Raw genomic sequence first — 143,444 nt, 5'->3', positions numbered from 1 at the left:
CATAAGAATCTTGACAACTAAACAGCATGTGTCAAAAACAGGAATATTTGTGATGGCAAAATCAGAACTGCTCATAAAAATAAAATTTTAAAAAGAGGTTCCACTTTGTTTCCAAAAGGTAGATGAGTACCAAACTTTATTATAATTTCCCCATCCTTTTCCATCAGCCTTTAAAGGAGTGATCTGTCACTAGGTAGTTAGGTTGTCCTCTTCTCGTAGTGCAACTTTCATTAATCATATTGTAAATTGAAGTGATGATTAACAAATTGATTAAGTATTTGGAGCTCTCCGTTTTTCTCTAAATTTTATCCAAATGATAATCTGATATCTTGTTCTAATTATTATTTTACGCATCCGATCCATTAAAGTAGAACATTGCCGGGCCATCAAATTCAAAATTATCATACTTTACAGGAGCACGTCCGATTCGTCTAATCTTTTTTGTTCTCTCTTTAGGACAGCGGAGCCAAATTTTCACTAAAGGAAATTTAAAATATTAGGAAATAAACATATCAAAAATTAAAGGGAATTCAACATATATTCAGGAGCAGAGATAACATTTCAGTTACGTAATTAACTGAACCCAGTAATTTTGATCCAAGCCTTATATTTATATTAAAATTTTATTGACTATGTACAAATTACTAATTTAGAATCCATTAACTTTAAATGACTAGAATCTCACACTCATAAGCCCGAAATCCTATCTCCGCCTATACATCTATTATATATGCAAAACACAATAATTTTAACTTATATACACATACTAGTGGCTTTTGGCCCGTGCTTACTACGATTGAAAGTTAAATTTGTAATTACTTTTATTTTTTATCCGCTTCTTTGTGACATTAAGTTATTGAAAGATTAGTTCGATATTTTCTGCAAATCTAGCACGGGCCCAAAACCAAGATTAAAAGTTAAATTTGTAATTTTTTTTTTTAAAAAAAATCCCGCTCTTTGTCACATTAACTTATTTAAAGATTAATTCGATATTTTCTGCAAACTCATTGCAAGCTCTTAAAAATTAAAGGCTTCTATATTTAAATTGCATAAAATATTTGCAAATTAAACCAAAATTCTTTTTTTCCTCTTACTTTAGACCCTTTTTTTTTTTTTTTACCTTACAAATACATGATATAAAGTCTCTTAATTTTTTAACAAGATCCAATATGAACTATAACATTTTATTCCAAAAAAAAAGAAAGATAGTTTGGTTCTAGAGACATCAATTAGATATGCTATATTTATTCTTTTGTTGAGATTTTAATGAGGTTACTTATAAACAAAGATAACTTTCAAATAAATAAAAATAAATTTTCATATTTTGCAAATGTTTGTAGATGTTAATTCAATTATATACAAAGTATACTGAAAAGATGAAGAAAATTAATTAGAAAAAAATTAATTAGTTTTCTTAATATAATTAGACTTTCCTTTTACTTTCTAACAATTAACGTGATGACAAAATGACATTTTTTTTCCTTTTGTTAGTTCAAATGGTACATTATTTTATAAAATGTACATTTTAATTATTTTCTCAAACACAAATGAAGATTCAACGCCTCATGATTCATTTAATCATGTTTCCCTATACTTCAAACACCGCCTAACATATTTTTTACCCGCACAAAAAAAATGATACTAAAAAACATAAAAAGTTTACTTCCTTTTGTCACAAGATGTTTGACCTTACTACTGCTGAAAAACTAAAAATTGTTTCATTAACTACATGTTTTTCAAAGATGTTCTCAACATTTAAGCTATTCCATCAAGTTCATATTATAATTTCTTTTTATGTAATTTTTAAGTGTAAATATAAATTTAAAAAATAAAGAATCATAATACACCAAATAATATCCAAAAGAAAAAGTTAATTTCTTAAGCAAGAACGATATGGGTAATCAACGTACAAACAAACAAGACATGCCTATGAAAAGATTTAAATTTAAATATTGTTAACAAATGATTAGATAAAAATAAATATTTTAGGTAACAATATCTAATCCAAATGAAGACCAATTTTATCTATTAAATTTTTAAAGTTTCACACTGAACAATTAAAGAGCTGTTAATTAGAGAAATTTCAATTTTGTGATCAATACAATACATATTTTAGTTAAGGTAACTGCAGATATGGTGTATTCTCTCAAATTATGCATAGTGATGTGTTTTTTTTTTTGTTTTTTATTGACATCATGACAATTCACAATTCTTAAGTGTTTTAAGAGGGCCTTAAAATTTTCTAAATTTACCAAAATTGGTGTGGCACCTTAAGTAATAAAGAAATAAAGTAGGAGTAAAAATAAGGCATATGAAGAAGTTATAGTACACGTCACGTTTACTTCAAACAAGTTAGTCAAAGGGATTTTCTATAATAAAAAAAGGCTTGAAAGTGTTTTAATATTTCTAAAATACCCCATAGAAGAGGAAACAATAAATGACAAATATAGGGGTAAATTTGAAAGAGGAAATCTTTAATTGGTAACCCTTAGTTATAATGTAACGGACTCTAACTAAGTACTACAAAAAAGTTATATTGACCCTCCTTATATATAGTAATGGTGCTAAATATGTACACCAAACTAGCTTATACAATTCGGGCGAAATGAATTAAAAACCCTTTGCACCACTAACTTAGCCGCTATTTCTTCTTGACTCTCCCTTGAGAAAATATTGGACCATCAAAGCTTAGCTTCTCAAGACATTAACTCAAATTCTCAAGACATTAACTCAAAAATTTTGTATATAAGGATCAAATTTTTTCAAAAAGTTCTTGATTTTTCTAACAATAGCAACAAAAAGAAATTTAATTTCCATTGCAAAAGGACAGGATCAAGTCCTTATTATCTTTGGAAACAATTCAAATTCCCCCATTCAAATCTATGTCCTCATCTTTCTCAAAAGATAAGGTCCTTACGAGTTGCCTTTACCGTTCATACAAACCCTAGCTAGCATCCATTATGAAATTGGCCATTAGTGGAGCGTATAGGCAATTTTGCTTCACAAAAGTGGATGATAGCCTAACTGTGGGTCACACCCAACCCTCCATTATTGTAACCGATTTGATGGACTAATAACTAAATTTTGTATGAATATGTCATCACCCATGTGTGTTATAAAGTAAAATAGGGTGCATGGGGGCACCTCTTGTCACAAGTATATATCGTAGTTCACATATAAAGTTTTACAACTTTTTAACTATACTCACTATAGTCTTATTCACTTTCACAAGCTCAAGACAAATTGCATTCAATGTGTTTATCTTCAAATTACACAATTTGTGTTTACTAAATGCTAAAGGGGATTTTACTTTGTTGAATGTAAATTACAAGATGAATAAAGTTTCGATATATATTACTTCCTTTATTTCAATTTAAGTGGCTTATTTTTTGGTTTAGTTTATTTTCTTTTTTAAAATACCTCTTTTTATATTTGATAATTCTCTAATTCCAACATTCTCGATGACTTATTTAACATCGTGACATTCAAAGGATGTTTGTATATATTCCATACATTTTTAATTTAATATTATACAATTCAAAAAACAATGTTTACTATTTTAGTTTTCATGTTTAATCAAAACTAATATAATTATATTAGGGCGGAATGCACTGTTAGATGGAGAAAAGTACGGATCTAACCCGAGGAAAAAGGGGAAAAGATAGCAAATTAGCAATAACTCGTGTGGTACCGTTTCTGTTGTCGCCGTATATTAGTTTGTCGCATCCATTGAGTTCAAATTAAAATTACATAATGATTGCATCAATTAATGTGTCAAATATACATCTTCATTATTAGTTTAGATGAACCACTAGTTATTCTGACAAAGTTAAGGCATAGTTAATCCTATCTTGAGAAATAAATTTCAAGCAAGAGAAAAGGATCCTCTCTCGTCAAAATGCAATATTATCTTGTGATTCAACATGGAACCTACGTTAGTCATATTCCCCTAGGCTTTGAAATATATAAGTTTTGAGAGAGAAAAAAAGAAGTTTAAAGTTTTGTTTAGCTGGCTAAAAATTATTTACGTGTGCCTAGTTGTAACCTTTAATAGGGGCACAAGTGTATACAGTGTCGGATTCAGGATTTTCATTCAGGGGTTGAAAAAAAAAAACAACAAAAGTCAAATATAAAAAATAATATTGTCAATGGGAATCGAACCTAGGACGCTAGAAATAATTTTGAACACCCTAGACCACTTGAGCTAACCTTCTGCATTTGTTCAAGGACCCTCTAAATCCGCCCCTGAGTGTATACTAGCTGATGTATAGCAAGTGTATAAATATATAATAGTTGTATAATCAATGGGTGTGTGTGTAACTGTGTATAAGGCTTAATGCATATGTAGCTCCTAAACTTGCCTTTTTTTTTTTTTTTTCATTTCATTTTGGCACCTCAACTAAGTGTTGTTCCTATTGAACTCCTGAGGCCTCAAGTGTGTCTGTCAAACACAATCCAACTTACATAACATATATGGTGAGTTTTATTTTCTTTAGCCTTGCGCGTGAATGTCAACCGCATCTTACGTGGAAAATTCAACCAATTAGAACCCCCCACCCATTTTAATTCACGCGCAAGACTAAAGAAAATGAAACTCACCATATATGTTATGTAAGTCGGATTGTGTTTGATAGACACACTTGAGACCGAGTTCAGGAGTTCAATAGGAACAATACTTAGTTGAGGTGCCAAAATGAAAAAAAAGATAAGTTTAGGGGCTGCATATGAATTAAGCCTATATAAAAGTATATGGTGAATATTTTGTAAAAATTATGATTATTTTTTTGAATGGGCCATTTTGGACTGCTGTTTACCGTAAAAATCCCCCCAGCGCGGGGTGGGGGGTGGGGCGGTGGGGGGGGGGGTGTTATGGATAAAAGTTTCAACTTAATCAGGGCTTTAATTTCCCTGGTAGTGCCATTACAATGTGCCTACATATGGGGGATTTGATGAGGAAAGACTAAAGAGTAAAGACGATGCATGGCATATGGGTAGAAATATAGATATATATAGTCTTAGGGCAAAAGTCATAGATAGCCCTATAAACTTTGTCACATTTTCTTTTGGGGTACCTAAACCGAGGGTTGTACCTATTGAGTACCTAAATCAGTCCGAATTTGTATCACTTAGATACTTTTTTGACTATCAGCTACAATTATAGAGTGTGTGCAGTGCACTCGTGATGATGTGGCAGAATGTTAATTAGAAGATGACATGTGGCATTTTGGCCCACAATAATAATTAAAGGATGAATTATGAGAAAAGAAAAACTAATTTAAAAAGAAAAAAAAAACAACCATAGATAGAAAAATCATCAATCTACAATTAACCCACATGGATTACAGTAAGGAATGCCAAGATTTTTACCTATTTGAAGGATCACGATTGACCAAACAGAGTTGAATTGCAATGAACAAGTGTGTACAAAATTTAGGGTTTGAGACAAGAATTATTGAACTGACTTCAAAGATAGGGAAACGTAGACGGAGGGGGAAAAAGACCGATCTTTTCTCTTTGGTATGGTAAGTAATCTTTTGTGCAATTGTGTATTTGCCTCAGTTGACTACCAATTTACCACTATGGAATATGCGCTTAAAAAATCAAATTTCTTGTTCTCTCTTCTTCTTTACCCCATTTGATTATTTCTTTTCTTTTCTTTGCTGTAAAATTCTTTTTATAATTTTTAGTATAGCTCTTCTTTCCAATAAATTCACCCGCCACCAGCTGCCCATTGTCGTTCCCCTCCGCCGTTGCCGTCCCTTTAAACCCGTCATTTTTCCGTCTTCGTTTTTCTTTGTTTGATTTTTAAATCTAATTGTTTTGTGATTATCGTTCATTATTTTCGAGTAGACGAGAGAGAGAAAAAAAGTGGTGGCGGCCTCCATATTTTCCGTCAAACAAGAAAACAACGGTGGGTAATTATTGAATTCAAAGAAAAAGGAGGAGGAGATGGTGGTGCTGTGATGGTGATTTCCTGAGCTAAATAAAAGATGAAAAATTGGTTATTATTGGTGGTGGCATCAACAATGATGGTGGTTGTGGCGGTGGGGGTTGGTGGAGGAAATAATGACAAAAACTAACGAAGAAGAAGAGATTTTTTTTAAAAAAAATCGGCTAAAATTATAACCTTTCACGCGCCTATGGTAAGTGCATTACACACATTTTGCCACCTCAGCAAAAAGTATCTAAGTGGTACAAATTCGGACTGGTTTAGGTACCCAATAGGTACAATCCTCGATTTAGGTACCTCAGAGGAAAATGTGACAAAGTTTAGGTGGGAAACCTTTGCCCTAGTCTTAGATTAATGTAGTTGACAAAATGATGGGAAACTAATACAACTGGTTAAACGGTATTATAGATTTGGAAACAATTAATAGAAGGAAACAAAAAAATAAAATAAAAAATTGGACCACAAAAAGCTTTTTCTTGTTTTGGAGGATATTTATGAGTTAACATTTCTATAGACAGTTTCTGATCAAAAAGAAAAGTAATGGTAAGGCTAATTTCAGCGATGTAAGTACTCCACCGTATCCCCAACAAGTAACCACTAGTCCACTACTAATAATATCAGTAATAAACATTACGACTTGAAAATTAATGTTCTGTTATATATAATAGCTCTCTTAATTTCTGGGTCACAATCTTCTTCTTATTTTAATTTTAAAAATATTTACTTTATCTAATTTCTAAAAACGAGGGTTCGTTTGGCCATGCAATTTAGAATTTAAATTTGAAATTTGTATTTGTTTACGATATTTGAACAAAATTTCAACTTCCATTTGTAATTTTTATTTGAAATGTCATATTGACCTAAAAGGTAGAATTTCAATTCAAAATGGTGATTTCATCTATTTTTTAAATGCAAGAAAAAAAAATAGACTTATAATTTTAAATTAAAAAAAAAATCATACTCGACAAGTCGACATGAAGAGATTGTCTACAATGGTTGGGAGGATTATATTCTCGGGCGAATTTATATAAAGAATTATGAAGCACGTAAACTCACGGTCTCTCCACAAAATTAGGTATTTTATGTATATATTCTTTAAAATTGGCACAATATGCCTATAATAACATTTCACATTTAAAACTTATTTAATTGTTACAAGAAAATACTATCCAAAAACTTAATTTCTTACTTTTAAAAAAAAATAACAAAATTATTTAAATTTAAAGATATTCATAATCTTATCTTTTTACTACTACTAGTATTCCTATTTTCCTCACCTTATTTTTAATGTGGAGGAAGACTAAAATCACATCACAGGTCGACAGTCTTACACACATCAAACAGTACAACAAAAAGGACAAAGAATTGCAGCTGTTTATGTTTAGTGTCACAGAAAACTACATTTCCCTACTCTCCACCTCTTCACATTCCATTTCCATTCTTTTACTTCCTCTTCCTTTCTTGGAATATATTTTCCATTTTACCCCTACACTCTTCACGAGCGTCGGTAAATTTTGTTATTGTTTTCAGTCCCCTTTTTGTTTTTCAAATATTCATATTCATGGTTGAAGAATTCAAGAAGCCCCAGTTCAGTTAGAGTGCACCAAAAAGCTTGGAAAATAGAGTTTGTAATGGATAAGGTGTGCTTTGACAATGTGAAGATGAATATGGAAGTGATGTTTTGCTTGTTTTTGCTTTTTATGGTGTCTGTTGTAGAAGCCAAACAGGGCATGTCTCTTTCTGCACAAAAACTTGAGGTTCAAAAGCATTTGAATCGTTTAAACAAAACTCCAATCAAGTCCATCAAGGTTCATACAATATACCCTTTTTTGCTCCATTTTTTGTGTGTCTTTTGTTATTGATGGTAATTTCTTTTGGGAAAAATAACAGAGCCCAGATGGTGATATTATTGATTGTGTTAATATGTCTCACCAACCAGCTTTTGATCATCCTTTACTCAAGAATCACACTTTACAGGTTAGCTTTTCCCAAAGTAAAAAGCCCCTTTGAATTCAATTTTTTTAGTAGTAATCTTGGTGGGAAAATTTTGAGTATTTTTCTTTTTGTGTGGTACTAGATGATGCCAAATTATCATCCAGAAGGCCTATTTCGTAATGGAAAAATGTCTAAAGCAAATACCAAGAATGAAGGGTCAAATTCAATTACACAACTATGGCATTTGAATGGGAAATGTCCAGAAGGAACAATTCCAATTAGAAGAACCAAAAAAGATGACATTTTAAGAGCAAGTAACATGAAAAGCTATGGAAGGAAGAATAAACATTCTACCATTGCTAAACCACAATCTGGTAGACCTGGCCTTGTTAGCCAAACTGGTCATCAGGTACACTAAATTAACTTCTTTAATTCTCTTTATAGTTAAGTAGAATATGAAGTTTCATTGAATTAATTGTTTTGGTTTTCTGTTTCTGTTCCTTTGGAGTTCTTTTAGCATGCAATAGCTTATGTTGAAGGAGACAAGTATTATGGTGCAAAAGCAACCATAAATGTTTGGGAACCTAAAATTCAGCAACCCAATGAGTTTAGCTTATCTCAGATTTGGCTTCTTGGTGGTTCTTTTGATTCAGATCTTAATAGTATTGAAGCTGGCTGGCAGGTAAATATATTCCTTTTTTAGTTTGTCTTGTTAGATGACAATTCAATTATTGTTTGAACAATTAGAGAGTGAATTTATTGTCATATTATATGTCTGTATCTACTAGTCTGGTGACTTCTTGTCCTTTTGGGGGTAAAAACAGGTTAGTCCTGATTTGTATGGAGATAACAACACAAGACTTTTCACCTACTGGACTGTAAGTGAAATGTTTTTTTCTTCTCTTATAAAAATACAGCTAGCATACACATAAATTTCTAAATCAAAGAATGTGTGCTATGAAATTGAAATTTTGGGAAAATTATTTTGCACAGAGTGATGCTTATCAAGCCACGGGCTGCTACAACCTGCTATGCTCAGGCTTTATTCAAATCAATAATGAAATAGCAATGGGGGCCACCATTAACCCTCTTTCCAGCTATCATGGTTCACAATATGATATAAGCATTCTTGTCTGGAAGGTAATTTATTTTATGGGATTCACAAATCTTGCATTCAACAATTATACCTCATATTCTATAGAAAAGTACACCCTAGTTTGTTCCTCTGCATTTTTTATTGAGGTGTCCATTATTTGAATGTGAATGCATAATTGATTAAATTATGTGAAGACAGAGAGAATCTCTGACATTTTCTTGATGAGTCCATGCTTTTCTTTTTCTTTGTTTTTGAGTTAGTGTACTCTTCTGCCATTTAATTCATAAAAAATCTGTTATTTAACTTTTATTTACTTATCTTGAAATTATTTAGGACCCAAAAGAGGGAAACTGGTGGATGCAATTTGGGAATGACTATGTACTGGGATACTGGCCAGGCTTTTTGTTTTCTTACTTAACAGACCATGCTACAATGGTTGAATGGGGTGGGGAGGTGGTGAATTCAGAATCTGATGGACTTCACACCACAACTCAAATGGGGAGTGGCCATTTCCCTGATGAAGGATTTGGGAAATCTAGCTATTTCAGGAATGTACAGGTCAGTTGAACATTGTCGTTGAAAAATTATACTGTGTATATAGAAAGTAATACCGCATATATAGGTCAAAAATTATATATATTTAGAAATCTTAAACATCCTTAGCGAAATTCCTGATTTCGCCATTGTTAACAGGTAGTTGATGATTCAAATAACTTGAGAGCTCCTCAAGACCTTGAGATTTATACTGAGGATAACAGTTGCTATGATGTTCAACTAGGGAAGAATAATGACTGGGGGAGCTACTTTTACTATGGTGGACCTGGTAGAAATCCTAATTGTCCATGACCAAGATCCTTAAGTGTTTTTAATCTTTTCTATTGGTCTTTTAATGTAGTAAAACTTGTAATCTTGACATGACTTCTTGTATGGTCATTGTTTTACTCTTTGTAAAACTTTTGTTTTAGGGGCTAGGTTAGTTGCAGCAGAATGTGAATCATCGTTGATCTTTAATTGTATGAAAAGTTTTTCCCCTTTCTTTTAAATAGAAGGTCTCCACATGAAAATGTCGTTGGGGACACAAAGGAATAATCCCCTGTTACATTTGTAATTGTTTGTTTGCTCCTGTCTTAGGAGCCATATGTTTGTTAATGGAGGAGATTCATATGGTGTGTTTTTCCCTTTTCAATGTTATTTTTTTCTGGGAAAAGGTTAATAGCTTTCAGAGTGAGAATCTCTTTAGGTTTTTTTTTTTTTTTTTTTTTTTTTTTCCCTCCCATTTAGGAGGATTTATAGTGTTTCCACACTTCCCCTCCACTGTGACTCGAACCCAGGACCTACCGGTCGTGGGTGGAGGTGCTTTAACCACTGAGCCATCCCTCACTTGTCGAGAATCTCTTTAGGTTAGTGGGAAGGCTAAAAGGAGATTCCTAATGTGACTGCATATTGATAAGATGCTTCAACCATATTCTTTTTGTCTTCAACACTTTCCTTTTGTAATGTCTAAGATAGTGAATTCTCTTGTTTACAAAATTTGGTTGATAAGCTTATGCTAACTTCCTTTTTAGAAAAAAATCTTTAAATCTTCTGAGCCTTAAAACGCAGTAGTTTCCTAATCACTGTGCATTTACTGAACTGGAGCATTAATTAGACTACAATGAATGAGATAACCAGTGAACTTTTTTTATTGGCTTATAAAGGAACTTTTGTTCTAGACCTATAATATAGTCATTTTCAGCCAAAAATAAATAAATAATCTGTTTTGTTTCATGAGTCACAAGAATATGTCCTGGAATATTTTCAATGAGTTGTTGGCACTTCTTCCTATGCACCTCTCATTGCTCTAACCATCTTCCCTCCCTTTTTTCTTCTTCTTATTGCATTAATAGCCCTAGAGAGGGATAAGGGGAAGGAATCTTGCACATTTATACAAGTAAATTTGGCATGGTGTGCCAAGTGTAAGACTTAATTGACATATATTAGCCAAACTTTAATAAGTTGGCATAAAATGGCCATAATATTCCAATCAAGTTAGGATCAGCTATACTATTGAGCTAGCACCCATTGTTTCGTGTGGCAATTCAATACTACAACGATAAAAGAAGATCGCTAATCACTATTACTTTTCTCTTTGTACTTTTTCCAAAAAAATGAAAAAGAAGAAAATGTAGATTTTGATTCGTAGTACCGTCGACCCCCTCCATTGTGCGATCCTCCAATTTTCTCCTCCAAAAGAAAAGCGCAGAAAACATAAGAGGCAAGTATAATTTTACGAGGCAATGCAACAATTCTGAAAAGTGAAATTTTTATATAGGAAAACACGCAAAAGGTTAATGGATATTTTACAAGGAATACAATAGTTCCAATCAAGGAATACGTAGTCCTAAGCCAAATATTGCATGTTTTGAGAATGATTGTCTAGGAATTATATGTCCAAGACCATTTGTTTGTTCTTCTTTTTATTTTTATTTTTTATTTTGATAAGGAAATAGTTCCCTCATGACAGATTGACAGCACTCCATCCTTCTTATTCAAGTCCTCGAGATCACTCCAAGGTTCATCATATCCTGTCACAAAATTATGATAGGATCAATCATCTAAACTTATACTAGCTAGTAAATAACATTATGTTTTAGTCAATGTTTCAGCTAATTATTCAAAATTTAATATAGCTAGCTTGTAATAATATACCTTTTCTACCTAATAGTCGTTATAACATTACATACCATCCCCTTCACCAAATTGTGTGTTATTGCAACATCTTAAATCTCAAGAGAGACAAATTAAAGCGTTAGGTGATTTCTTTCTATATATACCTAAGCCTAATCAATAGCAAGTAGTCATCAGGCTGTGAACCAGCCAAGCTTGCCGGTCATCACAGTTGAAACAAAAAAGATAAAAAAACCTTTTTAATTTGCTGCACTTCTGTTACTATTATAAGTATATAATTGCAAAATTAAGTTAAAAGGGTGCATATAATAATGGCTGAATTGATGAAAACACCCCTAAACTTGACACGTTTTCGTACTTTAGTCTCTGAACTATTGCCACAATTAAAAACACCCCTAGACTTGGCTAACTACGTTTTAATTCACCCCGCGTTGACATGCCACAGCAAATGGAATGCACTCGCTGTCCACTTGGCATTTTCACGTAGATAAATTATTTTTAAAAACAATGGCAAAACTAATTTTTTTATAAAATTTTTGGAACAATGGATTTTTTTTTTTAAATCTGGAAATTTTTATTTAAAAAAAATAAGTGGAAAACTAGATTTTTTTTAAAAATGTGGAAAACCCATTTTTTTAAAAAAAATAATCCCGTCCAGATTTTTTAATAAAAAATCCAGTCCAGATTTATTTAAAAAAAAATAATCCCGGAAAATTAGATTATTTTTCAAATCTAGAAAAAATTTATCAGTTTTCCACTTTATTCTTAAAAAAAGTAGTATTCCAGATTTTTAAAAAGTCCAGGTTTTTTTAATAAAAAAGTCAATTTTCCAGATTTTTTTTAAAATAACGGGTTTTGCACATTTAAAAAAAAATCATTTTCCAGATTTTTTTAATAAAAAATCCATTCTAGATTTATATTTTAAAAAATGGATTTTCCACATTTAAAAAAAAAAATTAGTTTTTTCTAATTTTAAAAAAGTCCACTTTTTAATGGAGGAAGGGGATAATTTAGATGTTGGAATAGGAAAAATTAAAAATTAAAGGGAAATGTAAAAGAAAAAATTGTTTTTTCTTGTTTAAAAAATAAAAAAATAAAAAAACGCTGATGTGGCAGCGAGTCACGCGCCTGTTGGAGTTTGAGCACACTTGCTGTGCCATGTGTCAATGTGGGGGTGAACTAAAATGTAGTTAGCCAAGTCTTGGGGTGTTTTTAAGTGTGACAATAGTTCAGGGACTAAAGTACGAAAACGTGTCAAGTTTAGGGGTGTTTTCATCACTTCAGCTTATAATAATTAAACTTACTTGGAACAATCGACATTTGGGGTTACAGGGAAGGACAATTTCACTTGACAGCGTCCTGGAAGTGACTGAGCTACTATATCGTTGATGTTCAGATCTTGCATTTCAGACTTGACACATTCACAAATAGCTTGTTTTTCATCAGTGTTTCTTCCCATGCTTACAAGTTTAAACAGCTCGTTGCAACAAGCCTCTGGAGGCACCCCAGTTCTCATGTAGCCAGTCGTCATCCAATCTATGCAAGGTTTCATAGGTCCATCTATATCGTTGCATTTAATTAATGCAACCGATGAAGATGGCGAAAGCAAGAATGAAAGTAGCATAATCACAAGAGAAAATGATGGTCTCATGGTGAAGTTTGGAGGTTCAGGCTTTATTTTCAGATACCTTTGTAACAATGATCGATGAGTTTATACATGATGTAGGGAAAAAAAGTACTAACTTGTTTCAGTTACTTTGTTGACCTGCTTTATGTCGTATATGATGGAAAAGGGAAGTGGAAGATCAGGAGAAAGCTGGCATCTCTTTTCTTTCTGTTTCTTGTAGTAGAGTTAGCCAAACATTTTTTGTTTTTAGAGTTAGCAAACTTGGATACGTAATTCTCATACATAGAGATGGCATGTGAGGTCAGTTTTAACTTGAATCGATCATTATCTACCATATTTTTCATAGGAAAATTACAGTCACTCACTATTCGGCCATCTAGTTTATAAAATAAGGACACAATGTATAGATAGTGTAGAGTTTATATATGAGTCTTCCCCAAGCTTAGTGGTAGATATGCTTAAATGTCTTCCGCTTGATCAAGGGTTCGAGACTCGTATCAATTTAATTAAAAAAAAGGTATAGTTTTAATTAAATATACTTGTACTATACATACAGGGGCGTATAGAGCATATTAGGTGGGGGTTCAACTGAACCCCTAACGTTCGCACGGAGCATAAATTTATGTGTAAAAATTTATCAAAATTGCAATATATAGAAGACATATACCCATAACTTTTAAAATACAATGGGTTCAATACTAAGAATCTTAACAAATTGAACCCCTAAAGTTTAAATCTTAGATCTGCCTCTGTATACATTCCTATACATATAATATACACATCTATATATAATATACAAATTTATACAGCCGAAGACCGAAGTGATGAGTATTATACTCAACCATGTTTGGTCAACTAGAGTAGGGATCTTAGTAGCTCAGTTGGTTAGCTACCTGAACTTTTATCTTGTTGCTGAGGGTTCGAATCCACATTGTAATTTCCTTCCCCATTTTCCTTACTATTCCTTATGTAATAAAAAAAATATTATTATTACTTTTTTTTTTAAAAAAAAGGTACAATGCGGGAGGGCCGTGCATAGGTCCAATCCAAGTGCTTAACAATCAGGGCAATTCGCAGTAATGCCCTTATTTTGGGGTGGTCTTTCATTTTGCCCATCAAAATGAAAGTATTTAACTTTTGCCCTTCACTTAAAACCTCAAGGTTCCGGGTTCGAATCCCTGCTCAGGCGAAAATTAAAAAAAAAAAATCGCTAGGCAGAGGTTGCCTACAAACTATGTCTTAAGGTAGAGTTTTGCAGGCAAACTATGCCTTAGAAAACTCTACCTTAAGGTAGAGTTTTGGGTAAAACTGGGCAAAACTCTGTCTTAAGGCAGAATTTTGCCTTCAAGAATTTTACCTTCAGGCAGGATTCTGCCTTAAGGCAGAGTCTCGCAGACAAAACTATGCCTTGCTAATCCAAATTTTACCTGGCGAATTTTTTTAAATATTAGCACATATATATTGATCACTGCATGCTGCTTTTTTGCACGGATTGCCCTTCAAAGGTGCTAGTCTTTAATTTTTGCCCCTCAAATTGTTGGTCTTCAATATTTTCCCTTTGCTTAAAAATGTGGCCGAAAATAACCCTAGGTTCTGGGTTCGAATTAGGCCTGTGCACCAACTGATTCGGTTCGGTTTTGGCCATCATCGAGTTGAAATTTCGAATTTTGACTTTCTAAAATTCTCAACTAAACTCGATCCATTCTAGGTTCAATTCGATCCGTTTTTTATTATTTCGGTGCGGTGACACAAATCGATTTGTTCAAAATTTAAACAAGTAACTATTTTTATTTCAGTTTTGGAGTAAACATAACAAAAAATAATGAGATCCTAAATTTGCAGCCTTATAATCAAGACATTAACCAAGGAAAAATAATAAACTTGCAAGCATAATAACATATAAATAGCAAAACAAGAGCTTGACAGCTTGTGCAAGTATGCAAAACCGCCAACACCACATTACATATACCAAATTAATAATCCATAATCTTGCAACTTGCAAGTAGACAAGCATAATAACTCAGTTTGCATCCTCAAAAAAAAAAAAAAAAAAACTCTAATTTGTACATGCTAAGATCAAAGAACAAACAAAGCCATGGGTGGAGGCAATGGCCAAATGACAAAGATGGCTCGTGAGAAGAACGCTGAAAAGATGAAAGACCGAAAGGGAAGTCAGCTTGAGGCCAACAAGAAGTCCATGAATATCCAGTGCAAGATGTGCGTGCAGACATTCATTTGTACCACTTCTGAAGTTAAATAAATATTACTTCACTATTAAGTATTAATCGTATATATAGTTAGGCTATTAGAGCATTAATCATATTAGTCATTAGTGGCATATAAATTCAGTTTGTTCGGATCGGTTCGGTTGATAATTGAAGCCAATCGTATCCGAACAGTTAAATTGTAATATTTTACAATTGCATTTGTAAATCGAAATCGAATTGTATTATCCAAATTGAATTATCGGAATTGTTTCGAATTGGTTCGAAAATTCGGGTTGAACCGATTTATGCACAGGCCTAGTTCAAACTCCCACTCACTCAAAAATAAAATTTCGCAAGGCATGGCTTCGCGAAAAGTCTGCCTTAAGGCAAAAAAAAAAACACTTTTGACTCAAGGCAGAGGTTTGCCTAAAGGCAAGATTTTTTTTTTACCTCTGCTAGAATTCTACAAAAGTTAGGCCTTAGGTGTAAATTTTGCCTGAATAAGCCTAATTTTGCAATGAAACTTTGCCTTGCGTTTTTTTCCTTTTGAATGAGCCTGGATTCGAACCCAGAATCTCGAGATATTTTAGGCGAAGGATAAAAATTAAAGACCAGCAATTTGAGGGCAAAAATTAAAGACCACCTCCGAATAAGGGTAATCGTGCAAATTGCCCCTTTTTATTCACAGCCATCACCTCAAGATTCTATTAAGTTTCGTGTTGATTAATTTTATACTATATAATAAGATGAAATATCATGGATGAGTATGTAATAGGAATTACAGAAAAGAGCCTAAAATGTCCCTGAACTATTGAATTTTGCATAATTAAACGGTTTACTTTTGAAAAATGAGCAAACAAGTAAGTAATTATAGAAAATATTGGAGGGGGGAGAGGTTGATGGGAGGAAGAAGACTAAAGTAGAAGAGAGAAGAGAATGTATCAAAGGGGGTTGCAATAAGTGTGAAATTGGTCAATGTTTCAATGGAGGAATCGACTGGTGGTTTTGGGTTATTCATGGCTGGTGGTTCAATGGCTATTTAATGGTGGCTCGATAGCCATTTGGATGAGGGGTGTTACGGTGGTGATTTTAATGGAGGTTTTGGGTTGTTTCAATGGAGGAAAGGGACGGTGGAGATTAATGGTGGCTCACCGGCAGGGACAGGTGACGCTACAATCGGGGCGGGTTAGGTGGATCCGGATTTTGGGTTGGGATATAATTATTTTAGGTTAATTTAAAACTAACCAATAAGATCGTACCACGTAATAAATGAATTTTTTTTTTTTTTTAAAGGGAACCGTAAAAATAAGGGCAATTTAGGCCCCATAGGTTGACGACAGGGGTATTTTAGAGGACAAAGGCAAACTGAGGGCATTTTTGTACCAAATCTGATAGTTCAAGGGCATTTTAGGCCCTTTTTTATTTTAATCGTGGGGGAATAAATACAAAAAAATTACTTTCTCCGTCTCATTTTATATGAGGGTGTTTGACTAGCCGCGCACTTTAACAAATAAAGGAAGACTTCTGAAACTTGTGATGTAAAACAATCATAGAAATTTGTGTGACTAGAAATCATTTCATTCAGGGTAAAAAGGTAAATTTAAAGTTGAATTGTTACTAAATATAGAAATGTGTCAATCATTATGGACTAACTAAAAAAAAAGAGTGTCACATAAATTGAGACGGAGGAATTAGTAGATAACTGATATCTCGTGAAATACTCGAGATACGCATAAATTGGCTGGAACACCATTATCATTGTTATTTTAAAAAAGAAAAAAAAATACATAGATGATCCTTACTTTAATTTCTACCAACGATTAGTCTTTTGAACACCTAACCCGACAACCCTTACGCGGGATATAAGAAGCACTGAGGGGTGTAAATCTTATATCTTATCTTTTATATATATATAAAAGCAGAATTGGCATCACAGAATCACAGAGTTGGTATTCATCTATTTTTACTGAATTTTGAGGGGAAAAAACGGGCCTTAAAATTAAAGTAAAATTTACTTGGCATAGGTTCCATTGTTACCTATTTATGGTACATAACTAAACTTTTCAATAATTATATTTAGTAGCTAAAATATATCATATTTACTTCACATAGCTACCATGTTTTTACCACTCATCTGATAACTTCCACTCCCCTAAATTTAAGCAAAAAAAAACGTGTCTCTCTCCTACCTCCTAAATAGACGCCATTATTCACCATATCCATTACTTTCATCCAATTTCAAATCAGTTTTTCAATTATTCAACTTCCTTTTTTATCTCTAATTAACTACTCATTGATTTCTCTCACGTTTCAAATCTAATTCCCAAAATAAAGTAAGATTCTATACAGATTTTTATTTTTTATCGTGTATTTAACCTATATTTTGGGTGTTTTTTTTTTCGTTTGAATCAGGAATGCAAGTCTAAGTAATTAACTATCAGTGTTTGTTCTTGGTTGTTTTTTCTTAGATTCAATTGGAATGACTAAGAAAACTGCTACTCCGATGAGAAATACAGGTATACAACCCGAATGTGCGATTCCTAATTTTTCTTTGGGAATTTCGCAACATGAAACTGCCATTACAGGCTCTTATGCTGAGAATCGTTCAAAAAGAATTAACGATCCTAGGCGTTCTAAGGAATATGTTGATTCGAAGAGTAAACAACAAGAAAAATTGAAAAAGGTTTCTCAAATGGAGAAACAAAAGAAGAGAAAGGCTGGTGACAATGTTGTTAATGTTAAGGGCAAAAACATTGCTAAAGCCAAACGTAATGTGGATGAGGATGATGATGAAGAGGTATATTTATGTTGTATTTTCAGTATATTTAATTCTTCTTTTTTTAGTTCAGTTATTACAGATCTGTGAATTAACCAGATCTATATTATATGTGCATTTTAAGTATATTTTCTGTGTTTTTTTTACACATTTTTCTTCAGTTATTTCGTGTTTATTGTTCTTCACCATAACTGTGATTTTTAAGATTTTTAAGTACATTTAGTTATTTTGTGTATATTTTGTTGACAGTTATTACAGTGATTTTTAAGTACATTCAGTTATTATTTTGTTGACAGTTATTCTGTGTATATTTTTAAGTACATTCAGTCGATATATGTCAATCATACGTGTTTTTTGGCATGTTGTTTCAGGTATCTAAATTTTTTGTTACCAAGCACCCTGCTATGGCACCATCTATGTGTAGATACACGAATGTTAATGTAATGCAAGATATTAGAGGCAAACTAACAGAGCCACAGATGGATATGTTTAGGAATTCTTGTTTTGGTAAATATCTTAGAATGTAGCAATTGGATGTACAAGCACAGATTTTTCGGTGCTTTATGGTCAAAGAACTTAGGGGCAGTACATATAGGTGCTTTACATTTGAAATAAATGATAAAGTTCTGCGTTTTGTCCTTAGAGAATTTGCACTGATCACTGGGATAGATTGTGTATCTGATGAAAATTATTTTGTTTATGATAACTCAAAACCGAATAGGCTTATGGTTGAGTATTTTGGTAGAAATCAGGAGAACCAACTGCGAGTTAAAAGACACGAGCTTATTGAGTGTTTCAACAAGACTGTTTGGGATGATAAAGGGGATGACGCAGTCAAGATGACAATATTGTATTTCATAAATACGTGGGTACATTGTGGTGAGCCGAACTCAACAAACATACCAAGGATCTATTTTGATGTTGTAGAGGACGGGAGATATAATGAGTATCCTTGGGGTAAAGATTCGTTTAGAGAGTTGGTTGTAAGCATCGCGCAGAAATATGCTGGTTTTAAGAGATATTATAGGATTCATGGTTTGCCGCTTGCTATGCAAGTATGGTTGTATGAATGTTGCTCAAAAGTCCCGTCCACCATTGCAGTTAAGTCGGGGAATTTAATTCCTAGAATTTTGAACTGGCGGACTACGGAAGGAAAACCAGAATTCAAGAGATTGATGGATGGCATGTTCAGAGACGATAAAAATCCGGTAAAACAGTCTTTTAACAGTTTTGTGTCTTTTACCATTTAACTGTTTTAATAGCTTTGTTTTACATGCTATATTTTGATTATATTTTGTCTATATTTATGAAATAAGTCATTTGTGATCAATATATTTTGACTATATTTTCCTCATATTTTTAGTATGTTACCAATGTAGATATATACGGTAATATAATTTCTATATTTTGTTGTTCACGGTCCTGTAGATTTGAGGAAGTTGTGCCAACACCCCATGAGTTGGAAACTCTTAAATTGCCTCCTGTTGCACATGACATACCAGACGTCAAACATGGAGTTGATGGTGTACATGGTACTGATTTGGTAGACGATGATTACGATGATTTTAGTACCACACCACCGCATCTGTCTAGTGGCAAACAGCAACAAAGGAGTGCCAATTCTGATTCCCCTCGAGGCAAGAAACGGACACAGTTTCCAGTTTCTGTTCCTCCTTCCAGGAAACAACCATCACGGAAGGAATCTGGGATAAAAGGGACAAGGAAACCAGATGCACCTACAGCACCCCGAACAGATGAGTTTAAACTGATAAGGGAAGAGATTCAGATTTTCAAGAAAGAAGTAGGCGTTTTGTTTTCAATATGTTTTTTTTACTTCATATTGCTTGTGTCAAGTAATTAACAATTCTAATTCTATTTTTTGTCTTTCAAAACTGTAGGTGTTTGACTACATGGATCACGACTTCAAAAAGTTGTTAGATGCAATAAAGGGCAATCAAACACCAGATAAGGTAAAAATCAACACTAAAAATGGAAATTATTTACTTTTTAAGTTATTTTGATATATTTATTGGAAGACTTTATATTTTATTTTGGAAAATTTTAAAGGTCGGAGACACAATGTTGCAAGCTGACTTACATAGTGATGGTGGGATTTCTCAAGGCAATCAAAGTGGTGGTGCAGTAAAGCTTTCAACTAAAGAGAATCAAGGTGGTGGCGCCACTTCCGCGCAAAGGAGTCATCCAGGGGTACTCATTTTTTCTTTCACTTTTCTATATTTGCAGTATATTTTTCAAAGTGAAAATATTGGATTTTTAGCTGTGTTTAGTATTACCTATAGTGTATTTACATATATAGTTTTCACATGGTGATTTGTTAGTAGTGTTCTTTTTGATGTATCTATTTGTGCTATTTTTTGTTATGATTGTGTTTATATATACTAGCAGTGCTATATTTATTTTGGATTGATATTTTAATATTAGTTTTTCATATATGTTGTGGCTGTATTTTAATTGTATTTTGATTATTATGTTCAATGTTACTTATTCTGGTTTCTGTTTACTATATTTCAGCCATATTTACCATATATTTTCTCTATATTTATATGAAACTTTTAACTTTTATAGCAGTGCTATATATGTGTATATGTGTATCTGTTTTGCTGATGCCTTTAAATTCATTTGAACCATGTTTTTATTGTTTTAGCTTGAGGGAGTTGGGTTGCCAATTAATGATCCGGTTTCTGTTGTTGATGTGGATAAAGAAACCGGAGTTAAAAGTGATGCACTAACAGATGGGGTGCCCATAACACCAATCCATTTAAATTTTGATGTAAGTACTGAAATGTGGCTTTTAAGTGCCAATCACATATCGTTTTGATAAGCAATAATTGACAAACACCAGTCGTTTTTTTCTTGTTTTTTATTTCAGGAATCTCAGCAAATCGGCGATATGGAGAATGCTAATGCTTAATTTACCGCATCAGAGAAAATGGTAGCGGACTTGCTAGTCAACTGCCCTTTAGCATGTGTTATTCCTCTCGGTCCTCCTCCAGTACCACGCGATGATCAAACCGATTTGTCAAGTTAAAGGACTCCTCAGAATGTGGACAATAACCTAGTAACCATCTCTCAGTGGATGATTCCTGATTCTCAGATACCAATCCAACTTGGAGTACAACCAACAACCGGACAAAGTTCAACTAATGAAACTGAATAGCAAGTTGGAGTACAACCGATCGTTGGCCACAGTTCAAGTGATGAAATTGGACAACAAGTTCCCGTACAACCAAATGCGGGTCAAAGCTCAAGTGGTGAGACTGAACAATTTTCAAACTCTGAAAAACAGATCATTGTCCATCCAGGTGTTGCCCGAGAAAGGAAACCAAGCAAATACAACCTGTCCCCTTATTGTCCCAATTTCAGCTCAGCGGGTTCTTCTGCCAAAAATATCAGTCCTTGCATTTATCAGAAAAAATACCCATTTGTTGACCACCCTATAAATGCCCCGTTAGATACTTCGTTTCTTCAAGAATATCAAAAGTGGCTTGAGAAGGATCTGTTGAAATCGCATGACAAAAGGTACTTATTGTCACAACTTGTTTTTTTAGTTTTCCAGAATTCAATTATCAATAAACTTAACGTATGTTCTTTCCATTGTTGATATACAGGAAGCCAAAGGAAAATCATTACAGAAAGAATAAGGAAGGACTCGATCCTGCGGATGCCGAACTTCGGTTGCATTTAGGCGTTACAGCCGTAGCCGACAAAAACTGGTTCTATTTGTTATCTATGGATGGGCAATTTGGACTGATGAGGTTTGATATCTTTTCTGCTTGTTATCTAAGTTTTTTATGTTTTATAATAGAATTACAATGTGATGTATCTAGAGTATATTTTTTACTATATTTGACATATATATATATATATATATATATATATATATATATATATATATATATATATATATATATATATATATATATATATATATATATAGTTCACAATTTTGTATTTACATTAAGACTGTATTGTATTTTTAGAATATTGTCATCATTATATTTGCACTATATTTAATATACAGACATTAATTTACTAGTTGAGCATAGTACTGTCCAGGTATATAGAATTGTATTTTTACTATATTTAAGATTATATTTCACTATATTTACTACATATACAACAATATTTTTTTTGAACATAGTATTGATTAGAGTCACTGAATTGATGTTTTTATAGCATATTAATGTTATTTTCTACTACCTACGCAAGAAGGGGAAGTATCACAATAACAACAATTATAGATTCACCACTGCCAGCTGTATTTTTCACACTTTAGTTGCTGAAATTTACAAATCTTGGGAAAACCCTGATTCATCCACACGTGTCGCCAGTAAGGAAGATGAACTGTGTGAGTACATTAACGGGCACAGGCTGTTGGCTAATGTACCATGGTATACTGTTGACAACGTACTAATTCCTGTCAACATAAAAGAGGAAAATCACTGGATTTTGGTTGTGATATCATTCACTGACAGGTCTGCTCTCATCCAATGAAAAGATCATTCATTTTTCTACAAATTTTATATGTTTGTTTTTTTCGTATATTTTCTTTTTACAAACAGGTCCATCTACGTATACAACTCATATCGAGCTGCAGGGCATGATGCTGTCGTTAGAGTCGGAGTGAAAATGTTGGCTACTCTTGTGACACACAGTCTACAAATGATTGATTTCTATGAGAAGAAGGCGGATATAGATTTTGCCACACATCCTTGTTACAGAAATAGAGAACAGACCGACAACTTTGACATTGTGAATGTAGACAATCTTCCGCAACAAGCTCCCTCTAGCATGTAAGATTCTATTACAATAAAAAACACAATAAATACATCTTCTTTTTTTTTTTGTGGGTTTTGATAAGTAAATTTTTTGATCATTTTTGTTTCAGGGATTGTGGTGTGTATGTGGCAGCCTTCGCTGAATACTTGAGCTCAAGTGCAGTCATCCCAACCGAATTCGATGCGAAGTTACTCCGTATGAGATACAACTCCCTTTTATGCGACTATGCATGGGATAAGTCAAACAACAATGCATCAAGTGATAACGAGCAGCCTCCAAGACCAATTAGACCAGCAGTTGATTACGATGCAGTTGATCAAGAGGATCTTGATTAGGCCACCAATTCATTTGTGTTTTTGATTTTCGTGTTGAACAATAGCATAGTTGGTTGCGACTTTTGTTGCTATTTTTTCATTTTGGACATATTGTTTCATGTGCAATAATCTTTTTTAGGATGATTAATATTGAACACCACCTTATGGTTTTTATATTGTTGTTTCTTTCAAGTATGTTATTTTTTCAATGCATAAATTCCATTTTTCATTATCTGTGAAATGTATTCATTTAACAAAGTAGTATATATAACCATTTAAATACAGTCGATATATACAGAAAATATAACTCAGATATATTCCATAAGTTCATTTTTTAAATTACAGTTTGTTACAAAATTTAAAATTTCATCTAAATACACTTCAAATATATGTAAAATATATATCAAATATAGTTAACAGTAAACCAGACTAAGTATTATCTACCAGATCAGACAAAATGCAACTAAAATATAGCCAAAATATATACGAAATACAACTATTAAATCATAAATGCAAAACAAAAGGTCAAATCAGTCAACATAGAGTAGACTTTCCAAATACCATTTAACCACCAATATAGCATTACATTGAAAAACATCGGATGTTCAACCATGTGAAATACAATCATACTAGAATAATATGAATTCAAGATGAATTCATTTTTTATTTTTAACTGAAATTTAAAGTAGAATTGTCTTAACAAATAAAATCAAAATGGACTTATTTATTCTTCTTATTGAGCGGCGGATTATCACACGAACGCCTATTATGACCAAGACGTCCACATTTACCGCAGGAATTTCTGCGTTTACCAATCATCAACTCCTGCAATGGCTTGTCCCTCTTCTTTTTTGGCCTCCCAGGGGGTCTCTTATAGATCGGTGGCATAACAACTTCATCTAATAGACTTTTAGGAACATTCCACTCGGTCTCATCGGGAAGAGGATCAACTGGCACATCATATGTGTTCACAACTGTTTCCGGCTTGAATAAATGCGAACAATATACATCAGCAGTCAAATTTTTATTCTTCAATACTGCCCATGCATGAGAACACGATATCTCGTCCAGTTGGAACATCCTGCAGCTGCAAGTTTTCTTCTTCAAATCTATTATGAAACGCCTCGGTCTATCATTCACTGTGTAAACATATTCAGTTGACGCTTCAACCTGAGAACCATTTAACAAATAAACAAGCATTACCTGAGCAGTTTTACCATATTGGGAATATATATAAATATACATTACATATGGTAAAATATAGATTAAATTTTTGTGTTGCAAACAAAGATACCTTCATTCGTATTGATTTGTACTCGTTGATCGACAACATCTCTTGATACCGCCTCATCAGTGTTGTGAATGTGTAGGTACCATTTTTTCTATTTGTGCAATTCCATCTACCAAACATCTTCCTCATTTCTTCAAGGAAATCAAAAATATGTAACTCTCTTGCAGCAACCAGTTTTCCATTAATACATTCGGCTATATTCTAAGTCATTGTCCATCCTCTATTAACAGGTGAATAAAGCCTAGACCATTTATCTCTTCCAGCATCTTGTAGGTATCGTTTTACCCGAATATCAACATTTCCAATCTTCTCCATCAATTTATCGAACTCATCCTGGCTGTATGCTTTCGCTAGTGAATAAAATATAGGACTCAGCACCTCACTGTTTGTTGTGTATTGCTTTGTCACATTTTTCCACAAATGCCATATACAAGCCAAATGAGGAACAATAGGATACACCTTAGAAACTGCGTGTATTATGCTTTCATGTCTGTCGGACACGACACACATATTTTGCCTAACACCATAAGCTTGCTTGAACAGTTCAAATAACCACGTCCACGACTTATTATTCTCAGAATCTATCACACCATACGCTAGTGGTAGGATATTACCTACAAAAATCAGTATATATTTATAATATATTCAACACATATTTCAACTGAATTTGATCTCACACTGTATTTTTAGCACCATCATTTATAAAACAACAGTATATATTTACAATATATTTACCTCATATTTACAGTGTATTTCAGCATATAATATTCACAAATTAACACCAGCAATACATCCAGAGTATGTTTTTAGCAGCTTTATTTGCAAATCAATAAGCATAATGTTGTATTTATAAAAAAAACATTCATAGAATAGAATTACACATACCTGCTCCATCCAAAGTACTTGCCGACACAAATGTACCATTATACGTTGATTTAAGGTGTGCATCATCCACTACAACTATTAGTCTACAACACTCGAATCCCTTTATGAATGCTTTGAGTGCTACAAACAAATACATAAACTCATTTTCTGGTGATTTATGCATTTTAACGAGCGATCCAGGATACGTTTTATCAAGTATGTATATATATGCCGACAACTTCTTGTATGAATCAGCTGGATCACCTCTGAAATCTTTTATAGCCTTCTCTCTAGCTCTCCATGCCATCATATAAGAAACATCTACGCCGAATTCATTCTTAACATCATCTATTATATCCCCAGGTTTGACCTTCCTTTTATGGTTAGTTATTTTCGCCTTCACAACCGCTTCTCCAATAAAACAACTTGTTGCTTGCCTTTGTGAATACACCTTGCCCTTTAACGGACATGTATGTTCGTCATCGAAAGCTCTAACCCTGAACATTTCAGAATCCCCAATTCTCGACGCTCTGAATTTCCATTTACATTCCGACGACCAACATGCCAGAGTGTAGCTACATAATACAATGCAAATAGTACATATTGAATCAATTAAATACAGTATAAATATACAAAAAAATATATCATAATATATTGCATCAAACATTTTTAAAATTAACAGTGTGCTAAATAAGTTAACAAATCATCTTAATACAGTACAAATATAACAAAAATACATCTGCACTTTCTGTTACCAAAATACATTTAGAAAATCATACCTTATAGCATTCGATCTCTCTGTTTTGAAATTGAATCTTTCACGAATTGCGTATTTCGTCATCGCAATTTTCAAAGTTTCCTTATCCTGGTAAATTTGATCGACAAAAACTCCTTTCGCTTCCGGTTTCGAAATTACCAAATTGTTATCAATCCCAAACAAAACAACAGTGTTTACTGTAGAATCACAAACTTTCATACCATCCCGATTCTCGCTATATCCAATTTGCAGCACATCATCTCCAATAATACGATTACCAGTTGCACCATCCTCAACATCCAAATCATGAATACTAACGCACATTGGATACATCCCCAAAACTCTGTTTTCTCTCTTAAGCTCAACGTACACACGAACTCCCATATCGTTGTGTATTTCAATTGGTTGAAAATCGCCTTCAACAGTATATTTTATTGAAATAGTTTTCCTAACAGTATCCACGCCTAATTGATTTGTAATCGTACAAACTAACTCATCGTAATTGCAATTATCAATGAATACAACAACATCAATTTTGTAATTCACAAAACAGTTCTGATCGTTCCAAAAACCAGAATGACGGATCAACGCAGTTACGCTTGTCATTATCCTGTTGTTTTCGAATACAACAATGTGTTATATTCAATTTAGTTGAAACAATTTCAGAAAAGACGAACAAAAAAAAAAAGTTTGCAGTGAAAAAATCGTTACCTCAATTATGAACTCAACTTGATAAAATCAAATATATATTCGTCATGATAATCAAGTTCTGTTCACTGGTTTGATATTGTTATTTTTCAAAGGTTTTTGAACCTTTTTATTTTTGGTTAAAAATATGATTGTAATGTTTGAATTCATTTTTTTTTTGAATTTGTTAGCCATTTGAATGAGATATGGAATCAGATAATGGGAGGATATTTGCGTGAATCAGGGAACAATAGAACCGATTCTAATTTAAATTGGAACAGATTTTGTTTCCATAAATATAGCACTGTCAGTTAGACTCGCGTCTGTATTTTCGCTATATTTATGCTATATTTTTGTATACCCGACTACTAGATAAATATAGGGTCATCTAGTTACGAATTGTAAATATAGAATATGTAGTTATAGATTGTTAGAAGGAATTAAAAAGTAGCTGTTTGTGAAAATTTTACAAAATTAAAACTCCCAATTAGAGACGCCTCTTCGCCTCTTGGACCCCTAGGAATTATAACAACGCTAATATATCTCCCTAATTTCCCCATCACGCTCCCAAAATCTTCTTCCCATTCTGCTTATGGTCGCACCTCTTAATTAGGCCTTCCTCTCCATATCTTCTTCCTAACCAGAAACATAGTACAATCACAATGAAATTCATCTATGGACCATAGAGAAGAAACCAAGAGACCTTATTGAAAAAATTAGTGGATGAATTCTAAAGTCTTTTCCCAATTGACAAAGGCTAGAAGTTTTGGTTCGTAACATCTGTGGAAAATTTTCTTCTCAAATTTTCAACTTTTGAAAATTTAGACTCTAAAGATTGCGTAATGGGTGTTGGAGAAGTTGTATTATCCGTCCATTGCTCTTTAACATGTCTATTTGAGAATTCATGCATATGAAGTGGCATTGATGCCCTGATTGCAAATTCTACATTGAATGTTTTAGCAAATGTGATGATATGTGGTGCAGTTCTCTTTCCTTTTTCTTAATTTTTAAGGTAGAACTAAAATTTTACTGAATTGATCAGTTGATTCTTTTTGTATATACAAATTTGAGAATTCACTTGTTTATTCAATTCTTCAATTTATTTTTAGCCTGCTCTGTGCTCTTTGTTGGTGTACTTGGATTAACGCTCTATTTGTCTATTATGATTGCCTACAAAATGGTGTTTTCCCCAGTTTTGGCTTTGCATACTTGCATTGTGGATTTTTTTATTTTTTTTTTTATCTTAATTTGTTGAATTTATTGACTGAGTAGTATCGTTCTTTATCAATATATCAGTGAACTCACTGATTTAAAAATAATCATTATATATCAATCCATTAGAAATTGACAAATAGAAAAACACGGTTTTGGTACGATTTCTAAATTTAGCACTGTCCGAAGAATTTGCGTTTTAGTTTTGAGAATGTGTCTCTTAGTTCTACTTTTTTTCCTTGCAGTAGTGAAAACGAAAGCCCCGTTACAGGAATTCAGCTTTTATGGAATTTCCTTAAAGTTTTCACTATAAAGGTTGGTGCTTATCTCTCTTGGTTCAATTGTTCTTCAGTACATCTAATTCTAAAAAATACTTGCATACGATGTAGTGCAAGGTCTGCAGGCAATTTCTTTCTTTTTTAATCATTGAACTCTCTTTCTGGAAATGGATTTAATAAAAAAGAACCTTTCAGAAATAAAAGTGCAAATATCTTATCATGGTTGTGTAATTAGTAATAGTCAAGAATGCTGTTACGAACAGACAAGGTTTGTACAATGGCCATTCTTCTTCAAAACAATAGCTTTTTTCTTAAATACAGGAAAAAAAGGCCTTTTAAAAGTTGAATGATAATTCTTCTTCAAAACAATAGTTTTCTTTTTTATTACAAGAAAAAGGGCCTTGCAAAGTTGAATTTTCAGACCTTTTTTTTTAAGGTTTTATTCCTTTAAGTCAAGAGTGTTACAACTCCAAATATATACCGGTTCTTTTCTCCCTTCCTCTATTTTATAATGTCCTAAAACATTTCAAGTTAACTTTGAATGTCAAAGTTGAACTTACCCTGATATCTCATAACTTTGTGTTCACGTTCCAGTGCAAACAAGATTCAAGAAAACTGAATTGCTTTCTTTAGGAGGGGCTCTATATGAAGTCTTTTATGCTTCTAGGTATCCATTTTCTTATTTTCTAGATATTCTGCTCTGTTTTAGCTTATCGTTTGAGAATAGGGAAAGTTAATTATATTGGTTGATTTTTCGAATGCAGACCAAAGTACAAAATGAAGAGATCCAAATTAATGCGTACCAATTGACTTTCTTTAGGCGAGTCATGACGGGATCAAGATTATTAATATCCAGTAAGGCTGTGAATTCGCATGGAGCTTTTATATTTATGTGTGTTTCATCACTTGGAATGTGAGGCAATTTAGAGGAAAACACATTTAAGAAAAAAATTTCCCCATCGGTTTCAGATGAGTCCTTTTTTCTGGATAAGAAAACTATACTGCAGGGATCAAAAATCTTATGAAGTCTGGCTATCTTTTCATCTTTACTGAATGAGGTGGTAACTTCTCTCTTTTTGTAAGTCGTTCTCTTTTTGCTTATCAGGAGGTGTCTTTATTTTTTATTTTTTTATTTTTTTGGTTTTCCACCCGATGTCCGGTACCAGCATTGGAGCCCAACTATATCTAGATTCGCGCCGCACAGGGCCCCATTTGGGGGGAAGCGCTCCCTATCAAGGATTTTTCCATACCCAGGACTCGAACCCGAGACCTCTGGTTAAGGGAGGAGCAGCCCCATCCACTGCACCACATCCTTTGGTGGTAGGAGTTGTCTTGATTATTGCTCTTCCATGGTAACCATCTTTATAGAAATATCTTTTACCAAAAAAATGAAAAGTAAATGCAAATTAAGTTACAGAAAGTCTATCATATCATCTCTTATCTTTACTTTACCATTTTTTTTAATATCTAATCGGTAATTTACTATCATTTTATATCTTGCTCATCTCATCAGCTTCTTTTTATTCAATTAAAGCCAGTTTTCCATTTGTATAGGTTGTATTTAATGAGTTCACAAGATATAGGACTATGGGAACCCTTCTTGTGCACCAAGCAAAAGGGAAAATCAGGGATGTCGTGTTTGTTGAGCTACAAAGGTGAGTTTGTTTATATGTCTATTTCTGGTTTATGTTTTATATTTTAACGTGCTAATACATGAGCACATTTTGTTGATTTGCAAGGTGAATATTAAGCATTAAACTCTCTTCTGATGAGAAAAAACTGTAGTTTGTGACCTGATAAATGTTGTTGCTCTCGAGGGCAAATAATTGTTGCATTACTTTTTGGCCCTTCTGTGAGTTACATGAAGGAAACTTCATCCAAAGTGCAGCTGTATCAAAGATACAAATTTTGTTGAAACCTCTTTTCTAAGTTATTGTCATTGTATTTATCTTTATTATTTGTTGCATTTAAGGTATTCTTTAGCTAAGATATATGTTAAGGAGATGATATAAAAGGGCATGTGAATTGTTAGGAAGAATCTACCATACAGAGTTGGAGTTCTGTGAACAAAGTCTTGTGAGGTTAATAGAGTTAGGAGTTTAGAGAACCAGCGTGTTACATTTGAGATTTTCATGACTATTCATAATGATTGTCTTGAATCCAGCAGTCGAAGAATATACACATTTATAAGCCTTTGGCATTCTTTTTTTCATATTTTTGAGAATTTTGTGTTTCGTTGATTATTTTCTTAATTGTGCCGTGAAAAATTCAAGCATTATTAGTTCCTATTCTTATAACAATTCGTAGCTCTCATGGTGATTTTCAGTTGCTTGCCCCCACTTTATTAGTATCTTTTGAGTATATTATTTCAACATTTTCCCTTTGTTTTTGAATGTCTCTTCAGGGTTTGGAGTAGTGAGTGTCTCTTCAGGGCTTGGAATAGTGAGATCAATCTATCACTCTTGCTACTTATTCCATTCAAAACTGTGAGGAACATACCAGTGGAATTGAAGGCAACAATTGAAGAAACAATATATAGAAGTTTATGACTGATTAGCTAGAGTATTATTTAGATAAGTGGTGATTGAATGATTTTTGTTAGTGTTTTTTTATCTGCTTGAAAATTTTGTGTAGGCTTTATAAGTTAAGATACTACTCAATTAATTGATATCTTTCATACCGCGCGAAGCGTGGTTGAATTTACTAGTAAAACAATAATTTAACAATAAAATCCAATACACGGGTTGAAAGGGGGAGAAAAAAAACTAAGTAAAACAAATGCAACAAATAAATAGAAGGAATTAGAATTAAAAAAATAGGACCCCACCCCTCGTCTTCTTCATCATTCATCCAAATCATTCCCCAACCGCCGTTGCTTTTCCTTAGCCAGGTTTCCTAGCCAGGGGGTGTCAAAGCTATTCGCAAAATCGATCGGATCCACCGAACCGACTTTTAGAATTTTTTTTTAGTGAAACCGAAGGTTTTTAGTATATACTAATAACGGTACCAAATAATTAGGTCAAAAAATTTATTTTATAAAAATTATCGAAATAATATCGAACTGTACCGAATAAATTTTTATATATATATATATTTATGTGTTAAGTTTAAAGTATAAAGCATTAAAATTTTTCTACCTTGGGCGTTGGGCTTTAAGGGTTTTGTTGAATTACAAGTAATATCAAAACTTCACCACTATTAATTGTCAAATAAAGGAATTACACGTTATTTGGCTTACTGCTTAGAGTCTAGGACTCAGCATATCTTTTCAGTTCTCAACATCAAGATACAGTGATTAAAGGTTGGTGCCTTGCTACCTTTTAGTTTCTTCCCAATTTTTTTTCCTTATTTCATATTGTTTTTCGTAGTTTTTATGTTATGTTAATTTTCTTTAGAAGAAACAAAAGGATTATGGGAAAGAAGAGGCAGTAGATATATGAATTGAAGAGCTTGTTTTCACCCTTTGATTTTCTCGTTCTAATGCTAATGGTGCAAACGAAGTATGATTTTGACATTTGTTATAAAGTGACTTAGAATATATACCAGTAGAGGCGGAGTCAGAATTTGAGGTCTGGGGTTCGGAATTTTAAGACAGGACACCGACCTCAAGCTAATGTATAACAACCACGGGTGTCTCAATAAAATTAATGGCCTAAAGCTAAATTTTAATCCGAAACCTTAAATATATACACATATATAAAAATAAAAAATCTAGCCTTTTTTTTTTATATATATATAATTGTTGCATTTACTTCACATAGTAACATTATTATTCATATTTATAATAGTGAGGATTAATTAAAGTTAATAAGATGTTAGTCATGTGTTTTAAATACATTACCTTAGATGTTGTTGTAAAAACGTTATTTAATAATATGAAGATTTTGAGCAATTTAGTTCAAAGTTCTAAAATATTTCTCTTCAAAAGTAGATAGTTTTTTCCCTTCTTTTATTATTTTAATTTTGTACTTCTTTTTTACAATCTTCAATATTGTCTAAGAAAAAATAAAATCATAAAATTCATCCGTAAAAGTTTTGGGGGCCAAAACAAAGGTTTTACTAGCTTCACCTTTGAGCTACCCCTGATAACAACCATCAAACTAACGAACACGTATCAGTATTTAATATATTTTGAAAATTTAATTTTGGGTTTGGCTCTGTGAAAGAAAACAATGAAAAAGAATGGTAACAACAAGTATCGGGAGAATTCGGTTTGCTTTTTTGCTTATTGATTTGTCAATTTTATGTTTTGTTTTTAAAAAATAAAGTGTTAAAAGAAATTTCGTATACTATTATGTATGATAACAAAAAAGGAAAAAGTTACCCCCAAAGGAAAAGAACTGCACGAGTTGAATTTATCCGTTCTTCTAATTTTAAAAAGTGAATTAAAAGAGAATCTTGCTTATTACAACAAAAAATGAAAAAACATACGCACTAGTGGAGTTTCGCCCACATCTCTGGAAAGAAAGAGCTTCTCTAGCCTCTGCATTACCACTGAACCATCCATTTATTTGTGTATGTGGGTTTGCAAGTAATAATATTTACCTTTACTATTTTTTTATAGTAAAAATATAAGGCCTACGCAAAAGCTACTGGGTTCGCTCAAACCCCCCTTTAACATTGTAGCTCCGCCCTGTATACCAGGCATTCTAATAAAGAATTGTATACTTTAGGTGTAATATTAAATCTACTATAATTTTATATAAGGTTACATTAAATAAATTACCGATAACCGAACCCTACCGGTATCGAAAAGAAACCGAGAGAATTGGACGGTTTTGAAAAATCTAATTTTGATTATATCAATAGATTAACCGAAAAATTGATATGATATAATTCTTTTTTAAAAAAACCGGCCGAACCATACCATTAAAGCTCTTACTTTTCTCCCCTTCCTTTCTTTTCTTCTTCCTGGGAAGTATCCATCTAGGGAAGTGAATTAAGTGGTGGGTCTGACAAATATTGAGTTTCATTTTGAAGCTACTAATAGATTTGGGCGAGTCTTTTTGTAGTTTTTTTCAGAAGATATTTTGTTACTGAGAAACTTTGCCTAGTCTAGATCATTCAGTTGGTTGATGGCAAAAACTCATGGTTTTAAGCAAAGGCGGACTCATATGGAAGGGTGGGTGTACACGTGCACTTCCACCCTTCGGAAAAAATTATGTATATATATGTGTATATATCTTGAGAAATTAGTATATATTTAATTATACACTCTAACAAATGAAAGTGTCTTTGGGGCACGTTGGTTGCAACTGTTACTTCTCTTACATGTCACCCCGGTTCGAACCCGAATGTCACTTTTAATTATTTTTTTGAGCCTATTTCTAGAAAAACAATAAGCGTTAAATGAGCTCGCCAAGATTCGAACCTGCACTGTTACCACATGTTGCACAACCTTAGTTACTGAGCTATCTCTTTCATTTGCTTCACTATGTTAAATTTTATTTATTATACATATTTGACCTATATACTTGTATTTTCATCACTGCTACACTATTAGTGACCGGTCCAATAGGGTATTATCCCTCAATCGTTATTAAAATTTTTGTTGACGTTTATGTTGAGAATGATGCTCCCGCCGTCTTAAAATTCTGAGTCCGCCTCTGAATTTTTAAGGTGGAGTTGGGCCAAGGATGATGGGAAAAATTGGAGGAGAAGGAATGAGAATGATATGGGGTCCACGTATTAATTTTGAAGAAAAGAAGATAAATATAATTTTAAAGTGCTTCACGAGCCTCTAAGTTAATTCCCTAAAAAATCATTCATGTTTTGACAATTGCCTCATAATATCATTTTTGTTTCTTTTAGTACTAGAATATCACTCAGTTATCCCTATTTTCCTCAAAAAATACTAAACCTTACAAAACCCTCCTTCTCTCTTAGTTGACAGCCATGTCACATTAAAATTTATTTTTTTAATAATAGACTTATGGAATAATTTTAAAGACCTCCCTCCAAGTTTGTCTTTATAACACTTAGTTCCCTTTACACTAGGCTCCCTTATTTTGATTCTTTTGTAACCAAACTAATTTTAAATACTAAAAAATATTTATGTTGCTAATATACCCTTTTGTAACCTTATTTATAATGTTTAAACTTTTGACAATAATAGTTTCTCATTGATCGTAAGATTTTTTCTAATTCATAAATATCAAATTTTATAGGTAAAAGTGTTGGGTTTTTTTTTTTGTTGTTGTTGTTGTTGTGCTTGAAAATTTTAATCTCGAACGCTAAAACATGAAATTCAACAAGTGTGATATGAAAATTGACTCAAAAACCTTGGGCTTCATACTACTTCAGTAATTATTTTTAAAGTCTCACGCTGTACATACAGTTTTCAACCATTTTTCGTAGATATAATTATGCTCCTTCTACCAAAAAAAAAAAAATAGTTTAAAACTTATTGCAATAATCCAGCTATAAGAATTTAAAAAATAGGTTATTCATTTCACCCTCTAAATACTAAAAGCGAGATGTGCTCCTTTTAGCCTAAATATTGTTATTAATAACATGATTATAAGAACAAAGAGAAATATTACCGTAACACTAGAATTTAGAATTTCTTATTTAGATATAAGATAGTTTTAAATTTTTAGCCTAACTATTAATTTAATAATCCTAACAATTTTAGGGTGAGATAACTGTTATGAAACATTGTTCGCATGATTAAATTATAAAAGGGTAAATTTGGAATATAGATTTTTAATTATTTAAAGAAGTTTGGTTACAAAAATTGAAATAAGGGAGATTAGTGCAAATATCTAAACCACAAGGGAACTAAGTGTTATCAAGACAAACTTAGAGGGAGGTCTTTGAAATTATTCCATAAATTTATTATTAAAAAAATAAAAATTTTATGTGACATGGCATGCCAATTAGGAGAGAAGGAGGTTTGTAATGTTTAGTATTTTTTGAGGAAAATGGGAATAGTTGAGTGATATTCTCAGGGGTGGGCATAGTTTGAGCCAACTTGAAATCCAAACTGAAATCTTAATTTTTTGGATATATGGTTTGGATTTTTGAATTATGGATTGGACTTCAGGTATTATTTTTAAAGTTTTTGAATTTTGAATTGGATGTCGAGTTTAGTACGTTGGATTTTTGGATATCCGAAAATCCGAAATATCTGCACTTTATATTTAGCCTTACTTATATTATATGTGCCCACTACTAATTAGTCCTAAGGTCCAGTATAATATTAAGTCCAACATAGAATTAGTGGACAAAAACACATCTCAAGCAGTATCATTTTTTTTTTAGTTTCCTACTTGAACTATCAAGTGTGAGAGTTTCCTCCCTAAATTATTACCAATTAGTTTGAAAGACACACCTCAACTATCAGTTGTGAGAGTTTCCTGCCTAAACTGTTACCAACTAGTTTGCAAAACACACCTCAAAACTGATAATTGATGTGTGTTTTGCAAACTAGTTCAGGTAGGAAAAGTGAAAGTTCAGGTAGGAAAAGTGAACAATTGATAGTTGAAGTGTGTTTTGCAAACTAGTTCGTGATAGTAAACTCTCACATCTGATAGTTTAGGTAGGAAACTCAAAAAAAAAATGATACTTGAGGTTTGGTTTTTACCCTTAACCCTAAGTTAAATATAATATAGCTTGCAAAGCTGGAGTTTACTTCACTACTATAAGAATAAGACAACTTTCATTGAAACAAAGGAAATAATGTAGAACTTAACTATGTGACATCATACCTTTTGGTTTAGTGGTAACAATTCTTTGATGAATCCACATATTTGATTTCACATTATGCTAAGACCTGTAACTTGTAACCAGGGCACATGAATTTCATTCCTAATAAACCTGCCTTAAAGGCTCAAAGCAAAACCGAAAATCCGAAATATCCAAACTGATTAATCCAAAACCGAACTTAAAAAATCCAATCCAATCCGAGCTTATTTGGATTGGGTTTGGATTGTAATTTCTTCAATCCGAAATCCGAAAACCGAAAATTCAAACCTAAACTTTCATATTCAATCCGACGGCCCGAAAGCCCACCCTTAGATATTCATATTCTAGTCTTAAATGAAACAAAAGTGATATTATGAGGCAATTATCAAAATATGGGTGACAGTTTAGGGAATTAACTCCTTCAGTCTAAGTGCAAAACATATATTTTACTAAGTTAGTTGAAAAAACCCGAATTCTCAACACAAATATATATAACCACTGATTGCTAAATTACAACTTTAACACTCAAACTACTCAATTATAATGAAAAAGACTGAAATCAAGTAACTAATGATAGATATAAAAATGGGGATGAGAAGTTAAGACTATGAGAGAAAGGGGACGAGAGAAACATACAGTTTCTTTCATATTACTCATGAACCCATTTGCTCCCACAACGCGTTATATATAAATCAACCTGGATCCCAAACAAATATCTTGTTGGGCTGTCCAAATGACTAGCCCATTCGTGGTGTAGCCCCTGGCCTAACAGCTTGGCCAGCCTCTGTCCAGATAACTGGCCCATAAGCAGTATTTGAGTTATCCCGGTTTACAACATTAGTTGCATGAAGAAGTACCTGCCTGATCACTATTATAATTCATTTTTTTTGCGCGGATTACCCTTCTTTTGAGATGGTCTTTAATTTTTGCCCCTCAAATTGGTGGTCATTAATATTTTCCCTTCGCTTAACACCCAAAGGTCTTGAGTATGAACCCAGACTCAGTAAAAAAAAAAAAAAACGTGAACCATAAGTTGAGATTCGCAAGGCATAAGTTGGAGAAGTTGGACCCCAACTTATGCCTTAAGGCAGAGGTTTGCAAAATTTCGACAATTTTTTTTTTTTGGCCTTAAGGCATAAGTTGGTGCCCTGCGAATCCCAACTTATGCCTTGCGATTTTTTTTTTAATTTTTTTTTGACTAAGAGGGAGTTCGAACTTGGAATCAAGAAGCTTGTAGCGAAGACTATAAATTAAAGACCACTAATTTGAGGGCCAAAAATAAAAACCAACCCCATCAAAGGCCAATTCTACAAATTGCCCATTATAATTAAAACGTTTCAACTGATTATTAGTGACAACTTAAATGGATCGTCTAATTATTTCGCCTTTAAAAAAAGGGAAAAAACTTACATATACAATTGGGACATATACATTGCAAAAAAAAAAAAAAAAAATGGCCCAAACTTTACATTACAATTCGTTGGCCCAAAAATACAATAGGCCCATTCTTACATCTAAAAGAACCAACGTTTTTTCCGTTATTTTGGTATCCCCATCTTTGTCCGTATTGTGTTGCCTCCATTCTCTCTCCTTTAATACTTCATATACATCGATACTTCAAAATCATACCTAATGCAGCTCGAACACTTTATATACATTAGCAATTGGTGAAAGAAATCAATGATTGTTTCTAGTTTTTTCTGCAATTAATGGTTTGAAAAACTTCATCTACATCCTTATTGTGCAATTAGTGATTTCAATTTTTTTTGCTGCAATTCGTGATTTCAACTTGTTTCAATGGAGATTTATCCTGTATACCTTCTTCGTAATGATCAATGGACTAATGACAATAAATTTGTCAATTTTGTTGCTGATTGTATTGCTATTGGGGCTATCTTCAACTTTGAAAATTTAGTTGAAGCAATTTCAAAGAAGATCAGACTAAATACTCAGTTGAATGCATTAGAAATTAAGTTTGTTCCAAGGGATGGGTTGATGCCTATCCTAATCTGCAATGATAGTGGAGTTCCGGTCTATATCGAATTGAAAAAGGAAAATCCAGATTTTACCAACTTTGCACTCTATGTCACAGTGAAGGAGGTTGAGAATGATTCAGTTGCTACAAGCTCGAGTGGTTTAAATAGAGGCAATTTTGTATAAGAGGTTGATACAATAGATATGATTGGGTATGAAAGTGATAAGGAATATATTGAAAACAAGGATTTTGGTATAATAGATGATATGTTACACAAAGAGGTTGAGGAGGATCAGGTTTATAAGAACAAGGAAACTGTTGTTAGTGTGATGCATAACTATGCTGTTCGGAATAATTTCCAGTTTAAGGTGAAGTGATCAAGTAAATCAAGGTACAGTTATAGGTGTATATTCTGTTATATTTTTGTATAAATATGTATATTGACAAATAAATATGTATATTGACAAAGTTATGTGTACAAAACTGTATAAACCTGTATATCAATGTGTACTGGTTTGTGATTCCCCCATTGGATATATGTGTATAAACTTGTATATCAATGTGTACTGATTTGTGATTCCCCCACTAGATATATGTGTATAAACATGTATGTCAATGTATACTAATTTGTGATTCCCCCACTGGATATATGTGTATAAACTTGTATATCAATGTGTATTGATTTGTGATTCCCACACTGGATATATGTGTATAAACCTGTATATCAATGTATATTGATTTTGATTCCCCCTGGATATATGTGTATAAAAACTTGAATATCATGTTTCCTGGATTTTTTTGTCTTGTATAAAATTGTATATAATAATTAAATGTTCTTTAACAATAGGTATCACCTTTCATGTGTGGATGAAGATTGTGTTTGTTTTTTCAAATCAAAATATTCAAGGTGAGTAGTTTCAATAATGTTCATACATGCTCGTTTAGTGAAAGATTCTTGACACAACGTCATGCTACTTCTAAAGTAGTTGCTAGTATAATCAAGGACAAATGTGTTGATCCAAAAACAATTTACACTGCAAATGATATTATAAGTGACATACAAAAGCAACACGGGGTTGAATTGAGCGATATGAAAGCGTGGAGGGCTAAATAAATAGCAATGGAGTGGTAAGAGGAAACCCACGTGATTCTTATAGGGAGGCGCCGAAATACTTGTATTTTGAAGCAGTCAAATCCAGGAACAATTACAAAATTGCACAAATTAGAAGAAGGATGCTTTCTCTATGTATTTGTTTCGCTGTTCGCATGCATCAAGGGGTGGGAATATTGCAGGCCAATAATGGTAGTTGATGGAAGCTTTCTTAAAGTAGCATACAAGGGTACCATATTGGCTTCTTGCACACAAGATGGAGCTGGTGAGTTGACTGTATCTATTTTGTGATTGCAGCCTGTATAAAAAAGTTGTATATTCTTGTATTTTAAATGAGAACTCCTAATATAATAACTGGCCATTATAGAATCTTGACACAAGAGTTAATGCAAATGTCTTTTTCATCTTTTGTAGAAGTCTCATCAAAAGACTGGTTAGTTTTCTGGTTTTTAGAGACTAGTAAATTCAGATTTGATAAAAATACTATAAAGACATGGAATTTTTGAGTGCTTCTTTTACATGCTAATCATCATTATTTGTCAGGTAAAATCCTTTCGCTTGCTTACACAATTGTGGATCCTGAGAACAATAAATCTTGGAAGTGGTTTTCCATTCAACTAAAGGGTGCTTTCGGAGTGTGAGAAGGGATGTGTATAGTTTCAGACAGACACAAGGGAATCTTAAATGCCACAACAGCTGTATATCTAGAAATTCCACATTGCTTCTGTATATTTCACTTGTGGGGAAACATATCAGATCAATTCGAGAAACATAAGGACCAGTTGCATGATGTCTTCTGTGTTGTGGCTAATGCTTGCACCATTCAGAAATTTGAATACTTTATGACGGAAATATCTAAATTTGATGAGAGGGTGCCTGGTTACTTGCATGAAATTGGGTACGAAAGGTGGTCCATGTTACACTCAAAAGTGAAAAGATCGATGGTCATGACTTCAAATATTGCGGAGTCGATTAATTCATCAAACAAACATGCTAGAGACATGCCAATAATGCGTGTGATGGAGTTCATGACAAACTTGATACAACAATGGAACTACTATAGTCGGAAAAAAGCAATGAAATCGTCCACCGCGCTTGGCAAAAAGTATGACAAACTCATTGGGGTTAATCTGATCGCAACACAGAAAATGACGGCTAGTTAAAATCCTTTATAATTTTGTATAATCCTGTATAATTCTGTATAATTGTTTGACATATACATATCTGTTTTTATAATTCGCATTAGTAGTAGTATTGCCTTCTGTTTTGCTCTTGTTCTGTTTAGCCTTTTGAGATTGAGATAGTGATGGTAATAAAGGAAGGTATGCTTGTATAATTTTGTATATGCCTGTATAATATTGCATATGTTTGTATAATCTTGTATATTTTTGTATAAAATACTGCGGCTTTTCTTTTAAAAAAATTGCAGGTAAAGCCTGCTACATGCAAGTTATACACTGTATTTGAAGGAGTAAAGCGAAACATTGTATGCCTTGAAGATGGAATATGTAGTTGTGGGCGATTCCAGATGGATGAAGTTCCATGTCCACATGCTTTGGCGGTTATAAAGCTCAATAAATTAACGCCAGCCGATTATTGCTCATTTTACTATAGAAGGAATCATATCCTTGCAACTTATGAAACTCCAGTATATCCTATTCCGAATGAGAGTACATGGGTGATCCCGAGAGAGGTGCTAGAGAATGTGGTCCTACCACCAAAATGAGAAGAAATGCAGGAAAGCTAAGAAAGAAAAGACTCCAACTGTCTTCAGAGAAAGCGAAAAAGAAGAGGAAATTTTCATTTCTTGGTCACAGTAGGAAAACATGTTGGGTAGTTAACATTCATAAACAAAATTGTTTTGCTTGTCAATAACGTTGCTCCTATGCCACTAAAATTCTATATTGTGTTGCACTGGTCAATAAAAAGCGTTTCGCTTTAGACTATATACAAATTCTCTTACATATGTTTCATTATACATGTATTCTCTTGTATAAATATTGTATAATCATGTATATCCCCTGAAATGGATCTTTCTAGTTAAAAGTGATAGATATGAGGGGAATGGAATCACTTTAAAAATAGTGAAAAAATGTGTTGTATATGTATAAAGATGCATAACTTTAAGTACTGGTTTTCTTGAGTTCATAGGAAAACTTTCTCACAATGACAAATAGAGTTCATAAGATATCTATAACTTTTTGTATAATCTTGTATAATCACGTATATCCCCTTAAAAAGAGGATGCAAATTGCCCAAGATCAGCAGATATTACTTGAGAACCTGTGATACCGTAAAATAAAACCTTTCAACACTCAGTAATCATCACAAAGGTACACAATAAAAGTGCATTTCATTGGTTAGCAACATCATTGTACTTTACAGTATTGCATCAAAACAGCTTAGTCAAATTCCCTTCCAAAAGCCACATTGTCTTTACTTTACATTACCGCTTCAAAACATCTAAGTAAAATTTAAAAAGCATTGATATGCAGCCCCCTACTTTTCCTCATATTTCCTCTTCCTCCTCCCGAACCATCTGCCAGTAACTTCTTTAGTCCCGCTAGTTGCATCAACCTTTTGTTTTTTCTTCCATAATCCCACAACAAGGATCCATACCTGGTGCGATGTACCTCAATGTCAATATTGTCTTTTGTGATTTCTTTACCATGCATGAAATAATCAGCAAAGACAACAACAAAAACTCCACAATCACTGTAAACAAAAAAAAAATATTATCCATGAGTTAATATAAAAGTAGTAAAAATAGTAAAGTAAAATAAAGTGAATAGAAAAAGATATCTATTGATTTGTTATGGCAGGTTATCTACCAGATTTATCAATAAAGCATCACTTTGAGTTTTGTCAATGCCCATCTCAACATTGAATTTTGACTTTTCTAGGAAGTATGGTAGCAATGTTTTGTAAAGTAACAGAGTTTTCATAACAAGTTTATCATTTTTTGAATCCCGTTGGGAGTCATGCACATGGATGCACCAATCACTGAAGGTAAAGACACCCAAAACTCAATGTCCCAATTTAGATTTTCCCCGATCGACATAAATCGGGAATAACACATGATCAACTTTGTGCCAAGCTACATTTGTATCACAGCAACAACCTTTAATGTACTTTTCTACTTCATGCTCTTTTGGGATCACAGAAAAAATCTTGACCTTTTTTCTCAAACTCCATATAGAGTAAATAAGGCTTCTTATTGAAATAAAAGTCAGTTATAGTAAACTTTACGGCAAGAGTAGGTCCATATTTTGCCTTCTTCCTCAGATAGTAAAATATGACATCCAAATGCTAAGACAAGAAAAGAAGAACGCTGAATATACAACACATAAACCAAAAAATACAAACAAATACGGGCATATACCAAAAGTATACATGCACATATACAGATTTATACAAACATATTCAAGCATATACAAAGCATTTACTTAAGAAATTAAATCTTGAAACTAGAATTAGAACAAACAAGAATACCAGGAAACTCAGCGACTCGGAATAAAATCATTGATTATTTATAAAATGAGTAGTCAAAAGTAAACATTCAACATTCTAGCAAAAACCAACCCAACATATATACAGATTTATACAAAAATATACAGGCATTGATTTATACTTAGCTCTGCTACTATCTTTTCTTTGTTGGACAAAAGTAAATATACAAACATATACAAATGTATACACTCACATTTACAGATTATGCATACCACTGCTTGTTACATGATACTGTGGTATGGAAACTGCAGTTTAAGTCAGCAAATGCCTGGTTCATAGTTGTGTTACTGATCCTAATCACTTGGGATATGATGTGATACAAAAAGGATTACTAAAGATCAGTGCTATGGTTCCATTGATTCACTTGGTACAGGAAATGACATGGGACTCAAGTTTGACACAAAATGAACCAAGTGTTGTCTACAGATTATCAAAGTTTTTAAATTTGCAGATATGCAGGTTCATCAAATTGCTGCTACATAGATGCAGTTTTTCAAACTTGGCAGTGGCATCAGATAATGAAGTTCTTATGGTTAGATATGATATAATGCCATACTTGATCTATTTATTGGCTAGGCCATTCTTGCAAATGTTCAGTAACTACAACAATTCACCAGCACTCAGACAAACAGTACAAAGCATATTCAAGCATATACAAAGCATTTTACTTAAGAAATTAAATGTTGAAACCAGAATTAGAACAAGCAAGAATACCAAGAAACTCAGCGACTCGGAATAAAATCATTGATTATTTATAAAATGAGTAGTCGAAAGTAAACATTCAACATACTAGAAACAGTCAACCCAACACATATACAGATTTATACAAAAATATACAGACATTGATCTATACTTAGCTGTGCTACTATCTTTTCTTTTGTTGGACAAAAGTAAATATACAAACATATAGAAAAGTATACGCTCACATATCCAGATTTATACAAACATATGCAAAAGCATGTCTGTTTATGTACATTAGGACATATACTCCCACTATACACAATTAAACAAATATATACATTTTACGATAGAAAAGGTGGTAATACCGTGTCCTTTAAAGGTCGACCACTATGTGCAAGCGCCTTGAACCAGTCCTTCGTGTTTATATGACAGGAGCCGAAAATAAAATCTTCGGGCAGATCATTTTTCCATCACGATACAGAGTTTTGGGACTTAAAAATCATGAAGAAAAGAACACCCCTGGGAAATTTGCAAAGTGTAAAAACCAGAACATAAAGAGCGTAAAATGAGTAAAAGTTACCGTCGTGTCATATTCATCCCATCCTCAACGAATTCCACAAACTCTTGGGCCAAACCCGACAAGGCATAAAGATCATCAATGTCACTCATGAAAGGATGCTTGATATCAAAAATACACTTAGATGTACCCGAATCAAAATTTTCCACATATGGATCTTGGGCTAATTTTCTTGGAAATTTTTTTCGTGCCAATTTTTCTGGAGTCACGTCTTTTTCTTCTACTTCCATGACGAGTGGTATAGGAAGCCCAATCTAGGAAATCTTTATCTTACCAACCTCTTCATCACTAATATCCCAAGGTCTAGGGAGCACAAACTGGGACATCTTTATATTGGCAAACTCTCCATCAGTAAAACCATACCAAGGATCGTCCTTGATACCATCAACTGCTTCCACTTAGAAAGAGGAAAAAGATTAATAAAAATATGAAGGCAGAGAAAGAAAAAGAAAGTTCATTAAAAAATACCAAGATGACCATCAGTAACTTCCTCATTTTCCTAGACACTTGATTTTGTTTGGTTAGATTGCATGTTTACTTCATGCACTTGCTCGGAGGGCTCAACACCATCACTTGCTACCACTTAGACAGAGAAAAAGATTAATCAAAAGGTTTCAATCCGAAGGCAGAAAAAAAAAAACCAAGTACAGGACGAAAACATTCCAGGAAGACCATCAGTAATTTGCTACTTTCCCTTGACACATGATGCATTTTGGTCAGATCGCATGTTTAGGTCATGCACTTGCTCCCCGGGGGGGGGGGGGGGGGGGGGGGGGGACATCAGTACCCTCTCCATTTCCCTTGACACTTGACGTTGTTTGGTCACCTTGCATATTTAGATCATGCGATGTTCGGGAAGGGAGAGGGGGGAAGGAGGTGGAACATAATCATTATTGTCAAACCCATCATTGCCTAGCCCAGATGTACTGTCCTCATCAGCATTGCCTTGATCACTCGGTTGCTTAATTTTTAGATGCTTGAATATGACTCCAAAGGAAGATACGATGTAAGTGTTGAGTGCCACAACTTTACCAGTAAGCTAGGAAAAGGAAAACAACATAAATTAAATTAACAAGCATGTGTATACAAAAAAACACAACTGACAAGCTACAAAGATATCAAAGATGCAGTACCTCTGAAACGTCGCTCCTCAACTGAGCAACTTCAGCCGTCAACCCATCACTGCTCCCAGAAGGATAGCATCTTAATACGGTTGTTGTTCCGTATTCTGAGGATGAGGTTGTTTAAGCTGCTGCTCCATATTCTGAGGATGTGGTGGGGGTGAAATGTTAGAATCTTCATTATAAAAAATGGGCAAACCCCATGAAGAAACATGGTCAGCATTGATAGCTTCAAAAAATGTAGCAATTTTCTAGTTTATTTTTTCCTCAATGGTAGCAGAAATGTTGCAGTACTTCATCTACAAACAGCAAAAAATAGGTTAATTTTGTATAGTATATATAATCTTGTATCAGAGAATTTGATAAAAAAGGATACTAGGCATTTTACTTTGTCGATACTAGGCATGAACACATCATCAGTCAAGAACGTATACGTCGGAGAATCAGTCACTTTCCAGTTAAGAATACGTGGCACATTATTGCCAACACGAACAACGAGTTTTTTATCGACTATAGAACAACATTCGAAAAACTATGTCTGTAATGTAAGCGGGAACCCTCCAAGCCTGTACATTGTCAAAAACTCACACTGTTTATCCGTTGTTGTTTTGAGAATCTCTTCAAAGCATATTCCCCCCCAAGCATAAGTCTGATATTTACCACTTTCAATAATATCAAAATCTGCTTTGGTGATGGAGTGATCATTGGTATCCGAGAATAAGAAATGGTGGATGAATAACATCAAACCCATCTTGGAGAGTTTGCTGTTTCCATCAACCTACTGGCACTTGGTTTGTCATACATAGTTGCATCATCTTCAAGACACTTTAAACCAGTAATAACAGCAAACTCTCCAATACCAAAACTCAATATACAACCATTGAGTTTAATCCACAACTCTCTTAACGCACCGGGGACAACCTCTCTCAGTAACATGCAATGTATAAGCTGGTTCTGAATCTTAAAAGCAGGAAGGCCTAAGAAATATCCAAAACAACTATCACAGAAGATTTGAAGTTGCATATCACTCAAGTATTCCCTCAAAAAGCCGATAATATCAGTCTTCGTATGACAACTAATCCTAGTCCGAAAATGTTCATTCAGTTGTATATAGAAGTCACCGACCTCCATTGAAGAAAAGAGAATAAAGAAATCAGTAAACAAAAAGAGATACAAACACAGTTGAGGAAAATATCAAAAAAGCATATACGTATACAGAATTATACAAGTTATGCAAACACTATACAAGCCTATACAAAAACACATTTTATCTAAATCGCATCAAATTTTAATACTAAAACCTTTTTGTTATTACTAAAACCAAGTATGCTAACCAAATTGACTACATGCTATTCATTCCCAGTTAAACTATGTTACTTCAAATGAAACAGAGATGTTAGACAGATAAGTGATAGAAAGGATACCTTCAACTGAGATTTTCTTTCATTAAATTTACATCGAATAGATTCCCTTTGTTCTTTCGATAATGCATAAGAACTACATTTAGCAACATTGACGACCTTTCTCTTTTTTTTTTAGTAGCATCATCTTTATCGACAAGTTTCAACCTCACTTTAGCTTTCTCAGGTCGACCACATTTCTTAGTCGTCGGCTTGATATTCTTAACAAGGTTATCAACCTTCTTCAGCTGCAAGCAGGTGATTCGTGTGCTTTCTTGTTGACAACTCTTTGTACGAACAACAGGGGACTCGAAATCATCATCAATTGCAACATCAGGGGTCGAAGGCAAATTGCTCGATATGCCAGTATTGTATTCAATCCCTCTACCGGCAATCTTCAAACAACTTCTAGATACAGACATTTTGACCTTCATACTCCAGGAAAAAGCAAACATGATAGTTAGAAACAAAATTCAGAAACAAATCATAAAAACAACCAAATCAACCCACATTCTACCACAATTCAGAAACAAACCCTAAAAAATGACCAAAATCAACCCACATTCTACCAAAATTCAGAAACAAATAATAAAAACAACTTAATCAACCCACATTCTACCAACATTCAGAAACAAACCCTAAAAAACGACCAAAATCAACCCACATTCCACCAAAATTAAAAAACAAATCATAAAAATAACCAAATCAACCCACATTCTACCAAAATTCACAAAAAAAAAAAAGAACGAACATGCATACTAAAATCAAAACAAAAAAAACTCAACAAAAGCTAAAAAATAAAAAAAAATAAAAAAAAAAAAATCCTATAACCACTATGAAAAAATGAGGGAAATAATGATAGTTGATATACATGTACGAAGGAAAACATAGATCAGCAAAAAGGAAGAATGGGGAAGTATCATTACCTGAGCTTGAAGTTGAAATCGTGAAGAAGAAGTAGGAAGAAAGAAGAGAAAGTAACGGAACTGAGGTTGAAAATATCTTTTAAGTGTAATGGGCTAACAGAGTGTAAAGTAAATTAAGTTTACACTGAGTGTGGGCTACTGCGGGTAAGAACTTCAAATATGAGCCCAATTTGGTTGTAATTGCGCCCCAATTAACATACAGTGTAACTAACTCTTAAAAATATGCATGTATGCTTACACCTTACGTAGGATTTACATGTGCAGGTGTGGAAGGTGCCATGTGGGGTTTGTTTGTATGTCGAGTTTGCCCAAAAAAATTTATAATAAGCGGCTCATTGTTATGTGTGTCATCAATGGCACGAGCTCGGAACCGAAACGAGTTGTTTTTCTTTTGGCTCAATTTACCATACTATCCCTCAATTCCATAATAAGTAATGCTTTTAGCTTATGCACACCCCTTAAGAAATTACTTATTTCTAAAAAATTATGAGAGTTTTTACTAACTTACCCCTAATTAATGCCCAAAAAAAGAAAAACTATTTAATGATTCTTGTTTATAAATAAGGATAAGTTTGAAAGAATAAGATTGAATTTCTTCTTGAAATCTAAAACACCACTTATTTTGAAACAAAATAAAAAGCCTAAGGGTTGTGTTCAGTATGGAGGAAAACGTTTTCCAAGGAAAATGTTTTTCTGAAAAATGTGTTCTTGGAAACTAAGTGAATTTCTATTTATTTTCTCATGTTCGTTTGGATAGTGGAAAATAAGTAAATTTCTTACTTATTTTCTCATGTTCGCTTGGTTGGTAGAAAATATTTTCTGAAAAATACCCACCTAAGCCCCACCAACTCCACCCCAACCCCACCTCCCCATACCACACCAACCCCCTACCTACCTCAACCCCCCCCCCACCCCCCCCCCAAAAAATTAATTTTTTTTTGAAGTTTTTAAATTTTTTTCTGGATTTTCTACACCACCACATTCACCCCCCGGCTCGTGGACTGATACCACACCAACCCCCCCTCCCTAATTTTTTTTTAAAGTTTTAAATTTTGTATTCTGGGTTTTTTGCACCAACACAACCCCCCCGACACCCCACCATCCCCTCCAAAAATTTTAATTTTTAACCATGCAAATTTGCAATTTTTATAATTTTTTTAGTAAAGATAAAATTAAATAGGAAGTAGAAAATTCGGGAGAGGGTAGGGGGTGGGTGTAGAGAATAAAAAAAGAAAACTTTTCAAAATTAAAAAAAAAATTATTTTTTTTGGAAGAGGTGGTTGGGTCTCGAGGGAGAGGGGTCGTGAGGGTGGGCGGGGTGTCCTCGCTAGGGGTGGTGGGGGGTGATGTGTTGGTGTAGAAAACCCAGAAGAAAAAGTTAAAAAAAAAATCTGGGGGGGGGGGGTGTGGGATGGGGTGCGGGAGTGGTTGGGGGTGGGTGGTGCAAAAAACAAAAAAAAAAAAAAAAAAAAAAAATTCAAAATAAAATTAATTTTTTTTATGAGGGGTGTGGGATGGTGGGCGTGGTTGGGGTTTGGAGGTTAGGTGGTGGTAGAGTGATTAATGGAATGCACTTGTGGATTTGTTTTCGTTACTTTATTAGGGAAGTCATTTTCACAATTTTCGAGAAATTTATTTTCCTAAAAAAAAAATTTACAAAATTTTTAACTAAACGAACATGAAAAAAATTGGTCATACCAAACACACCCAAGACATCACTTATTATAGAATGGAGGGAGTATAATATGTGGAAAAACAAAGTAATCTCACATGGGGATTTGGCTCCCTCCAGTAGTCAATTCCTCCATTTCTTCCAGTTGTGGGCTAAATAGTTTACACGTGTCCTCTTAAAAATTGGATGGTTCAGATTTGTATATATATATATTAATTAACTAATCATTTTTAACCATGGTCAATAATTATCTAATCTTCTATATCAAAACGTTCTTTCTCTCAACTTAAGTAATTTTGGATCAGAAATCGACGAAGAATAACAAGTAGCAGATGCTATGAAGATTTGCAGATTCACGTGATTTTTTTTTTTTTTTATATATAAAAAAAGCAAAATCTCTGTATCTTGATATGAATAAAAAAATAGGCACATTCTTGGATACCCAAAAATTATGGATCTTATCATCAGACTAATTTGCTCCACTGACCACCATAAGTATATTCTTGCACAGTTACACTAATGGCTATTAGACTGATTCTGTTGTTCTCTCTTGGAGAAATAAACTCTGTAGAGTTATGAAAACCTAAGAAAATATATAAACTAAATATAGATCTATTGTTAAATCTCAATTAAAATATCAGCCATGCCAATTTTATACTCTTTCAACTCCATCTTCTTCCTCAGATATAAAAATCTAACAAAGTATATAAAACCCAGTACCCATGGAACCAACTTCGGCATCGAATTTAACCATACACTTCAAAATTGTCATCTTTCATATACCCACACAATACAGTGGAACTGCTACTTCTGATTTGATGTGGTGTAAGAGAATTCGATGAGCTATTATTGAAAGATTTGGAAGAGACGAGCAAGGTTTGTTGTCTGGTAGTGGAGACTTAAGAGAGAGCGCATAAAAATTTGGTTTAAGTAATCAAAACTGAACCGTCCAATTTTTAAGGGGACACATGTAATAAAGTTAACCCACAATTGAAGGGATTGAGTACTGGAGGTGAACCAAGTCCTCTCGAGTCCGGAATCAAAATGACCCCAAAAAAGACGTTTTGAACCAAAATATTTCAAAAAAAAGGTGATATATGTACCTTCGCAGTAATTTACTGCACTAAAGGACTTAACCGTAACGGCGCGATTAAGTCCTTTAACGCAGTAAAATACTGCGTTATAGAACCCAGTAAAAAAAAAATTATAACACAATATTTTATTGCGTTAGAGAAACAGTTAAAAAAAAAAAAATTGCCAACTTTATTTTTTGCAACACTTAGTGTTTTTTTTTTCCATATTTTGACTAATGATTAGTCGTGTATCAAGACTCCGAAATGTCAATATTTTATATAGAACCTAATATTTTTTTCTGCGTACAATAATGTAGGTTCAATACATCAAGGATACGTAAACGTTCGGTCGTCATTTTAGGGGTTGAAAAAGTGCCCAAAGTAAGTTTTGTTTGAAAACTTTAGGTTTAAGTGTTCTATATACATAGACGTCCATTTTTGTTTGAAGACTTGTTGTCATCAGCTTAACGTTTTTTATTTTTAGGGTTTAGATTTAAGTGTGTTATTTTTTAAAGCGTAACTTTATTTCGAATATACACGATTTTTTGCACACGGACGTCCGATTTACGCGATTTTTTTTTTTGCAACATATTTGAAATAAAGTTACGCATTAAAAAATAACACACTTAATGAACACTTAGTGTTTTTTTCCATAAAAAGATCGCAACATCTTATTTTAATAAATCTTTTCTTTGCAACACTTAGTGTTTTTTTCATGCTTTGACTAACGATTAGTCTAGTGTCAAGACTCAGAAACGCCAATATTTTATATACAACCTGATTTTTTTTCTGCATACTATAATGTAGGCTCAATACATCAAGGATAAGTAAGCGTTCGGATCGTCGTTTTAGGGGTTAAAAAGGTACCCGAAGTAAGTTTTGTTTGGAAACTTTAGGTTTAAGTGTTTTATTTTTTAAGGTTTTGATTTAAGTGTGTTATTTTTTAATCAAGACATAACTTTATTTTGAATATAAATCTAATTCTAAAAAATATACGGAGAAAAACTAGTTATAAAGTGGTCAAATCTTAGATGGTCATAACTTTGCGCTGGAATGTCCGTTTTATGCGATTTTTTTTTATCTTGCGCATTTTTTCGAGATCTACGCGGCCGAGCTGATTTTAAAAAAAACACTTGTTATCTTATTCAATTTCAATTTTCCTCCAAATTGGCTTGAAGTTTTTAGTTTTCTTTACTTATAATATAATGATACGTAATAGATTTCAACGTAAAAATCCCGGAACAATATAACTGTGAATGTCAATTTCACTTATGTAGTTTCAATTTTTCAAAATAAAGCTGACTAATTTTCTCGACATATAAAGTTGACTAAAATAACCTTATAAAAATAGAACACTTAAATCTAAAGCTTTCAAACAAAACTAACTTTGGGCACCTTTTCAAAAAATAAAGTTGGCCAATTTTTTTTTTTTTTTTACTGTTTCTATAACGTAGTAAAATACTGTGTTATAGATTTTTTTTATTGGGTTCTATAACGCAATATTTTACTGCGTTAAAGGACTTAACCGCGCCGTTACGGTTAAATCCTTTAGCGAATTCCTGCGTTAAAGGTACTTATGTCACTTTTTTTTATTGAGATATTTTGGTTCAAAAAGTCTTTTTTGGGGTCATTTTGGTTCCGGACTCATCCTCTCGAATGGGTATTGCGCATGCATCTGTGCTAATCTACTCCATGCTCTATCACAAGTGAAGATTGATACGTGGTGATTAAAGCTTCTGTGATTTATAGTTGATTTTTTTTCTTTTTTATTTCTTTTGCTAAACAATTTGATTGGTGAAAATCAATATGTTTTGGCTCACATTTCTTCACGCCAACTAAAATATAATGATCTTTATACTTGAAAATAGGGGTGTTCATTTGGTAAAAAAATGGATCAAAGTTGAATTCCTACCCAAATCGATTAAATAAATCAATACCTTTTCGGGCTTGATTTGGTTTTAAATTTTAAAAAATCTAAAAATGATTAGTTTGGTTTGATTTAGTAAAAAAAACTGAACCAAACCGACAAAATATATATATAAAAATATTAATGCAATATATTAATTTTTATAAATGATTTTAAATATTTTGTATAATTTCGTTAAATTTTAAATTTACCATTATTTATCCCTAATACACTAATGGACTTTAGGCCTTGAGCTCATTTCTTAAAGGAAAAATAACATAGAAATACTTGTTAAGATTTTATATTACAACACATAAGAATACTTTTCCTTATTTATAAAATATACCAACTTAATTACAAAACATAGCAGATCTGAAAAAATTAAAAGCCCACCCTTTTCCCTATATTATGGGCTGAAATTCCAATTTCATGTATGATGCGCTAATATTCCAATTCCCACGAATATACAGAACATCAAACTTCGGATATAAGTGCTCGTGAATTTTCTTCCAAGCACGCTGATAAATCTTTAGCAAATATGGGCCGTCTAATAAGCCATTTAGCAAAGGCAAACATGTTCTTGAGCCCTGCATCTCTATATTAGACGGAATTTAAAAATAAATCCTCTTTTTTTTTCCCATTTGTTCAGATTGCTAAGATCATCTCTTAGTTCGTTCGCTTTGTTATTTTCAAAGTAAGAATACTGCAGTAAGCTAGATAGTAGAATTGTTGTACAACATATCATAATTTCGAAAAAATTATCAAAATGGCCCTTAAGGCATGGGTTTTGGTTCCATTTGGTGTATACACATTATTGCAGTAGTCCTTGATGATTTAATTTGCTGTGAGAGTGTGGGTTTTGGATTCCATGAAGGATAATTTGACGAATCTGTTGAATAATTAGTTTGTGTTTATGTTTTTAGGTTTTACATGATTAGAGATTAGAATTAGTTTCTGGAAAGTTTTCTAATTATTATGGTTTTTAATAGTTGCGCTCATAAGAGATTGGGTAATTAGTTGTATGAATAATGGTAGAATCGTGAATTATGTAAAGCATAAAACTGTATGAATGATGGTAGAATCATGACTTATGTTTCAGATTATTATTATTATTATTATTATTATTATTATTATTATTATTATTATTATTATTATTACTATTATTACTATTATTATTATTATTATTATTATTATTATTATTATTATTATTATTATTATTATTATTATTATTATTATTATTATATCATCATCATCATCATCATCATCATCATTATCATTATTATGTTTCCTATGTTCTTGTTGTTGTATTAAACTTGTATGAATATTATATGAAAGTTGTATATAATCTAACTGAAAATTATACATAAAAATATAAGCGAAATTCTAATCCTTAAGCGAGAGATAATACATATTTCATACCTATTTCACTATTCATACACGAAAATTTGAGTGAAATTTTTAAGCCTTGAGTGAGATATACACATTTCATACATTTTTCATACACAAAATTCTGAGTAAAATTTTTAAGCTTTGAGCGAGATATACACATTTCATACACAAAATTTTGAGCGAAAATTTCCGTATATGTTATGTAACAAATCTATTGGTATGTTTTGTAAACCGAAAAGTATCATCATATTTTGTAAATACACCCTTCTCATGTATATATATGTTATTCAGAAAGATATGAATCAAAATCAAATTATGTTAAAAAATAGGGATAATTTCAGAGACCTCCTCTCAAGTTTCGCTCTGTAACACTCACCTCCCTTGTGGTTTACAATATTACGCATACCTCCCTTATTTTGATTTTATTGTAACAATTCTTTTTACCTATTATTATAAATGTTAAAAAAATTACAATATGACGCCTTTACCCTTGCTAATATATATACTCCACCAGTATCCACCTAATTAAAGGTTATGAATATTAAGACATTTTTTTTTTCAAAATATAAGAAAATTACGGCCACCAGAATAAAATGGTAGCAAAGGATTATAAGTTGGCAAAGGTGACCCTCCTATTTTCTTCAAAAAAGGAAAAAAAAAAAAACAGATAACAAACGAGGATACAACATAGTATAATCTTTAGAGGCAGTACAACAATTCTGAAAATAAAAGTTGAAAATAGGCAAACACACAAAGGTTATTGGATATTTTACAAGAAATACATAGTTTCAATGAAGGAATACACAGCCGTCCTAGCCAAATATTGCATGTTATGATCCTCATTTAACTTCTATTTTGAGAATGATTGCTTAGGAATTATATTTTCTAGACAAATCAAGTAAACGCTATTTGTAATAATATTACATGTAATTTTTTCAAAAAGAAAAAGTTCAATAGATTGAAAACATTCCACATTCTGATTCAAGTCCTCAAGATCATATCACTCCAAGGCTCATTAATTTGTATCTTGATTAAGACTCCTGGTATTTGTAGCGTTTATCCTGTCACAAAAATTATGATATGATCAATCACCAAAATGTGTACTAGTAAATAACATTATGTCTTAGTCAATTTATGAGCTAATTGCTTAAAACTGAATATAGCTAGATTGTAATAATACTGTTTCGACCGAATAGTCATAACAATATATACATTCATTATTCACAAGAAACATCCGGTACTTCCCCAAATTGTGTGTTAAAGTACCGTTACATGCATTTGTAATCTCAACAAAGACAAATAATTAAAGTGCTACGTGATTTCTTTCTATCTATCTAAGCTTAATCGATATATAGTAAGTAGTTGCGCCGTGAACTAGTCTAGTTGTGGCCAGCCACCACAGTTAATTTAAAAGATTGAAAAAACTCATTTAATTTGCACCCATTTTGTTACTATTTTAAGTATATAATTGTGAAGTTAAGCTAAAAGAGTGCATCAATCAAATTCATTAAACTTACTCAGAACAATTGACTTTTGGAACGGTAGGGAAGGGCAAGAGGACTCCACAATGCCAAGTAAGTTTGTCAGCTATTTTTTCATCGATGTTCGGATCTTGCATTTCAGACTTGACACATTCACAAATAGCTATTTCTGCATTATAATCTATTCCCATGTTATTAAGTTTATGCATTTCGTTGCAACAAGCTTTTGGAGGCACCGCAGCTTTTTTGTGACCCGTCGCTACCCAATCTATGCAAGGTTTAAATGATTTGGCTATATTGTTGCAGTTAACTGCAGCATCCGATGAAGATGGCTGCGAAAGCAAGAAAGAAATAATTAGAATAACAAGAGAAAATGATGCTGGCCTCATTGTGAAGTTTCTATCGATCGAGGTTCAGGTAATCTGCTTTATAATTTTTAGATAGGTGAAGATAAACAATGATGATGTTGGAAAATAAATGTTTTTTGTGATTTTCTTTATATGATGGAAAAGAGGAAGATTTTTTTTTTTTTTTTCTGTTTCTTGTAGTAGAGTTAGCCAAAGTTGATCTTATTTATAATGTTGTATGTCAGGCTAGTTTGAGCTTGGATCATTATCCACTAAATTTCTGACAAGGAAAGGATGATACATCTTTAATTTCATTTCGACATGTAAGGAGGCACACATATATTGGGGAAGGCCCTGCGTAATTCATTCTCCGCACAAAATGACGCTGACTTTGAAGTCACTAACTAAAATGTTGTTTCCGTAGAGGATTCAATTAAGTTACGTGTTAATGTGCTAACCTGCTACAAATTAGAATGAATTTGATATGACTGAAAATTGTTTAGTGGAGAAAATGTGTGCAAGTGATAACATCATCATGTGGTATTTGATTTATTAAAAACGGTCTCCTACACAATAACATTTTCCATCAAAAGAGTATGAATGAAAGTCCTTTTCTTTTATCACCGTCTTAACTTTTGACTTCATATTACTTACTATAATAATTTAACAGTGTCGGAGTTAGAAATTTTACTAAAGATGTTCAATTTTTATAAATATATATATATATATATATATATATATATATATTTATTTATTTAGTAAACACTCAAGAATTTCAATACCCTTAGACTTACTGATAAAGACTTCTAAATTGAATCACTTTGAAATAGAGAAGCGGAAAATTCTATTACCCTCGTGTTGCTGGTATGATCGCATCCACCATTCCTATCGCTCTAAATTCTATTAAACTCTTTCCTCCCCCCCCCCCCCCCCCCCCCGCCTCTATGCCCACGCTTAACTAAAAGTCTGTCCTTTTCACATCTCAGCCCAGACGTTATTTTTGCAAAAAATATGTAACTACAAGCGACAACAGGAGGGATGCAACACGAGGTGTGTATATATATATATAGAGTAAACACTCAAGAATTTCAATATCCTCAGACTTACTGATAAAGACTTCTAAATCGAATCACTTTGAAATAGAAAAGCTGCAAAATATATAATTTTTTCTCTCTATACTACATGATATTTATAAATTGTATTTTGAAATTGAGTTATCATACATTTATGTATAGTATACGTGTTTGAGGAATTGTATTATATGGCTTTGAACAAAGATATTTTGGGCGGTATCTCTCTTTCTTTACTTTATTCTATCATCGAGTTATCTATCCTTGTTAATGAAAAAGAAAGCTCTCTTTCGAATCATAGTTTTATTGCTTCATCTCAATTGATGCAATATTGTTTAATTCAATACTGAATTTAAGAAAAAAATAAAGAAATATTTTTTAAACTTATGATTAAAAATAAATTATAAATATTTGTGTATTGATCATTCAGTTAGTTGTTGGCATAAAACTTGGGCGGAGAATGGTGGAAAAATTTGAGGAGGAATGAGAATGATATGGGGTAGTATTGATTTTGAAAAAATAAAGATAAATGTAATTTTCAAATTCTTCACAAGCTTCAATCTAAGTGCAAAGCACATATTTGGCCAATTTAGCTACTTGAAGGATTTAATAGACACACTTCTTTCAAGAAGTATCTGCCTGATCACTACTGTAATTAAAATTAGTAAATTTACCCTCGCAAAGTCACAAAAAATAAATGAAATATAGGAAGAGAAATAATCCCTTGAATTTTGTAAACTAATATCAATTTTTATTAATCAAATATTTTCTTTTTGCTTAAGCTCTCTCCATAGCTAAAAAGGGAGGTTTTTGTAACATAAAATTGAGAGCATACATATTATACAACGAAAATAGGGGTGTTCATTTGGTTAAAAAATCGATCAAAATTGAATTCCTAACCAAATCGATACATTTTCGGGCTTGATTTGGTTTTAAATTTTTAAAAACCTAAAAATGATTAGTTTAGTTTGATTTAGTTAAAAATAAAAAAAAAATAAAAAAAAAACTGAAAAAATATATACACAATTTTATTAATTATATATGCAATATATTAATTTTTATAAATGATTTTAAATATTTTGTATAATTTCATTAAATTTTAGTTTTACCATTAATTATCCCTAATACACTAATGGACTTGAGGCCTTGAGCTCATTTCTTAAAGGAAAAATAACATAGAAATACTTGTTAAGATTTTATATTACAACACATAAGAATACTTTTCCTTATTTATAAAATATACCAACTTAATTACAAAACATAGCAGATCTGAAAAAATTAAAAGCCCACCCTTTTCCCTATATTATGGGCTGAAATTCCAATTTCATGTATGATGCGCTAATATTCCAATTCCCACGAATATACAGAACATCAAACTTCGGATATAAGTGCTCGTGAATTTTCTTCCAAGCACGCTGATAAATCTTTAGCAAATATGGGCCGTCTAATAAGCCATTTAGCAAAGGCAAACATGTTCTTGAGCCCTGCATCTCTATATTAGACGGAATTTAAAAATAAATCCTCTTTTTTTTTCCCATTTGTTCAGATTGCTAAGATCATCTCTTAGTTCGTTCGCTTTGTTATTTTCAAAGTAAGAATACTGCAGTAAGCTAGATAGTAGAATTGTTGTACAACATATCATAATTTCGAAAAAATTATCAAAATGGCCCTTAAGGCATGGGTTTTGGTTCCATTTGGTGTATACACATTATTGCAGTAGTCCTTGATGATTTAATTTGCTGTGAGAGTGTGGGTTTTGGATTCCATGAAGGATAATTTGACGGAACTGTTGAATAATTAGTTTGTGTTTATGTTTTTAGGTTTTACATGATTAGGGATTCGAATTAGTTTCTGGAAAGTTTTTCTAATTATTATGGTTTTTAATAGTTTAGTTCTTAGGAGATTGAGTAATGAATTGTATGAATAATGGTAGAATCATGAATTATGTACAGCATAAAACTATATGAATGATGGTAGAATCAAGACTTATGTTTCAGAAAATTGTCTTTTTTAAGTTTCCTATGTTCTTGTTGTCGTATAGAATTGTATGAATATTGTATGAAAGTTTTATATAATCTAACTGAAAATTATACACAAAAATATGAGCGAAATTCTAATTCTTAAGTGAGATATACATATTTCATACCTATTTCACTGTTCATACACGGAAATTTGAGTGAAATTTTTCAGCCTTGAGTGAGATATACACATTTCATACATTTTTCATACACAAAATTCTGAGTGAAAATTTTAAGCGAAATTTTTAAGCCTTGAGCGAAAATTTCCATATATGTCTTGTAAGAAATCTATTGGTATGTTTTGTAAACTGAAAAGTATTGTCATATTTTGTAAATATACCCTATTCTTATGTATATATAGGTTATCCAGAAAGATATGAATCAAAATCAAATTATGTAAAAAAAATAGGGACAATTTCAGAGACCTCCCCTCAGGTTTCGCTCTGTAACACTCACCTCTCTTGTAGTTTACAATATTACGCATACCTCTCTTATTTTGATGTTATTGTAACAATTCTTTTTATCAATTATTATAAATGTTAAAAAATTACAATACGACACCCTTGCTAATATATATACTCCACCAGTATCCACCTAATTAAAGCTTATGAATCTCAAGACATTTTTTTCATAATATAAGAAAATTACAGCCAGCATAATAAAAGGGTGGCAAAGGATTATAAGTTGGCAAAGGTTACCCTCCTATTTTCTTCAAAAAAGGAAAAAAAAAAAAAACAGATAACAAACGAGGATACAACATAGTATAATCTTTAGAGGCAGTACAACAATTCTGAAAATAAAAGTTTCAAATAAGCAAACACACAAAAGTTATTGGATATTTTACAAGAAATACATAGTTTCAATGAAGGAATACATAGCCGTCCTAGCCAAATATTGCATGTTATGATCCTCATTTAACTTCTATTTTGAGAATGATTGCTTAGGAATTATATTGTCTAGACAAATCAAGTAAACGCTATTTGTAATAATATTACATGTAATTTTTTCAAAAAGAAAAAGTTCAATAGATTGAAAACATTCCACACTTCTGATTCAAGTCCTCAAGATCATATCACTTCTAAGGCTCATTAATTTGTATCTTGATTAAGACCCCTGGTATTTGTAGCGTTTATCCTGTCACAGAAAATATGATATGATCAATCACCAAAATGTGTACTAGTAAATAACATTATGTCTTAGTCAATTTATGAGCTAATTGCTTAAAACTGAATATAGCTAGATTGTAATAATACTGTTTCGACCGAATAGTCATAACAATATATACATTCATTATTCACAAGAAACATCCAGTACTTCCCCAAATTGTGTGTTAAAGTACCGTTACATGCATTTGTAATCTCAACAAAGACAAATAATTAAAGTGCTACGTGATTTCTTTCTATCTATCTAAGCTTAATCGATATATAGTAAGTAGTTGCGCCGTGAACTAAGTCTAGTTGTGGCCACCCACCACAGTTAATTTAAAAGATTGAAAAAACTCATTTAATTTGCACAATTTTGTTACTATTTTAAGTATATAATTGTGAAGTTAAGCTAAAAGAGTGCATCAATCAAATTAATTAAACTTACTCAGAACAATTGACTTTTGGGACGGTAGGGAAGGGCAAGAGGACTCCACAACGCCAAGTAAGTTTGTCAGCTATTTTTTCATCGATGTTCGGATCTTGCATTTCAGACTTGACACATTCACAAATAGCTATTTCTGCATCATAATCTATTCCCATGTTATTAAGTTTATGCATTTCATTGCAACAAGCCTTTGGAGGCACCGCAACTTTTTTGTGGCCCGTAGCCACCCAATCTATACAAGGTTTAAATGATTTGGCTATATTGTTGCAGTTAACTGCAGCATCCGATGAAGATGGTTGCGAAAGCAAGAAAGAAATAATTAGAATAACAAGAGAAAATGATGATGGCCTCATTGTGAAGTTTCTATAGATCGAGGTTTAGGTAATCTGCTTTATAATTTTCAGATAGGTGAAGATAAGCAATGACGATATTGGAAAATAAATGTTTTTTTTTATTTTCTTTATATGATGGAAAAGGGGAAGAAAAATATTTTTTTTGTTTCTTGTTGTAGAGTGAGCCCAACTTGATCATATTTATAATGTTGTATGTTAGGTCAGTTTGAACTTGGATCATTATCCACTAAATTTCCAGCAAGGAAAGGATGATACATCTTTAATTTCATTTCGACATATAAGGAGGCACACATATATTGGGGAGGGCCCTGCGTAATTCATTCTCCGCGCAAAATGATGCTGACTTTGAAGTCACCAACTAAAATGTTGTTTCCGTATATATAGGATTCAATTAAGTTACGTGTTAATGTGCTAACCTGCTACAAATTAGAATGAATTTGATATGACTGAAAAATGTTTAGTGGAGAAAATGTGTGCAAATGATAACATCACCATATGGTATTTGATTTATCAAAAACGGTCTCCTACACGAAAACATTTTCCATCAAAAGAGTATGAATGAAAGTCCTTTTCTTTTACAATCATCTTAACTTTTGACTTCATATTACTTACTATAATAATTTAACAATATCAGAGTTAGAAATTTTGCTTAAGGTGTCCAATATTTAAAATATATGTATGTAAAGTAATTTTATCTTTATATTTAGTACAATGTTCACCGAAAGATGTTCAATTGACCACCTTAACACTCAAGAATTTCAATACCCTCTGATTTACTAATAAAGACTTCTAAATCGAATCACTTTGAAATAGAAAAAGCTGCAAAATGTAATTTTCTCTCTCTATAGTACTTGATATTTATAAATTGTATTTTGAAATTGAGTTAACATACATTTATGTATAGTATATGTGTTTGAGGAATTGTATAATATGGCTTTGAACGAAGATATTTTGGGTCGTATCTCTCTTTCTTGGGCAATTTGCAGGATTGCCCTTCGCTGGGGTGGTCTTTAATTTTTACCCCTCAAAATGGTGGTCTTTAAATTCTGCCATTTAGGTAGTATTTGGGCCGCAAAGGCTGCCTTCAGGCAGAATTTGCATCGGCAGAAATTCTGCCAGTGCGGCCTAAATTCTGCCTTGCGATTTTTTTTATTTTTTTTTACTGAGTTGGGGTTCGAACCCACAACCTTGGGGTGTTAGGCGAGGGGTAAAATTTTAAGACCACCAATTTGAAGGGCAAAAATTAAAGACCACCCCAAATAAAGGGCAATCCGCGGAAAAAAAGCTCTTTCTTTGCTTTATTCCATCATCTAGTTATCTATCCTTGTTAATGAAAAAGAAAGCTCTCATTCGAATCATAATTTTCCTGCTTCCTTCGTCTCAATTGATGTAATATTGTTTAATTCAATACTGAATTTAAGAAAAAAAGAAATATCTTTTAAACTTATGATTAAAAATAAATTATAAATATTTGTGTATTGATCATTCAGTTGGTTGTTGACATAAAACTTGGGCGGAGAATAGTGGAAAAAATTGGAGGAGGAGGAATGAGTGGTAAAAACTTAATGCAATTGATGCCAAATTGCATGAGTTTGAAGAAAAATTTCTTCAACGCTGATTTGTTGGGCATATAAGAATGTTGTTTATGGAGTACAGTACGTAATGAGAATGATTTATATAAATTAAATTGGTTTAATTGTAGTTAGTAAATGAGTTTAAGGAGATGCACGTTACATTTGAGAGAGTGACTAGTGAAAATTACATGGGTTTAATTTTCTGCAAATTGTTAAGGTAAAAAATAAGAGCAAAGGAACAAAATTCAGAAGAAAAATGAAAATTAAAAAATTATGTAATGGAGATCCGGGCTTGCTGAAGTTTGATTCACATTCTGCATTAATAAGTATTTCTCTTTGTGGTAATAATATTTATAGGCTGAGGCTCTGCTCCATTAGTAACAAGTAACCATCGATACAACCTTAAATGGCTGCCACGTGTCCTTTTATATTTTAACGCTTAAGATTTATTTTGAATTTATTTTCTATATATCATAACTAAATCTTTCGTATTGGTAAAGATCAAACAACGTCACTGTATAAATGAAACAAAGATCAGTAGAAAGATTAATGTGGGAGGGGATAGTGAAGATAGAACCAGCCTCAGTTATCTGCCATGAAGATCAATAATTTTTTCTTTTCCTGTCAATACAGATAAAATATTAATCTTGTGCCATGATTCCATCATTTAATGTACTAAAATCCTAGCCATTGGCATCAAGTACTATCCAAGATTCAAGGTAGCCTATTGCAGGTTAATTTTTAACTCGTACAATTGTGCCATCTTTAGTTGATCAACCCTGTTCTAGTGACATCATCACACCAGGTAATACGTAGTTTGTAATATTTTCCAGCCAGTAACAGAGAGAAGAGAATTAGACAGTTATTTCTGATAAACTAAAACATATCAAACTTAGAAATTTTGGTACTGCGATACAAAGGACAATGCTGCTGCTTTCAGATCATCTACTTATCTAATGTTCGGAAAGTCAACTGATATAAACAGTGTCAACAAACTAAATCTCAACTATGAGGGTCTGCTAAAAAGGGAACTTTTCTCCAGACATTGCTGCACTACTGCTTTTGTGTACTTCACCAGATACAAAGGGCAAATGCAAGTGCCTTCCTCGAAAACTCTCCTCCTCCTATCATGATGATCTTTCTGCAGCTTTGAAATCGTAACACTTCATAACATCATAATGAAAGAGTAACACCCTTGGATATATCAAATACATAGTGATTCAGACCTCTGCACAAACACAACATTCCGTTCAATAGAAGCACCAGAACATGTCCATGGAAGCAGATAAATTCATGTGCAAACATCAAATAGTACAGTATCAATTTGGCTTTATGTTGCATTGGAGCTTTTTAACAAATCATCCTTATAGTTTCACTACCAACTCTAATTACATCCTTATAATATTTCACTGAATGGAAAATGTCTTTAATTTTTCCAAAAATTAAACAAATACATAAACAAGCCCTCCAACTTGGCTCGAGCTGGCAAGTATTATCTCCAACTTTGATAGTGCACAAGTAGGCAACTCAACTTGCCTAAAGTTGGACACGCATACACAAATTTCCGGCAGGTCACATGTGTGAAGTGTGAGTCCGGCGCCAAAATGGCACCTTTTTGGACGTTGAAGACAAAAATGGTATGTCTTCTTTTTTTTATACCAAAAGGGGCATTTCGTTGGTTATCCAACGAAATGTTAACCCCATTTAACATTTTCCGTCAAATGTTAAAAAAAAAAAATGCATTTCGTTACATAGTTGGCGAAATGCAATATTTTTTTTTTAACATTTGACACCAAAATGTTAGCTGGTGTCAAATGTTTTTAAAAAGAAAATTGCATTTCGCCACATACCTGGCGAAACGCAATTTATTTATTTTTTTGTACATTTGACACCAAAATGTTAGCTGGTGTCAAATGTTAAAAAAAAAAAAAAAATTGCATTTCGTTACATACCTGGCGTGTTATTTTTTTAATCCTTTATTTTGAATATAAATCTAATTCAATTAGATAAAAACATAGTTAAAAGATATAGGAGAAAGAGTAGTTGTAAATTGGTGAAAGAGTAGTTGTAAATTGGTGAAACTTTAGACAGTCATAACTTTGCGCTCGGATATCCGATTTATGCAAAAAAAAAAAATTGATTTTGCATATTTTTTCGAGATCTAGCCGTGCAAACTGCCGTAAGGCGGTTTGGCCGGGCCGATTTTCTAGAAAACCTTTTTTTTCCCTTCCAATTTTAATTTCCCCCTAAATTGGTGGGAAATTTTCAGTTTTCTTTACTTATAATATGATGATGCGCAATAGACTTCAACATAAAAATTTCGGAGTAATGTAGCTGTGAATGTCAATTTCACTTATGTGGTTTCAATTTTTGAAAATAAAGCTGACTAATTTTCTCGACATATAAAGTTCTATAATAACCTTACAAAAATATAACACTTAAACCTAAAGTTTTCAAAACTACTGCAGTAAAATACTGTTTTATACAAAAAATAATCTGTAACGTGTGTTTTTTTCTAAGTTTCCTAAAATAAAATTATGAAAATATAAATTTTTGATGCAATTTTATTCTACTATACCCAATTTTTTTTTTTTAGAAACCTAGAGAAATACAAAAAAAAAATAAAAAAAATTGCATTTCGCCATGTATGTAACGAAATGCAATGGATTTTTTTTTTTTTTTTTGTATTTCGCTAGGTTTTCTAACTAAAAAAAAAGAAATTGCATTGCATTTCGTTACATCCATGGCGAAATGCAATAACACAGTAAAAAAAAAAATTGCATTTCGCCATGTATGTAACGAAATGCAATGCAATTTTTTATTTTTTTTTTAGTTAGAAAACCTAGCGAAATACAAAAAAAAAAAAAAAAAAAAAAAATTGCATTGCATTTCGTTACATACATGGCGAAATGCAATTTTTTTTTTTACTGTGTTATTGCATTTCGCCATTTATGTAACGAAATGCAATACAATGTTTTTTTTTTTTTTTTGTATTTCGCTAGGTTTCTAAAAAAAAAAAAAAAAATTGGGTATAGTAGAATAAAATTGCATCAAAAATTTATATTTTCATAATTTTATTTTAGGAAACTTAGAAAAAAAACACACGTTACAGATTATTTTTTGTATAAAGCAGTATTTTACTGCAGTAGTTTTGGAAACTTTAGGTTTAAGTGTTATATTTTTGTAAGGTTATTATAGAACTTTATATGTCGAGAAAATTAGTCAGCTTTATTTTCAAAAATTGAAACCACATAAGTGAAATTGACATTCACAGCTACATTACTCCGAAATTTTTATGTTGAAGTCTATTGCGCATCATCATATTATAAGTAAAGAAAACTGAAAATTTCCCGCCAATTTAGGGGGAAATTAAAATTGGAAGGGAAAAAAGAGGTTTTCTAGAAAATCGGCCCGGCCAAACTGCCTCATGGCAGTTTGCACGGCTAGATCTCGAAAAAATATGCAAAATCAATTTTTTTTTTGCATAAATCGGATATCCGAGCGCAAAGTTATGACTGTCTAAAGTTTCACCAATTTACAACTACTCTTTCACCAATTTACAACTACTCTTTCTCCTATATCTTTTAACTATGTTTTTATCTAATTGAATTAGATTTATATTCAAAATAAAGGATTAAAAAAATAACACGCCAGGTATGTAACGAAATGCAATTTTTTTTTTTTTTAACATTTGACACCAGCTAACATTTTGGTGTCAAATGTACAAAAAATAAATATTGCATTTCGCCAACTATGTAACGAAATGCATTTTTTTTTTTTTAACATTTGACGGAAAATGTTAAATGGGGTTAACATTTCGTTGGATAACCAACGAAATGTCCCTTTTGGTATAAAAAAAAGAAGACATACCATTTTTGTCTTCAACGTCCAAAAAGGTGCCATTTTGGCGCCGGACTCTGTGAAGTGCCATCGCTCCTACGTGGATTAGTGACGCAATCAGAGGCTGCCAACTAATTTACACGTAGATTATTAGACATAAAAAATGGAAATTCGGTAAAATTTAAGGTGTAAAACTCTTTCAACCCATTCATTTTGTTAAAAAACACTTAAGGATGGAAAAACCTAAGCCCCAAGCCCAAAATTGATCGATTGAAACCCAAAAATCACTCCATTAATCTCTTCGATTTGGTGGGAAATTGTTCAAGATCAGTGTTGAAGCTTTCAGGACAAAAGAAACGAGATGCCATTTCCAGTTACAAATGGGCAGAAAATCTTGAAGAAGGTGAAGAAATGGATGTTGGAGCATTAAGAACAAGAGAATAATGTGGAAATTTGATTGAGAATTGGGGATAAATATAGGAGGGCTTCATTAAGGGTATATTAGTCAATTCCCAGCTTTTTACCGTCAGGGGACAGCAGATTTGAGCCTTAACTCGCATGTTTTCGGGTGTATCTCACGCGAATTGCAATGTAGGACGCGTGTGTATGGGTGTTCAACTTTAGGCAAGTTGAGGTGCCTACTTGTGCACTACTAAAGTTGGAGGTCATACTTGTTAGCTCGAGCCAAGTTGGAGGGCCCGTTTATGTATTATGCCTTAATTTTTTCATCATTTTTTTTTTTATAACCATGGAGTCCGGGCCACCTCGACTAAGAGCCTGTTTGGCCAAACTTATTTTAGGCTAGAAACAATTTTTTTTTTCTCCAAAAGCACCTTTTTCTTAGATTTGAAGTGTTTGGCCAACAAAGAAAAAGTACTTTTGAGGAGCAGCAAAAGAATTTTTTTGCGGTTGGGAAGAAGGTAAAAATTTCTGCTCATTGAGAAAAGCAGAAGCAGAAAATTATTTCTCCCAAGACAAAAATACCCTTACCATAAATACATATTTACCAAGTATATCCCTCATTATTCATTAAATTTTAATTACAAAACAACCAGTTTGTTTACTACGTATAGAAACTCATTTCATTTCATTTTGATTCTTTAAGCATGCACTTCATATAATTTATTATTTCTTGATGTTTTTAGTGTATTTAAATCATCATGTTAATATTGTACCAATATTTGATATATTTCTTTCATTAATCTATGTATTATATTGTTTTTTGAAAATTTTATTATGTACCTTTTCATTTTCATTAAATAAAAGTACAATTTTTTTTTAAAAAAAATTCTTAGATATTTAAACTAATTTCTCTCTATGAAATAATCTTAACAATAAACGTTCATTGATACTTCTACTTTTTTGTAATTTGGCACAAAAGTACTATTTAAAAAAGATTAGTCAAACACAATCTGTTTATCAAAAGAACTTTCAAATGAATTAGTCAAACACAAACTGCTTCTTATCAAAAGTACTTTTTTGAAACACTTATCAAAATAAGCAGATACAAGGGACACCTGCCACCTCCCATCAATAACAGATACAAGGTAACTCTATCCACCTAAGCTAGAACAAATAGGAAGAAATCGCCAATAAGTTTTATCTCTTCTAGAATTTGAATCTGAGACCTCATGATTCTCAACCCACTTCATTGACCATTAGGCCACACCCAAGGGTGCTTTTTAATCCATTTTTTGGGAAGATCATTACTTCTCACGTGACATGCCTTCTCTTTTCATCCATTTTTAAACGGCGAAATTCTATTGTAGGTTCTTTTTTTCCCCTTTCTTTTTCCCTCTTCAGATTTACATCACTAATCAGTCAAAACCCCTAATTCCTTTTACTTTTCATTTCTGCAGAACGTGAGTTTTAAAATTGAGTTTCAATGCCTTTCCTGGATTGGGTTGTACTATTACATTTTGCTCCCCCAGCATGAAGAATGGTTCAAGTCCCTTTTCATACTCCCTAATTTTAATGTGAAAGCAACGGAGGCTCTGAAATGTACAAATAAAGAGTAACAGTTGGTATTGGTCTTAGGGAGAATGGCAGGGAATGGACTTGGAAGCACGAGCTAGAGACAGCAGCATCAGCTTGTTTACTGATACGAAACGAAAGAGCAAGAAAAGGCCAATATGGCCAGTTCATACACAAGAACCCGTGGATGTTGGTGAATTCCTTCTGGATGCAAGGATTGTTATATACAACAATAATGTTTGTCTTGCTTCACTATAATGAAATTCATCTAACTTAAAGTTTTCTTTACTGTTATAACTAATAGGAGGAGGATAATAGTTATGCTTTGAGTAGGCTTTGATAGGTGGAGTTAGGGGTCATTTGGTTTGAACACAAATTATGATGGGATTAATTATGTTGGGATAAGTGATACTGAGATTATTTATGTTGGGATTAGTTATCCTGATATTATTTCTTATTGATTGTTTGGTTTGTTGTATTAAAAGTAACATGCATTGCATAGCTTTTAAGGAAAAGTTGTTTGTTTACAAAAATATCCTCCACCTTATGTAGTAGAAAAAGGGTTTTGAGGTTCTCCACCTTATGTAGTAGAAAAAGGGTTTTGAGAACCTCAGGACTATTTTAGTCAATTTTACTATTTCATCCTGGGATAAGTTATCTCAGGATTACTATTCCACCCTCTGATGAGTATAAGTTATCCAATACTATTTTTAACCCTGGGATAACTTATCCCACGATTAGTAACCAAACAAAAGATAAGGTGCTACTAAATTTTTATCCCATCACTATTTTTGCTTATCCATCGTACCAAACCATCCCTTGGAGTTGGGTTAAGAAGTCACGTGATCTCCTTTAACTGGCATGTGAAGATTGATCTTAAGTTGGAAATCATTTTTTTAAGGTAGAATAATTAGTAGCAAAATAAAATGTATCATTGTTTACTGAACAATTCCATCATAAGCAAGTCAAGTGGTTCACCAATAACAACGCAATTTTTTGTCCCTGAAGTTGCAATTAAGTTAGAAATCTATTGTGCAGATTATGTCTTCTTCAACTATAATTTGGTGAAAGTTTTACCGGCAAAGGCAGTTGAATTCTAGTATAGCCTTTAATTTCTCTCTGATTCTCTCTTACTCCATCTATGGCTCTATCTTTTCCTAAGCAAATCCATACGAAAAAAGAGGACAATCAACAAGTAGAAAATTTGCTTAAAAGCGTTATGCACATCCATAAGTTCCTTTCTTAAAACACCTGCATTCTATAGTGCTGAATTAATCCTTTTCACATAATACAAATTAACACTGTATATTTTCTGCAAGAAGGAAGAACTACCATGACAAAACTCTATCAGGACGATAGATTACCCTGTAGGCCAGTACCAAAGTTCACCTGGCCTTACTTTGATGAAATAGAAAAGTGACTTAATATGGGGAAGCAATCTGTAATATCAGTTCTCCATAGGAAGGAATTCCAAGATTGCTGTTAGGGACGGATTAAATGGCAAAGAAAAGTGGGCATCCAAGGATGTGGTCTAGTGGTGAATGAAGTGGGTTGAGAACCATGAGGTATCAGGTTAAATACCCAGCGGAGGCAAAAAACACTAGGGCACTAGCTGTATTGGTGGAAGGTAGCTCGAGGTGCACTAGCTGGACCAAGCACCATAGTTATCAAAAAAAAAAAAAAAAAAAATAGCAACAGAAGTGGCAAATCTTGGTTAGAACATATCACCTACAGATTGCTATTATAGGATTAATGCCAGTTGCTAGGGCGATAATGAGGGCATCCTTTCCAAAGACAAGTGAAAAGAACTTGATATTGTATTAAGCAAGTGCCAGCTTCACCTCTGTTTTTGATGTCTTTAGTTCCAGTTCATGTCAGTCTCTGAAGTTTCTAATTCAGGTACTTCCTTTCAGCTCATGAGTTGTAATATATATTGCATTATCTGACCTCAAATATTGCGGTATTTTTTGTTCATTTCAATCTTTTGCGACGTGTCTGTGAATTCAGCATTTGTCTCAACATAACTGAACCCATTCTAGTATGTACTGGCAAGATTCTGAAGGACTTATACCTGGGTAAACAGATGAATGGATTGACTCAATTCTTTTTTTCTTTTTCGATAAGGTAAGAGTAATTTAATTAATGACAGTACCAAGAAGCAATGACTTGACTCAATTCTTCTGTAGACAAATATGTCCTAATATCTAACATGATATGAAGTACAATATAATGTCAAAAGCAATGAACAAAAGACAAAAATGCTGTATGTACACAACATTATGATAAAAAATTCTCACATCCAAGTATTCTATCCATCACGTCCCTTGTGGAAAATTAGGACATACTACACTCAACAAAGTTCCCACATCTAAAAGTTGACTCTAGTTAACAAAGTTCCCACATGCAAAAGTTGACTCTAGTTTTTTACATTGTTTTCGTTGTAAGAAACTGAGTATCTATCGATGCCATTTCAATTCAAAGAATTAACAAAACTACGAATTCTCAATTCTTTATAACGTTAGAATGACAGTGAACCAAGACATGAAGAAGTCTAATGCAAAAGAACGCCTTATTTCTGGAGGCCTCATGCAGCGAAAGATGAACAAGGAGCAACTTGATCTAAGAGGAAGCAGATTAATTCCTGTGCAAGCACCAGAACAGTCTGAATTTGGTTTACACTTTAGGCTACAGGTTCATAGACTATATTTTGTAACATGATAGCAGCTTGAGAAAAATAAGAAAAACAGCAATACTCCTTAGAAAGGCAACTTAATCGGCTAAAGGTGCATCCTTGATAGTACTGTTACAATAGTTACTTACCGAAATTGGAGCATATATTTCCTGGATAAAAGAAAATACACCTGCTTTTGAATAATCTAAAGGACAAAGACGATAAAGGTGGATAATACAGAGGAACATATTCCCGTAATACCTGTATACAGCATCATCTTGTACATCAAGCAATACATTAACCCTCAGTTTCCTGTACAAAGGAAGGAGAGATAAGACTATCGATAAAAGTTTGAACTTCACCCATATGCTTTACATCAACCATGAGATCCATACGCTGATTCTCTTTCATATCGTAGACAACCAATTCTTCATCAATATCGAATAAAACATCATCATCAGTAATGGAGCACAATAGTGTACTAAGAGACCTATCTACATTCGGTTCTGTAATCTTAAATTTGGTCCAAGACTCCTTAACCCCATACTCTTTCATCATCCAAAATGAAATTGTGTCATTGTCTCGGGATATACTAGTGCATATAGAAAGACACCCTCTAATAGCCGCAAGATTACACATAAAGCAATTATTACTAAGATCAAGAGGTCCTGGTAGCTCCAAGAATTTCTCATCAGTTAAATCAAAAGCAGCAATTAGAGTTGAATATTCAGTTTTTCTACAAGCCAACCAATGCAAAGCCCCATTAATCAAAACCCCAGAAGCAAGATCAGTAAGTGAATGATCATAAGGAGTCTCAAGTCTCTTCCAAACACCCTTCCTCACAGAGTACATATCCACAAAACTGTCAGCCCAATATTCATAATTTTCCGTATCGTAATAAGAAAGATTAACCACCTTATAATCATCACTAACAACATCATAACCTAAGCCATACATGTTACAGCTACGTCTGTTATTACTACCTCGAAGAGGAAGAGACAAATCAAAGACTGGAACTTTATGGTACTTTAAGGTTGTGGGGTTGATTAAAAATATAATATTTTCCCTATCAAGAACCAAGACTAAACCATTACAAGAACCAGCTACAGTAACCCAGTTATCTGAAAGCTGGTCAAAATTAAGCTTTCTTGAAATACCATCGATTTCATTATAGATTTCATAGTGGTCAAAAATGATAGTGTGAAGTTGGCGAAACCAATTGACAAGAATGAGTTTCTCTTCTTGTTTATGGGCATGAAGGTTGAAGTGTGATTTGATGAATTGTGGGTCTGAGAGAAAATTGTTCCACTGCTTTGAAACACACCTCCACAGTCCAATGGACTTTACAGGGAGGAGGTAGAGTATGTCAATTATGATTTCTTCAGGTAGGGTTTTAGCTTTGCTCATCGCCATTGTTGGAGGGAAACTCCTAGGGTGGTTTTGTTTTAGGAGGGTATTTTCGATCCACAACTGACTTCAAAGAAAATTGGAGAAAGAGAGGTACACGTTTGGCCAATTTTCGCACAATTAGTAGATGGACTCAAATGTACGACTAGCCTTCAGAAGGGATGTCTTGATATTTTAGCCCTGCTTAATTAACTTTTTAAAAAATAGCCTCTCCTTTAGAAAATTGGTTAGGCAAAGCTTTTATCGCCTATCGGGCATAAGTTGTAGATGTAAGTTAGTTTAATGAACCTGCTTAATTGGCCATATAAGTAATGTCTCATAGCCTATAGGCTAGAGCTAAAAATTATGTCCGATGGATAATATGTGGAAGTTTTTGTTCCCATAAGGCATAACTTCAAATTCATGCATATAAGACAGGAGTTCAGGATATTTCAAAATAGTGAACTGCTTAATTGACCACAAGTTTTGTCTTATAGGTAAAAGTTAGAACTTATGCCTCATGGATAACAAAAGTTCTCAACTAGTCTTTTTTTTTCAAGTTAAAGGTCATTTTTATTGATTTTGTTCAGCGGGGACAAAAACTTAAAGACCAGACTCTTTTGGGGATGCCACCCGTCATCTTCTGCGTGTGTGGTGTTGAATGTTTTCACCAAAAGTACCATACTACAATGTGTGGAAAAACAAAGCATCTCAAATGGGTATAGCGCATGCATCTGTGCTATAAACTCCAAGCTCTCACAAGCAGGGGAGAATGCATATTCATGGACTGGAGGCATTTTTTCACCCCCTATCTATCCGGGACCGGTCAATTGGTCCGGGGGCATTCTCAAAGGGAGTGTTCATGATTTGGTAAATAACGATCCAAACCAAAGTCTAAACCAAATCGATTAGATAAATCAATATATTTCTAGGCTTGGTTTGGTTTGATTTTGTAAAAAACAAACCCAAAAAATAAAAAATAAAATCGAACCAACCTGACAAGTTGTATATACAATTTTTATAATTATATCTATGCAATATATTAATTTTTTTAAATGGTTTTAAATATTTTTATAATTTTCATTAAAGGGTTGCAAAGGATTATAAGTTGGCAAAAGTTACCCTCCTATTTTCTCCAAAAGAAGAAAAAACACTGATGCCAACAGAGGATACTACATGGTATAATCTTTAGAGGCAGTACAACTGTAATAAAAATAAAAATTTCAAATAGCCAAACACACAAAGGTTATTGGATATTTTACAAGAAATACATAGTTCCAACGAAGGAATACATAGTTGTCCTAGCCAAATATTTCATGTTTTTGGAAGCTCAATACAGTATGTTAGGATCCTCCTCATTTAATTTCTATTTTGAGAATGATTGCCTTGGAATTATATGTCCTAGACAAATCAAAGGGTATACTAAACTCTATTTGTAATAATATTACATGTTATTTTTTCAAAAAGAAGAGGTTTAGAAGATTGAAAAAAATCCATTTTTCGGATTCAAGTCCTCGAGATCAGATCACTCCAAGGCTCAATTTGTATCTTGATTCATACCCCTGGTATTTGTAGCGTTTATCCTGTTACAAAAATTACGATATGGTCAATCATCTAAATGTGTACTAGTAAATAACTTTATGTTTTAGTCAATATATGAGCTAATTACTTAAAGCTGAACATAACTAGCTAGCTTGTGATAATACCTTTTATACCAAATAGTTATAACAATACACTCCACATTCACAAGAAACATCCAGTACTTAACCAAATTGTGTGTTAAAGAATCATTACATTTGTGATATCAACAAAGACAAATAATTAAAGCGCTAGGTGATTTCTGTATGTCTATCTAAGCTTAATAGATTGCAAGTAGTCGGTTCATAAATTAGCCTAGTGGTGGCTGATCACCACAGTTAATTAAGAAAGATAGAAAAAATGATTTAATTTGCAGCATTTTGTTACAATTATAAGTATATAATTGCAACAAAATTCAAAGGGTGCAAGCATCAAATTAATTAAACTTACTCAGAACAATTGACTTTTGGGACGGTAGGGAAGGACAAGAGGACTCCACAACGCCAAGTAAGTTTGTCAGCTACTTTTTTATCGATGCTCGGATCTTGCATTTCAGACTTGACACATTCACAAATAGCTATTTCTGCGTCATAATCTATCCCCATGTTATTAAGTTTATGCATTTCATTGCAACAAGCCTTTGGAGGCACCGCGGCTTTCTTGTGGCCCGTCGTTACCCAATCCATGCAAGGTTTAAATGATTTGGCTATAGCGTTGCAGTTGACCGCAGCATTCAATGAAGATGGCCACGAAAGTAAGAAGGAAATAATTAGAATAACAACAAGGGAAAATGATGATGGCCTCATTGTAAAGTTTCGATTGATCGAGGTACAAGTAGTGTGCTTTATAATTTTCAGATAGGTGAAGATAGACAATGAAGATATTGAAAAATAAATATGTTTTTTGATTTTCTGTATATGATGGAAAAGGGGAAGAAAAGAATTTTTTTTTTCTTTGTTTCTTGTAGTAGAGTTAGCCAAACTTGATCATATTTATAATGTTGTATGTGAGGTCAGTTTGAACTTGGATCATTATCCACTAAATTTCCAACAAGGAAAGGATGACACATCTTTAATTTCCTTTCGACATGTAAGGAGGCACACATACATTGGGGAGGGCCCTGCGTAATTCATTCTCCGCACAAAAAGACTTTGACTTTGAGGCCACTAACTAATTATAAAATCTTGTTTCCGTGGACGATTAATTAACTTACGTGTTAATGTGCGAACCTGCTACAAATTAGAATGAATTTGGTAAGACTGAAAACTGTTTAGTGGAAAAATGTGTTGAAATGATAACACCATCATATGGTGTTTGTTTATTAAAAACCGTCTCCTACACAAAAAGAATTTCCGTCAAAAGAGAGAAAAAGTAATTTTCCCTCTTATGAGTGAAAGCTGTTCTTCTTACGAACATTTTAACTTTTGACTTCATATTATTTATTCTAATAATTTAACAGTGTCGAATTTCGCTAAAAGTGTTATATGTGTGTGTGAAGTAGTTTTTCATTTTTATATTTAGCACAATGCTTTATATATACAATATATATAAATTGTCATTGAAGAATGTTCGGTTGACCACCCTTAACACTCAAGAATTTTAATACTCTCCGACTTACTAACGAAGACTTCTAAATTGAATCATTTGAAATAGAAAAGGTTGGAATTTTTTTTAAAAAAAATCTCTATACTTCTTGATATTTATAAATTGTATTTTGAAATTGAGTTAACATGCATTTTATGTATACTATGTTTTGAGTAATTGTATAATATGGCTTTCGACAAAGATATTTTGGGCCATATCTCTCTTTTATTTGCTTTATTCCATAATGTAGTTATCTATCCTTGTTAATGAAAAAGAAAGCCCTCTTTCGAATTATAGTTTTATTGATCCGTTCGTCTCAATTGATGTAATATTATTTAATTCAATATTGAATTTAAGAAAAAAAAAGAAATATTTTTTAAACTTATGATTAAACATAAATTATAAATATTTGTGTATTGACATAAAACTGGTGGCTTTAGCATTTAAGGTAGTGTCGGCCGAGGAATGGTGAAAAAAATTGACGGAGGAGGAATGGGAATGATATGGGGTCCACCTATTGGTTTTGAAAAAAAAAAGATAATGTTATAATATATATATATATGAATGTCCATCGAGTCTAGATTTTTCACATGTCCTAAAAAGAATAGGTACATGTACATTTGGTGGCATGTATGAAATGAAGAAAATGAAGCAAGGTACATGTACATTTGGTGGCATGTATGAAATGAAGAAATGAAGCAACACAAGTTTGATTTTAACTCTTGGTGTTGTCATTGATGACTTCATCAAGAGATTTACCATCTCTATAAATAGATGGTTAAGTTCTCAATTTGTAAGAGATATCAACAAGAAGTGAAATACAATCTCTCCCTCCTTTCTACAAAGTTATTAGTTTGCTTCTCTTGTTTATTTCCAATCATATAGTTTTATAACACGTTATCAGCACGAGTCTCTAATCTTTTATTTGAGTTCAGCTCATATCGGTACTACCGTCTTTGTGTCATCCATGCCTTACTGAAAATCAAGGTATTGTCCTATCCATCTAAAATAATATACTTATGCAGAAGTTTTTGTTATTTAAGGGGTTGCAATTATAAATCATCCGGGAAACGGTTCACGACGGTGTATGTAATCAAGTATTGTTTGCAATTCTTCATGAGGTTTGGGTATCTAGTAAGTTATACTTGCATCTTATAATAAAAACAGTTTTCATCACAGGTAAAGTGATTTGAGCCTTTTTGCTTATTATTGTTGGTTTAATATTTTTAATTCACTTCTAATATTACATGCTATGTTTATATATGCGTATATCGTGATTAATTTGGTACTTGTTTTTAGAATGATCCCAGAAGTGACATTCATACTTCACAAGTCTAAAGTATCACTAAATTTATTTATATTTATGGATCATGATCACTGGAAGTGATGATTCATATATAGGCCTCCATATTGTGATTTATATTGAAAATATGTTAGAGAAAAATCTCTACATTATATGCATATCTGGATTTGCTCCTGAAGTAGCAATATCTTAAAAGAAATTTTAAGCTATCACAATTTGATATGCTTAAGGCCTGCACGTTCAGATGATTGTGTTCCATTTTTTAAGAATGAGAACTTTTGATATAAGCTATAAATATAGATCCATTCCCTGAAGTGAATGTGATAATATGTAGTAAAGCCTATAAATATAAACGTGCATTTGATTGTGAAAATATCATGATCCATCTCCAGAAGAGATAATTATTTATTTACAAGTATCATGACACTAGCAATGTCCAAATAATATCTGATTATGATAAATAAATTGAAGTCTCTTGAAGATGTTATATATGATAATACCATTCATCGTAGATCGTAATTGGTACGATCGGAACACTGTAGTAGACTTGAAGTTTACTAACAATAAAAATGGTTATCATATTGAGACTACAAATGATCGGACTATTAAATATCTTCAAGTTACTATGGGTAAGAAATACACAAGTGCAATGTTACCCGAGCATGATGAGATCACATACCACGATAAACCAGAAGTTTATTGATATACAATTTCATGCAATACTAAACCAGAAGTTTATTAAAAGAAATAGCACTCGTCATAGTAAACTTGAAGTTTACGGGTACAGATAATTTTATCAGTTGACAAGACCATTTTGATCGTCCTGATTTAAATCTGATGTGCTAATTGAGTATTAAAAACATATTGAAGAACTAGAAGATTCTTTAAGAATTTGTTTGTGTTGCTTGTTCTCATGATAAGTTGATTACACCAACTAATGTTGGGACTGAATCTCCAAAATTTTGAAAAATATAAAAGGTGAATGTGGGCCCCTTCACCTATAATGTGATGTCTTAAATAGATGCATCTATGAGACGGTCACATGTATGTTTATTGTCAACTGGCAGTTTGACATTTACGAAGTTGCTTGCTCAAAATGATTGAGTTGGAAGCACAATTTTCAGAATATGTAATCAAGACAATCATCTTGATAATGCTGGTTTATATCTAAGTTGGTTTGGCATTAGATGCCTCCATAATACAGCTAAACCATTGCTTATGAGAACAGAGTTTCAGATGTTAGTCTGAGATATGATATATTGCATACAACAGCACTTGTATGCTTCAGATCAATAAATTTTGTTAAATTCCCCCCTAATATTTGGTTCAGGGTCAGGAACTAGATATTTCCATCTTTTAGCATTTGATGTGTGGTACATGATTAATGGATATACCATGATGCACACAGATGGATTTTCCCAAAGAAAATGGGAACATATGTCACTAAAATAAGGGGGAGAGAATAAGCAGCTAAGAAATATGTTGTGAATTATCATCAGTATGATCCTCAGATAATTCAAGTCAAATGCTGGAAGCATTTGCTGACCCAACTATTTCATATTTCATCTGCAAAATGCTCCTAATGTCCCTGAAGGACAGAGTCTACAACATGCATGGAGCATGGTAGACCAATCGGTTCCAAATATAATAATCCTTGAAAAAAAAGGAGGAGCAAATGATCATAATAAGGAGGCAAAGTGCTCTTGAAGAGCCGACGACATAACACCTCATGAAACCTTATGCGAGGTTCAGGTACCTGAAAATAATGAAGTGATGAGATCTCAATAAGTTATGTCGAATTGCGAACCGATACAACATGATATCTTGTCGACAATATTTTGATACAATATAGCGCAATATTGTAAAAGATTGTGAGGATCTAAATTCTACGTCTATTAAAGCATGCTGACTTAGAAATTATTATCAAGTGAAATGACGCATCTTGGTAAGCATAAAGCTTATTTGACCTGCTGTCCAGACACCAGAAGATGTCATATCATTTAAATAGAAATAGATGTTTTCACATCCTATATGAATTACTTGACAAAATTTATATGAAAATTTCTGAAGGATTCAAAATGCCTGAAGCATATACAAATTCTTGGGAAACTTGTTTATAAATCCTTAAATGGATTAAATGAATCAAGGCTGATGTACTGAAATCGCCTTAATGAATATTTATTGACGAAGGGTACCAATAAGATCATGTTTACCCTTGTCTCTATATGATAATCAAAACCTTGCATATTATTATGCAAGTTGATGACTTGAATATTATTGGAGCTCTTGAAGAGTTTCCAAAAGCACTTGATTATATCTGTTGAAATGAGAAAATTGAAATGGTCCTGAAGTACCATATATTTGTGCAGTTGATGCATTTATATATCTTGCTATAACTACAGGCATGATATAATTTACTCCAACATGGAGTTATTTAAATAGATCAACTGCATATTGCAAATGAAAGCCCTGACATGAATATATTTGTCCTAACCAATACTGTCAAGTGTTTTGGACATACAGGGCATTCATCTGATCGACATAAGAATTCAATCCAGATGTGTTATCTATTTCCATGAAGGATTATTGTCATGACAGTCAAATCATAGAAAGACAACAACAGATTATGAAGCAAGTCATGATGTACTTGTCCTGATTGCAACAATATTATACGGTGATGATGCAACTCTATCTGAGAAAGGAAGGTGCAGATCATCAACCAGTTCGTCAAATGGTCATTTGACAGATCTGATAAAAGCTCTGTCAATCTCAAGATATGATAAGTTGGTATACAAGATTTGTTACATCATCGTCAAGAATTATGTGATGCTTTAATCAGGGGGAGCAAATACGCATTGTACTCTTTTTCCCTTGACCAAGGTTTTGTCCCATTTGGGTTTTCCTGGCAAGGTTTTTAATGAGGCAGCTCTCAAAGCGTATTACTAGATATGTGTACTCTTTTTCCTTCATTAGGACTTTTTCCCACGGGGTTTTTTCCTAATAAGGTTTTAACGAGGCACGTCATCTATTAATGGTTTGAAGAAATCCGGGCGCATGTGGTATAACCGCCTTAGTGAATATTTGTTAAAGGAAGGCTATACAAATGATGCAATTTGCCCATGTGTTTTTATAAAGAAAGCAATATCGGAGTTTGTTGTACTTGCTGTATATGTTGACGCCATAAACCTTATTGGAACTCCCGCAGAGCTCAAAAAGGCAATTGATTATTTAAAGAAGGAATTTGAGATGAAAGATCTTGGAAAGACAAAATTATGCCTTGGTTTGCAAATTGAACATTTGACAAATGACATTTTTGTCCATCAATCTGCCTATACAGAGAAAGTGTTGAAACGATTTTATATGGATGAAGCACATCCATTAAGTACTCCGATGGTTGTTCGATCACTTGATGCGAATAAAGATCCGTTCGGACCTCAAGAAAAGAATGAGGAGATTCTTGGTCCAGAAGTACCATATCTTAGTGCAATTAGTGCACTAATGTATCTTGCTAATATCATAAGGCCTAACATAACATTTTCAGTTAATGTGTTAGCGAGACATAGTTGTGCTCCTACAAGGAGACACTGGAACAGAATTAAACACATATTGAGGTATCTAAAGGGGACTATCGATTTGGGCTTATTTTATTCTAGCAATTGCAGTCCCGATCTTGTTGGTTATGCCGATGCAGGATATTTATCTGACCCACACAAAGCTAAATCTCAAACAGGCTATGTATTTATTTGTGGGGGCGCTGCCATATCTTGGCGATCTACAAAGCAGTCTATTGTGGATACCTCATCAATTTATACTGAGATAATAGCTATTCATGAAGCGAGCCGTGAAGTTGTGTGGCTGAGGTCAATGATACATCTCATTCGAGAAATGTGTGGTTTGAAATGTGATAAAATACCCATAATCTTATATGAAGATAATGAAGCATGCATTGCCCAATTGAAAGGAGGATTCATAAAATAAGATAGGACAAAGCACATTTCACCAAAGCTGTTCTTCACACACGAGCTCCAAAAAAAATAGTGATATCAACGTGCAACAGATTCGTTCAAGTGATAATATGGCTGATTTGTTCACCAATTCTCTACCAACCGCAACTTTCGAGAAGATGGTGCACAAGATTGGAATGCGAAGACTCAAATATTTGGCCTGAAGTTCTCATCAGGGGGAGTTAATACATGTTGTACTCTTTTTTTCATACAAGGTTTTGTCCCACTGGGTTTTTCTTGTAAGGTTTTTAATGAGGCAACCAAAATGTATATTATTAGAAATATGTACTCTTTTTCCTTCACTAAAATTTTTCCCACTGGTTTTTTTCTAGTAAGGTTTTAACGAGGCATATTATCTATCAATGGACATCCAAGGGGGAGTGTTATAAAATATATATATGAATGTCCATAGAGTCTAGATTTTCCACATGTCCTAAAAAGAATAGGTACATGTACATTTGGTGGCATGTATGAAATGAAGAAAATGAAGCAAAGTACATGTACATTTGGTGGCATGTATGAAATGAAGAAATGAAGCAACACAAGTTTAATTTTAACTCTTGGTGTTGTCATTGATGACTTCATCAAGAGATTTACCATCTCTATAAATAGATGGTTAAGTTCTCAATTTGTAAGAGATATCAACAAAAAGTGAAATACAATCTCTCCCTCCTTTCTACAAAGTTATTAGTTTGCTTCTCTTGTTTATTTCCAATCATATAGTTTTATAACAGATAAATATATTTTTCAAATTCTTCAGAAGCTTCAACCTAAGTGCAAAGCACATATTTTACCAAGTTAGCTGCTTGAAGGATTTAATATACACTTCTTTCAAGCAAGTATCTGCCTGATCACTATTATAATTAAAACTAGTCAAGTTGTTCGCGCTTTGCGCAGTCAAGAAAGAAAGTAGTAAACATATAATATAATTTTGTTATGACCTTAATGTTCTATTTGTAAAGAGTCCGGAGCCTAAAGGGTATAAAAATACACGGTATAAACCAAAAGGGGATGACTAAAAATTTATATACTAAAACGGGTATAACGTGGACTGATCCACGTTATACCCCCAATTTTTTTTTTCATCTGTCAGAGATTCACCGATTTTTTTTTTTTTTTAAATTAAAATGTATAACGTGGACTGATCCACGTTATACAATATATTTTGTATAACGTGGATTTAAAAGTGTCAGCTTGATCACAATGCAACGTCAACTATTAACAAGTAAATCATTAGGTTACGAGTTCTTTGCATTTTGCACTTTAATTAATGTGTGCCATAATATATTATTGCACAACGTCAACGTCAACATCCAAAGTTATGCATATTGCACATTGTATCTGATGAAATCGAAGCTGAAATGAAAAAAATATACACAAGTTTATTCTCTCGTATTAATGACGTCATAATTAATTACTGTGTTATTTCAAGAACCAGCAAAATGAGAAAAGAAGAACAATCTCATGTCAAATGTTTGGTCGATTTTAAGCCAACTTAAATACTCTCATCACATGGGCTTATACCGCAGAAAGATAATTTAAATTTCTGCTATGGTGATGGAGTTCTTTCTATTGAAATGCAGGTCCTAGAATGTTCTTAAATCAAGAGAACAACCACGTTAATACCAGAATTCTAAGAATTATAGGAAAGGATGCGAATAAAAGTTAAAAAAAAAAAAATATAATATATTATGGCACACATTAATTAAAGTGCAAAATGCAAAGAACTCGTAACCTAATGATTTACTTGTTAATAGTTGACGTTGCATTGTGATCAAGCTGACACTTTACAAATATATAATGTATAACGTGGACTGATCCACGTTATACAATATATTTTGTATAACGTGGATCAGTCCACGTTTTACAATTTTTTTTTTGTAAAACGTGGACTGATCCACGTTATACAAAATATATTGTATAACGTGGATCAGTCCACGTTATACATTTTTTTTTTAATTTTTCAGTGAATCTCTGACAGATGAAAAAAAAAACTGGGGTATAACGTGGATCAGTCCACGTTATACCCGTTTTGGTATATAAATTTTTGGCCATCTCCTTTTGATTTATACCGTGTATTTTTATACCCTTTAGGCTCCGGACTCAGAGATACAATCTCACGTGTTATACTCAAACTTAATATTTGCCCATGTTAGCTCCACGCCTCATAATATTACCAATTTCAAATTTAACTCACGCATCTTATTAACAACTAAATAGAACATTCAAATTGAAAACCATTTAATACTATTGACTTTAAAAAATAAAAAATAAAACTAATTTCACTAAAATCCTTAAAACAGAAAATTCACTATCAAAAACTGCTAAAAATATGTCGAATATCCACCAAGTAGCAAATCTTAACCTCAATTTCTTCAACTTAATTGAGAAGCTTTATACCACAGCAATAATACGCCCCCTCTTAAACTTAGTATTTGCAAAAATTTCAGATGAACTTAAAGCATATATCAAAAATAAAAAGAACCTTGCGAGATTTGGTTAAATCCTGTACAATTGCACAATTATTCTAAATGAAAAAAAAAAATCTCACACGAATAATAGATGAAATAAACTTCTATGAGCAATGAAAAACACAATACAATGTAGGAAAAAAATAATACTATTCCAATATCTCAAAGAAATAGAACACTTAACGTATAAAAATCTATTTCACTCTCGTCATACTTAAATGATTAATCTTTAGAGTAAAGTGGAACAACAATCCCATATTCAAGATGGAAGAAAATAAACTTCTAGTCGGCTAATCGCAAGAAGTAAATTCATTTCCATCTCTATTGTCCTCCATTAGTCTCTCTTGATGACCTGTCTTATTACCGAAACATATAGATTGATTGCTAGAGATGATAACTTCATATAGTTTTTCTGTCATTGTATAACACAAGTCATCGTGGCTTTCTCTAAGGGAAGTTTTGTCTTGTCCACTAGGACTGGTCTAAATGTGCGGGATCGATACATCGGTAGGGAGGCTCGGCCAAGCCTCACGGTAGCAGAGCCATAGATTAGAGTTACGAAAGGATTGCAAATTAGATTCAAGGTATGCCAGTTGTTCACCCACTTTCAAGATTGGTTGAGTCTTAAGTGTACTTTAATAAGAGTATAAAGGATCTAGTGATCATAATTATCTGCATGGCATTGCAAGCAAATGGTTTTTGAAAAGCGTTTATAATAAATAATAATTTTTTAGAACATTCCTAACAAGTTACATCATAAATAATAAGAACTCCACTCATTAATTTACTTTCATATGAGTAATTTTAAGGAGGGTTTTTAACATTTTTTTCCGATGACTCCATCATAGAGACTAGAGTCTCTATGTAGTTCTGTAAAGAGGTCATTCGAAAGAGAAAATTTGACAAAACCCATAACGGAAAATTAAACAAAAGTAAATTGATTACTTACCTTTGTGAATTTGAATGGCAATAGTTGTACTTTTCGTTAATGAATTTCGTGTTATAAATCATAGAAAAGGAAGACTTGTGAAAGGTGTTATGAACCTTATGAAAGAATATTTATCTCTGAATGAGAAGAGAATGGAAGGAGCCGTAATTAGGAGACGTTTCACAATGTCTGGGAAGGGGAAAGAAAGTGGCATTTGGTTTTTTCCTCCGAGGAGACACTTTTTATTTTTCTAAAAATTTGGAGAAGGCAAAATAATTTTTAAAACAAAATTGAAGGAGGAAATGATTTTCACCCTTTAATTTTTGGGATCTTATTTTTGTAATAGGAGGAGCCAAATCGTACATAGTCCAAAAGGGTGATTTACAAGAATGATATTAGAGGTAGGTAGTCTTGATCTTCTTGCCCAGCGTGTCTCGTGAGCAAAATATTAAATTTATAAGTTTTGACTTTTAACCTTGAAGGTTAGTTAAAGGGTCAAATTTACCCTCTAAGTATAGTTTATAGTTTAAATTTGCTCTCCGTTAAAGTTTAGGATCAAATTTACTCCTCCGTTAGGATATTTGATATATTTGCCCTTATATGAATTGAAGTGTGACTTAGACTTCACAATACAAAAAAATTAGTCACGTTAGATTCACGTAGGCTCCCAACCCCGAAAAGTGAATCATTTGAATAATCCATCAATCATTCTCCAAAAATAAAATAAAAAAAATAGTATACTATTCTTTTCTTGCAGTGTACACTGTATAGTGTACAAGTTGCCCACTGTCTTCAAAAGCATCACCCGGACTATAACAATTAACAAGCAACTATTTATAAACTGCTTATCATCTTCAAAACCCATAATCTCAAATCAATTTTCTTGAAAAAGATTCAGAAATGGAGGGTAACAATGTAATTGGATCCACAGCTCATTCAGCTTCAGTTCCAGCAAGCTCACCATGCGGAGTTGGAACACTGGGTTGGCATTTGGCTCGGCGTCTAGTACAAATAGGGGTAAACGACATGTTTTCAGTTCCTGGTGACTTCAACTTGACTTTATTGGATCATTTAATAGCTGAGCGGGAGCTGAATTTGATTGGTTGTTGTAACGAGCTGAATGCTGGGTATGTAGCTAATGGGTACACACGTGCGAAAGGGGTTGGAGCGTGTGTGGTGACATTTCCTGTAGGGGGATTAAGTGTGCTTAATGCTATTACTGGTGCATACAGTGAGAATTTGCCTGTTATTTGTCTTGTTGGTGGTCCTAATACCAATGATTATGGGACTAATATAATTTTGCATCATACTATTGGCTTGCCTGATTTTAGTCAGGAACATAGGTGTTTTCAAACTATTACGGGTTAAAATAATTGGGGTTGAGAGCTTATGTGGAGCCTACGTGGATCAGACTTGGCTATTTTTTTTGTATTGTGGAGTCTAAGTTACACTTTCATCCATATAAGAGCAAATTTATCAAGTATCCTAACAGGGAGGGCAAATTTGATCCCAAACTTTGACGGAGGGCAAATTTAAACTATAAACCATACTTGGAGGGTAAATTTGACTCTTTGCCCTTCAACGTTTGCCCAGTAGACATGCGGGTATCAAAAATTCAAGACAACTTATTTCTAACATCATTAGGTGTAATTTCATATTAGCTCCAATAGCTGAAAGCCCAGTCATGAGCGGAGTCACCTTAGGTAAAGGGTGGTCAGGTGCACACCCTTCTCCGAAAATTACACTGTGTACATAGGTTAAATGTTAGCTATTATGAGTATATATATTTAATTTTGTACACCCTTAACACAAGTGAGAAGAAATTTGCACACCCTTCCCCAAATTTTTGGCTCCGCCACTGAGCCCAGTTGCAAGAACCATTTATGCAAGGAAGCTAATGATGAGGAAAAAGATAAAAAACAAGACCAGTGCAGATTGCCATTTACAAATTACAACTACAAAAACACCAACACAGGACGAAAGACAGGCAATTCAGAGAAAACAAAATACTCAAGAAAAAAACACAAAATTTATGAAATATTTATACTCATTCCAGCTAGCGCTTCATCGTTGTGATTTAATTTACATCCTCCAAGCTACTCCAGATTAAGCTCATTTTATCCTGTCACAAGTAAAAACAATCACATGATATTATAGCAAATAATAAATACAGTAGGAGCAACTAATAGAAGTAAAAATCAATTCAATTATAACTCATTTGAACTTCATAAGTTTCCTTGGCTAATAGTAGTTTACTACTATTCCTAGTTCACGAAAAAAAAAAAAGTGCAAAATGATTCAAATATGTTTGCTCTCTGTTTGGTACGTGATCAAGCTACTTAATTCAACATATATTACAATTATCACAACTTATAAGGTAAAATTATTTACTCCGATCCATATATATTAATATTGCATAAAAGAAAATCTCAGGCGCCTATCAATTGAAGTACGAGAACTCTGGGCTCCTTATATGATTTGGCCAATCCTCCTCCCTTTGAGCTAGTTTTTTGGAGTGTGAGTTAGGCCCAAGACTTAATTTAACATGGTATCACAGCCAGACCCAATCCGAAGTTGGCTCTCGGTGTCCCGGACAGTTGTGGGGACCCCCGGTCCATGAATATACTCTCCAGACCGGACAGTGGCACCCAGATAAAGAATGTCCGGATCTGGGCGTGATGGGCTGATTCATGTCTCACATCAGTGGTGAAGGACGAGAATCCTGGGCTCCTCATATGACTTGAGCAATCCTCCTCCACTTAAGTTAGCTTTTGGGGTGTGAGTTAGGCTCAAGATTCATTTAAGATCAATATATATATATATATATATATATATATATATTGTACCGTGTACCAATTAATCTTATCATTAATCTGATCGCATAAATATTCTTTTAGCATCAATTCATAAAACTTAAAACTCATACCAGGACACTTAACATATGGAGAGAAAGAGAAGGGCAAGGTGATTCCACATCTGCGAGGAAGTGCTTTAACTGTTGCATCTGTGATTCTCACATTTTTGATTGCTAACTGAACACATCTACAAACAGTTGCCCTATTAGTGGTGTTTTTAGCCATTTGTGAAAAAGTTGAAACTCCAGCACAACACATAGCTGGAGGCATCCCAGTTACCCCACTCCCACCCCTGAAGAACACCACACATGGTCTCACAGCTCGTACTATGTTGTTGCACTTAATATTTTCAGCATGTGAGTAATTGGTTGGGAAAATCAAGAAGAAGAGTATTGAAACTACCGTAAGAAAAGGATATGTAGCCTTCATGGTGAAGTGTTTGTAATGGTAAGAGGTATTGAGTTTGCTTTTTTTTTTCCAAATGCTTTATGGTTTTATATAGAAGTTTTGAGGGGACATGAAGACAAATAAAGTTGTTACTGATTGATAAAGATCGAATGGGCTAAGTAGGCGTTTGGAAATGCTATTTTTTCATGAGATGAAATTAAAGTTTAGACATGTAATTTCATCTCATGGGGATGATTTGATTTCAAATTTTTTAAATATAAAAGTTAACTCATAAGTTTATATTTTATAAAAATAAATCTATAGGTTGGTAGTTATATTTACCAATCATGTTTACCAACCATTTATATCAATTATTAAAGATCTACAAGTTGGTAGCATATTTATAACAACTTTACTCTCACCAACCATGTGGGAGAATTATATTAAAGAGTAGTTATACTACAACTCATGTTCAATTTTCCATTTTATTGAACTAAAGTTTAATTAATTGATGTTGCATTTTTTAGAAAGGTCTTCTAGTACCGTATTACTTTTGTTATGAACTATGACTTGCTCATTTAGTAAGATTGTATAAGAATTGGAAAGTTTTGATGGTTTTCACAACTTGTGGGTTTTTATGTCTATAAGAAAAAATACAATTTATGAAATCCAAATTGCATATCCAAACAAAACTTCAACTTCAAATCATCGTAATTTCATCTTATGATTTCAAATCATGTCCAAACGGCTCCTAAGACAAATAATGGACAAGATGAAAATGAAATACATGAAATTGGTGAAAATTATAGTAGGAGATTAGGCTTCAATTTTCAGTAGAGATAAAAAAAGAAAATTACTTGGGTGATTTGATCTTTCTGCCCATAAATTTTTGTGAAATAATCTAGATACATCACTGATATATTTTTTAAGGGGAAAAAAAAAAGCACATGCAATGCGTGTTTGCACCTTACATAGGATTTTCATGTGCAGGTGGGGAAGGTGCCATGTTGAGTTTGTTATTGTGATCGAACATGCCAACAAAATTATGCGGCTCATAGTTATCTGCATCTCCAAATGCACTCATGTCATACGTTTAGCAGATTTCCTTTTGACCACTTTGGACCAATTAATAGTAAAGTTAATTTGAGACCTCAAAATTTTGTTGCCTAAAGCAATTAGAGCCGGCCTTGTTATTTACAGTCACGAAATTAAACGATTTCTAGACCAGCATATTCAATATTAATGCTAAACATAGATAATCACAGACAAAACTCCCAGAAAAAAACAATAACTCGAAATTTTATTAGATAAATTCTCACAAAATACTGCATTTAATACGTAAGCTCAGCTCGTTTAGTACGCAGAGTAAGAAAAGTTCTCATTATATTTTCCCCATCAGAGAAAACACAATTTATTACATGCAAAACAGAAGTGCAAAAACTCTGAACATAAGTGTACATAAACCAAACCAGAAAAAGACAGTTACGTTCCAAACAAATTATTTGCTATATAGCTCACACCAAATTAAAGAAATGCCTTCTATCATCCTTAAACCACTTCAATTGATCCTGCAAAGAAGTAACAATGAACAAAATTATCAGAAAACAAGCGGATAGGTAAGATAAAAGGACAAGGAAGAAATAATTGGTTTGTTTCTCTTTCATCGTTGGCTGATGATAATATTGCCCAACGAAAATTCATCATTTTAGTGCAAGGTTTGTGGTTATGGCCATCTTATCACGTGCTTTAATGTGTCTACCTCATCTGACATGGCTATTTTTTTTTATTTTTTTTTTGGGCTGTATTTGGTACGATGAAAGTTATTTTTGAGGAAAACATTTCTTGTAGTCAACCACAAGAAATAAGAATGTTTTCTACTTAGAAAAGAAATGACTTCCCTCACTTGTGACGAAAGTCTTTTTTAATTCCTTACAACTATTTAAGCCTTTAATTTCATTCATTTGCTTCAACCAACATTTAGACATTATTATCAGTCTCTAATACTAAGTTTCATCAGAACACTATTCAATTTGTTAATATTGTTAATTTGTAGAGTAATATGCATTCTTTTTGTAACGATATTTTTCATGCACCCACCAACTAAACGAAAATCATTTCCTAAAAATATCTTCTATGTAACATTTCTTGAAAAATATTTTATAAGAAAAATGACTTTAATTAAGGGAAGAGTAATAGTACTTGGTGCAATCAACACTCTTTGAGATAGGGACGGACAAGGAGATTCCACAATTCTGAGCGAGACCCTGTGCTAGTTGAACATTAATGTTGATCTTTTGAGATGCATTCTTGAGACAAGTGCATGCAGCCTGCCTATCTGGTGTAGTTGCAGCAGCAGATGAAAGAGATTTACAACCAGAACAGCAAGGTTGTGGTGGCTTCCCACCAGTACCTTGTAAATAGCTGAGGCATGGCTTAACGTTGCTAATCACAGTGCCACAAGAGATAGCACCTTCTGAAGTTGGTGCAAGTAAGAGAATTAGCAGCATAAATAATAGGGCCATGATCAATGGTACTGCTTTTGCTTGGCTTGAAGAGTTCATGGTTAAAAGACCAAACTACTACCAAAAAAAGACTTTAGATTGAGTTGAACTTGTTGCTGAGACTCTTGTTTTGAGCCTGCTTTTATAGATGAGATTTAAGAAAGCTCACTAGCACAAGAAATTTATAAAAATGAAAGAAATGTTTGGTTTAAAGTGATTGAGTGCAAGAAATGATGGAAAATTATTGATGTATTTTCTTGGTTAAGATTGTGTGTAGTTTTCTGCAAAGTCAAACTTTGGTGCAATGGAGATTGTGGCAAGTAACTGCGAACTATTCAACACAACGGTCATTTTCTATTTTAGTAGTAAAAGCTTGGATAATCTCACAAATTGACCTCTAAAATAAAAGAGTACACGTATAATTACAATCCCATATATACTGAGAACTCAGCTCTCTCCACGTTTGCTTGTCAGTGATGGCTTATACAAGATTTTAGGTGATTAGTGTCGGTCTCTTGCCACAATTAGTCTTGTGAGCGATCCAGTTTAATCTAATAATGTGTTGCTTTTAAGGCTTTACTTTTTGTCCCACCCCTTACTAAAGGATGCATTCGCCACTGTTGGTTGCAAATTCAGTTTCAGTCCTCTTTGCACTCTTTCCTAATTAATTACCAAAAAATACTAGTAGTAATAATCATATCAGGTAACATTAAGCTGGAGTTGGCAGTTCCAATGGCATGGTCTAGAATCGAGCTGGATTTTATACAAGATTAATCTGGGAAAGGACACTTGGAAGAATTAGAAATGATATGATTTTGCTTGAAAATGGATATCTCAACTTTTTATAATAAAACTTGCACTAGGAGGGCTAAGTATTGTTTCTCTGAATTCTGGAATATTCAATTAACTATCTTGACTTTCCAATACTTGATTTGGTGCTGCTTTTTTATTAGGTAAAATCGTATAAAAGAGCATTTCCCAAATCCCAGCTGCACCATTACCAAAGTTATTGCAACTTTGCAAGTAATCCAACTCTAGGGGCAAACTCATTGAAAAGATCAAGGTGTCACAGAATGAAGTTCTTGAATCTTTAAGTCATTACGTGTACAATTTTTTTACTAATTTAATCATTGAGTCTTGTATTAGACTTTAAAAATGTTAGAATATTTGCTTTTGGACTACAGTAACTTTGTTTTATTGCTTGTGAATAAACTTTGTTTTACTGTTAGTAATTAGTTAGTTAGAAATATATTTTGTAGAGATATTCTAGGCTAGGTTGGTTAGTTAAAGATATATTCTGCAGAGATATTTTAGGCTAGTTTATGATTATCTTTTTATTATTTTTTTTCCTATAAATGCAAAGCTAAACATAGCTAAATAATATAATTCCTTTTGACTGCATTGCAATATATTTTTCTCTCAGTATTTTTTTGCTGTTATTTCCTATGTTTCTTTGTTAAAAACCAACAATTGGTATCAGAGTCATTTTCTTGAGGGACCTGTGAGTGAGATGGATTTTGAAAATAGTTTTTCTCAAATAGCTCCTCCTGTCTTTGATGGTGAAAATTATCATCTATGGGCAGTAAGAATGGAGACTTATCTTGAGGCTTTAGATCTTTGGGAAGCCGTGGAAGAAGATTATGATGTTCTTCCGTTGCCAAATAATCCCACCGTGGCCCAGATCAAAAACCAAAAAGAAAAGAAAATCAGAAAATCAAAGGCGAAAGCAACTTTGTTTGCTGGTGTGTCTGTAACAATTGTCACAAGAGCTATGGCTCTCAAAACAACAAAAGAATTTTGGGATTATCTAAAGGAAGAATACACAGGAGATGAAAGAATACGAGGCATGAAGGTGGTAAATTTAATAAGGGAATTCGATTTGCAAAAGATGAAGGAATCTGAGATCGACAAGAGTACTCAGACCGACTTCTTGGCATTGTTAACAAGGTAACGTTGCTTGGCACTAAGTTTAAAGATTCAAGAATTGTTGAAAAAATTCTTGTTACGGTGCCTGAAAGATACGAAGTATCCATAACTACCTTGGAAAACACAAAAGATCTGTCCAAGATTACTTTGGCAGAATTGCTAAATGCATTGCAGGCACAAGAGCAAAAGAGGCTTATGCGGCAAGATGGTATGGCTGAAGGAGCCTTGATAGCCAGCCACAAGACTCAAAGCAAGGGTGATAATTCAAAAAAAAAAAAAATTACCTACCTTGCCAGCATTGTGGCAAAAAAGGTCATCCTCTATTTAAATGTTGGAAGAGGTCAGATGCACAGTGCAAGATCTGCAACCAACTTGGTCATGAAGCAGTGATTTGCAAAAACAAATCTCCAAAATATGAAGCAGATGCACAAGTAGCAATGAAGAAGGAGAAGACCACTTGTTTGTGGCAACATATTTTTCAACCAAGAAATCTGATTTTTGGATGATTGACAGTGGTTGTACAAACCACATGACATATGACAGAAATATTTATAAAGAGCTTATGTCAATGGAAAACAATAAAAACCAGAATCGGTAATGGTGACGATATTCCTGCAAAAGGAAAAGGGACTATTGCAATCAAAACAGGTTCAGCTACAAAAATAATTTCAGATGTTCTTTACGTGCCTGATATTGATAAAAATCTGTTAAGTGTTGGCCAGCTAGTGGAAAAAGGATTTAAATTGTTATTCGATGACAAGTACTGTCGAATCTTTGATGCCACTAAGTAGGAGATTTTTACGAGTTAAAATGAGGGGTAAAAACTTCTCATTTAATCCAACAGAAGATGAACACATGCCAGAAAATTGCAAGACCAAAGATGGGTTGGCAGATTTGTTCACAAAGTAATTCCTGCCAAGTCTAGAGTTTGCAGTTCCAAAATCAAGGAGGAGTGTTAGAACATTTGCTTTTGGACTGCAGTAACTTTGTTTTACTGCTTTTGAATAAACTTTGTTTTACTGTTAGTAATTAGTTAGTTAGAAATATATTCTGCAGAGATATTCTAGGCTAGGTTGGTTAGTTAAAGATATACTCTGCAGAGATATTTTAGGCTAGTTTATGATTATCTTTTTTCCAGAAACAGCCTCCCTACCTAAGGTAGGGGTAAGGTCTGCGTACAATCTACCCTCTCCAAATCCTACGTTGTGGGATTCACTGGGTATGTTGTTGTTGTTGTTGTTGTTGTTGTTTATAATTATCTTTTTATTGTTTTTTTATCTTATAAATGCAGAGCTAAACATAGTTAAATAATATAATTCCTTTTAACTGCATTGCATATATTTTTCTCTCAGTATTTTTTCTCAGTTATTTCCTACGTTTCTTTGTTAAAAACCAACAATTATTCATTGTTTTTATGGTTTTGGAGATTCGAAAGTCGGTATGCAATAACACAATGATAGCAGGGGAAGTTAGAAAAGAACAGAGAAATAAGGTACAGAAACCGGTAAAAAGGAAGGAGAAGGAGAAGTGAAAGCAACAGTCTGTGTCTCTGTTAAGTTCTCCTCATTTACTTTGATGAACAAAGGAATGAAATAATCGTAGCTGAATAGCTATTTGTTTTAATTCTTACACCCCCTTCACTGTTTAATAATAAAGAGCATTCTAATTAATGTTACCAAGCATTGAGCAACATGATATAAAGTCCCTATCCTTTTCACTTCCCCAATATCCTTTCTTAGAACCAAACAATTGCCAACTTCACCAATGGATGAATTTGGCTTTAAGCTAAGGCCATCCCCTTTCTTTAACCGTGCCTTTGTTTCTTTTTTTACTCACTTTTTTGTACTAAGTTCTTTATATGTCATAATCTGTGAGCTTGCATTCTCCACCTTTTATGTCATCACAGGAGGTGCATTCTGCACAGAGTCTGCTGCAGCTAATTTCACACAGTAGCATCCTCGCAAGTATTAGGTTGGAAAAACAGCTATGTAAAAAATTCTCAAATTCATTTGCTTAGTAAAATCTCAGTAATGTGGTGACATAGAAGGTAATATTACAATAAGAAACTGACTTTGAATATATAGAAGATAATACAGATAAATAGCCCTCTTTTCAGTTTTGAATGAACACTGAGAGGAAGTGGAAAACAAACTGAAAAAGAGACCAGTACACACTGATAAAGAGTCAGCTAGTAAATGGATGAACTGTGTTACACATGCCTGGCTTTTTGAGACACCAAAGTGGCTGAATCGGTTCAGCACCTATTCCCCTAGCAACCATTCTGTACCTCCATTCATTTAGTCGATCAGTAGCCTCTGCATATCTCTTCATCCCGGTTTCATCGCGATTCCCTGACCACAATGTTTCTGCCATTGCTGATGCTATCGGCCAAATTCGTGAGTCCATAACAGTTGAACCAGCTTGTTCTGACCATAATGCTACTTCCCCTCCAATTACCAATTGAGCCTCCTCATCAGTCAGGCCATAGGTTATATAATAGTTGTAAATGGTTTCCCAGGTCTTGGAAGGCCCATACCAGGATCCACCATTGCCTTGGTCAGTACCTGATGGCTGGTCATAGCGGCTGTCATTTCCAACGAAGCTCCCATGACCACAATCCAAGTAATAGTAATCTGCAGACGACACAATGACACGGTAGCCAGAAGTGACAAGCTGTTTTGCATTGTTTGGTCCATTATTCCAAGTTTGCATAATAACATTCTCTGGAGGAAGCAGACATGGATTCACTTTCACATTAGTATTCAATATAACATCCTCCCAGTACACCACTGTACGTTTGAGTGAGAGGATTTCAGGTAAGGTATTATAGATAAACTTCTAGAGTAGCTGACAGAGAGTTCCATTGCTAGAAACAAACTTTTGGATTGATGGATCAGTATTCCAACAGGCTGAATTGATCTCATCCGCTCCCGCCTGAAAGAATGAATCTGGAAACATGGCAACAGTATCGTGGATGACATCCTTGGGAACTTCATAGATCTTGGGAATCAAGGGGTTCAGTTGACCAGTGCCTGGTTCAGCTGCAAGAGCTGGACTACCAGCAGGCCACCAGAACATATTTGCACAAGTGATTATCTCAGGGTAAGCTTCAGCCCAAGATCCTGTATGTGCTGCAGTATTTAAAAAACCAGACAAACTTCAGACAGCTAATATATTGCTAGCAAATACTCTTTTTTCTTCTTTCCTATTTCCACAAAGATATCAATATGATATTCTATGGTTAACAAAAGAAATTTATGTGCTTTACGACATGATATTACCTTCTTCTCAGGAGGATTATAGCTTTTTGCCTCTGATTTAGATTTTGATATTTTGGTGAAGTAGCATAATATCAATTCTAGACATATTAATCTAAAATTTATAGTTATTCGCACACCATGTAAAAGAAAAATTGTCAATGCTACAAAAGGAAATCCACCATACATGGGGCCAACTATCAAGATTGAGATCGTCAACCCTCTGAACTCTCGTTCACATACTCATTGAAAGTATCAATCATTTTCTCCTACATTTTTGAGAGAGCTCGACGCACTAGAATCCTCATTTCTCGTGCTTCACTCTTCAATTGACTTGTTGGTTTTAACCATAAAGGAAGAATTAAACAAATCAAGGTTAAAGAATAAATAAAATAAAAAGAAATTTCAAGTTCACAAAGATCCGTTAGAAGAGAGAGATCTTCAACCTATTTACGCCTAATCACAGACCAAGAGCCCGTTTGGCGTAGCTTATAAGTTGCTTATAAGCTATTTTCAGCTTTTTGAGTGTTTGACTGGCCAACTTATAAGTCATTTTGTGTTTAAAATAAGTCCAAAAAAATAAGTTGGCCCGTTTGGCTTAGCTTAAAAAAAACAACTTATAAGCTAAAAACAGCTTATAAGCCGCTTTTTTTAAGCCCATCCAAACAGGCTCCAAGCCGATTTGTTCATTTCAAAAGCTAAATGAAGCTAATTGAATCGTTATTTCAAAACACTATAACATTTTCAACTTAGGGTGTGTTCGGTATGAAGAAAAACATTTTCCGGAAAATGTTTTCCAATTTTCTCATGTTCGTTTGGTAAAAAATTTTGAAAAACATTTTCTTTAGGAAAACAAGTTCCTGAAAAATGGGGAGCATGACTTCCCTAATAAAAGTAGGAAAAACAGGTCCACAAGTGCATTCCACCAACCATCCAACCCACCCCTAACCACCAAATCCCAACCACGCCGACCACCCCACCCCCACTCTCGCCCCCACCCGATGTGCTGCCCCACCTCCACCCCCCTCCCCCAAAAAAATTGTTTTAAAAAAAGTTTTGATTTTTTTTTTTTTTGGTTTTTTGCACCACCCACCCCTACCCTAGCCCCCCAACTACCAAACCCCAACTACTTCCGCAACCATGCACCACCCTACCCGCCAACCACTACCACAACCCATGCACCACTCCCCCCACGCCTCACCCTACCCCCACACCCCCACTGTTACACCTCGGAAAAGTTCATGTCGTTGTGCGGTAAATAGACTGACGTAGGGTAAGAAGTATATGATGTCCCTACAAGTAAGAAAGGGTACTCAGTGATTCTAATTAAGATTCCAAAGACATTTGAGGCAAGAGAAGAAAGTTCGTTAAGGGAGGCGAAGCATACGTCGTGTTTTGGAAAGGTTTTGTAAATTACCGAGCTAATGTTGATTTAATAATGTCTTAAGAAAGAGTTATGATGCCCCTTAGATTGTTAATGAAGTGTTAAACAAGTGCTAAGAAGGTTCCATAAGGATTGGAGATCAAACGAAACGACGAGAACAAGTTTGGAAAAAAGGTGAGTTATACGACCCATTATATGGTCCGTATAACTTTTTACGGTTCGTATAATGGTCCGTATAACAGTCACAGTGAGGGGTGATCACTAAAGAATTTATACGGTCACTTATACGGACCGTCTAAATTTATACGAACCGTATAAATTGTGACGGGCGGCTTGGTCTCTTTTTATAAATATAAGCCCAAGGTTATTATTTTCATTTCTCACCTCCTCCTCACTTCTTGAAACCTCTAGAACTCTCTATACCTCCCATTAACAAAAATTCAAGGGAAATCAAATATCAAATACCAAAAACTGGTAGAATCAAGTGCAAGAATACTAACTAGGGTTGATGGAAGCTAGAAATTCCTTTGGAATTGAAGTTAGGGTTTTCCCCAAGTGAAGCATTTCCATCCAAAAACCATTCCTTCACAATCAAAGGTGAGTTTTATGTTCATTTCATGCTATTAAGAGTAATGAATGGTTGAAAGACTTGGATTATGGAAGAAAGTAGAAAATGGGGTACAAATATGAGAATAGTGGAATTCTTGAATGGTAACAACCTGAACCATAGTTCTTGACATGTTATGGGTATAATCTTGTTATGAATGATATTAAGAATGTTGAAGAAGCATTATATGTGAATGAATACAACGTTGGGTGATAACCATGGTTAGGGATGACTTGAAGAGGGAATTTTGAGAATTGAATAATATCTAGCTTAACAAGTTGATTGATTATAATATTGTGGATGTTGTTATTGACGTTTGAGAGTTGTTATATTATATGGAGAAAGTTGTAGAAACAAAGGAAGTGTTGCCCAATTTTCGTTAGCTCTTAGATTGTTAATTGAGGTCTTAGGTATGTTCCCGGTTATCTAACCTTAGTACGAACTCTCTTGAATGTAGAATTACGAACTTGGAAGGAAGTGTTTAGTCGGCAAAGTTAGAGAGGCGTAAAAGGTATGTAAGGCTAGTCCCTTCTTTTCGAAGGCATGATTCCTACAACATGAATTCCTTTATCCTCCATGATTCTCTTATATTTCGAAAACTATAAGTCTACGATTATTAAGAATTTCTCATGAGATAAAGATAAGAGATGTGTTATGAATATGATAAAAATGATGATGAATTTATGTCTAGAGATTCTAAAGCTTATGATATGGTAGTCTTATGAAGCTAATGATCCTTATATGATTCCTTGATGTTATTGATTGTTGTTAAGCTCACCTTATAAGGCTCGTTCTTTCAAGGTGAGATATGATGACCATGACTACTCCATAATGGAATCGGGGGTTCTCGACCTTACGTCACCCCGATCAAGTTGTAACTTTTAATTGAGTTCTTATGCATGCTTTATGATAAGTATATAATGATGAGATTACACCGTGCCTACATGGCCGGGCAAACACCGCTAAGGCGGGCGGCATATACACCATGTCTAGATGGCATGGGCAGACACCACTAGTGGGCGGCATGAGATGCTTACCCCGGACGCGGGCTAATGATGATCACACCGTACCTATATGGTCGGGCAGTTGCATACATATGCTTACATGATATGATGTTGTTTATTATATGAGTTAGCATGCATGACTTCGCCTTAAGAGGCAATCAGCTACAGGTTACCCCGTTACCTTATATTCTTGCATCTCTTTATCATGTTATTGTGTATGCCTTACATACTCAGTACATTGTTCGTACTGACGTCCTTTTCTTTCTATGGATGCTATGTTCATGCCCACAAGTAGGCAGGGAGACGGCCCAGATTCTTAGGAGCTACTCAACAGATTCACAGGAGCACTCCACTACTCCGGAGGTGCCATTTGTTGTTACATTCTTTTGTGTACATATTTGGGCACGACGGGGTCCTGTCCCGTCCTTATGTCTCAGTACTCTAGTAGAGGCTCGTAAATACGTATGCAAGGGTGTTATACCCCATTTTAACGAGGGTCAAAATGGTTTACAACATTCCGGTAATTCCGGGATTAATTAAAATTAAGGAGTCGCCACTTAATTACTTATGGTGAATTAAGACACCTAAAATTTACTAAAGTTATTGTCTAAAGTTAACTCCGTTTTAAAGTCTACGAAACCACAAGATACTAGGTAAGGGTTCAACTAATCTAAAGAGAAGGTATTAAGCATCCTTTAAGATCTATTAAAAATGGTTAACCGACCGGACTTAGAGTTAATTAAAAAGGCCAGTTGTAAAATTTATGTACAAATGTTGAGTGTCAAATAATCTTCTCAATTTATGCTTGGAAAACATTTTCATGAAAATCCACTGAAATGTACTTTTTGTAAACTCAAAACAACTTATTTGTTAAAACAAGTGCAGCCTTGAATTAGTGACCTAAAAACCTATTCATATTCAAAGAAAGATTAGATTAGTGAGGAAAATGACTGCTGCTTTGTGCAATAAAATTTTAGCAAAAAAACATTTAACCAAATTCCCACCTAAAGGATAAAACTTGGAGAAACGTAGAGAACTAATCACATGTTCAATTTCCTTATACCTAAATGCCATATTCCATGTAAAATAGTAACTAGTATGTTGTTAACTAAAGCAAACCTTAAATGAAACTTGGCTGTAAATTATAGTATCTTAGGTCTCAAACAGTTGGTCACAAATAGAGGTTGGTCACACAAAATACAAATAAAGGTTAATCACATGGGTAATCTCAATCACACCAACGAATAAGCAAAGATGGTAACGTAAAAAAAAAATGATGAAAGCCATTTTTGACTTTCATAAGCTATAGGAATGCTCTGCAATATGTTTCTTAGGCAATATAAGAGAGCGTCGCGGAGAATTATGTGCGGACTCTGTGAATGGTGTCGTTGAATCTCAAAGTGAAACTCTTCGGCTCCGGTGTTCATGAAAAAAAAAAGTTAAGAGGAGAAATTTGATTCTTGGTAATATATGAAGATGGAAATGAGAAATGACATTATATTTAGTCCTTCAACTTCAACAAACAAGAGGTCACAATATTTATGCAGTAAAAGGAGCATGTTATCAGATACAGTAATTGGAAAATCCAAGCAGATTCTTTAAATGTTTACACTAGTTAAAAAACAAACATGTTCTTATATGATCTTGGAAGCATTTTTTTTGTTACTAAAAGAAAACATTTCACCTACATATGGCATGTATCTCATGGAAAATGGGCAAAGTGAAATGTCAAAAAAGATGTGAACAGAGGTAGACGCACAGTGCACTACAACGTGAATAACAAATAACTTCTCTAATACATGACTTAGGCACATAGTGATATTTAACTTCTATTATCAAGAAAGCTGAACATAGTACATTTTTAATCTTCTTACAACTTGACTTAGCCTATTTAATATTTCGATATAAACATAAAGATACACATAGCAACGAACCGAAACTTTTCAGCGTGTATGAACGTGATCTAACCAGGATAGAACGCTACCAAAGAAAACCACCCAATACGAAACTACAAAAGATGTAACACTAACATAATTCTTGGCTATAGGATTTCTATAAACAGATTCGTTTACACATGAAAACAGAGCCTAACTCATGATTTTTTTCAACACAAATGCAGTGCTTTTAACCAAAAGGGGGGAAAGTCAATACATAAAGTAGTGAAAGAGTAAACTTAATGAGAGATCTAACCTAACATTTATCTTAATAGTTTATAATTTTTAGCTAACTCATGAACCACCTATCCGGTTAAACAACATGAGCAGTGAACCAAACAAACAACTAGAGCATAATTTCTAATAGGCTTCTAAATATAGAATTATTAACTAACATACTAAGAACATGATTTTGAAGACACAAGAGTAGATCATAAACCATGATTTCCTAATTAAATGAAATATACATGTTACATTAACAGTGAAAGGAAAACAGAGAAAAAGATCGAAGTTTAAGATTCACTAACCTTTTGTTGGTGCAGTGAACGGGGACGTCGGGCGAATCTACTCTCTCGTTATGAACAGATTCGAAACTAGACACCAATGAGTTCTAAAAATCTCTATCACGGTTAAAGTCCAACTGAAAGAGGAACTTTAGAAATTTAAGGTTCTTAGAGTTCAAAATGTGTAGAGATTGTATTTGGTGCGGTGGTGTTCACAGATGTTAAAAAAAAAACGTGGTGCGGCTACTATTATGAGAGAGTATTTATAGATGAGAAACTAGGATAGGGTTTGTGTTTGCTGAGCGGGAATTGAAAGATTTGATATTCAAAATCGAGTCAAGAGACCCGTTTGAAATTTGCAAAGATATGCGTCAGATCATAACCCGAAACAGTGAGATTTTGTTTAAGATTTTTTAGGAGCTGGTGCGTTTTGAGTATAAAATAGGAAAGTCTTCATAGAACCTCTGAAATACACCAGACGTGGATGAAAGAGATGGATCCCTCTTGCTCGAAAATAGATGGACAAAAGCTGTCCATGGTTGAGGGATATTGGAGCTTTGCTTGAAAGAGAAAAGGGATGAGAGAGGCACATGTAACGGCTGATGAGGGATGGAAATTAGGTTTGAAAAAAAATGAGATAAAAGAATTATGGGCTGGACTCTTCTATTGGCTAATGGGCTGCGAATTTGGGCTAAAACTGATGGTCTTTCTTCCTCAAGCCTTCTCTTTGGGTTGCTAAGTAATTAACTTGTACAATATATATTATGTGATAACTATTAGTAATTAATATGTGAAAAATAAAAGTAATTAATATGTAGAAAATAAAGTACTAATATTACAAACTTAATGTTAATGATTTAGCATATGATGTATCGACTTATAGCTAATAACGTAATGTCAATCAATTAATAAAAAGGTGTAATGTAATAGTAGTAACATTGATAAAAAATGTAGATTTAAGTTAGTATTTCTAAAAATTGTGACAATGAAAAGTAAAGAATAACGATAATAATTATAATAGTAAAAATAAGGTAATTATTAATTTTGAAGCTTGAGAAAGTGAATTAGAGGAAAGGAGGGTCAAAATTGGATGTCAATAGTGGGTAGTAGTTGTCTCATGAGTACATCAGTGTATATTTGGTACATCATTTTTGCAGCCGTGAGGGATTATGTATATATATGTATTGCCTTGGAGATTATGTCTGTTTAGGTTGAGTATGATAATTGTCCTAATGAGTGGTGTTCGATAGTCAGCTCCGGGTACCCGTCATGGCCCCTAGTCGGGTCGTGACACCCACCCCCCACACCCAATTCTTTTGTTAATTTTTCTTTTGGGTTTCTACACCACCACATCCCTTCTCCCTCTCCCCCCAGCCCACACCCTACCCCCACCCCGCACCCCACCACCCCACCCCACCCTTCCTAAATTTCTTTTTTTTTTAAATCTTTTTCATTTCTACACCACCACATCCCTCCTCCCTCCCCCCCACTCAACCCATCCCCCCCCCCCCCCGCACCCTACCCCCCATTTTTTTTCTTTTTTCTTAAAAAAGTTTTAAAAGTTTCTTTTTCACCCCACCCATCCCCACCACCACCCCACCACCCGCTCCAAAAGAATTAATTTTTTTAAAAAGTTTTGAAATTTTTTCTTTTTTGATTCTTTACACCCACCCCCGCACGCACCCCTTACCCCCTCCCGAATTTTCTACTTCCTATTTAGTTTTACCTTTATTAAAAAATTATAAAAATTGAAAGTTTGTGTGGTTATTGGAGGGAGTGGTGGGGTCGTGGGGGGTGGGTGGTGTAAAAATCCGAAAAAAGTAACTTTTAAAACTTTTTTTAAGATTTTTTTGGGGGGGGGGGGGGTTGTGGTTTTGTAGAAAAACAAGAAAAGAAAATTTAAAACTTCAAAAAAAAAATTGGAGGGGGGTGAGTGGGTGTGGTATGGGTCCACGCGGGGTGGGGGGAGGGATGTGGTGGTTTAGAAAATCTAGAAAGAAATTTAAAACTTAAAAAAATAATTTGGGGGTTGGGGGAGGGGGGGTTGGGGGAGGGGGCTTGTGGTGGTTTAGAAAATTTAAAAAAAAAATTTAAAAAAAATTGGGGGGTGAGGGGTTGGGGGTGGGGGTTGGGGTGGAGTTGTGGGGCTTGGGTAGGTATTTTCCTAAAAAAAAATTCTACCAACCAAACGAACATGAGAAAATAAGTAATGAATTCACTTATTTTCCGCTACCCAAACGAACATGAGAAAATAAGTAGAAATTCACTTATTTTCCAATAACACATTTTTCAGGAAAACATTTTCCTCCATACCGAACACACCCTTAGAGTTAAGCTATGTCTACATTGAAATGACTGAAGAGAAACAAGGTTTCGACTCTAGCTGAGCCTAAAAGTTTTTTTCCATCAATTGTTCCATGTGTATAAAAGGTATTTATAACATTTCATTTGATTGATCTATGATTGATCTAAGTTCATTAATAAATGAATAATTTTTCTATTCATTTTTATATTTTATTTACTCCCTCCGTCCCAATTTATATGGCACATTTCAGATTTTAAGATTCAAACACGTCTTTCTTTGACCGTAATTTTTTCATATATCTTTTAAATATTTTGAATTATCAATTATTGTGACTTATACTACTTTTTACGTTTCCAAATGTGTAATTTACGTTTCCAAATGTGTAAATTTTGTTTCAAGAAACTTAAAATTCCATACCCGAATTCACGATCAATATTAAACTATTTGACTCTCCAAAATCCCAATGTGTCACATAAATTGGGGCAAAAGGTGTAATTCCTCCATTCCAAAAAGATTGTCTTAGTTTAACTTGACACGCAGTTTAAGAAATAAATGAAGGCTTTTGAAATGTGTATTCCAAAACAAGCCTTAGATATTTATGTGGCTATAAATCATCTCATAAAGTTAAATTGTTTATAAAATAGAAATGTGTCAATTTTTTTGGACAAACCAATAAGGAAAGTAAGACAATCTTTTTAGGACGGAGGGAGTATTATTATTTATTAAACGGAAAAGGCTCAAATATGCCATCGAACTATCAGAAATGACTCATTTATGCCATTCGTCAATAATTTGTCTCGTTTATGCCATTGTCGTTATCAAAATGGCTCATCCATGCCATTTTTCATTAACGCCGGTTTTTACAATACCAGATATGACACGTGGCCTCCAATTAGAGGTCCACGTATTTTAATTAAACTAACAAAAATTAAATCCTAAATTAAACTAAAACCTGACACATAAATTTGTGTTGGTTTAACTAAATGACGTAGACCTCTAATTGAAGGTCAAGTGTCATATATGGTATTATAAAACCGGCATTAATGAAAACTGACATGGATGAGCCATTTTGGTAACGACGATGACATAAATGAGTCATTTATGATAGTTCGACGGCATATTTGAGCCTTTTCCGTTTATTAAAAGTTCAAATAAATTAATTAGTGATCCCCACGTTCTGATAAAATTAATGCTAATACTTCCGAAAGTCCAATCTTGTTCCTTTCGGAGTTACCTAAACAAAATTATCCGTACATACATTATTATACTCAACTTGTGCATGATTGTATAATGTGCATATATCCAAAAAGGAAATTACCAGGCATATCAATTTCAGGCAAAACCCTAACTCCATATTCAAATCCCAATTCCACGATCTTCTTCACATCCACCGGCGAATACATCATCTCATTCCCATACTCTCTTTTTCCAGTGAGCTCTGGCTCCGATGGAACGACAATCGGAAATGAATGTGAATCAGTTATATACCAATGATTCCGTTAGAGGGATCTTTAGGTTGTGGATAAAGGATTCATCTGCTTCATGAGGATTTCGACGACCGGTGACACACTACTAAAAATCTCTATTTTCTCAATGATTTTCCACTGAAAAATGTTCAGTGGCAATTTTCCACTGAATGTCCGTGGGAAAACCTAAATAATAGTATTTTCACATGGAAAAATTAGTAATTTTCACCGCGTGCACAAATTTCCCGCTGGATGTCAGTGGGAAAAATCTCTGTTTCTAGTAGTGACACAAGTCATTGTTGCTGCAAATCCGCTTCTGCTATAGAGAAACCCGTACATGGACCGGGTTGGTTCGAGTTTTTTAAATACCAAACCAAACCAATTGTGTCATGTTTTTAAATCTATAAACCAAACCAAACCAACAAAAGCCGGATTTTTCAACCTCGAATTTTCTCGGGTTCTTGGTTTTCTCGGGTTTTTCGGGGGTTTTTTCAAAAAACTTTCATGCAAAACTTATACTAGCTTTTACTTTAAATATTTATTTAGTCCTAGTAAGATACAACTATATAATTAAGACATTTCTTAAGAAAATAACACAAAAATGTTAGATGAGTGATGATATTGTTATAAAATATTCAACACAAAAGATAATAAAATCGCATTAAAAAATATTGCTAATTAATAAGCCATAATGAAAAGGCTTAAGTGACTAAAACGCCTCTGAACTTGGCACGTTTTGCAACTTTAGTCCCCAAACTATTGATGGACACCCCTAAACTCCGCTAAATGGCTTTTATTACACCCCTAAGCTCATGACCCGGAGTGAGTGTAGTCACTCGCGGGTCCAGCTATAAAATAAGGCTTATGTGCCCTCCACGTGTAAAATATTAATGCCACATGGCATTTTCTTCCTATGTGTCCTCCACATAGATAAATTGTTTTGAAAAAAAAAAGTAAAACTGATTTTTTTTTATAAAAAATCTGGAAAATTTGATTTTAAAAAAAAAAAAAACTGAAAAACTACAGTTTTAATTAAAATATCTGTAAAAAATGCATTTTAAAAAAAAATGAAAAGTTGATATTTTTTTAAAAGTGTCCTAAAAAATCCAGATTTTCATGATTCTTTTAACACACTTCTTTAAAAAAGAATTGGAAAAATTGATTTTTTTTTTTTAAAATGTAGAAAACCCATTTTAAAAAAAGATAATCCCAAAAAAATTAGATTAGTTTTTAAATCTAGAAAAAATTAATCAGTTTTCCACTTTATTCTTAAAAAAATCAGTATCCCAGATTTTAAAAAAGTTCAGGTTTTTAATCAAAAATTCAATTTTTCATATTCTTTTTTAGAAAAATGGGTTTATTTAGTTTTCTGGATTGTTAAAAATTCCAGGTTTTTTAATTAAAAATAAATAAATTTTCCAGATTTGTTTTTTAATAAAATAACGGGTTTCTCAGTTTTCAAGATTTAAGAAGTTCCAGATTTTTTAATAAAAAATTCAGTCCAGATTTATTTTTAAAAAATGGGTTTTCCACATTTTAAAAAAAAATTAGTTTTTTCTGATTTTAAAAATTTATACTTTTTTATGAATTTTCCAAAATTGATTTTTCTTTTAAAAAAAAAAAACTGACGTGGCACCTCTCACGCGCCTGTTGGCGTGTGACTACACTTGCTCAACCACGTGGCAGCTCGGGGATGAATTAAAACCCATTTTGCCAAGTTTAGGGGTGCTTGAAGTGCAGCAATAGTTTGGAGACTAAAGTTGCAATTCGTGCCAAGTATGAGGGCATTTTAGTCACTTAAGCCTAATGAAAATGATCATAATCTAAAACTACAAAGTCATGCTAAAATAAGTATGCCTAATAAGTATTAATCGCATGACAAAGAAAAAAATAAAACTAAGTTATGTATTTTCATCATCTAAACAATGCAAATCTAAAGAACAAATATCGAACATTATTGTCATTCTAGTGTCACAATTAAATTTCTTTTGTAAGCATTAGCATTGATTTGGACTTTATTTGAGTTATAACATCTATGGGCTATAAAACTTATTGGACCAAGCTCTAAATAATATGCTAAAAAATAAGGAAAAAGGACTAAATAGCCGCTGAGCCATAAATAATCCCACGCGCTGGCCCATCTATTCTCAAACCCAAAAATTAGCCCATAAACTATTTCCATCCGTTAGCCATAAAGTCAAATAAAACCCAAAACGTATAAATCGTGATTTTCTCCTTTAGTAACTCTTAAACATGGAAACTTCAACCTTATATAACACCTATAAAGTGTGATTTCCTCCTTCAGTAACTCATAAACATGGAAACTTCAACCTAAACAACAGTCATAGAAATCAATTTGATACAAAATCTAGGGTTTTGAAATCACGAAATTCATGTCTTCTGTTGCAAATTCAACTCAAATTTTGGTTCCAATTTTGATACAACATGGAGGTAACTGGTTGAACAACAATGAATTTGTTAATTACACTATTAATGGAATTCTGATCAACTCAGACTGCAATTATGAGTATTTTGTTGGTGAGATATACAAACAATTAGATAAGGATTCAACTACAACTTTAATGGAGGTTAAGTATGTAGTTAGGTCCGGATTAATGCCAATATACAATGATATGAGTGTCCGATTGTATATGGCGATGAAGAAAAATCTTAGATATAAATGAATATCCACTATGCATAACATTAAAAGATGTTGCTGAATGTTCGAATTGAATGTTGTTGGGAACAACTTCAGTTGCTATACAAAATAATTTGATTAAAGAAGTACAGGTTCTTCCTATGGTTGTAGAAGGAGCTGACATTGATGATGCCATTATGGTTGATTATGGAAGTGAAGATGATTTTGAGGACGTAGCAATTGAGAATAAAATAATAAAGGATCCACTTCATAAGGGAATTGCAGAACATCAACTGTATTGGAACAAGATACAATATGTAGCGTAATGAAGAACTATGCAATACGCGAGACATTTCAGTTTAAAGTCGATAAATCATCGAAAACAAGGTATGATTCCCTATCTGTAATGTGTAGAAATTGTATATAATATGTATAAGCATAGTAGTCCCTGTTGTGTAGAATAGAAAACTGTATAATTTATGTATATAATATATATCATTTGTGTATATAGTGTGTATGAGCATAGTGGTCCGTGTGTGTAGAATAGAAAATTGTATCATTTAGGTATAAAATATGTATCATTTGTATATATAATATGTATCAGCATAGTGGCCCTTGTGTGTAGAATAGAAAACTATATAATTTATATATATAATATGTATCATTTGTGTATATAATGTGTATTGTATGTGTTTTAAATAGGTATTCTCTTAAATGTGTCGATACAAGATGCGCATGGTGTTTTAGATCTTCAAGTCTACACGATTCAGAAATCTTCAAGGTGAGAAAAAGTTCATTGATGTTCATACTTGCCCAATTGTGTAGAGAATGTTGTCACAACGTCATGCTACTTCAGTAACCATTGCAAAAATGGTGAAGAACAAGTATGTCAATCTTAAATCAACATACACTCCAGCAGAAATCATGGACGACATGAGAAACCAATACGGGATTAGGATGAATTATAAGAAAGCATATAGATCAAGAGAAAAGGCGCTTGAAATGTTAAGGGGTTCGCCACCTAAATCTTATCGTAAACTGCTAGTTTTTCTGTATATGGTAAATAAGAAAAATCCAGGGTCTTTCACAACGTTACACAAAATAGCAAACGGGCACTTCTTGTATGCTTTTGTCGCACTCAGTGCATCAATCAGAGGATGGAAATATTGTATGCCCACTGTCGTGGTTGATGGGACTTTCCTTAAATCATCGTACGCGGGGACCATGTTGTGTGCTACTGTACTCAATGCAGCAGGTAAGTTTTACTGATATGTTTGAATAATGCTATTATGTTCAGTTCAAAGAAACGTTTTAATATATTTTTTGCTTATCGGTACAATATTGATTCTTTCTAATTTGCTTAATTCAGGTAAAATCCTGCCACTAGCATATGCTATTGTTGATTCTGAAAATGATGCGTCATGGGATTGGTCTTTTCGAAAGTTGAAACAGGCTTACGGTGAAAGGCACAACATGTACATAGTCTCTGATTGGCATGATAGCATTTTGAAGAAGGCTTCAAATGTATATCCAGATGTGCCTCACTATAATTTCATCTACCACGTATGGAACAACGTCAAAGGTAGATTCAAAAGGGACCATGAGCGATTAAAGCCCATATTCTTTGCAATGGCCAATGCATACACGAGGGCAGATTTTGATCACCTCATGGAAGATATGGACAATATCGATGATAGAGTGAGGGGTTACCAGTTCGATGTTAGCTATGAAAAATGGTCCATAGCTCATTCCACAGTAAACAGATCCATGGTGATGACTTTAAATATAGCGGGTCCCTAAATTCAGCAACTAGACATGCAAGAGACCTGCCTATCAAGAGATTGCTACAATTCATGATAATCATGGTTATGAGATGTAACAATGACAACAGAAAGGATGCAACAACAACATTTACTGAATTAGGGAACAAATATAACATAATAATGAAGGAAAATATCATTTTCCCGGATAAAATGACGGTAAAACATTATGTTTTCATTTTTATTTCATATACCTAACTACACTCCCCCCCCCCCCCCCCCCCCCCCGATTTACAGATGACATTTGGAAAAAATTCAGGTAATGGCTTCAACTGCTTATGTATATTCAGTTATGGATGGTGAAAAGCGCAACATAGTGTGCATGCGTGAAAAGAAGTGCAGTTGCCAACGATTTCAAATTGACGGGATCCCTTGTCCACATGCTATGGCGGTATTGAGCTACACACATATGGAGGTGCAAAATTATTGCGCTGCTTATTACACCAGAGAATACTTCTTGAAGGCATAGGAAATACCAGTGAATCCACTTCCTGATGAGAGTGCATGGGACATTCCAACAGAGGTATTAGATCAAATAGTCAAAACACCGACATAGAAACGCAGACCAGGGAGACCAAGGGTTAAACGATACAACGAAATTTTTGAGTATTTGGCTATTTCGTGTCCAATCTCATGTGGTCAGTGTGGACAAAAAGGGCACAACAGAAGGACATGCAAAAATGCTCCAACAAGAATCTAACAGATGTTGTTCCAAAAAATGCTTTACTGTTTCCTGTTCTATTTTTTGTTTGAATGAAGAAACTGATTACGTTGCAAAAACGTTGCCAGATAATGCATTTACACTACAATTCTCTGATTTTTTAGAATAAAAAAGCTACTCTTTCCCATGCACTGTTTGCTGGAAGATTGTGTTAATTCTTCTATACCTTTTGTATAAGTGCATTTGTGTTGCTATTTTGTATAAAAAAAAATAGTCTTTGCTGCTCAACAGGTACACCAATCTGGTGCTATTTCATCCTTCAGTGCTGAAACTTGCAGTACGGACATGAAAGAAGTCTAAAATCCGGTTATGTATACAGGCTTATGTATATAGGTTAAATATATACAATATATATATAAAAATGTTTGTATATATACAGAAAATATACAACTTATATACACATCTTTTTTGTGTGTGTGTTAGAAAAGGAATAGCCTCGGTTCAGATTCTCAACCACAGCAGTTGCACCAAAACCGGGTGAGTGCTTCTATTTTTGGTATGCAGTGTTATTCCAGGTGTACGCACAACCACAATACGTGAGCACACCAAGCTATTTCAGCTTATATATACAAGTTTTTATACATAGGAAAGTTCACTATACATGTTCAAATATATACTATATATACAAAAATTGTGTATATATACAGAAAATATACAACTTATATACAACAAAAGTTCAGTATACAAAACAATATACAAAATATATACAATACAATGTGTGTATACAAAAATAGATACAACTTATATACACAATCTTCCGTGTGCATAAGGTATGTTTAGGTTAGAATACATATCACAAAAAAGGAAGGAACAACCCCCCGCTCAAAAATATCAGCCTCAGAACATATAAAACCAATAAAATATGTTGAATAAAATGATATTGAATAAGGCGAATGATATTAACACACTGAGTTTTACGCATTGACATGATATTCCAACATAGGTAAAATCCAAACATATTCTTCAACAAAAACTATGCAATTGTATCTGCATTAACATATGTCACCTACTACATTTGCAACTATTCTAAAATCTAATTCTTCTTCAAATCACTCCATGCTTCAATCTACCAGTAGACTCGTCATCACTAACTGCGTTTCTACTTTGTTTCTTTTTTCCATAATCCAATAGCAGTATCCTATATCGGCTCCGCAAAGCATCAATATCATCTAAATGTTTGGGGATTTCAATGCCTTGAATCAGGTACTCAGCAAAAACAGCAGCAAATATACCACAGTCCCTGCAACAAAACGTCACACAAAGTTAGTACAAAAATTCAAAAAGAAAACAAAATGCATAATGAAAAAAAAAAAATCAGTAGTAATTTACGTGTTAGCTTGGGTTGGCAATCCATCAACTATCTAGATCTCAAAATCAGCTGCTGGTATTCCGTCACTCCTACTGGCCCAAAAGTCAATGCGAGAAAGGAAATGTGGGATCAAAGTAAAGTATGGTTCAACTGCTTTCTTGACTGTAAGATTTTGTCGTGCACCACCCATCGAATCATACACATAAAAGCAATGATCTTTAAAAGATAACCTCACTAAAATCCAATGCCAATTCTCAGCAACATTTACAGGGAAAAAGATATCATCAACAGTACACCATGGCACATTGCACCTCATGAAATACCCCATCATATATTCAGCAATTGGATCTTCTTGAGTAATAAGGTTGACATCTTTATTTTTTGCCAAAAATTGCTTGTACATAGCTTGTATCAAGCAGTTAAACCAACAAGCAGTTGTTGTGAATTTAAATGAAGCATCAACACTTCCATATTTTCCTTTCTTTCTCAAATAATAAACAAACACATCAATATGCTGAAAAATGTGAAGAAAACACATAGTCAGGAACACACACAAATTGTAATGCTTATATTTCTCTAGCTGCTATATCCACTTAGTATAATAAGTGTATGTACCTGCATATACACCTATTATACATTTCTTATACACTTATTAACAAAAAGAAAGCTTAACTGCCTATAATAGGATATGCTTAATAAATGTATAAAAAGTATATATACACTTCATAAATGTGCATGTAACTGCATATACACTTATTATACATTTCTTATACACTTATTATACAAAACGAAGGCTTAACTGCCTTTAACAGGATATGCTTAGTATACACTTATTGTACAATTAATATACACTTATTACAAAAAAAAAAAAAAAAAAACTTACTAAATCACTTAGTGGTTGCCCTGGATATGCAAGTATGAGGAACCATTCTCTTTCTCCAATAGATGCAACTCCAAAGTCAAAAATCTTTTTCAGCTTATAACTTTTTCTGGATAAACAAGCCTGTAAGAATTCATGATAAAGAAAAAATCAAATGAAAAGCATAAAGTGGACAAAAACACAAGAACAGAAGCATAAAGTGGGAAAAAAGATGCATAAAGTGGAAAAAACAGAAACAAAGCATTACTTTTCCTTCACTCGTATCGACGGATTAACAAAATTGTTGAACTTTTTTAACAACTCGAAATCAATAGCAAGTTCAACAATTGCTTCGAAGGGGTGCTTTGTAGAGAAAATGCGCTTAGTTGGAGGCGAAACAAGACCTTGAACGCTACTACCACTAAATTCAAAATTTGTCACATATGGTGATTCACATGCCTTAGCTGGTTTCCGGGGTCTCTCTAACTTTGTAACAACAAGATTTTTATCCGCTCTCTCGATTAGATTTTTACCGCTGCCGGGTTCGGTAACTTTTGAGAATTCGATATCAGGTATATCAGACCAATCGAACTCCTCAATGTTATCAGTTAACTCATCCCCACTGTTTTTACATTCTGAAGCATTCAGACTGTCAGTAAAATCTTCGGTGATTTTAGAGAAACCCTAGTCACCACCATCCATAGTCTTATCATTTTTATCATCCACAAAATCCTTCACCACATTATCAACCCCTTCCGCAGTCGTATCATTTTTATCACTACCAGGCTGAGTGTTTCGAGGACTCACTATAAGGGAGAGCGATCCAGAATTCATCTTCCCCGCTATTTTTATCCTCATCCAACACATCGTCACCCTTCTTCTTACTCTCACCTACCTGGTGCTCCAACACATCGTCACCCTCCTTATTACTCTCACCTACGTGATCCTCCAACACATTGTCACCCTCCTTCTTACTCTCATCTACCTGATCCTCCAACACATCATTACCTTTTCTCTCCTCACTACCATTGTTCTCCTCGGTCGCCATATGATCATAACCTATAGAATGCCCCCCTCCCCCAGTGTGTCATCATTTTTTTCAACCTCATCATCACCGACCCTGTCACTATCATGGTGGTCCTCCTCTCTTCTATCACGTTATTCCCACACTTCATCTTTTATTTTTAATGCTTTAAAAATCTTTTGGAAGGAGGAACCCATTAACTCCTTCATTGTGGCAACCTCACAGGATAGCTTAAAAACACAGAGCAAAAATCAGGACATCAAAATTAACAAAAAACTACTACTCGGATTGAAAAATATAATACAGACAACATATATACCGCGTTGAAATTCCTTCTCAGTATTGTCAAATCATCACTTCTCATGATTGCTTTATGCTTTTGGGGAAGTTTAGTAGGCGGAATACTCTGTTGAGAACTCGCATCCACACAAATTTTATCTTCTTTACGAACACCAGATGGCACAATATTACTCAAAACCACCTGCATGACACAAAACAAATAAAAATGAGCATGAAATCAAGTACTAGACAGTAAATGCAACAAAAAAAATTGTTACCTCATCTCGGTAAAGATTGAAAAATGATTTCTTCAAACTTTTGTAGGTCACCATTTGATTATCACTTACAAACCAATTTAGAATGCGTGGCACTCTATCTCCTATCCGATTAGCAAGATTTTTATCGACATATCCACAACATTCATAAAACCAACATTGAAAAGCCAAAGGCAAACCGCCACACCGATACATGCTACTCATCTTCCAAACCCGATTCTTCATCGACTCCAACATAGTCGAAAAGCATACTTTCCCCCAAGGGTATGATTTGTAATCACCAGTCTCGACCAATAAGAAATCATCCTTTGTTACGACATCAATATTTGTAATAGAGAAAATGAAAGTATGAATGAAGTACAAAGTAGCAATCATTAATGCATCCTCATCAGATTGCCATTTTTGTTTGTAAAGAATTTAACCAGTTCACCCTTTGTAACCTTCAACATACCGGGAAAATACGCCGCCATCAACCGACTTGGCTGGTCGAGACGATAATTCTTATTATCACTGCCAGTGCACTTTATGCCGGTAATTTGAGCAAACTCCCCAAGTCCAAAGCGTAACCTAGACTTACTCACTCTAATCCATATCTCATCATCTCTATCCGACACAACTTCCCTAAGCAAAAATGCATGTATAAGTTGGTTTTGGATAAAATCTAGTGGCAAATCTAAAAAATAACCAAAACATGTATCTTTAAACATCTGAATTATCGAAGCATCCAATTTGGATTTCAACTTATTCATAATGAGACAATTTGTGTGCACGCTAACTTGAGTCGAGAAACGATCACGGGGACAAACATAGAAATCCCAAAGCTGCAATACAAATAAACTATGTGATTATACATCTCATCTATGCTAAATAAACAGATATTATACATCTCATATACACTAAATATACAGATATTATACATCTCATATACACTAAATATACATATACTATACATCTCATATACACTAAATATACAGATATTACACAACTCATATACACTAAAATAGACAGATATTATACATCTCATATAAACTAAAATATACAAAAATTATACATCTTATATACACTAAAAAATACACAGAGAAAAAAGAAATAACAGATTTTTTAAAAATACCTTCAAATCAGACCTGCTACGACAGTCTTTCTTCTTCACAAGAACCTTTTTTGATGACCCAACATGATCCTTATCATAATCATCCCGATGAATGGGTTTCTTTATTTTCTTTGAAGGACCAGCATCATCCTCACTATCAGGCTTCGGATTTGTTACAGCTTCCCCACCCACTGCTCGCTTCCTTTTAGAAGCATTGCCTTTTTGAATTTTCAATTAATTTTTGCCAGAATCATTACCTATTTTACTTTGTGACCTAGTCATAACTGTACCAGAGGGTGTATCATCGACACTCTTTGCCCCTGTTTTTCTACTTATTTTTTGTTGGTGAATTCCTCTTAGGCATTATTATGTGAAGAGAACTGCCAATTTCGCTTAAAAATAGAAGATAAATAAAGAAACCCCTTTCACCTATGTTTTTGAAAAGAGAAGATGTATATTTTGGGGTTCAGTTGTGAAGAAACCCCTTTGAAAGAGGAACTAGACGTTAGGGGTGGGTTGGGGAACTAAACGTTAGGGGTGGGCTAGGGAAATAGACGTTAGGTGTGGGCTGGGCTACATATGGAATTAATTTGGGCCGATCGGACTCCTGGTGGGATTAAGCCCAAATAGTGGTCAAATGTGGGATTAGTTGGCTGAGTGGACACATAATGTCCTTTTCCCAAAAAACAAAAACTATGAAAAAACTTAAAACATATTTATAAATTACATTAAAAATAAATATTTTTATGTATATAATAAACTTAAGAATTATATACATTTATTGTTGGGTTGGTTTGGTTCGGTTTGACTTTTTTTAGTTAAAACCAAACCAAACCAAATCAATTATGGCCGGGTTTTCTTAATATCAAACCAAGTCAAACCAAATCACTTGTCACGCCCCGAACCTGGGCCTGGACATAACATAACACCCGGTGCCTGACTGCATGTGACCGAGCGAACCAACTGGCTGGCTGAATCAACATGTGATATCTAAACATAACTGAATGTGGAAAACAACTAAACACATGCTGATATACTAAAAGTCTGTTTGAAATCATAATGCAGAAATACTTAGACAATCTGAAATATCTGAATGTAGCCAACATGGCTAAACCAAAACAACTGGACAACTGCCAATAAGGCTAACATAATAAATATCTGACTATCTAGACTGTGTCTATGAAGCCTCTAAGAATACTAAATAATAGAGTTGTCTATAAACTGAAATAACTGGATAGCTGACAACACCCCGAAGGAATTTGGGGCTCACCGGTAGCTGATACGTGCACTCCTAAATAGCTGAGTCGTCAACATGTATATCGTTGCCTGCTAAGCAATAAAATGGGCATCAGCACATTTGAATTGTACTGGTATGTAAAGCAACTGAAGCAATAAAATACTGGAACTGAAACTGAACTAAACAGAAAATCAAGAAGCTGAAGTACTCCCTGTTCTGGATGAGGAATCACCTGTAAAACTGTAAATATAACTGTGTCCTAGGGCCCAAATAATGTGCACAAAAACTGTGGCCTCAAGCCCAAGCAATACGTATGCATAAACTGTGGCCTAGGGCCCAAACATACAGATACAGGTGATGAACATTAAGCATATTTATGATACTGAGACTGAGCTATAACTGATAGCATGATAACTGTTTCTGATTATGGAAATTAAGTCAATAACTGATTATACACTGACTAAGACTCATGTGATGTCAATACACAAGTCTATAATGATTACGTACTGAGTTCATGATGTTCAAAATGACAACATTGAATGAATTATGAAACTATAACCCTACAAGATTGCAGTTCTACAACTATTCAAGAAACTAGGGTTAAACTGTATTCTTAGTCAAATTATTGATAAGTATGTAGAATGAGGCGTAAGAAGAATCATGAACATTCCCTCACGTAGATAGTTAGCCCACATACCTGTATACGCTCTAAGTCTTGCAACTACGGGTCTAAAATTAAGAAGAATCCCAAAAGCTTAAGTCTTGAATCCTTTAAATGGGTTTTCTTGAAAACCCTAGGTTAAAAATGATGAATTCTTGCTTAATGCTCATTAACATATATTAGAATCTAATTAAAATAGGTTGGGATTGCTTACCTTAGCGTATTCTTGAGTTTTGGAGAAGAAGATTTCGTCTTAGGGCTGGTGGGATTGAAAAGTGAATTTGGAACTGAACCCTTCGTTTTTATATAGCTTCTGGTAGACGCGGGGAAAGTAAGGCCTAATGTACGTCTCGTACTTTGAAGTACGGCCCGTACATTGTGGTCGTACTTTGGGTCCAACTTCCAGTGGTCTATTAATTTTTTTCGGGGGAAGTACGGGATCAAGGTACGTCCCGTACTTTGCTGCCTATACTTTGCTTTAAGGGCCTCAATGCTCTCTGCCAAGTCCCGCCTAAGTACGTCCACCAAAGTATGTCCCGTACTTAAAAGTATGGCCCGTACTTTGGTCGTAAAACGTACTTTTCACGTTCTGAGCCAAATTTTCCAATTCTAACACTTTTGTCTTGGTTTCTAAGTCCCTGAATCATGAACATAGGCTAATTAGGGATACGAGATGTTACATCACTAGTCGGATTTTTTCTCGATTTGATTCGAATTATCGGTTTGGTGCAATCAGTCCGTTTTTTAATACACCTCTACCTGTAAGTCTCCTAACAGAGTAGTATTTTATTGATTCAAATACTACACTATTTATGCGAGGAAAATTAATGACGGGGAACAAGAAGAAAAAATAACAAGACCAGTGCACAATGCTATGTTATTTACAGCAATAAAAACACCAAAACAGGACGAAAGATAGGCAATTCAGAGAAATGCCATGAACTCGGCGCATGTTAATTAAACTACGCTGATTGGGATTTCAGCCATGTCCAGAGGAAAAAGAGGTGGCCGAGGATGAGGACGGCCAAGTAAAGAAACTATATGTAGCCTTTGGTAGCACTGTTGGAGTAAAGAAAACTCCACGCAGTTTGAGACCAGCGCAGATGCAAACAACTCCAGATCTAGTGCCAACGACATCTGTAGAGTCAACATCGGGGAACAAATTAACTGCTGCTATGACTACACCAGCAACTACTTATCATAATCGTACTACTCAAGCTCCTGATTCTGCTGTTCACACCACCAATGGAATAGCGATTCGAGACCTGGGGAAAAACCCGGAACCACCACCAAATGTAGCGACGATGGAAACTACTGAATCTGAGGTAAACAATGACACTGCTCCATGGGTTAATTTGTTTACAAACAATTGGGCTGCTGTGAATGGGTTGAAATTGAGCTATATCCTGCCCCAAATTATTGATGGTCAGCCGGTGGTGCAATTGGATAAATTGGAGGTGGATAAGGAATTGGATAAATGGAATAGTGCTATGATTGCTTATTTTATTGGAGAAACCCTTGGATACAATACTATGAAACGATATGTTGTACAAAATTGGAATAGTGTGGCTGAACCCCAATTATTTCTACATAAAGAGGGGTACTATGTGCTTAAATTCCAATCTATTGTTGATATGCATGAGATGTTCTACTCAGGACTATACTCAATCAATAATAGACCATTATTCTCAAGCCTTGGACTATTGATTTTGATTTCAGCAAGGAATACCCTACTGAGGTGCCCCTGTGGGTGAAGTTCGCTAAACTACCTGTGTCCTACTGGAGTACTGATTCACTGACTAGAGTGGCAAGTGTTATTGGTGTCCCTGTGTATGCCGACGAGTGTACCGCTAAACATACAAGGATATCATATGCAAGAATGCTTATAGAAGCGAACACCACAACCCCTACCAGATGTGATTACAATTAAGGATCTTAATGGGAAACAATTCACTCAGAAAGTTGATTACGATTGGAGGCCCAAGTTCTGTAAGAAGTGACAGGAAATTGGCATAGATGTCATGTTCCAGTGAAACTAGTCAGTGCACCACCAAGGAGGACTGTTCAAGAATGGAAGCACAAAAGGAAGATGCCATAGCCAAGAGTAATACCAGCAAGTGTCCAAGCTAATACATCTTAGGTTGCCCCTAACAGACTCCAGCTCTGATGCCTCAGGAGAAGGAAGGACCAAGTCAGCAAAGTCTGGAATTTAATCTTGAAAATTTTCCATTACTGGCTAATGTCCCACCTAAAACTACTACAGCTAAGTCTCAAAATGGTGGTACTGATTTAGTTAAAGCTAAGGATGACATGGGAGCAATAAATCAACCTACTAGTCCTGCTAAAGCTAAAGGGATGAATCAGAAGGTGCAAGGTAGTAATAAATCTGTCATGCCTCCAAACAAAGGAAGGGGGGTTCAATATAATGCATTGGCTATTTTGAAATGTTCGAGGTGTAAATAAGCAGTATGAGCAAAAAGAACTTAGAAATTACATAGGTACTAATAGAATAAAACTGGCAGGGATTATAGAAACAAGAGTCAAGGAGCACAAGCATAAGGGGATACACAAGAAGATGCAATTATTAAGGAAATAGTTCGCAGAAAGCAAACCCTGGAACTTCAACCATTACAAGGCCTCAGAATAGTAGAAGACAGAGACATCAGGCAAGAGATAGTGGAGTTCTACAAGAGGTTGATGGACTAAAGTTTGATCAATTGATGTTGTATTTTTTTAGAAAGGCCTCCTAGTGGCGTATTATTTTGTTATGAATTATGACTTGCTCATTTGGTAAGATTGTATAAGAATTAGGAAATTTGATGACTTTTGCAACTTATGTGTTTTTTAAACAATTTAAGAAATCCAAATTGCATGTCCAAACAAAACTTCAACTTCAAATCATCATGATTTCATCTTATGATTTCAAATTATCTCCAAGCTCCTAAGACAAATAATGGACGAGACGAGAATAAAATACACGAAATTGGTGAAAATTATAGGAGATTAGGCTTCAATTTTCAGTAGAGATAAAAATGAAAATTACTTCGGTGATTTGATCTTTCTGCCTGTAAATTTTGGTGAACAGGGATAACACAATACAAAAATTATAGGATTTAAATAACAGATATTTTGTGAAATAATCTAGATACATCACTGATATATTTTTTAAGGAAAAAAAAAAAAAAGCACATGAAATGCGTGTTTGCACCTGGATTTTCATGTGCAGGTGGGGAAGGTGCCACGTTGAGATTGTTATTGTGATCGAACATGCCAACAAAATTATGCGGCTCATAGTTATCTGTATCTCCAAATGCACTCATGCATCAGATCATCTCATACATTTAGCAGATTTCCTTTTGACTGCGTTTGACCGATTAATAGTAAAGTTAATTTGAGATCTTAAAGTTTTGTTGCCCACGGTCCACTGAAATTCAGCCCTTTGTCGATTCGTAAAAAAAAAATTAAAAAAAATAATAATGAATAAATTTAAAAAAACCAACAACAACAATTAGAGCCGGCCTTGTTATTTACAGTCGCGAAATTAAGTGATTTCTAGACCAGCATATTCAATATTAACGCTAAACATAGATAATCACACACAAAACTCCCAAAAAAAAAAAAATCGAAGTTTTATTTGATAATTCTCACAAAATACGGCATTTAATACGTAAGCACAGCTCATTTAATACACAGAGCTCTGAACATAACATGTACATACACAAAGCAGAAAAAGACAGTTACATTCCAACAAATTATTTGCTATATATGTAGCTCACACCAAAAACATGCCTTCTATCATCCTTAAACAACTTCAATTGATCCTGCAAAGAAGTAACAATGTACAAAATTATCAGAAAACATGCGGATAGGTAAGATAAAAGGACAAGGAAGAAATAATTGGTTTGTATCCCTTTCATCGTTGGCTGATGATAATATTGCCCAACGAAAATTCATCATTTTAGTGCAAATATTTGTGGTTATGGACATCTTATCACGTGCTTTAATGTGTCTACCTCATCTGACATAGCTATTTTTTTTTTTTGGGGGGCTGTATTTGGTACTAAGAAAGTTATTTTTGAGGAAAAATTTTGCTTTTAGTCAACCACAAGAAATAAAAATGTTTTCTACTTAAAAAAGAAATAACTTCCCTCACTTGTGACAAAAGTCTTTATTTTTGAGGAAACTTTTTGCTTGTAGTCAACCACAAGAAATGAAAATGTTTTCTACTTAAAAAAGAAATGACTTCCCTCACTTGTAACAAAAGTCTTTTTAATTCCTTACAACTATTTAAGCCTTTAATTTCATTCATTTGCTTCAACCAATATTTAGACATTATTATCAATCTCTAATACTAAGATATCAGAACACTATTCAATTTATTAATATTGTTAATTTGTAGAGTAATATATATGCATTCTTTTCGAACGATATTTTTCACCCACCAACTAAACAAAGATCATTTCCTAAAAATATATTCTAGGTAACATTTCTTGAAAAATATTTTATAAGAAAAATGACTTTAATTAAGGGAAGAGTAATAGTACTTGGTGCAATCAACACTGGGTGAGATAGGGACGGATAAGGAGATTCCACAATTCTTAGGAAGACCCTGTGCTAGTTGACCATTTATTTTGATCTTTTGATATGCATTCTTGAGACAAGTGCATGCAGCCTGTCTATCTGCTGTAGTTGCAGCAGCAGATGAAAGAGATTGACAACCAGCACAGCAAGGTTGTGGTGGCTTCCCACCAGTACCTTGTAAATAGCTGATGCATGGCTTAACGTTGCTAATCACAGTGCCACAAGAGATAGCACCTTCTGAAGTTGGTGCAAGTAAGAGAATTAGCAGCATAAATAATAGGGCCATGATCAATGGTACTGCTTTTGCTTGGCTTGAAGAATTCATGGTTAAAAGACCAAACTACTACCAAAAAAAGACTTTAGATTTAGTAAAACTTGTTGCTGAGACTCTTGTTTTGAGCCTGCTTTTATAGATGAGATTTAAGAAGGCTCACTATCACAAGAAATTTATAAAAATGAAAGAAATGTTTGGTTTAAGTGATTGAGTGCAAGAAATGATGGAAAATTATTGATGTATTTTCTTGGTTAAGATTGTGTATAGTTCTCTGGAAAGTCAATGTTTGGTGCAGTCGATACTGAGGCAAGGAACTGTCATCTATTCAACATAATGGCCATTTTCCATTCACTTTTCTATTGGGAAAAGGTAATTAATTGAATAAACTCACAAATTCACCTCTTCTAACAGAAAAGAATACACCCCCGTTGAGGTTGCCAGGTATAACCCACTGTCTGCAAGAGTTTAGGTAATGAGGGTCGGCCTATTATCACAATTAGTCTTGTAAGCGAGTTTTAATTAATCTAATAATGTGGTGCTTTTAAGGCTTTACTTTTTTTTTCCACCCCTTACTAAAGGATGCCTTTATCACTGTTCGTTGCGTATTCAGTCTCAGCTGTCTTCTTTGCGCTCTTATCCAATTAATAACAAAAAAAAACAAATATTACTCCCTCCGTCTCATAATAAGTGTCATCTTAACAAAAAAAAAATTATCTCATAATAAGTGTCACCTTAGGAAATCAAGACATAAATTGACTCGATTTTTTTAATTCTATCCTTAGACAATAAAGTAACATCTAAATGATGATTGGAAAAGCCACATAATAACTTGGTATTGTTGGATTTCCAATGTCAAAAGGTTTACCTCTTGTGCAAGCTCTAATCAAAAGGTAAAAGTAATTTATTTTTATTTTATAGGGGTAATTTGGTAAACTTTATATTGCATTATTAATTTTTTAATATGCATGTTTTTGGCTAAGGTAACACTTATTAGAGGGCAGAGGGAGTACCAATCATAACAAGTAACATTAAGCTGGAGTTGGCAATTCCAATGGCAAGGTCTAGAATCGAGCAGGGTTTTATACAAGGAAAATTAATCTGAAAAAATCCACTTGGATGAAGTCGATATGATAATACATACTTTGCTTTAATGTTAAGATATGGCATTGCTGAAAGCCTCTAGAAAATGGATATCTCAACTTTTTAGCATAAAATTCTCACAAGGATGGCTCAGTTTTATTTCTGAATTCTGGATCATTCACATGATTAACTATCTGGACTGTCAAATACTTGATTCGTTGTTTCTCTTTTATTAGGTAAATATGTAAGAAAGAGTGTTTTCCAACTGCACCAATTACCAAAGTAATTGCAACTTGCAAGTAATCCAACTCTAGGGGCAAACTCATTAAATGGATCAAGTGTCACAAGATTGAAGTTCTTGAATTTATAAGTCATTACGTGTACAAATTTTTACTAATTTAATCATTGAATCTTGCGTTAGAAGAAATTGTTTAATTGTTTTTATGATATTAGGATGCAAAAGTCAGTACGCAATAACATAATGATAGCAAGGGAAGTTAGAAAAGAATAGAGAAAATAATGTACAGAAACACGTAAAAAGGGAAAGAGAAGGAGAAGTGAAACCAGCAGTGTGTGGCTCTGTGAAGTTTATCCACATTTACTTTAGTGGAGAAAGAAATGAGATAATCGTAGTTGAATAGCTCTCTGTTTTAATTCTTACACCCCCTTCAAAATTTAACAATAGAGATCATTCTAATTAATGTTACCAAGCATTGAGCAACATGATATAAAGTCCCTATCCCTTTCACTTCCCCAGTATCCTTTATTAGAACCAAACAATTGCTAACTTCACCGATGGATGTATTTGGCTTTAAGCTAATGCCATCCCCTTTCTTTAGCCGTGTCTTTGTTTCTTTTTTGTTTTCACCCTTTTGTACTAAGTTCTTTATATGTCATAATCTGTGAGCTTGCATTCTCCACCTTTTATGTCATCACAATAAGTGCATTCTGCGGAGAGTCTGCTGCAGCTAATTTCCATAGAGTAGCATCCTCGCAAGTACATAGGTTGGAAAAACAGCTATGTAAAAAATTCTCAAATTCATTTGCTTAGTAAAATCTCAGTAATGTGGCGACAATAGAAGGTAGTATTACAATAAGAAACTGACTTTGAATATAGAAGATATTACAGATAAATAGCCCTCTTTTCAGTTTTGAATGTAACACTGAGAGGAAGTGGAAAACAAACTGAAAAAAGACACCAGTACACACTGATGAAGAATCAGCTAGTAAATGGATGAACTGTGTTACACATGCCTGGGTTTTTGAGACACCAAAGTGGCTGAATCGGTTCAGCACCTATTCCCCTAGCAACCATTCTGTACCTCCATTCACTCAGTCGATCAGTAGCCTCTGCATATCTCTTCATTCCTGTTTCATCACAATTCCCTGACCACAATGTTTCTGCCATTGCCGATGCTCTTGGCCAAATTCGTGAGTCCATAACAGTTGAATCAGCTTGTTCGGACCATAATGCTACTTCCCCTCCAATTACCAATTGAGCCTCCTTATCAGTCAAGCCATAGGTTATATCATAGTTGTAAATGGTTTCCCAGGTCTTAAAAGGACCACACCAGGATCCACCATCGCCTTGGTCAATACCTGGTGGCTGGTCATAGCGGCTGTCATTTCCAACGAAGCCCCCATGGCCACAATCCAAGTAATAGTAATCTGCAGACGACACAATGACACGGTAGCCAGAAGTGACAAGCTTTTTTATATTGCTTGGTCCATTATTCCAAGTCTGCATAATAACATTCTCGGGAGAAAACAGAGATGGATTCGCTTTCACATTAGCACTCAATATAACATCCTCCCAGTACACCACCGTACGGTTGAGTGAGAGGATTTCAGGTAAGGTATTATTGATAAACTTCTCGAGTAGCTGACTGAGAGTTCCATTGCTAGCAACAAACTTTTGGATTGATGGATCAGTATTCCAACAGGCTGAATTGATCTCATCTGCTCCTGCGTGAAAGAGGGAATCTGGAAACATGGCAATAGTATCGTGGATGACATTCTTGGCAACTTCATAGGTCTTGGGAATCAAGGGATTCAGTTGACCAGTGCCTGGTTCAGCTGCAAGAGCTGGACCACCAGCAGGCCACCAGAACATATTTGCACAAGTGACTATCTCAGGGTAAGCTTCGGCCCAAGATCCAGTATGTGCTGCAATATTTGCAAAATCATCCAAACTTCAGACATTTAAGTGTTAGCAATAATCTTTTTCTTCTTTCCTATTTACACAAAGGTATCAATATCATATTCCATGGTTAACAAAGGAAATTTACGTGCTTTACAACATGATATTACCTTCTCGTCAGGAGGATTATAGCATTTTGCCTCTGATTTAGATTATGGTATTTCGGTGAAGTAGCATAATATCAATTCTAGACATATTGATCTAGAATTTATAGTCATTGACACGCCATGTAGAAGAAAATTGTCAATGCTACAAAAGGAAATCCACCATAAATGGGGCTAACTATCAAGATTGAGATCGTTAACCTTCTAAAATCTCGCTCACATACTCATTGAAAGCATCAATCATTTTCTCCTACATTTTTGTACATATATCGAACGATCTTTTACTGGTATTGAGAAGAGTACTCAATGCGCTAGAATCCTCATTTTCTCGTGTTTCACTCTCCAATTGTTAGATCTTCAAACTATTTACGCCTAGTCACAGACCAAGCCGGTTTATTCAGTTCAAAAGCTAGCGCTCCCTCTTGCTCCTATGAAGCTAATTGAATAGTTATTATTTCAAAACGGTAACATTTTCAACTTAGAGTAAAGCTATGTCTACACTGAAATGACAGAAGAGAAACAAGGTTTCGACTCTAGCTGAGCCTAAAGGTTTTTTCCCATCAATTGTTCCATGTGTATAAAAGGTTATTCACACCTTTTCATTTGATTGATCTAAGTTCATGCAATTTATTAATAAAATAAATATTTTTTTCTATTCATTTTTATTATTTAATCTTTAATTACTCCCTCGGTCTCAATTTAAGTATCTCGCTTTCCTTTTTGATGTGTTAAATTTATTATCCTAGATAACAAGTTTATAACCACAAGATTCAAATGACACTGCAGTACATTATACGCATCTTTACTTTAGACCACAAGATTCAAACTCTTTATTTTTTAAACTCTGTGATTAGCCAAACTAAGACACTTAACTTGGGACGCAAGAAGTATTTATTTATTGCATTATGTATTAAAAGTTCAAATGTATACTACTTATAAATTAATCAATGATACTCTTAAAAATCCAATTTTGTTCCTTTTCGGGGTTACCTAGAAACCAAAATTATCCACAGATTATTATATTCAACTTGTGCATGATTGTATAATGTGCATATATATCCAAAAAAGTAAATTACCAGGCATATCAATTTCAGGTAAAACCCTAACACCATATTCCAATCCAAATTCCACGATCTTCTTCACATCCACCGGCGAATACATCATCTCATTCCCATACGCTCCTTTTCCGGCAAGCTCCGGCTCCGATGGAAACACAATCGGAAACGAATGTGAATCAGTTATATGCCAATGAAAAACATTCAATTTATTCATACTCATAGCTTTAATTAGCCTTAACAAATCATCAACTTCATAGAAGTTTCTAGAAGTATCCAACATCACACCTCTGTGCATAAAAATCGGCGAATCGTATATATACACGCCGGCAGCAACGTTTTTTCCGTATACGAGTTGTGAGAATGTTTCGAGTCCTCTCATGGCTCCCCATACGGTAACGGCGTTAATGTAAGCGGTAACGGAGTTGTTTGAAGGAGTTGAGAGAGTGTAGGATTCGTTAACGCCGTGAGATAACGGTGAAGTGACGTCAGAAACAGAGATGATGAGGTGGAGTAACGGAGTTGGTGAGGTTAGGTTGATGGATGGGGTTATGATGGGATGGTGATGTTCGGTGAGGATGACGTGGCGGTAACGGTTAACGGCGGGAGTTAGGTAGCGGTGGTTAGGGTGGGAGATGGTGAAGGTTGGTGAGAGGAGGATGGATTTTGGGCTGGGCCAAAGGAATGTTGTGGGCTTGGGCCAGATATTTATTGGGTAATTTGTAGTAGCTGTTGTTGTTTGAGGAATGAAGATAAGGAATAGTAGTGGAAGAAAGGAAAAGAATGTGAATGTGAATGTGAATGTTCTCTCTCCACTCATTTTGAAGGTGAGAAATGAAATGACTTTGAATTCCAAGTAAGCCATTCAAAGAGTATTTATATGTTTTGCTAAATATTAAATCTAGAATATGAGTATGTGTGTATTACTTTGGAAAATGGGGAGAAATGGGGAGTTTGTTGGATTATGTTTGGACTTTGGAATCTATCTTGTGGGAGGAATGGATGGAAGGACTGTATAAAGACTTGACTTGGTTACTTTCTTTTCAGCTTTAAAAGTCTATCCTTCTAATTTGTGGGTTTGTGATTTGGATATCATGTGACTGAAATTTCAATCTTTTTTCACCCTTAGGCCTATGTATGGTAAATAAATTTTCACGTGATCATACAATATGAGAACATGAGGCATTTGTTCGTCTTTGGTTTTTTGGATTACTCTCTCCCGTCCTAAATAATAGTCGTTAAATGATCAAATGTCCTTTTTTGTAATTTTGTGCTTATTATGCTGGTAGCTCTAGCTTAAGCATGAATCAGAATTACCTTTTTGATGGGATAATGGAAAGCGTTCACCTTTACTTTCTCGTATTGACTAAGTATTTGGTTTTGGTTATTGAATAAGGTGCAATTAACAAAAAGTAAGTAAGAAGTCAAGGCATTTAACCTTACTTTTAAGTTTATAAACAACTCATGGTTAGTGAAACAAATTAGATGAATGAAACAAAAGTTAATCAACAGCCAACAAGAGGTAATTCATGTCAATGCAATTTCAATGAAATCCAAAATAGTACTAATTTAATTGAGAAAGGACCAAAAGGACTGATCAATAAACCCAATTAATTTACAGAGATTGCAGGCGAACAGCTAAAGATTAAAAAAAAGTAGTTGTCTCCTAAAATGCCCAGACGGCTGCTAATTTTTATTGTACTCTGTTTTTGACTTGTTCTATTTTTTGGATCGGCTTTTGATTTTTGTGCTTAGTGGTCGTTTGGTGCATGACAAAATTATACCGGGATTATAATCTCGGGACTAATTTATCCCATATCTTGGGACTATTTTATACCATCTAGGAAATGGTATAAAATAGTCTCAGGATAAGTGGTATAAGAAGGTATATTCCAGCTTATACCATGGGATGCATTTTATACTTTGTTTGGTATAAGGTATATATCTTCTACCAAACATGATATAAAAATTAGTAGGGGTTGATTGGTAGAAGGTATAAGCTGGGATATCCCAACACTAATTTTTATATCATGTTTGGTAGAAGGTATAAATTTATACCTTGTACCAAACATGATACAAAAATTAGTGCTGGGATATCCCAGCTTATACCTTCTTAACCCACTTATACTGGGATAAATTAGTCCATAATCCCGGGACTAATGAGTCAATCTACCAAACGACCCCTTAGAGTATTACACTGCTACTTTATTGGGTGGGCCAACGGAATGTTGTGGGCTTGGGCCAGATATTTATTGGGTAATTTGCGGTAGCTGTTGTTGTTTGAGAAATGAAGATAAGGAATAGTAGTGGAAGAAAGGAAAAGAATGGGAATGTTCTCTCTCCTCTTATTTTGAAGGTGAGAATTGAAATGACGTTGAAGTCCAAGTATTTTTAAAGCACCAGTTTGAGAAAGTTTCGTCGTCCGTTAGGGCATTTCGGCAAATAAAATGAAAACCAAGGGTAATTAATAAATCATTCTTCAACTCTTATTTGACTCTACACGTGTCCATTGTGGCAGGCCCTATGTCTCCTTCTTCATGTCTTTATTTTCAAAATACTCTCTTACATAAAAGGTCTACCCATCTTTCAATTTTTGTCCAGAATCTTCATTATCTTTCATTTCGTCGTCCGTTAAGCATTAAAAAAAAAATGTGATTCCATATTAAACACCACCCAATATTAAAAAATAAAAAAATAAAAACCAACCAATATTAAAAAAAAAAAAGTAAAAAAAGTGAAACTCACCATCTCCAAACTCACGAGAAAAAAAAGTGGATCCCATATTAACAAAATCAAGCAATATAAAAAAAAGTGAATCTTATTTACATTTACATTTATTTACACTATATAGAATAGCCAGTTGGGCTCACATTTCGTCGTCCGTTTTTCGTCATCCGTTTCAATTTTTAAAAAACAATATGGGCCCCATATATATTAAACAACAAAAAAAAATAACAGCTAATATTAAAAAAAAATTGTGAACCCCATATTAAACACCAACCAGTATTAAAAAAAAAAAGTGAAACCCACCACATCCAAACTCACGGGAAAAAAAAGTGGACCCCATATTAACAAAATCAAGCAATATTAAAAAAAAAAAAAATTAATTCCATATTAAAAAAATAAACAATGTTAAAAAAATGCTTAGAAAATCAAACAACTATATAAATCAATAATGATAGATTCATTGTCACATGCGTATCAACCCATTAGTGTGAGCAAATAAAATTATTGTACAGCAACATACTTAAAAATTGTAGGCCCCAAAAAAAAGAAGGGAAGAAAAAAGGTGCAACCCACTACATCCAAACTCACGGGAAAAAAGGTGGACCCCATATTAATAAAATCAAGCAATATTAAAAAAAAAAAAAAAAAAACGAATCCCATGTCAAAAAAATAAACAATGTTAAAAAGAAAAGTGTTTAGAAAATCAAACAATTAAATCAATAATGATAGATTCATTGCCACATGCGTATCAATCCATTAGTGGGAGCAAATGAAATTATTGTACAGCAACATACTTAAAAATTATGGGCCCCAAAAAAAAAGAAGGGAAGAAAAAAAAAGTGCAACCCACCACATCCAAACTCACGGGAAAAAAAAGTGAACCCCATTAACAAAATCAAGCAATATTAAAAAAAAAAAAAAAAAAAAAAGTGAATCCTATATTAAAAAAAACAAACAATGTTAAAAAAAAAGTGCTTAGAAAATCAAATAATTAAATCAATAATGATGAATTCATTGCCACATGCGTATCAATCCATTAGTGGGAGCAAATGAAATTATTGTATAGTAACATACTTAAAAATTGTGGGCCCCATATTAAACATCAAACAGTATTATAAAAAAAAAAAAGTGCTTAGAAAATCAAACAAGTAAATCAATAATGATAGATTCATTGTCACATGCGTATCAATCCATTAGTGGGAGCAAATGAAATTATTGTACAACAACATACTTAAAAATTGTCGGCCCCAAAAAAAAGAAGGGAAGAAAAAAAAAAGTGTAACCCACCACATCCAAACTCACGGGAAAAAAAAGTAGACCCCATATTAACAAAATCAAGCAATATTAAAAAAAAAAAAAGTGAATCCCATATTAAAAAAACAAACAATGTTAAAAAAAAGGTTCTTAGAAAATCAAACAATTAAATCAATAATGATGGATTCATTGCCACATGGGTATCAATCCATTAGTGGAAGCAAATGAAATTATTGTACAGTAGCATACTTAAAAATTATGGGCCCCATATTAAACACCAAACAGTATTATAAAAAAAAAAAAAAAAAAGTGGAACCCACCACACTCAAACTCACAGGAAAAAAAAAAGTGAACCCCATATTAACAAAATCAAACAATATTAAAAAAAAAAATTAATCCCATATTAAAAAAACAAACAATGAAAAAAAAATGCTTAGAAAAACAAACAATTAAATCAATAATGATGGATTCATTGCCACATGCGTATCAACACATTAGTGGGAGCAAATGAAATTATTGTACAACAACATACTTAAAATACTTATATATTAACATAAGATAGAATTTAATTACTTTTTCATTTTTTCTTTACTCTAATAAATGTGAAAAGAGATTAATGTCATAAAAGAAAAAATAATATTAAATGGAAATCAAATAATTTATAAGGTAAATTAGTGAAATTATAATTCTAATTGACGTTTCCTTAAAAAATCATGTAGAAAACAACATGACAAGTAAAATGAGTTAAACAAAAAATATTTACTAAAAATTAAAAAATAGAAGTTCTTCATGGCCCCATATTAAACATCAACCAGTATTAAAAAAAAAAAAAAAAAAAGTGGAACCCACCACATCCAAACTCACGGAAAAAAAATGGACTCCATATTAACAAAATCAAGCAATATTAAAAACAAAATCAATAATGATGGGTTCATTGCCACATGCGTATCAACCCATTAGTGGGAGCAAATGAAATTAATGTACAACAACATACTTAAAATACTTATATATTAAATAAGATAGAATTTAATTACTTTTTCATTTTTTCCTTACTCTAATAAATGTGAAAAGAGATTAATGTCGTAAAAGAAAAGATAATATTAAATGGAGATCAAATAATTAATAAGGTAAATTAGTGAAATTATAATTCTAATTGACGTTTCCTTAAAAAATCGTGTAAAAAATAACATGACAAGTAAAATGAGTTAAACAAAAAATATTTACTAAAAATTAAAAAATAGGAGTTCTTCATTTAAATAGAAAATCAAATTTCTACTTTGTTTCATTTTAAACATGTAAAATTAATATAATAATTTGAATTAGAATTATCCAAATCAAAATTTGATAAAAAAAACTATATGTATTACTTTACTATTACTACTATATCGAAGAGCCGGTTTATAGAGGCAAGATCGTCGTCCGTGTTCGGTCCTACTTTTTTATTTAAGGGAAAAAAAAATCCTTTGTGGTCCCACCCACTTTTTTATTTAAGAGCAAAAAAATGACGTTTTATACTTTATATTACCAACTCTTCTAAAAAGTAGATAGAAATACTCTAAAAAGTAGATAGAAATACTTTATTATATTTCTATCTTTCTACTATATAGAAGCAGCGGTTTACCCATGCTTCGTCGTCAGTCACTCTTTAAAAAAAAAAAAAAGGTGGACCCTACCCTCTCCAAACTCATAAAAAAAAAGTGGACCCCACCCTCTCTAAACTCATGAAAAAAAAAGTAGACCCCATATTAGAAAAAAAAAAAAAAAAGGTAACATCAAAAAAAAAAAAAAAAGTGCACCCCATATATTAAAAAATCAAACAATATTCATGTAATTTCCAAAGTATCCTCATCAAATCAATAATAGTGGATTCATTGCCACATGCGTATTAACCCATTAGTGGGAGCAAATGAAATTATTGCACAGCAAAAAACATAGACCCCATATTATTACTTTTCTTCAAAATATTTAATTGCTGTATTTGCTATTCCGCCATGTCATTTATTTGTTATGTTTACTAAAATAAATATACTTAAAATATATATATTTAAAGTATACTTAAAATATATATATATTTAAAAAATAAGATACATTTTATTTTTATTCTTACTCTGATAAATGTGAAAACAAATTAATATCAAATGAAGATCAAATAGTGAATAAGGTAAATTAGTCAAATTATAATTCTAATTCACGTTTCCTTAAAAAACCATGCGAAAGACAACATGACAAGTAAAATGAGCTAAACCGAGAATATTTACCAAAAATTTAAAAATAGCATTTCTTCGTTTAAATAGAAAATCAATTTCTATTTTGTTTCGTTTTAAACATGTAAAATTAATTTAATAATTTGAATTAGAATTATCCAAATCAAAATTTGATAAAAAATAATAAGTATTTTACACCTTTAAGTTAATCGAATTACAATTGAAAGTATCAACTGATGCTTAAATATTGCTATTATTTTATCTCAAAGAGAGGAAAATAGTTTTCTTTTAAACAAGTCTTCTCTTTTAAAAAATATTAATAAATTTTCGTAGCAAACACGAATATAATAAAGTTTTATATACGGAGCACCAACTACATATATATAGATACACTATAATTCGAAGTGTTGGGCGCACGGGCATAGGCCATCTAGTTTATAAGATATTTTGTTAAATAAGTACTGGCAATTTTACTTGTTCTGTATTGACTCAGCACACTCCTTAAGGAGTTACAAATAAAATGATAATTTTCTTATATCACCACTAATTATTATTTAGTCACCTAATGATTGAAATCAATCAAATATATTTTAAAAGTTGTAGCCACTTATAATTTCTTGAAGTTTTCAACTCTATAATTAATAATAAGGGTAAAGGAGCGAGTATTAGATTTAGAGTATGAGTATATGTGTGTTTGTTGAATCTTGTAATATTACTTTGGAAAATGGATAGTTTTGTTTGATTGTGTTTGGAGCAGTGTTTAAAAGGCGAGGGCGTAAGGTGGAGCATTTTACGTCTGCCTCAGTGAGGCGTAAGCCCCATGGGGTTTTAATTTTTAGTATTTTATAAAATGATATAATTATAATAAATACTTTTAAATAGGTAAAATAGCGTAAAAAATTGAAGAAAACTATAAATAAGTGATATATATATATATATGCTCCACCCCCACAAAAAAACTAATTAGAACAATCTATTATACGCTACTTACAAGTACAAGTGACTGCTCGTTACTTTTTTGAGATAGTAGAAGACAAGATAAATAATTGGAAAAGAATATATATTAGGCATTCTAGCAATAAAAAAAAGGTCTTGACTTTTAAATTTAATGTTTCAGTTCCTTTTTTAAAACATTTGAGTAATTACATGTTGACTTTTGAGAATTTAGGCATTATATTAAGGACTTATTTAACAAATTTCGTTTTAGTTTGAAGAAGTTTTCTGGGCTTACGCCCCAACACGCCCAACAAAAAAAACTCACCCCAAACGCCTGGGCATACGCCCCGAATTGTTGGGCGTACGCCTTTGGAGAGTTTCGCCCCGACCCATCGCCCCGGGACATTTTTGGTACGAGCCTCGGAGCTCGCCCCGAAAACGCCTTTTAAAACACTGGTTTGGAGTCTGTCTTGTGGGGTGAACCATGGAAGGACCGTATGCAGACTTGACATAGAGACTTACTTTATTTTCAGCTTTAGAAGTATTTGCTTCTAATTTGTTGGTTTGTGATTTGGAATTTTGAATATCAAGTGACTGAAACTTCAATGATTTTTTACCCTTATCAAACAAATATTCACGTGATCATACAATTTGAGAACTTGAGGCATTTATTTGTATCAAATAAATATTCACGTGATCTTACAATTTGAGAACTTGAGGCATTTATTTGTTCTTTTAGTTATTTTGACTATTCTCTTTACTCCTGAATATTAATCTCTTTGACCAATTAAATTTGTTCCAAAATATTCTTAATTACAATATCAAGAAGCAGCCATTATTTTCCCTTTTCAAATTCATCCTTACTGCTTTAGTTAGCTGCATATTCAATTAAGTGACACATTTGAGAAAAGATAAATTAGATAAATATTCTTATAATTAACGCTATTAAATGCCTTTTCAATATATTGTGCTTATTATGCTGCGGTAACTTTAGCTTAAGCATGAACTACCTTTTTGATGAAAGCGTTTACGTTTAATTTGGCGTATTGACTAAGTACTTGCTTTTGGTTATTGGAAGGTGCACTTAACAAATAAGTAAGGAGTCAGGGCATTTAAACTTAAGGAGTCAGGGCATTTAAACTAACTTCTAAGTTTATACACAACTCATGGTTAGTTAAACAAATTAGATGAATGAAACAAAAGTTAATCAACAGCCAACCAGAGGCGTATCTAGCCTACAAGGTAGGGGTTCAATTGAACCCCGAACGTTCGATGCGAAGCTTAAATTTATGTGTAAAAAAATATTAAAATTGCAATAAATAGTACATATGAACCCCTAACTTTAAAAATATAATGGGTTCAATGCTAAAAATCTTAAGATTGAACCCATAAAATTTAAATCCTGAATCCGCCTCTGCAGCCAACAAGAGGTAATTCATGTCAATGCAATTTGAATGAAATGAAAAAATATTGCTCCATTTAATTGAGAAAGGACAAAAGACTGATCAATGGACCCAATTAATTTAGAGAGATTGCAGGCAAGCAGCTAAAGATTAGAAATAGGAGTTGTCTCCTCTAAAATGGCCAGACGGGTGCTAATTTTTATTGTACTCTGTTTTTGACTTATTCTATATTTTGGATCGGCTTTTGATTTTTGTGCTTAGAGTAATAAAGTATCTTCTAAGATCCTTTTTATTTATATTTCTTTTGAAAAGAATATGATTATCTTCTAGTAAAACCTTGGGAACTCAGATTGTGTATTGCATTACACAATCGTAACGTATATGTATATGATTGTGTAATGGTGCAGTGCCAAGGGTTGTTTGTTGAGTAATTCCTAGTATTATTTGTAGATATTCACTATGGTGCAAAAGCCGACGCCTGTAGGTCTATCTTTATTTGTTTTTGTCCCTTTTAATTAAAAAAAATGTTTTGTTAATTGATACTCGGCTAGAAATGCATGTTTTAAGTTATATATCGCCTCATGTTTTGTACGATTTGTTGGTGTTTAAGTTAAAATGCGTTCACTTTATGCTTAATATTATATGTGTTTTGATGTGTGAAAGATGATCTTTTGCAAAAAGGGATAAACCGGATGAAAAAAGGCTTCAAAGCTTGAGTCTAAATCCAAGAACGCAAACGGAAATGAGTTTGGGACTCGAGGACCAAGCGTCCATGAAAAAAATTAAAGAACATGAAAATCATCTCGGAGAACACCATACCAAGCGTATGGGACGCCGTGGTGTGCGAGGTGTCAGTGCAAATTCAATAGGGGTCTGAACATATCAAGGTCTCTAAAAATCTTGCTTGGCATGTGTTAGGATTGGAAAAGTTTTCTATTCATAACCGGAACAGAATTACAATAGGAGGAGCAACTCTCACACTCAACTATTACAAAAAACCAATCCTAAACTTAATACTTATATCTCACTCAAGTGTTTTCCTTACTGTTTTTCTCTCTTGATCTTGATGATGCTACAAATGATAGAAGGCTTCCCTATTTATAGGGATGAAATGAACCTATTGATGTCATTTGTGACTCAAGCAAGCACTTGACAATTTGCCAAATACAAGGAAGATGTTTTCTTCCTCAAAACAAGGGAAATGTTTTCTTCCTTGTTTTCTTCCTTAAAATGAGAGAGATGTTTCCTTCCTCAAATTATGGGATGGACCCAACAAATCTCCCCCTCCAGTCCCATACACCTGAAGGAGGGTACACTGGCTTTTAGTTTGAGTGTATGCCGACAAGTTCTTTGCACAATTCGAACTTGTCTCTCGGTACCACCTTGGTCAGCATGTCTGCAGGATTGTCGTTTGTGTTGATCTTGGAGAGCTTCAGTTCATGTTGCTCGACTGTTTCTCTGAGCCAGTGATATCAAACGTCAATATGTTTTGTGCGTGAGTGGTACCTCGAGTTTGTGCTGAGATCCATAGTGCTTTGACTATCACAATGAATTGTGTATTCTTCTTGTCGGAAACCCAGTTCTTGAAGGAAACGTTTCAGCCACATAAGCTCCTTCCCAGCTTCAACTGCGACAATGTATTCGTCTTCTGTGGTTGATAGTGCTACACACTTTTGTAACTTGGATTGCCATGACACAGCTCCCCCTGCAAATGTGAATATATAACTCAAAGTTGATTTCCTGCTATCATAATCTCCCGCCATGTCAGCATCAGTGTAACCTTCCAAAATCGGCTTAGCTCCCCCATAGCACAAACATAGTCTAGATGTACCCTTCAGGTACCGTAGTATCCACTTGACAGCTTCCCAATGTTTTCTTCCTGGATTTGATAAGTATCTGCTCACAACACCGACAACATGAGCAATGTCTGGCCTTGTGCACACCATTGCATACATCAAACTTCCAACTGCTGAAGAGTAGGGCACTGCTTTCATCTTCTTCTTTTCTTCTTCGGAAGAAGGACAACTTTCCTTGCTCAACTTGAAGTGATTTGCTAGTGGAGTACCAACAGGCTTGGTATTTTTCATGTTGAACCTTTTGATCACGCGTTCAACGTATTCCCCTTGTGACAAGAACAGCTTCTTTGCCTTTCGATCACGAATGATTTTCATGCCCAAGATATGTTGTGCAGGGCCTAAGTCTTTCATATCAAAGAACTTAGACAAATCTTTCTTCAAGTTGTTGATCATAGTTGCATCCTGGCCTACTATCAGCATATCATCCACATAGAGCAGAAGGATGATAAATTTTCCATCGGGGAACTTCTTCAAGTACACACAATGATCTGCAGTTGTTCTTTTGTATTGATGTTTCAGCATGAATGAGTCAAACTTTTTGTACCATTGCCTTGGGCTTGTTTGAGACCGTAGAGACTCTTCTTTAACTTGCAAACGAGATGCTCTTTCTTTGGGATTCGAAAACCATCGGGCTGCTCCATGTATATTTCTTCCTCCAAATCACCATGCAGAAAAGCTGTTTTCACGTCCATCTGCTCAAGTTCAAGATCCATACTTTCCACTAATCCGAGAACCACTCGGATAGACATCATCTTCACAACCGGCAAAAAAATCTCATCAAAGTCGATTCCTTCCTTCTGTTGGAAACCTTTGACTACGAGCCTTGCCTTGTACTTCACGATATTTCCGCTAGCATCTTTCTTGAGCTTGAAGACCCATTTGTTCTTCAAGGCCTTCTTTCCCGGAGGAAGTTTCACCAACTCATATGTTTGATTCTTTTGTAAAGAATTCATTTCTTCCTCCATGGCCTGTCACCAATTGGATTTTTCACGATGAGATTGAGCTTCTTGAAAGCTCTCTGGCTCCCCCTCACTGGTAAGAAGGATCCATTCTGTTGGCGAGTATGACCTTTGAGGGATTAACCCTCGTGCAGAACGTCGAACTTGATTATTTCCAGCTGCGTCTTGGGGTGAAGGCTCCCCCTGCTCAAGAATTTCTTTGTTTTGATCATCATCAACATCTGCCGGATCAATGTTTTCTTGTTCATCATGGACATTATCATGAAGTTCCTCGTTGTTGAAAGGAATGTGTGGTGATTCAGGGACATCATCTGGAGCATGATAACTTCGTTGCTTGTTGACTGTTGGAGCACACTCATGAAACTGGTTTTCATGGAACACGACGTCTCTACTTTGAATCACTTTCTTCATTTCGGGATCCCACAGCCTGTATCCGAACTCTTGATCTCCATAGCCGATAAAGATACACGGAGTTGATCTGAGATCAAGCTTCTGCCTCAACTCCTTGGATACATGCACAAATGTCTTGCACCCGAACACTTTCAAGTGAGAATATGAAATATCTTTCCCAGACCATATCTTTTCTAGAACTTCAAAGTTCAATGGGACTGAAGGTGACCTGTTTATAAGATAACAAGCTGTCAGAACAGCTTCGCCCCAGAATGGCTTTGGCAGTTTAGCCATACTGAGCATGCATCGGACTTTCTCAACAATAGTGCGGTTCATTCTTTCAGCTACACTGTTATGTTGTGGTGTTCGTGGCACCGTTTTCTCATGTCTGATCCCATGTTCAGCACAATATGCCAAAAACTCCCGGGAAGTGTACTCGCCTCCATTGTCGGATCGGAGGCATTTCAGCTTCTTTCCAGTCTCCCTTTCTACCATAGCATGGAATGTCTTGAAACAATCGAATACTTGATCCTTCGATTTGAGACAATAAGCCCAAAACTTCCGTGATGCGTCGTCGATGAATGTCACGAAGTATTTGCTACCACCAAGAGATTCTTCTTCAATGGGTCCACACACGTCAGAGTGGACAAGGCTCAGCAACTCGGAACGATTCTTTCTGGTGGAACTAAAAGAAACTCTATGTTGTTTCCCAAATAAACAGTGATCACAGGGATCCAAAGTTACGTTTTTATCTATTGAGATGGCTTCTTTCTTTGCAAAAGTCGTCAATCCCTTCAGACTCATGTGGCCTAATCGTCTATGCCACAAGTTTGGCGATGTCTCTTCTTCAACTGCATTGAGACTCGGTCGATACAACTTTACATTGGTTTTGTAAAGAGTACCACAAATATGTCCTCTAGCAATAACCATAGAGCCTTTGGACAGCTTCCACGTACCATCCTTGAACAGATTTCCATACCCCTGTCGATCCAGAGCTACTCCTGAGATCAGATTCAATCTCAGATCCGGAACATGACGAACCTCTTTTAACACAAGTGAGCTTCAATTGCTGGTTTTTATGTGCACATCACCAATTCCAACAATGCTCGAGAAACTGGTGTTGCCCATCTTCACAACGCCGTGGTCTCCAGATTTATAAGTACTGAACAAATCCCGGTGTGGAGTGGCATGGAATGATGCAGCAGTATCAATCACCCACTCAATATCATTTGTGCCCACGTGTAGGCATGCTTCCTCTCCGCATGTAACAAGTGCAATGTCTGGTGACACGGTGACCATGGTCTCACCATATTCCTTGCTCGAACTCTGGTTAGTTTGAGGCTGCTCCCGTTTAAGCTTTCGACACTCCACCTTCTTGTGGCCATAGTTGCCACAATAGTTACAATAGCCCTCGAACCAAGTGTTGGTATCGACGGACTTTCCCCGCTCTCGTGATCTCCCTCGAACTTGGGATCTTCCTCTACTTTGACCTCGACCTCTACCTTTGCCTCGGCCTCTTCCTCTACCTCTGCTTCTACCTCTGTTGCGTCCACTATTTTCAGAAACAAGGGCATATGATTGATCTACCCCGGCTTCTTTTCTTCGCGATTCCTCGTTTATTAAGGCGTCCGTGACCATCTGCATGGTCACCTTACCATTGGGGGCGGAATTACTAAGAGTAACGACAAGAGTCTCCCAGCTATCAGGTAGAGAACTTAGGAGCAAAATTGCTTGCTCCTCATCTTTGAGAACCCATTCGGCTGCACTTAGCTGGTTCACGAGATCTTGGAACTGACTTGTGTGTTCTGTGACAGAGGTACCGCTACGTAGCTTGTGATTTACCAATCGCCTCATCAACAATATTTTATTTCGAGCCGTTTTTGCTTGGTACATGCTCCCAAGCTTTTCCCAAAGTTTGTAAGCACTCGTTTCCTGCGCGACATGATGGAATACACTATGGTCAATCCACTGTCGAATTTGTGCGACCGTTTTCCTATTCATTCTTGCCCATTCTTCGTCTATCTTCTTGTCGGGTTTGGCACCTTTATTTTCGAGCGGCTCGGCTAAATCCTTCAAATTTAACAAGTCCTCCATACGAGGTTTCCACATGTTATAATTTGAGGATGTTAGCGGAATCATGGTATCCGATGATGATTTCTCCATGATAAAGTGCACCTAATCTGCTTGTACTGGACTGTGGAAGCAGAATCAGGCAAAACGAGACTCACGGTTGAATCCGGAATGGTCAAAAACCTAGGGAGCCAGTCTGACCAATCTGAAAATCGGACAAAAACAGAGTGAACCGGGCTGCACTAATTCAAACCAAACCGGCCCGGTTTAACCACTGGCTGGTTGAAAAAGTCTTCTATTCATAACCGGAACAGAATTACAATAGGAGGAGTAACTCTCACACTCAACTATTACAAAAAACCAATCTTAAACTTAATACCTATATCTCACTCAAGTGTTTTCCTTACTGTTTTTCTCTCTTGCTCTTGGTGATGCTACAAATGATAGAAGGCTTCCCTATTTATAGGGATGAAATGAATCTATTGATGTCATTTGTGACTTAAGCAAGCACTTGACAATTTGCCAAATACAAGGAAGATGTTTTCTTCCTCAAAACAAGGGAAATGTTTTCTTCCTTAAAATAAGGGAGATGTTTCCTTCCTCAAATTATGGGATGGACCCAACAGCATGATGTGCCGTGCCGTGCGTCGTGCTGATTCATTCTCAAGGTTGACTGATGAATATTCAATTTTCTAAAGATTCCTGTTTGTATGGCATGTGGAGTGTCATGTCATTGGCGTGACAAGGGTATGTCGGTCCATTCCGACTCAGTTTTGGCCCTAGGGGTGGGCGTTCGGTTCGGTTTCGATTTTTGAAAGTGGACACCTAACACCGAACCGAATTAGTTCGGTTCAGTTTTTTGAAGTGGTTCGGTTCGGTTTTTTCAAGTTCGGTTCTGTTCGGTTTCGATTTTTTCATATTCGATTTTTTGGCATGGGCATTTAACTTTTTATGGTTTTAAGCAAATTCTTGTGGTAAGTTAAAAACTATCAACCCCACATTAGTAAAAACTGAAACTTGTAGGGGTGGGCGTTCGATTTTTTGGTTCGGTTTTTTCAAAGTTCGGTTCGGTTTTTCGATTTCGGTTTTTTGAAAGTGGACGCCGAACACTGCACCGAATTAGTTCGGTTCGGTTTCGGTTTTTTCTAATTCGGTTTTTTTAGCAATTACACATCTCTCCATTTATTTCCATTTTTCCTTCTTGATTGCTTCGAGTTACAGAGGTTTACGTTAGACTAAATGTTTGAAGGTCTGATGAGTTTAGAATCCAACCATAGTGATCATCCATACATACAAGATCATATCTTCTATATACAAAATATAATGTATCATACAACGTATAATAAAATCATACGAGGTATATAAAATTTTACACAGTGTATAATCAAATTATGTGAGTTATATCTAATTTATTATTATAGGTGAAATAAATTATATGAATATTATTCTATGTATAACATTTTTATTATACTATATATAATAAAAATCAACACTCAAATTATAATTATACTTGTGTTCAATATCCTGTAGTGTTAAATAAAAACTGAGATTTTATTTTTTATGGAACAACGAAAGAAGTTGAGAATAAGGAGGAAGTAGAAAAGATAAGAAAAAAAACGCTGGAAAAAAATCTTGCAAAATAAGAAGGAAGTATGAAATTGTATAAAAGCAGTTATACTATGAACAACAAATAGGTATTGGAATTATTCACGTCTGAAGGGTTTCCTTATATATAGCAATTTGATTTACTATAAAACACTTAACCTGCCATGTAATGTTTAATGACATTTAGTTGCTAAGAGTATGTAAATATTATAATATTATTGTCTACTAATGTTTTTTTTTCAAAAAAAAAAAATTATATTCATGTAGTAAATTTTCAAAAGAAAAAAAAAAAGAAATTTCGATTAAACCGAACACCGAATTTGCTATTTAAAAAAATCGGAACTGAACCGAAACACCGAAAAACCGAATTCATTCGGTTCGGTTCGGTTTTTCGATTTTCGGTATTTATGCCCACCCTAGAAACTTGCATAGTTGCATTAAACGAACCACCAGACACCAACATTGATCAATTAAACAACCAAACAAAAGAAATTCTTCACCAGGCACCAACATTGATCAATGGACTTCACCACTTTTCATCATTAAGAGCCTTAACTAGTTACGCAAAGTGCAGCCGCCGCCGGAAGGAGTGAAATTGCCGCCGGTGTGAGGAACAGAGTGAAGACTGAAGTGCAGACTGTGGGTGTGGACTGTGGAGTGTTGAAGCGTGAGGGATATGGAACTAGGGTTGATGAAATGGGAACTAAAAGGGATGGACTTGGGTTGGAAGAAAATTATTTGGGCCTAAGATTTGAGAGTAAGTGGTCTCTGTAATATATTTTTCTTTGGTGCCCATATAGTAAATGTTCGGTTAAACCGAAATATCGAAGAACCGGTGACCCGGAACCGAACACTGGAAAGAAATACGGATTTATTATAAAAATAAAACCAAAACCGAACCGGAAAATCGAATTAAATCGGTTCGGTCCGATTTTTCGATTTTCAATATTTATTTTCAGACCTAGTTTTGGGTCATTAAGGGTGCTTTGGTCTTCAAGGCATTTCAGCACAGTATAAATACATTCTAAACATGTTTTTAAGGAACTTTTGACCTACGAAATCAGAATGATGTCTAGAGCACGTTGGAGCAAGAATTCATAAAGTTTTTATTTTTCTTTCATCTAATTTTTGTAATTGATGATTTTATGACTTGTGATATTTGTGACATGAGCATGCGGGGCTAGTTCCTTAATTCTAGAATTGTGGGATACTCATGGTTGTGGTAGTTGAAGCTTGAATTGAAGTTTGATTATCAATATTGATTTTATTTATTCATATCATGTTCTTAAACATTTGATTGCTCGTTCATCAATTAAATATTATTAACGAAGCCATAATTGAACTTGGAAAGGAAAATTTGGATTGCATGTAGGATTGACTATGAAAAGTTCTTGAATCCAGGCCTCGAAAAATAGATTCACAGCTACAACAACAATATACCCAGTGAAATTTCATAAGTCGGGTCTGGGATAGGATGTACGCGAACCTTATCCTTAAGATAAAAATATAACTACCCGCCTTGCTCAATAGTTATATAGGAATAACAAGTGTGTTCTTGTTATATTTGGTTCTATAGAAATATAAGCATTAGATTAACCTGAATATGTGAGTAAGAACTCAGAAGATTCCTACGAGCAAAATAAACCTGGTGACTAATAACAAGATAACATAAATAGTCAATTTAAGTGAATACTCGACAGGATTAATTGTCTACTTGTAACCATGGAATCTCATCTCTTAATTAAATTCAAATCAAAAGTACAAATATTTGTTGTGATCTAATGACCTGACAATTAGTTTACAAATTTTGTATTAGTTACAACAAACAGTACATTTGATAACATTAGTGAATCAATAGTCCGTAATTCTTTAATCATAACTAAGCTAATAACAAGTCTACATGGAAACGATACTTTATTTCATCACTTTATTACTTGTCAATCACCAATATTTGTGTGTCAATTTGATCCCGATAACTGAAAGAAAATCCAGTAATTGTGACGGGCAAATCTTTCACAAATCATGTTTTATGAGAGATTTGTCACGAAACCACAGCCGTTTTATGATCCCTTGTCGTAAATTCTTTTTACGAATTTCTTATTCTGTCTTTTTTTTTTTTTTTTATGACAGAGGTCCCATCAAAAAATTGCGTGGATTGACCTTCATATGGATTGTTCTTTAATATTTGTCCTCAAATCGCTGGTCTTTAACTTTTTTCCTTACTTCTCATTTAATGAAATTTTGTGGGCCAAAGTATTCTTATTCACTGGTCTATAAAATCAGAGATTCTGGGTTCGAACCCAGCAGAGTGAAAAAAAAATCACAAGGCAAGGTTTTTATAGAAACTATGCCTATCCGAGACAAAGTTATGGCTCAAGGCATAGTTCAATAGGATAACTTAATTTTTACAGAACTATGCCGGACAAGACATAGTTTCTATGTAACTTAATTTCTACGAAACTATGTCGGACAAGGTATAGAAACTATGCTTTGTTCGACATAGTTTTGTAGAAATTAAGTTATACTACAAAACTATGCCTTAAAGCATAGCCTGAATGGCATATTTCTATGAAAACCTTGCTTTGCGATTTTTTTTTTTTTTTTTACTCTGCTGGATTAGAACCTAGAATGTGAGAGATATTTTCGATCACTTTTTTATTACTTAAAGTGCCGAAGGATACAAATTAAAGATCAGCAATTTGAAGTACAAAAATTAAAGACCAACACCCCCCCCCCCCCACCCGGCGAAATAGGACATTTGTGCGAACAGTGTTTTAAAAGGCGGGGTGTTTTACATACGCCTCGACGAGGCGTAAGCCCCATGGGTATTTGATTTTTAGTATTTCTTAAAATAATATAATTACAATAAATATTTTTAAATAGGTAAAATTACATAATAAAATAAAAGAAAACTGTAAATAAATGAAATATATATATATATATGTGTGTGTGTGTGTGTGTGCGCGCGCGCGGGGTTGATCCTCACAAAAAAATGATCAAAACCCATTATACACCGCTTATAACTTGTAATTATATATAACATA

At 33.8% G+C, this 143,444-nt stretch overlaps 15 protein-coding genes, 2 long non-coding RNA genes and 1 other non-coding gene across 32 annotated transcripts; 5 read left to right on the top strand and 13 right to left on the bottom strand.

Annotated features, from left to right (window-relative positions):
* The first annotated feature begins 7,272 nt into the window (after positions 1 to 7,272).
* On the top strand, positions 7,273 to 10,167 carry LOC132645091 (protein neprosin-like). The gene is made up of 8 exons (XM_060361866.1): positions 7,273 to 7,758; positions 7,841 to 7,927; positions 8,028 to 8,294; positions 8,403 to 8,567; positions 8,710 to 8,763; positions 8,879 to 9,025; positions 9,315 to 9,539; positions 9,675 to 10,167. Exons 1-8 carry the CDS (start codon positions 7,582 to 7,584, stop codon positions 9,825 to 9,827), a joined length of 1,275 nt encoding a protein of 424 aa, XP_060217849.1. The 5' UTR covers positions 7,273 to 7,581; the 3' UTR covers positions 9,828 to 10,167.
* Positions 10,168 to 11,266: 1,099 nt separating this feature from the next.
* On the bottom strand, positions 11,267 to 13,450 carry LOC132645092 (non-specific lipid-transfer protein 1-like). The gene is made up of 2 exons (XM_060361867.1): positions 12,953 to 13,450; positions 11,267 to 11,545 (listed from the first exon to the last, which is right to left on the bottom strand). Exons 1-2 carry the CDS (start codon positions 13,297 to 13,299, stop codon positions 11,539 to 11,541), a joined length of 354 nt encoding a protein of 117 aa, XP_060217850.1. The 5' UTR covers positions 13,300 to 13,450; the 3' UTR covers positions 11,267 to 11,538.
* Positions 13,451 to 27,497: 14,047 nt separating this feature from the next.
* Positions 27,498 to 31,164, top strand: LOC132599892 (uncharacterized). 5 transcript variants are annotated; one of them, XR_009567063.1, is made up of 7 exons: positions 27,498 to 27,983; positions 28,429 to 28,498; positions 29,056 to 29,128; positions 29,226 to 29,316; positions 29,431 to 29,813; positions 30,016 to 30,116; positions 30,866 to 31,164. It is a non-coding gene; the product is annotated as an uncharacterized LOC132599892 (long non-coding RNA). The 5 variants fall into 5 exon arrangements; XR_009567060.1 differs by having other exon boundaries at positions 29,226 to 29,519; positions 29,628 to 29,813; XR_009567062.1 differs by having other exon boundaries at positions 27,498 to 27,740; positions 29,226 to 29,813.
* Positions 31,165 to 39,880: 8,716 nt separating this feature from the next.
* On the top strand, positions 39,881 to 40,959 carry LOC132644277 (uncharacterized). The gene is made up of 3 exons (XM_060360865.1): positions 39,881 to 40,387; positions 40,519 to 40,542; positions 40,663 to 40,959. The coding sequence occupies exons 1-3, from the start codon at positions 39,881 to 39,883 to the stop codon at positions 40,957 to 40,959; spliced, it is 828 nt and encodes a 275-aa protein (XP_060216848.1).
* Positions 40,960 to 41,567: 608 nt separating this feature from the next.
* On the bottom strand, positions 41,568 to 47,717 carry LOC132645089 (uncharacterized). Of its 9 annotated transcripts, none has more exons than XR_009583992.1 (6): positions 47,449 to 47,717; positions 46,547 to 46,950; positions 45,711 to 46,247; positions 45,135 to 45,265; positions 43,790 to 45,040; positions 41,568 to 41,948 (listed from the first exon to the last, which is right to left on the bottom strand). XR_009583992.1 is itself a non-coding variant. In XM_060361865.1 (3 exons), exons 2-3 carry the CDS (start codon positions 44,229 to 44,231, stop codon positions 41,708 to 41,710), a joined length of 468 nt encoding a protein of 155 aa, XP_060217848.1. In that variant the 5' UTR covers positions 44,232 to 45,040; positions 45,135 to 45,704; the 3' UTR covers positions 41,568 to 41,707. The 9 variants fall into 9 exon arrangements, 1 of the variants encoding a protein (XP_060217848.1); XR_009583995.1 differs by lacking the exon at positions 45,711 to 46,247 and having other exon boundaries at positions 43,790 to 44,389; positions 44,470 to 45,040; positions 47,449 to 47,703; XR_009583994.1 differs by lacking the exon at positions 45,711 to 46,247 and having other exon boundaries at positions 43,790 to 44,398; positions 44,470 to 45,040; positions 47,449 to 47,701.
* Positions 47,718 to 54,205: 6,488 nt separating this feature from the next.
* LOC132599891 (non-specific lipid-transfer protein 1-like) lies at positions 54,206 to 55,583 on the bottom strand. The gene is made up of 2 exons (XM_060313058.1): positions 55,006 to 55,583; positions 54,206 to 54,549 (listed from the first exon to the last, which is right to left on the bottom strand). The coding sequence occupies exons 1-2, from the start codon at positions 55,356 to 55,358 to the stop codon at positions 54,504 to 54,506; spliced, it is 399 nt and encodes a 132-aa protein (XP_060169041.1). The 5' UTR covers positions 55,359 to 55,583; the 3' UTR covers positions 54,206 to 54,503.
* A 3,411-nt stretch (positions 55,584 to 58,994) lies between these two features.
* LOC132599889 (non-specific lipid-transfer protein 1-like) lies at positions 58,995 to 60,483 on the bottom strand. The gene is made up of 2 exons (XM_060313057.1): positions 59,995 to 60,483; positions 58,995 to 59,538 (listed from the first exon to the last, which is right to left on the bottom strand). Exons 1-2 carry the CDS (start codon positions 60,345 to 60,347, stop codon positions 59,493 to 59,495), a joined length of 399 nt encoding a protein of 132 aa, XP_060169040.1. The 5' UTR covers positions 60,348 to 60,483; the 3' UTR covers positions 58,995 to 59,492.
* Positions 60,484 to 62,783: 2,300 nt separating this feature from the next.
* LOC132645088 (F-box/kelch-repeat protein At3g06240-like) lies at positions 62,784 to 71,930 on the bottom strand. 2 transcript variants are annotated; one of them, XM_060361863.1, is made up of 2 exons: positions 70,668 to 71,930; positions 62,784 to 63,149 (listed from the first exon to the last, which is right to left on the bottom strand). In XM_060361863.1, exon 1 carries the CDS (start codon positions 71,817 to 71,819, stop codon positions 70,704 to 70,706), a length of 1,116 nt encoding a protein of 371 aa, XP_060217846.1. In that variant the 5' UTR covers positions 71,820 to 71,930; the 3' UTR covers positions 62,784 to 63,149; positions 70,668 to 70,703. The 2 variants fall into 2 exon arrangements, with proteins under 2 accessions (XP_060217846.1, XP_060217847.1); XM_060361864.1 differs by lacking the exon at positions 62,784 to 63,149 and adding an exon at positions 68,869 to 69,806.
* LOC132601038 (small nucleolar RNA snoR74) lies at positions 68,660 to 68,787 on the bottom strand. The gene has a single exon (XR_009567485.1). It is a non-coding gene; the product is annotated as a small nucleolar RNA snoR74 (small nucleolar RNA).
* Positions 71,931 to 73,001: 1,071 nt separating the features above from the next.
* Positions 73,002 to 74,327, bottom strand: LOC132599888 (non-specific lipid-transfer protein-like). Its single transcript, XM_060313056.1, has 2 exons — positions 73,821 to 74,327; positions 73,002 to 73,375 (listed from the first exon to the last, which is right to left on the bottom strand). Exons 1-2 carry the CDS (start codon positions 74,174 to 74,176, stop codon positions 73,330 to 73,332), a joined length of 402 nt encoding a protein of 133 aa, XP_060169039.1. The 5' UTR covers positions 74,177 to 74,327; the 3' UTR covers positions 73,002 to 73,329.
* Positions 74,328 to 84,560: 10,233 nt separating this feature from the next.
* On the top strand, positions 84,561 to 85,028 carry LOC132644276 (pyruvate decarboxylase 1-like). The gene has a single exon (XM_060360864.1). It carries the CDS (start codon positions 84,561 to 84,563, stop codon positions 85,026 to 85,028), a length of 468 nt encoding a protein of 155 aa, XP_060216847.1.
* A 530-nt stretch (positions 85,029 to 85,558) lies between these two features.
* On the bottom strand, positions 85,559 to 86,992 carry LOC132599887 (non-specific lipid-transfer protein 2B-like). The gene is made up of 2 exons (XM_060313055.1): positions 86,587 to 86,992; positions 85,559 to 85,782 (listed from the first exon to the last, which is right to left on the bottom strand). The coding sequence occupies exons 1-2, from the start codon at positions 86,942 to 86,944 to the stop codon at positions 85,778 to 85,780; spliced, it is 363 nt and encodes a 120-aa protein (XP_060169038.1). The 5' UTR covers positions 86,945 to 86,992; the 3' UTR covers positions 85,559 to 85,777.
* Positions 86,993 to 88,183: 1,191 nt separating this feature from the next.
* Positions 88,184 to 89,531, bottom strand: LOC132599886 (non-specific lipid-transfer protein 1-like). The gene is made up of 2 exons (XM_060313054.1): positions 89,102 to 89,531; positions 88,184 to 88,470 (listed from the first exon to the last, which is right to left on the bottom strand). The coding sequence occupies exons 1-2, from the start codon at positions 89,461 to 89,463 to the stop codon at positions 88,461 to 88,463; spliced, it is 372 nt and encodes a 123-aa protein (XP_060169037.1). The 5' UTR covers positions 89,464 to 89,531; the 3' UTR covers positions 88,184 to 88,460.
* A 3,785-nt stretch (positions 89,532 to 93,316) lies between these two features.
* Positions 93,317 to 100,628, bottom strand: LOC132645087 (uncharacterized). Its single transcript, XR_009583989.1, has 2 exons — positions 100,043 to 100,628; positions 93,317 to 94,460 (listed from the first exon to the last, which is right to left on the bottom strand). It is a non-coding gene; the product is annotated as an uncharacterized LOC132645087 (long non-coding RNA).
* A 5,894-nt stretch (positions 100,629 to 106,522) lies between these two features.
* LOC132644275 (uncharacterized) lies at positions 106,523 to 108,227 on the top strand. The gene is made up of 4 exons (XM_060360863.1): positions 106,523 to 106,722; positions 107,130 to 107,208; positions 107,253 to 107,682; positions 107,797 to 108,227. Exons 1-4 carry the CDS (start codon positions 106,523 to 106,525, stop codon positions 108,225 to 108,227), a joined length of 1,140 nt encoding a protein of 379 aa, XP_060216846.1.
* Positions 108,228 to 109,818: 1,591 nt separating this feature from the next.
* On the bottom strand, positions 109,819 to 111,983 carry LOC132645085 (uncharacterized). 2 transcript variants are annotated; one of them, XR_009583988.1, is made up of 2 exons: positions 111,161 to 111,983; positions 109,819 to 110,208 (listed from the first exon to the last, which is right to left on the bottom strand). XR_009583988.1 is itself a non-coding variant. In XM_060361861.1 (2 exons), the coding sequence occupies exons 1-2, from the start codon at positions 110,813 to 110,815 to the stop codon at positions 110,013 to 110,015; spliced, it is 423 nt and encodes a 140-aa protein (XP_060217844.1). In that variant the 5' UTR covers positions 110,816 to 111,126; the 3' UTR covers positions 109,819 to 110,012. The 2 variants fall into 2 exon arrangements, 1 of the variants encoding a protein (XP_060217844.1); XM_060361861.1 differs by lacking the exon at positions 111,161 to 111,983 and adding an exon at positions 110,589 to 111,126.
* A 7,332-nt stretch (positions 111,984 to 119,315) lies between these two features.
* On the bottom strand, positions 119,316 to 120,953 carry LOC132599885 (non-specific lipid-transfer protein 1-like). The gene is made up of 2 exons (XM_060313053.1): positions 120,247 to 120,953; positions 119,316 to 119,523 (listed from the first exon to the last, which is right to left on the bottom strand). Exons 1-2 carry the CDS (start codon positions 120,606 to 120,608, stop codon positions 119,514 to 119,516), a joined length of 372 nt encoding a protein of 123 aa, XP_060169036.1. The 5' UTR covers positions 120,609 to 120,953; the 3' UTR covers positions 119,316 to 119,513.
* Positions 120,954 to 122,641: 1,688 nt separating this feature from the next.
* On the bottom strand, positions 122,642 to 126,251 carry LOC132645086 (beta-hexosaminidase 2). Its single transcript, XM_060361862.1, has 2 exons — positions 125,018 to 126,251; positions 122,642 to 123,803 (listed from the first exon to the last, which is right to left on the bottom strand). The coding sequence occupies exons 1-2, from the start codon at positions 125,859 to 125,861 to the stop codon at positions 122,857 to 122,859; spliced, it is 1,791 nt and encodes a 596-aa protein (XP_060217845.1). The 5' UTR covers positions 125,862 to 126,251; the 3' UTR covers positions 122,642 to 122,856.
* Between the last annotated feature and the right edge of the window lie 17,193 nt (positions 126,252 to 143,444).

This window comes from Lycium barbarum, chromosome 6 (genome assembly GCF_019175385.1).
Source record: "Lycium barbarum isolate Lr01 chromosome 6, ASM1917538v2, whole genome shotgun sequence".
Classification (NCBI taxonomy): Eukaryota; Viridiplantae; Streptophyta; class Magnoliopsida; order Solanales; family Solanaceae; genus Lycium; species Lycium barbarum.
Note: the sequence above shows the minus strand (reverse complement) of the source record. Positions and strands in the feature narration are given on the sequence as shown.

Excerpts from the sequence above, each read along its gene's own strand:
- LOC132599886 (XM_060313054.1), bottom strand. The coding sequence starts at position 89,463 with ATGAACTCTTCAAGCCAAGCAAAAGCAGTACCATTGATCATGGCCCTA.
- LOC132599887 (XM_060313055.1), bottom strand. The coding sequence starts at position 86,944 with ATGAAGGCTACATATCCTTTTCTTACGGTAGTTTCAATACTCTTCTTC.
- LOC132645086 (XM_060361862.1), bottom strand. The coding sequence starts at position 125,861 with ATGGCTTACTTGGAATTCAAAGTCATTTCATTTCTCACCTTCAAAATG. Across the intron at positions 123,804-125,017 it reads ACCTGAAATTGATATGCCTG|CACATACTGGATCTTGGGCC; the intron begins GTAATTTACTTT and ends CAAATATTGCAG.
- LOC132645089 (XM_060361865.1), bottom strand. The coding sequence starts at position 44,231 with ATGGAAGTAGAAGAAAAAGACGTGACTCCAGAAAAATTGGCACGAAAA. Across the intron at positions 41,949-44,004 it reads GGGATGAATATGACACGACG|TGATTGTGGAGTTTTTGTTG; the intron begins GTAACTTTTACT and ends TTTTGTTTACAG.
- LOC132599889 (XM_060313057.1), bottom strand. The coding sequence starts at position 60,347 with ATGAGGCCATCATCATTTTCTCTTGTTATTCTAATTATTTCTTTCTTG. Across the intron at positions 59,539-59,994 it reads CCAAAAGTCAATTGTTCTGA|GATAAACGCTACAAATACCA; the intron begins GTAAGTTTAATT and ends TTTCTGTGACAG.
- LOC132599891 (XM_060313058.1), bottom strand. The coding sequence starts at position 55,358 with ATGAGGCCAGCATCATTTTCTCTTGTTATTCTAATTATTTCTTTCTTG. Across the intron at positions 54,550-55,005 it reads CCAAAAGTCAATTGTTCTGA|GATAAACGCTACAAATACCA; the intron begins GTAAGTTTAATG and ends TTTTTGTGACAG.
- LOC132645091 (XM_060361866.1), top strand. The coding sequence starts at position 7,582 with ATGGATAAGGTGTGCTTTGACAATGTGAAGATGAATATGGAAGTGATG. Across the intron at positions 7,928-8,027 it reads TCAAGAATCACACTTTACAG|ATGATGCCAAATTATCATCC; the intron begins GTTAGCTTTTCC and ends GTGTGGTACTAG. Across the intron at positions 9,540-9,674 it reads GCTATTTCAGGAATGTACAG|GTAGTTGATGATTCAAATAA; the intron begins GTCAGTTGAACA and ends CATTGTTAACAG.
- LOC132644275 (XM_060360863.1), top strand. The coding sequence starts at position 106,523 with ATGTTGTTGGGAACAACTTCAGTTGCTATACAAAATAATTTGATTAAA. Across the intron at positions 106,723-107,129 it reads GGAATTGCAGAACATCAACT|GTATTCTCTTAAATGTGTCG; the intron begins GTATTGGAACAA and ends TGTTTTAAATAG. Across the intron at positions 107,683-107,796 it reads TACTGTACTCAATGCAGCAG|GTAAAATCCTGCCACTAGCA; the intron begins GTAAGTTTTACT and ends TGCTTAATTCAG.
- LOC132599888 (XM_060313056.1), bottom strand. The coding sequence starts at position 74,176 with ATGAGGCCATCATCATTTTCCCTTGTTGTTATTCTAATTATTTCCTTC. Across the intron at positions 73,376-73,820 it reads CCAAAAGTCAATTGTTCTGA|GATAAACGCTACAAATACCA; the intron begins GTAAGTTTAATT and ends TTTTTGTAACAG.
- LOC132645092 (XM_060361867.1), bottom strand. The coding sequence starts at position 13,299 with ATGAGACCATCATTTTCTCTTGTGATTATGCTACTTTCATTCTTGCTT.
- LOC132644277 (XM_060360865.1), top strand. The coding sequence starts at position 39,881 with ATGTGTATAGTTTCAGACAGACACAAGGGAATCTTAAATGCCACAACA. Across the intron at positions 40,388-40,518 it reads TCGCAACACAGAAAATGACG|CCTTTTGAGATTGAGATAGT; the intron begins GCTAGTTAAAAT and ends TGTTCTGTTTAG. Across the intron at positions 40,543-40,662 it reads TTGAGATTGAGATAGTGATG|GTAAAGCCTGCTACATGCAA; the intron begins GTAATAAAGGAA and ends AAAAAATTGCAG.
- LOC132645085 (XM_060361861.1), bottom strand. The coding sequence starts at position 110,815 with ATGTGTTTTCTTCACATTTTTCAGCATATTGATGTGTTTGTTTATTAT. Across the intron at positions 110,209-110,588 it reads ATGATGGGGTATTTCATGAG|GGACTGTGGTATATTTGCTG; the intron begins GTGCAATGTGCC and ends GTTTTGTTGCAG.
- LOC132644276 (XM_060360864.1), top strand. The coding sequence starts at position 84,561 with ATGGAGGGTAACAATGTAATTGGATCCACAGCTCATTCAGCTTCAGTT.
- LOC132599885 (XM_060313053.1), bottom strand. The coding sequence starts at position 120,608 with ATGAATTCTTCAAGCCAAGCAAAAGCAGTACCATTGATCATGGCCCTA.
- LOC132645088 (XM_060361863.1), bottom strand. The coding sequence starts at position 71,819 with ATGGCGATGAGCAAAGCTAAAACCCTACCTGAAGAAATCATAATTGAC.